Source organism: Clinocottus analis, unplaced genomic scaffold (assembly GCF_023055335.1).
Source record: "Clinocottus analis isolate CAN_PGR_092001 unplaced genomic scaffold, fCliAna1.0.p SCAF_4, whole genome shotgun sequence".
Taxonomy (NCBI): Eukaryota; Metazoa; Chordata; class Actinopteri; order Perciformes; family Cottidae; genus Clinocottus; species Clinocottus analis.
The window spans coordinates 15,626,837-15,771,015 of NW_027176153.1; the positions used below are offsets into that span (position 1 = coordinate 15,626,837).

The 144,179-nt window shown below is 40.1% G+C and overlaps 4 protein-coding genes across 9 annotated transcripts in view; 2 read left to right on the forward strand and 2 right to left on the reverse strand.

Annotated features, from left to right (window-relative positions):
- Window positions 1–19,714: 19,714 nt before the first annotated feature.
- On the forward strand, window positions 19,715–23,990 carry dclre1b (DNA cross-link repair 1B). Of its 2 annotated transcripts, none has more exons than XM_068596821.1 (5): window positions 19,715–19,752; window positions 19,954–20,174; window positions 20,666–20,831; window positions 20,984–21,166; window positions 21,483–23,990. In XM_068596821.1, exons 2-5 carry the CDS (start codon window positions 19,977–19,979, stop codon window positions 22,763–22,765), a joined length of 1,830 nt encoding a protein of 609 aa, XP_068452922.1. In that variant the 5' UTR covers window positions 19,715–19,752; window positions 19,954–19,976; the 3' UTR covers window positions 22,766–23,990. The 2 variants fall into 2 exon arrangements, with proteins under 2 accessions (XP_068452922.1, XP_068452923.1); XM_068596822.1 differs by lacking the exon at window positions 19,715–19,752 and adding an exon at window positions 19,764–19,869.
- Window positions 23,991–39,304: 15,314 nt separating this feature from the next.
- On the reverse strand, window positions 39,305–116,940 carry cpne5a (copine Va). Of its 2 annotated transcripts, XM_068597044.1 has the most exons (21): window positions 116,473–116,940; window positions 105,282–105,322; window positions 104,436–104,482; window positions 99,193–99,296; window positions 98,030–98,069; window positions 97,108–97,122; window positions 96,890–96,966; window positions 68,972–69,035; window positions 65,145–65,248; window positions 64,792–64,896; window positions 62,179–62,220; window positions 61,756–61,831; window positions 59,364–59,417; window positions 58,737–58,798; window positions 51,146–51,192; window positions 50,329–50,510; window positions 49,261–49,388; window positions 48,039–48,141; window positions 44,257–44,314; window positions 43,991–44,064; window positions 39,305–43,056 (listed from the first exon to the last, which is right to left on the reverse strand). In XM_068597044.1, the coding sequence occupies exons 1-21, from the start codon at window positions 116,580–116,582 to the stop codon at window positions 42,868–42,870; spliced, it is 1,722 nt and encodes a 573-aa protein (XP_068453145.1). In that variant the 5' UTR covers window positions 116,583–116,940; the 3' UTR covers window positions 39,305–42,867. The 2 variants fall into 2 exon arrangements, with proteins under 2 accessions (XP_068453145.1, XP_068453146.1); XM_068597045.1 differs by lacking the exon at window positions 97,108–97,122.
- A 19,609-nt stretch (window positions 116,941–136,549) lies between these two features.
- Window positions 136,550–139,438, forward strand: lhfpl5b (LHFPL tetraspan subfamily member 5b). The gene is made up of 2 exons (XM_068598249.1): window positions 136,550–136,961; window positions 139,182–139,438. Exons 1-2 carry the CDS (start codon window positions 136,553–136,555, stop codon window positions 139,436–139,438), a joined length of 666 nt encoding a protein of 221 aa, XP_068454350.1. The 5' UTR covers window positions 136,550–136,552.
- Window positions 139,439–140,352: 914 nt separating this feature from the next.
- Window positions 140,353–144,179, reverse strand: part of srpk1a (SRSF protein kinase 1a) — a 10,987-nt gene continuing 7,160 nt past the window's right edge. For 2 of the 4 annotated variants that reach the window (XM_068597331.1, XM_068597332.1), the window contains exons 13-17: window positions 144,029–144,136; window positions 143,788–143,857; window positions 142,754–142,846; window positions 142,052–142,141; window positions 140,353–141,714 (exon numbers count right to left, since the gene is read on the reverse strand). In XM_068597331.1, the coding sequence (XP_068453432.1) occupies window positions 141,530–141,714; window positions 142,052–142,141; window positions 142,754–142,846; window positions 143,788–143,857; window positions 144,029–144,136 (546 nt within the window). In that variant the 3' untranslated portion in view covers window positions 140,353–141,529. The remainder of the gene's footprint in view (window positions 141,715–142,051; window positions 142,142–142,753; window positions 142,847–143,787; window positions 143,858–144,028; window positions 144,137–144,179) is intronic. The other 2 variants (XM_068597334.1, XM_068597333.1) reach the window with 2 other exon arrangements.

Below are 144,179 nucleotides of genomic sequence, written 5' to 3' on the forward strand. Positions count from 1 at the left end.
CCTGCACATTTTTTTTCATTTTCACCACCTCTTGGTAACGTGGCACATTAAAAGAGAGTTATGTAGGTCCTCTGAAGCTTTTAGAATATTCAACAGTGTAAACACTGTAGGCAAGACAACATCTTCTCTTTCACCTTTAATGCCTCCAGCAATGTTAGCTCAGCTTGGCAGTCACACTTTAAATTAAGCACTTGAGAAAACACACTCTCTTTGGCTTCTCTATTAAAATTGAACAGGCTGGGCGGAGGGGGGTCAAGTATCCGTAATACTTGAAAACAAGGAATCATTCCATTCAGAGAGAAGGGAAAAGAGGTTTGTCTGAATTGCTTCACCCGCAGACACATTTCTTGCCAATTGCTTGACAGCATGTTACCCTCTTTGCACCCAAAAGAGAAATTGAAACTGAATTTTAAAGGGTTCCCCGCCTCTCACCACCCTGAGATCCTTTCAACCTATCTATGGCTGAGAGGAGGCATGATAGCTCGTTGATGAGATCAATCCCTGCACTCTATGGCCACTTGACATTCCAATTTAGGAGCAATATTGCAAATTAAGGAAATTGTTTTCAGATCTAGAATTATTAAGCACCATTTGGAGAGTGGTGTGTGGATTTACACAAATGGGAAGTCTAAATATTAGTGCCGAGCAGGAAATAATTACAGAAATGTGAAATGCATTATGCTCGCTTGTGTGTGGATACTGGAAAGCGCCATGAAAGAGTTCTGCAACGTGAGCGCTTCGGTCACAGTAGGAGGGGGGAAAATCCCTGTAAAATATGTGGATGCATTATTAACATTCAGAAGCTAATGAGTAGAGGCACCATTTTAGTCTGTCATTTGCATTGTCATGACTTAATCATAAAAGCAATCAGTGTTGTGTGTTGTGCCCAATATCTTGGACATGAAATAGACTTCACTGGGTTTAGCTTTGATTGATTTAATGTAAGCAGGTTTTCACAAGCTTTTATAACACAGGACGGTTTAACTGAAGGTTCTGAAAGTGAATGAGTTTTAATTTAAGAGACAAGAGCGCAGTTTGGGAGAGGAGGATGTAAAGACTCATGTTGTCAATCAACTTGTCTTTTCTCATTTCATTAATTGTGTACTTCGGTTTTGAAGGACTTGGCCATTCATCAATCCTTTTCAACAATACACCCATCCACTCTGTCAAAACAAATCACCAATCCGACCTTTTAAACAATACACCCATCCATTCATCTCTTGAAAGTATATCAATCCAAACAAGCAATCTAGCCTTTCAAACATCACATCCCTCCATCCATCACGTGTTCAGATTGACTCTTGATTGATGTTGATTGTCACAAATTGAAACGTTTTCATTGGCAGTTCAGTCGACTTCCCTCTTAAATCTTTCACCCAACATGAATATTTACCAACACGTTCGACACCAGGATAGATCGACGTGTCTGTGATCAGAGGTTGCAGTATGCACACAGTAGGCGTTGTCCTTTTTGTTTGTGCATTTCTATATGCAGATTGGTTCATGGCTTTGCAAGTTCATAAGACATTTCATCTTGACCCACCATGTATGTGACAGCCATGCAAAAGCTCTTGATTAAATGCTTTGTTGAGAGCTAAATCCATTCCCTCTGCACTGGTGTATTCGCCCTCCATCATTCACCAGCCTCCATATGGGATTCATGTTTGTTTCTATGGCAACAGATGGTAATGCTGAAATTAATGCATTTAAAAAATTTCAGAGGAGGGAAAAAAATTCAGTGTTTAGTGATGTAATCACACCAACACAGACTCACTAAGCTCTTGTGGTGAAGTCAAGCGGAACGTTTGAGTTTTTGGTGGAAAGGGGCAGGGGAGGTGAACACCTCGAACAACAGATGAGACTGCGTTTCCAAAACCACTCAGTGAGCATTTTCCCCCTCATTTGCCATCTTTCATTTTAACCTGGGCAGCTGGGCCCTGGCTGCAAACAACTTAAATGTTTAACGCATGGGTAATTCAAGTTCACACACACACACACACACACACACACACACACACACACACACACACACACACACACACACACACACACACACACACACACACACACACACACACACACAGTTTTTCACATAATAGATTAAGTGAAAAGGGGAGGGATCAAGACCTCCTACAGGTGTGAATGGAATGATTAAGGACTAGCTGGTCTGTGTGTAGGCATAACATGCCAGGACAATGGGGTCACGTGAGGACTGCTTTTTGTTGTTTGTGTTTATTAATAGTGCAAGAGAAGTGACAACTACGCACATGAGTAGTTGTGTGTGTATGTAGAGGAGCTGTGTGAGGGCGTGTAAGGGGAGAAAAGAGAGAAGAGCAAAGAAGACAAAAAGCTCGGTAAAAAGTGGGCTGGTCGGTGGGGAGTTTTATTCATTACCCGTTGCTAACATATATTCTCCTTTTTTCATTTTTCTTTACATTTAGGTTTTATTAGCATATTTTCCCTCTTTTTTCTTCCTCTTGTTTTCATTTAGCTTGAGGCCGTGTTCAGAGTTGTAGGAAGTTGCTGGCCCATTGGAGGTGTAAGGCACATGGCGATGTCTGTGTATGACTGCGCCATGCGGTAGAAGGACTGCTTGCTTCTGCAATAGGAACACATGCATAACATTTCAGTAAATAATAGTGAATTGATGTGGAAACACAAATAAGCGCACAACATCGCAGCATTTAGAAAACTGTCCCTGAGAAGAACACCTTCAGGATTTCTTCAATAGTTTCTTCTCCAGTGGCTGACCAAACCAAGTTATTGTCAATGCTGGCAGCGTACCGACTGCTGACTGACTGCTGACAGTGTTTATAAAGCTGAGGTGTTACAAGACTGTGAAACAGCCAGTGGCATCTTCCTCCTCTTTAGCATATTCATGTGCAAGAGCTGATTCTGTCCGACACAACTGAACACACACAAGCTGCAGCTGCAATCTGAAGCTTAATGCTGCCTTCAAATGTATTTAAAATGATTAAAAACAAAAAAAAAAATCTATCCACTCTCCACAGAAATGATGAAAAACACATTTTTAAACAATTGCTGGTCTCACTATAAATGTTTGACCAGAGAATTAAACATCATAACAGCTAGTTTCCTCTGTGCCGATCTAAAATGCTTCTTGACATGAGCTAATTGTTGATCAAGACTTGGCTAAAAATGACCTCCTAAATCAGATTAGCTAGGTCACACACATCACTGAGAGCTCAGGTCAGCGTGATGGACTGCCGTTGGATAATTTTGTTTTAAACTCTGTACACTCTTTGTTCTCATAGCCAAGAAGCATGTAATAAATATGTTGTATTTCAAGCATCTTACAAAACAAGGTTACACAATACTGTCCACGAAAACAACAAACCCAGCCTCATTAAAGGAAATACATTGTTATCCTCAAAATGTCCTGAACTCTAAATCCTTTAGTACATTTTGGCTTCTGTCTGCAACTGGGAACAATTTGAGTTTTGTGTGTGGAGCTGAGATTATGTCTTTGTTCATATTGGCTTGCAGTTTAAGCAGTAGAATCATTTGTATTGGCTTTAATTTACAATCACTTTTAAAATGACTCAGTCTAAACTAACTATACAGAAAGAAGATATTAAACATGAGATGAAACAAAATGATGAATCTTTTTTTCTTCATGAAAAACACTTCCTAAGTAACTAAGAGATTTTTATAGATTCGGAATAAGAGTTTTACTATTAGTATCACAACGTATGAAAAGTCACTAACCACAAGTTCAGATAATTAATGTGGATAAAAGTTGTAACATTTTGACACCGATCCGTGTCACTTTTAATACTTCCAAGCGTCTATAAACCGCCTGTGATGAATGTACTTCAGAGGTGTGCGGTATTTTCTGTTCCTGTTTGGATTCCTTACGATGCAAATTAAAAGAATGCACAACACGAAGGTGTCACTGTTTTTGCTTTGTAAAAAGGCAAATTAATGCTAAAAAAAAAAAATTGTGCAACTCTGTGTTGCATAAAGACAATAAATGCTCCCTGAATATTTAATGTTTCTGAATTTACGAAAAAAAGGAAGAATAATATTTCATGCAGAGGTTTTAAGTCCTATACGGTATGGAAGTTTACAGTCAGGAAGGACAATTCCTACAACGAGCATTGCAGGTGCAGTGAAATCCTTAATGACACAATTCAGTTAAAAATGTTTTTGTTTTTTTAAAGTTCTCCTTCCTTTACTTTTCATTGAGTCTATGACATTTGCATAACGCAAGTCAATCCGACTTGCATTATGGCTCTGGAAATGAGTTCCAGGGGATTATGTGACCACTAACATAGATTAATAATAATAAAAAAGTTAATTTTCTCAAGAGCATTGGAGCGAGAACATGTCTGAGACAGCTGAAAGTAAAACTGTATCAGCACCGTGTATGACTACTGAAGTGTCCAATTATTGGTGGTCATCCGTATTAAACAAAAATACATCATATTCCAGTAAAAAACTGTTCATGTTCATTCTTTGTTGACTATGTCAGGGAGGGGTTGACTACATGGCTGTTTGGATACATGGCAAAACAGTGAACAGGAGTTAATATTTTGTTCTGTTCAGTCAATACAGAACAGGTGCGGACTGAAGTGCATATTTAGTGTCTCCTGAGGATGAATCCTAATGGTTTTGCTAAAGTATTAAAGTAATCAGATTGACATTTTGAGGAAAAAACACTTACCATTCAGGAGGATCCATGAGCTTGTGTTATGCCCCAGCCTGTTTGTATTGTGGTAAACACATTAATTCCCCAGTGAGGATTTCAATTTTAGTGTTAACATTGATTTTCATCTGGCAGCTGGTGACTTTACAATGAAAGGGGACAAAGCTTTGGCAGTCAGTGCCCCCGAGGATGAGGGGTTGAATTTTCTTTTACATTACTTCTTAAAACATATGAATACTTGTATTGCATTTGCCCAATATTTTACTTAGTTCCACTATGCTTTGTGTGTTTTATTTGTTTATTTCACAGTTGTTGTTTTTTCAAACTTACTTCACTTCCTTTAGTTCATAGTTTTCTATTCTTTGGAAAAACCCTTTGCAACATTGTTTTAAAAATGTATACACTTAAGTGTATCATATTTACATTTCACTACTTAAATAAATTTTATATGAGGTGTGATGCATATTGTCTAAAGACTTCTGAGATCATGATGCTGATGTAGTTTCTTTTCTTCTTTTTTTTTGTATCCAGGCCTTTACAACCGTATTTCAGATAGATAGATAGATAGATAGATAGATAGATAGATAGATAGATAGATAGATAGATAGATAGATAGATAGATAGATAGATAGATAGATAGATAGAGCACAGGGAGCATTGCCCTTTAAGGAGGAATGAGATTGTCTCGGCTTATTTTACTGGCAAACGAGGGATTAAAGCACACAGATGTCATGATACTGCGATCCACATAATCCCGGCGTTGTTAAGGAATCTGCTGAGATTCTTTGATGTAGTCTACACAAACTGTTGCGTTAAAATCTTCAAACAATACGGTAGTAGAAGAATGCGTGTTAACGTTTGAAAAATTGCACTGAATTGAAGTTGTTGTTCAAGTGACCAAATACTTCAATTTATATTCCTCTCAAGCCACAATCATATGCATTCTCCTACCATTTGCTACGACTACAAGTAAAAATGAATCCTTAAAAAAGTTGTGCTGCAGTTTCAGAAGTGTTCTTCATTACCTTGTTGCAAATGCACATGAATAATACATGTCGAAGCCAAGGTCATCTATCAATTATTCTTTAAGATCTACTGAAGTGTTCCTGTCCTTACCCAAGGGCATGACATCAGGATCATGCTTCTGTGCATACCAATTGCTTACAGTAAATGATCTTTCACAAACACACCCAGTGACATGCAATAGCAATTCTTATGTCCGATGAAGGGATGCTGGGTTTGTGCCGACACGTCACGGCGAACCCACTGCTGGCTTGTATGTGTTTTACTCTCGCTGTTTGTTTCTGGAAGGGTTAGTTCACCCAAATAACAAAATAGAGCACATTTTTCAAAGTATGTCTAGTTGCAGATTTTAGTTTTATTTACTGATCTTGTCTAAAATTGTGGCCTCTTCACAACCTTAGAAAATGTTAGCAGGCTAATGAGCTAAATATAAATAGAGATCTTGGTAAAAGTTATGTGCTAAACATTAGCATAGTAGCATTGAGCCTCGTGTTTCCATTGAATTGTCACACAACTTAAAATGTTCCAAAATGTGAATTAGACCCATTTCCATCAACTAGTTTAGAGCGTATGAACGATGCTCCAGCGTAGTTTGGTCTAAAGTTGCCGCTGTAGGCCATGGTTGAATTATTCTTTCATTTCAGCTATTGGCCGTGTTTTGTGTTGCCCAAGAAGACGGCGACAGCGGATTGACCGATTCATTGAATTAAATATTCATAATCAATTTTAACTCTGTTTCATAGTAATGGCAGAAAACAATTTAGGGAAGCAGTTAAATATTTTAATATCCTGCCAATAAAAGATGTCAGATGAGAAAAGCTGGTATGCTTCACCTGGAGGGAAACAGTTTCATCATTTAATTTGGAGGACTTGTTAAAACCATACAGCAGCCAGAGCAGAGCAGAATTAAATGCCAGATGTCGAGTCAATCTGCATAACATAAGTTGTGTGCAACCCTCCACACCAAAGCCAAGCAGTATTTATGACCATTTAACTCCTTTTGACCCGTGGTAGAAAGCACAGCTGTGAAGCCAGGTCAATCTGCATTGATCATCAGTAGGAAAGATTCACCTTTCACATTATTTTACAGATTAAATCCGAATGAAGCACAGCAGTGCAGGTTTTGCTCAGAATTTCATTTCAATATCCACTTCATAGCTTTTCAAGAAAATAGTTGATCTAAGAATCTAATGCTGTCTAACACAGAGGTTTGACTTGGATACCCAAAGGTCAAATTGAGTTAATTAGACATTGCACCACAGAGCACTTGAGGGAACAACTGATCTAAAATCAAATCACCAGCACTTGACAGGACCACTCCTGGTTGAACCACAGACAAAGAGACCGGAGAGAGCACACACAAACGCTCCAAAGTATAAGCAACTCCACAGGACAAACCTGCTAAATTATAGAGGACCTGGACAACTGGAAGTGCAAGTTCTCTTAATGGAAAACTTTTGAAGCAACACACACACAGAGAGAGATAGAGAGAGAGAAAGAGAGTTTTCTCTGTGCAGAGCAGTGGGTTTGGAATTAATATTTTATCCCTCCCTCTCCCTCGGTCTCCACTTACTCTCTTTCTTTATCACTTTCTGTTTCTGACAAGACAAGTTCTGCTCGAACAGAGTGTCTGCCTTTCGCTGAGGCATTTCGCGGCCTTGGTCAAAGCCTCAATCTCAGCCATCCGCTCCCAGCGAGACCAATCACAGGTCACGCCTGCCTTCAAGTCATGGCAGCCCTGCGCTGACAGCCAGCCAGTTGAATTTAAGAAGTAGAACCGTAGAGACTTCTCTTCCCATCCAGTCGTCTCTTTTCATCACACTATGGGATTCTCATCTCAATCCTTTGTATGTTTTGTCTCTTTTGGTTCTTTTTCTCTTTGCTGTAACTTCTTTTCCTGTTTCATCTGTGTGATGTTTCTGCTTCAGATTCTCCGCTTCACCGAGCCTTCTTTTCGTTTGCTCTTATCTTTTAATTTCTCCATTAGTACAACATAGTAATGCTAGTACTACTCCTCCACCTCCCGGCACACATTTTTACACTCTTGTAATCCTGTTTTTTACATTTCACCAGCTGCTGCCACGCAGTGTAAGCATTACGCTCACGCTGGCACGAGGGTGTTGTCATTTAGGAGAGGGCTGTACTGTAAAACTCTGGGGTGCTCACAACAGGAGGCTAAGCGTCACCTCAATCAGAATATAATAAGGGATGCCACTTAGCTGCAACACAAATCTGACAGTTCAGCCCCGGCATGCTATCAAAGAAATGCCAATTTAATGGTGATGGTGGAATATATTCTCCACAACTGTAGAGATGCCCCCCTCATTTCAAATAGCAACATTATCTTTTTGTGCTATTAGGTTCTCTGTCTGTGTGTGTGTGTGTGTGTGTGTGTGTGTGTGTGTGTGTGTATGCATGTGTGGGTGTTATTAATTTCCTCCGTGCCAATAGTTGCCCATCATGTCATGTCACCTGCTGATAGCTGTTAGAGAACTAACATTTCTAACCCTGTCATGCTGGCAGCTTGTAATGAGCAGCAGTATTCCTCCGGGAGCACTTCCTGCCTCGGCTTCGGAGAGCCACCTGGCTTTTCTCACTAACCTGGAGGAACCTTGTGTTTCAAAGCCATTTCTCTCATGAGAGGGAGGGAGAGATTTCAGGGCTGACTGACAGCACGTCATCACTTCTTTCTGCAGCTCTTTTCACCTGCGCAAGTAACCCGCTGGTGGATGAGGTGACCAGCGGTTGCAGAAAAGGTCTGAAAGGTTTCTATACCTAAAAAGCAGGTGAACTGAATAAGAAATGTGCCGCAAGAGGCACAAACTCAGCACAGTGGGAAGTGGGCAAAGCGTGTCAAATACTTTTCGCTTCTTATACAATAGTAATTGCGTTTACAAAATCCAAAAACATGCGGCACAGCTACAGACATGAAATGTCTATATACATAAAATGCATACATACAGCGAGTGCTTTTGATCACATGAATTATGAATGGCCACTCATGCTGCTCTTGAAATAGTCAACATGGCAGCCTGGCATGACAGTAGCCAGATACAGAATATTGGATTGTATCTCTCGTTGCTGCAATCAATAGCTGGCAGGTCAACGCCGTTTCAGTCTAAAGATCTGATGCACTAAAATAAATTTTAAAAAGATATTTACGGTTTTAGACACACTTTTCGGACTAAGTGAAACAAAAGTGCTGAAAGGAAATCCCAAATAGAAAAAAGTAACAGTAGTTAGGTTTTTGCAGACTCGGGTGTTTCTGCTATCTCACAGCTCCCCTCTAGCTTTTATTCAATGAGAAAATCTGCCCTTAGAGAAAACATTAAAGCAAAAGGCAGATTTTTGATTAAGTATGATCGCTGTTTTCCCCTGCGGGCTCTCCATTCTGTGACATTAATTGCGAAGGAGCTACTTAATGAGTCAAATGGTTAGATATGAGAATGTGAGGTGTTTCTAGAGAAAGAGATCATGTTGTTAAAGATCTGCTCCACACTTATTATCAGGTCTATGCTTGCAAATGTAGCCTCTGTAAGACTTTTCCTAAAAAGCTTATCATATATTACTCATGTTTGCATACAACTCTCGACCTCCGCCTGTCTGCACAATAATGGCTCAGTGAATGTCAAACAAAATCCTCCGGCAGTCTTGAACACAGAGATACGGTTAACAGCCCTTTAAAAGTGCTGAGGTGCCGACTTTTCCAGCAATCACTTCCCCTTTGGTCTTTCCCTCTCTATTCAGTTGTCTTATTTTTTTCTTGCAAGATGAACAAACATATCTCCCAGTTTGCTAAAGACTGATCGTTTGTAAAAAAAAAATATCACCCACGTCTCATTGGTGTCAGTAATTCATCCAAGGAATCAATATGCTGATGAAGACTCTCATGTTACATTTAGCTGACGCCTTTGTCCAAAACAACTTACTTGCTCTATAAACACAGCAACGGGGAGCAATTGTCTTGCTCAAGGACACATCAACATGGATTATTCGAGCCGGGGCTTAAACCATTGACGCTCTGATTGAAAGACCCGTCTTTCAATCAGAGCATCGGTGGTTTAAGCCACTGAGCCACAGTCGCCCTTGTTATAATGGGCAGCAGAACTTGTTGGTGCCTGATTAAAATATGTTGTTCATCCTTGTAATTTAGTTCTAACAAGGAACAAACACTGAGCTGTTGCATTTAAAATGAGCTTCAGTTTCCCACTTGAATTGATTTTTCTGGCTGCAATCAATACAAACGTTCAAGGTCTCTTTTGCCTGGATGATACCCGAGAGGGAAACAGATATTGTGAGTGTAGAGTTGGAAGGTTTGACTCGCCGAAAATGTATGTACCTGAGAGGAGAATTGCAGTGAAAAGTAAAATTATCTACACTCTTCCAAGTGCTTGATCCTGAGCTGTTATCAGCTCTGCAGGAAAGGTCGCAGCACAGGTTTAGCCTTTTACCGACTCATCTCCGGACATTCAGTGCCTGCATTCGCAGCCTTATAAGATACTAAAAATAACCCGGGCAAATGTCTGAATCCTGTTTTAAGTTAATTCACTCCAACGGAGTTGGAGGAGCACAGCACTCTGACAACTGGGCCTCATGAAACGATAATGAGAACGCTGCTGTCTGCCGACAATGAGATAGACGCAGCTCACGCAGATACGTTGGTGGCAGCTCGAGATTGGCTGCTTATTTCACAGTTTGAAAAATTCAGCATGCTAGAAAATATGATAGTTTGTCTCATTGGCTTGACGTCTCCAAAAGAAGAAAGTTTCACTCAGATCTGAGCGGTTCCTTCTGCTGACACTGAGCGCCACAGCATGGTGATGATCGCAGAAGTTGGAATGGGTCTGTCATGTTTGACAAGAGCATAACTTCAAGCAGCAAATTAATTTATCATAACCTGAGTATTAGCTTTGTAAAACCTGAGGAGAAAGTGATACGTTGGCTCCGATGACGGGAGCTCCAGAGCTCCACTTGTGTAATCTAGCTGTTCTTTGCTGCAGTCCCCAGTGAATACCAAACAGCTTTTGTTAACAAGTTGAGCCCTGTGTAAGACCTTAACTCTCCAGGGGCTCCTGAAGGCATTAATATTTCACTCACTGTACATAAGAAGAATCTTAAAAGACCATCAAACTGACAGACTGTGTTTATCTAAAAAGGTCAGCTGACACAGCAGATGGAGAGAGACAAATATGGATCTACATCTTTTCAATCTCAGTATATGAGAATATGGAAATTTGATTTCTTCCTTATGGAGTGAGATGCAAAGAATAAAATGTCTCCTGCTCTGAAACCTGGAATCAAGAAGCTACCCTGTCTGAGCAGAGCAGGATTTTACAACAACGATTCCTTCTCGGTTGAATTAAATAATTAGGGCTCCGTTATTAATATGTTGAGGCTGGTATAACAACGGATCATAATAATATGCATAAGACGAGATGCTGTTCGGCTCATTCATCAGTTCTACATGACTCCAGTTGAATGAGGAGGTTTCTGTTGTTAAGCAGTCGCTTCTGCCAAAACAACGTAAACATTTTGTTTTGTTAGTTATTTTTACAGGTCATTTGTGCTGCCTGTAATAGGCCAAAAAAAACAGTTATTTTGGGTTTTTGAGGAGCTAATTTTTTTGATTGGTTTAAGGTTTGCAATTAGGGGTGTAGCAATACCAGTATTAGCAGTAATAGTGATGTTTAGAAATGAAATAAGGACATCATATTAATATCCAAACATTAAGAGCATTAACATTCTCTCTCAATTCAAGTCAATTAGCTTTATTGGCATGAACCAATGTTTATGCCAATAAAGCTAACTGAATTCAACAACAATAATGCCAAAGCATCAAAACACATGAGAAAAACATAGAAATATACAACTTACGCGTGTGTGCGTGTGTGTGCGTGTGCGTGTGCGTGTGCGTGTTGCTGTTTTTCCTTCTCCCAGCAGGATTCTCAGTCTGTTAGATTCTCCCAGCTCTCTGAAGCCAGAGATCTTGGAGCTGAGCCGGTCCAGCCACGTTCCTCTCATTTCACTCTATTTATCACATAATATGGAGGACACTTGTGAATTTGTTTCAAGGTGAATCCAAAAATTGAGTGCTTGTTAGTGGGTATTTATTATTCAGGGATATCTGCCTAATTCGGCCCTACATGCATTTGTTGGTGTTGCGCCGCCTGAGTTAACTCTTCCCGCTTGCTGTCTGATGACTGCAGATTGGGTTCACCTGTGCCCCACCTGAGCCGAATCAGTGGGCTGGATAAATGGACACCCAGAGCCAGTGCTTCACTCTCTTCTCCTTCCTCCCTGAGCTGTGAGCGGTCGGACTTGAATTATCTGGAGCCTGAGTGCAGGCTACCGTTCCGTGTCATTTTGGTGAAGCTGCGTAGGGGTTCTCTGCCATTTTTGTTCTCCCCTCTGTTTTCTCCTGTTTTGTTGCTAGACAGGGAGGTCAGTATTGTTTTTCCTTTTGACGAACTAGGTAAGAATAATCTTGTGTTCTAGTTAGTGTGGGGGGTTCTGTTTGTTTTGGCCTTGAGACCCTGAGGCCTTCTTGCTTCCGTTTTAGTTTGTCTACCTGACCAGCTGCCAATAAATGTTATTTATTGCCGCTTAATTGACTTCGCCTGCGTTGTTTCCCTTTGTTCCACCCTTTCCAAGCTACATTCCCTTCTACATATGTTAGGCCTGTGTACTCCTAGACTCATAGGCAGGCCGTAACAGTTGGTGTCTTTTCTTTCTCTTAGAGTGTATATATATTCTCTCGCTCTCTCGAATGTAATTACGACTGTTTCTTTGTAGAGTATGTATCACCCACATTAAGTGCAATATTCCCTATAAAAAACCCAACATGCTACATATTGCCTTTGATTTGGCATTTTTAAACCATAACAAAGAAAACCTTGTCAAAACATTGGGTTATTATCCTCAAAAGTATGTATTGAAGCTGCTGTTGAAGTGTGTGAGGCCTCATCTTTGACTTAACCTGAGTGATCTGCTGTCATCTCTCACACCGGAGTGCTGCACTGCTCTAAGTGGACTGTTAACTTCGGTTCAGTCTTTGAAGTCTGTTAACCAGACAAGAGGTAATGAAGACAAATGGAGGCATGTTGTTTCACCTCATTATCGGAAATCGCTGTCTTAAATAAATGTGCAGCTTTGTGCGCTTAGACTACAGAGGGAACGTCTGGCATGTTTTTATTCATCCGAGCTACATCAGTTTGCTTCATGGTTGAGTCATAATGGTAATTTGGTAATCTGAATGACAGACTCACTTACAGGCTTATTATAAACAGTCTAATGCAATAAAAAGAAAATTAAACACAGTAAATTAAACTTGAATTTGTAATATCCTGCTTCTTTACGACACGTCAGAGAGGAGGTGATTCTGGTGTTGCATTGAGCTGCATCATATTTAAAGATGTTGTTGTGTTGTTCACCCTTGTTTATGTCGGGGTGGACGAGGGTCACAGAGCAGTAGACAGGCGTTGCAAACTAGCTTAGCCTATAAATGTTGTGGTATGTGGCATTGGTCAATGTCAATAAACATTATATAAATTGAAAACACCATTTAATATTGTGCAACTCAGAACCACTAACCTTTAAAACTGACCATAGAGTTGGATCATCTCGTCTCTGCACACTGCCAACAAAGACTGGACATCATAACCTCCACAAAAATTGGTAGATATATTGCAGTATTACTACAGTATTGAATTGTATAATGCCCAATAAACTGGTCACTCTGTTTATCTGATTCACTTGTAGCACAACTGCAGTGTGACTGTACAGTAATTTTACACCCGTGTCGGATGAATACCTCACTGCATGACCTTTAAAACTGCAGTATCAGCAGTCTCAGTCCGTCATGGAGCCCTAGCATGTGCACTGATTCACCGCCGTTTACAGTGGCTGTAATTGATGCTGAGCAGGCCATACATAATCTTTAGATATTGGCATGTGGCTGGAGCACAAGAGGCAGAGAGATGGGATCAAAGACCATTTTTCATGTACACCCTATCTGTGGTGGAAGCACTCAGGTGTTTACCTGAGCACTTCCTTTTCTTTTTTTTCCTCTTGTGTGCACATCTGATTATATATTCATTCAGAGTTTCAGATTACAAATAACTGTACATATACAGAAATATATATTTTATATTACTCACTTTATATACTCTGTCAATATCTGCATATCTAAAGGCGATAACAGATTTGAGCTGTTGGAAGGACGCAGTATAATGCTTTTTATAATCAATTAGTGCTACCCCTAGCATAATGAAGTTGTAATGCATTGTGTCTGTCAGGATGCTGGAATATTAAAATGAAAATTGTGGTTTTCGAACCAGAAACACTGTGAAGCCAGATGGGAAAGACAACACAGACATCAGAAAAACGAGAGCATGAAAAGAGGCATCTTGAGGGGAAAAGACAGGGAGAGATGCCATAAAAGTGTCTTTTATGTCAGCCCAACTGGAGCTGCATGAATAATTTCAACTATTTTCTACTGCGCTGTGTGAATCCACAGTTTTGTAAATTACAATTGCAGCAAAACAAAAAGTGGGTTAGCCAGAAAGCCAGAGGTATCATCCTGTTATTTTGACTATTTGTGTGGTGAAAACTATGCCATCACTCACTTTAGTTTGCCTCCAGTCATCTCATCACCGAAAAGGAAACAGACACGTTTCCGCTAAGAAACTGCAGCACTAATGTGGTGACAACTGCCAACATATACATTTACACTTTGACTGTGGACTCTATTATTCTATTTTCACATCTATTTATACAGAGATGGAGTATATGCTCTCACTGAAACCATAAAGGTTTCTCCTTCTCTCCCTTTCTGTTCAAATACACTCAGAGATCTAATCCTGCTGGGGTGAGAAAAGTTAAACTGCCATCAAAGTGAGTGGTACTGAGCTCATATTTGATATTTACTGACTTAAAGTGATTAAAAACGCTGCAGGCACAAGGTCACGCTGAACACTGTCAGGACATTTGGAATAAAAGGCTGTGAATCCCCACAGCCCAAAGGGCCTGCTGACAAATCAAACATGCACCTTTACTACGTATTGTGGCTGTAAAATGTTCTGTCATTGATGATCTATTGTTTGTTGGCAGTGCATTATTAATCGAGAGACTGTGCCTTGATTGTCTTGCAACCCCACGAGAATACAGCTACCGTTTCATCTACTGCAAATCAATTTGTTAATGGGAGCTTCATTAGTGCTATTGTGGAGACTTTTTTTACTATTTTACTTTTACAGCTTACTTACGTTTATTACTTGTTTTTTATTTGACTACTATCTCTTGCTGCTGTAATGTGTGTGTGTGCATGTGAAAGAGTGTCTGTGTGATTGTGTGTGTGTGTGTGAGAGAGAGAGAGTCAGCGTGTGTGCGTGTGCGTGCGTGTCAGTATTATTCTGACGACCTTACCAGCATGACTATAATTGGCCTAAACAAGGTTAGCCCTGTTACCGCCAGGTTCTTAGTGCCATCCCCTTTAAGGTTGCCGTCAGCAACAATCCAACAAAACACGCCACACCTCCACATTCGCCCACAGCAGTAAAACATCTCTCACAACTAGTCCCATCGGGCAACATCACAGGGAGCGTGTGAATCGAGAAAGGAAGTAGCCACAGTCAAATTTTCTCGCCACCTCACGAGTGCTGTAATGGCGTCTTCTGCACCGAATGCAGATCCTGTTCCAGCAGTGCATTGTGCACGAGGGGAGCACTTTGCTAAATCATGAGCAAACGTATAATTTGTCATGCACATTGACACACCAAAGCATATTGCCGCCCTGTGAGTGCAATTTCTCTGGGGCCTCAACGATCAATTATTCATCATGTCTTTTATTACAGTTTAATGTACAGGGCACCGCTGGCACGAATAAGCACTTCTTTAGATCAGTGGCATCTGTTCAGAGTAAAAGTAAAATTACATAATAAATTGGTCTTTCAAATTCACTTAGACACTAATGTTCTTTGACATGACTATCTCACATGATGCGTTGCCATGAGCACAGTAATATAACTTTATTTTTGTTAGGGTTATACAACATACAACTACACTCCAGCATGCAGCCAGCAGACGTCAAGCTACTTCAAAACCCATTTTCATCGTCATTCAAGCCAATATTGCTTTTACTGCAGATTATTATTTGGCCAAACATCATATACTCTCTGGGCCATCTCACAAATGCACCTGCAATATAAGTTGTGGTTAATTCCTCTTTCTGCTTTGCACCTGCGAGACATTAAATCGAAATGCAAAACCACTTCTATAGAATCCTGTCCTGGCGTACATGAGAAACGTAGTCAACCGAACTGACGTGAAAGCAGCAGATCGGCTGTGCAAAAAATGCACAGACTGAAGCGATGTATAAATCTGATCACTGGACGATAATGTTTCTCCTCGCTCATGTGGAAACACAAATGATACACAGCTGGATGTCCTTGTTGTTGTGGTTGTTGACAGTACATTTGTGAGGAGTTGTCAGCTTGTTGTCATGTGAGGGACAACAACAAGAGCTCTCTTTAACAAACAAATATGTCCACTTCAGCAAAACTGCAAAAAATCTTTGGACTCAGTCAGAATCATTTTTCTTTTTGCATGAAAGCTTTTACTTATTGCTTAGAGCAGGAATATTAGTTATGTCTGTGCCAGAGAGAAATTGAGTATTACACACAACATTACACAAAGTCATTACAGCACAAGCAAGAAACATATTTGCAGCTTTAGCATAGTAAACATTGCTTGAATCACCTTTATACACCACCGTCCTTTACCACCCTGAGAAGTTTTTATACATATATTTCTTCTTCTTGCAATTTTCTTACAGTTCCTACAGTTTTTCTTTCACATAAGGCTTGGGCTTGGGATCAATACCAACATGTATACTTTTCTCTTCAGGAGCACAGGGAGCATGTGTTTTGATGAAATACTGGTATGACCGGGGATCAGCTTCTGCTAGAGGGAGAGAGAATAAATGGTTGTATCTAGCCCCACTAAGCTCGTATTATGATGGCACAATCTAAGAGAGCTTTCAGTCCTCCCCGGCTAGGATTTTCCCCATGCCTGCGTCCTACCAAGATAAATTCAAAAATACTTGGAGCTCTCCAGGAAGACAATTAGAGTCATCTTGTAGCGGCGGCCTGCTTGACAGCAAGCTGCGTGCACATTATGCATAATGCAGCCATTAAAACTGCACTCGTCGGTGGGAGACCCTCAGCAGGCTCACTGGGTGCCGCACCTCCCTGCCCACTGCTGAAAGTCTAATGAACTGAGCTAATCAAATCCGATGAGTGGAGGAATCAACTGGCTCTCATGCCCCACAGTACATTGTGGCATGTTACTGCTTGAAGCCTGGCCACAAATAGAAGCTCCTCCACCTCTGACACAAGGTGTTACAGCAGTGAGGATAAGAAGGCAATCACATACACTGAATGTGAAGAGGTTTAGACAGCAGTCGTGCTGCTGTGAGACGAGTTTGTGTGTGTATTTGTGTGTGTGTGTGTCAAAAAAAAAAACAAGAGCACAACAAGAGACCTCATAAAAACCTTATTGTGGATGACAGAGCGGAAGGGGATGAAGTCAAGAAAATGTAACAAAGACATGTTTATACAGCGAGAGAGAGACTGGGGGAACAAGGATGTGTCAGAGAGATAAACATAGAAAGACATAAGTGTATGCCAAAATGAGAATATGTGTACTGTTCATTCTGGCCAGCAACTTGCTCTTAGCCCCCAAGAAACATCTTCTCACACGTGTACATAAATGTCTTGGCAGGAGTGTGTGCATAGCGCCACTGCATCCTCCCTGGAGGGTTGTAAGGAATAAAGCTGCTACTGCTTTCGACTGTACAAATGTGTTGACTCAGATACATGAGGGAAGTGTAGACACCTATCATTGCTCATCATTCATGTGGGATCAATAAGTAGTAATGCAAGAGATAAGAGAATCTACAGAGTCTCAAGGACAATGTGGTTGTCACCAAAATTAATATAGTCTTCAATGAAACTACTGAGAATATCACAGAGTTGTATACCAAAAGTACTTCTAACTAGTTTTAGTAACATAGAAACAAAGAATGAATGAGGTCACAGTGACTCACTGTTGTTAATAAGAGTGAAGGATGCAAAACATTGCTGTTAATAACGTCAGCGGCAGATCACAGACTGTGCAGCCATCTGCCTTTGCAGCACCACTGCTGCTGTCTGACAGCGCTTTTGTTTTTCTCTGCATAACAACATGACAGAGAAGACAACTCATCCTTCTGACCTCCGCAACCTTTGCCTCTACAAATGTAAACAAAGCTATTTTTATTCTTACCACTGTGCATTATTAACATCCTTCTAAAGTACTGCACCTTGTTTGTGTGTATGTACAGGTAAAGAGAAAAACATTCGCTGGGACGAAATTTTTAAGGAAGATACTCAGTGAATTGCGGAAGTGTTCAACCGTATCTGACTGATTTTGGATACAATACTGTTTAAATGCCGACTGGTCTATTGACTGGATAAAGTCTCCTCACACAGTGTGCAATAATATAAAGGGCATCCAGCTGTGTAACGTATCACAAAGCTTACGATGTGAATAGTAACAGGGCACTTCGACTGTGCTCGACTCCCTCCTGTTCAGTTTATCAGCCTTTCAGGTTTCCACTGTGTGTATGCACATGTGTGAGTATGTGTGTGTTTGTTTTTTGTGTGTGCTGCGAAGATAGATAATTAACTATAAGGGAATCATGATTAATGTGCCTCTGGATACGAGGAGAGGTCGCTCGCTGTGCGATAAGAGGGGATTCAGAATAAGCAATCCCAGGTATAGTCCTGAGGAGTGAGTTGTGTGCAAACGCCGGGTAGGAGGAGCTACAATAGATTGCTTGTACCATAGCATCGCCCACATTAAGCAATAACACCCCTTTAGTATATTAAAAATATTTACAAACATACAAATGTTACAAATAGCTGGATGTGATGATGCTCAGGAAAATGACATACAGGATTACAAGAGTTTATAAAACCATTAGGCCAGATGAGTCAGCCAACATTGGAGAGAGGATGTGATCCATCATCCAGTGTTTCAATCAGATAAGAACTATTTTATACATTGTACTGCGTTTTGTATATTTTCTGCAAAAGAAAAAAACAAACTCTCATATAAAGTGAGATATAATTTATAAAAACATGTTTTTATATATTAGCCATGTATTACAAGCGTTGTTTTCTTAAATTAATCAAAGTACAAATCAAGAACATGAATTATGAATGTAGCTTTTCCTATATTTGCAGAACAAATAATATTGACATCCTTTCTGAATCTCTCATAACGTGGGCAGCTGGCAAATACATGTTTTGTCGAGTAATTTTCTTTTTCACAAAAGGAAATTGAATCGAACATGTTTCCTCTCTCTTGGCGCCCTCTTCTGGAGAGAAACCACAATCAAATCAATTTGAGGACGACACTCCTCACTTGACCTTTATTAATAATGAACCACCTCTTTGTAGATCAATAAAGTGCTTCAAGAGTGTTTGTATTGGTGGCATTGTGGATTATTAGTTCTGACAATTGGCTTTTACTATCTTAAAAAAAGTGGCAAAAAGAAAGTTGCATCTAAAAAAGCTTAAAAACTGTAAATATTACAGGATGAGAAGCCAGATAAATTAAGATGCAATCTGTGGGTGTCCATCTCTTGAGTGTGTAACTTTGTTTACATTCATACAGCATTGTTTTAGGTTTACAGATTCATAATTTCTTGCAAAGATATTTTTGAGTCTATTGTCTTTAATGTCCTTGGGATTTAAAAAAAAGTAAACGATAGGTAATACAAATGTGGAAGTGGAAGACCATTTCCAACAGGAAAAATCCTAAAAAGGTGAAGATGATGTTGTTTTTATATGGGAATCAGCCCGAGGAGCCACCATGGTTCCACCTCCAGGTGGCAGTGTGACTCAACAACAGCTACAGTTTAACCCCTGAGAAGAAGAAGAAGAAGAAGAAACAGAAGAAACAGAAGAAGAAGAACAGAAGAAGAAGAACAGAAGAAGAAAAAGAAGAAAAGGGTAGAGGTGCGTTGAGCGTTAACTTGAACAGAAATGGCGTGTCTCTAACCTGCAGTCAACACTGACGTAACGACGGCCCTGCATGTGATGTGTGATGTTACTCAGTCGTGCCAACTGTCCCCGGTGTGAAGGCAGTATTTTGAACGTGCCATGCAGCTTTTAGCCGTTGAAAAGACAGTTTGTCAGTTCACCTGTGTCTGGTTGCAGGACATCCTTGGGAACCTCAGACGATGCCAGTCAACGGGAAAGTCATCCCCGGCACCCCGCTGGCCGTGGACTTCTGGCACGTCCGGAAGTGTCCAAGCACTCGGCTGTTCTTCCTGTCCCACATGCACAGCGACCACACAGTGGGCTTGACCTCCACCTGGAGCAACCGGCCCATCTACTGCTCACCGACCACCGCCGCCCTGCTCAGACTCAAACTGCAGGTGAGGACGACGCACACGTGTGTACCGGGACTCTAATTAAAGTACCACGCGGTTCAAATGTCACGGTGTGTCTTATCTGCTTCATCCAAGACAGGTACATGTTGTAGTTAAATGAAGGAGCTGTGTAATGCGGGTAGGATCGGTGCAGACCCACGACAGCAACTGACTATTTGTAAAACAATGACTTCTGACTTCTTTTTTATTTAAATTGAGTTCATACCTCATTTTCATTGCTAAGATATTAACTTGTGTTTTTTGACAACCCAGTCTCGTAAGGCTCTACAAAGCCACTCTTCATTTCTAAAAGGTTAGAGGTTAAAGTCAATATTAACTGAACTGTCCTTGGGCCCAATAATCATTTTCAGTACACTCAATTGATGGCTGTTCTCTTGTATTTTGTCAACATAGTTGACAAGCCCTTGTTATGTGGTGCATTTATTTCAGAAGAAAATTAGGATAATGGAGTTGCTGTGGTTTCTATTGTTGATCAGGTGAAAGAACAGTGGATCCATCCATTAGAGCTGGCTGAGTCTTACCTGTTGCCACTGGACGATATCGGCAAGGAGAAGATGACAGTCACACTGATAGAGGCCAACCATTGTCCAGGCGCTGTCATGTTTCTCTTCGAAGGCTACTTTGGCTCTATACTTTACACTGGTCAGTGTCTGAATGCATGAGGAACATTATTATCTCATTATTTTGCTCTTGCTTTCCAACATTTAAAATTGGTATCATGTGACATATTGTGCAGGTACTTTATCAATTATGGAATCAAGTAGCGATAAGCACTGGCATATTTGTCATTTCAGGTGACTTCAGATACACTCCCTCTATGTTGCGTGAGTCGTGCCTAAGGACCAACGCCACTATAGATGTCCTGTACCTAGACAACACCAACTGTGACCCCAACCGCACCCTCCCCTCCAGACAGAAAGCCACTCAAGAAATTAAAGAGATCATCCGCAGCCACATGAACCACAATGTTGTCATAGGTAATTATGTTATAATAGACCTTTCTAAAAATGCCTCCTCTTCTCAACAGAATGAACATAAAGGTTCTCAACAATGTCAGAAATGATATATTGTCAGCTCTCTTTATGTCTGCAAGTCCTTGACTTTATTTGAAACCCCATTGTGGCTATGTGGTCTGTCTTTGACAAACTATTCTGTTGTCACACCCCTGCACACGTTTTAACAAGTGATTCATCAAGCTAACAATTATCTTGGTGTGCAGAAAGCTGCACTCTCTTTTTTTGTGACATTGCTCAGCTGAGACGGGCCCTCATGCTCTCTTGCGCTGATTTGCAGGCATCTACTCACTTGGAAAGGAGTCCTTGCTGTTGGAGCTGGCGATGGAGTTTAAAACCTGGATTGAAGTGAGCTTTGAGAGGATGGAGACCCTCAAAGTGCTGGATCTGCCTGATGTCTTCACCACTGACCCGGGAGCCGGCCGTATCCGAGCCGTGGAACAGTCAGAGATTCGCGCTGCAACTTTCCACCACTGGAACAAAGAACAACCCACTTTGGCCATCATTCCCACCAGCAGGCCGCTGCTCTCTTTTCACCCTAACGTATATGTGGTGCCATACTCTGACCACTCCTCTTACCAAGAGCTGGAGGATTTTGTCTCTGCACTTAAACCTACTTCCCTTTTACCTATTGTAGGAAACCATGTACCTGAAAGTTTCTCTGCCTTACTGCCCAGCAAAAAGCGCCATGAAATCCTGGTGCCCGAGTCAGTCCGACACTACATGTTGAGGCAGCTTGAGAGCCAACCCGACTCATCCTCATTCACCAGCCTTCGTCGCAGATGTTGCCAATCTCTTATTCCAAAAGGGGTGGTATTTGAGTCTCCTGAAAAGGGATCCAAGCAGTCATGCGATGAAGCCTGGGAGGCAGAGTGTCTGGAGCAGGATGCTTCTGAGGAAGAGATGGACACAGAAAGTATTGAAAAGGACTCCGACTGTATCCTTGTTGACCCAAGCAAGGACCTCGCTTGTAACAAAAAGAGAAAAGGGACTTGCGATATGTGGAGCCTAAATATTGTCCAAACAGTGTCTGAAGATATGGTAATGGACGAGTCGGTGCCTCAATTCACCCAGAGCAACTTTGCTCCAGTGGAGATCTTGACCAACACCAAGACCTGCTTGAAGTCTGTCAGGAAGACAAGAGAACCTTTTAAAACCAATGCCAAAATAATCAACTCCATGGTTTCAAATGACAATTGCAGCAGCCAGCTTAGCAGACACGATGATGTTCAGAACAACTGCACAGTGTCAGTGAGTGATGGTATGAGTCAGCACAGCAGACATGGCATTGAGCAGGACAGTGACATAATGTCAAACGGCCAAATGAGCAACATTGTGACAATTTTGCAACGCACCCTCGATAACGATTCCTGCTCTTCATCCAGCTATGAGACTGAGCTGAAGCAGGAGTATTTAGAGGAGCTTGAAAGCAGTATTTTAAAGGATCTCCTCTTCACAGACGAGGACATAAAAGCATGTGGCCTCTTGCCGCAGAGCTTTGTGCAAAGGTTTTCTCTCTGTCCTTTCTTTGACGCACAAGAAGATGACATCTCAGATGAATAATGTGAACTGACTTTCAAGGTTTTGCCTCGCTTTAGAGGCCTCTTTGTGTGCATTTAAAGAAGAGCACTTTAAAGGGCAAACTTTTCTCATTGGTAACTTCCTTATTTATATAATTTATGTGTGGCCTAGAGTTTAGAAAAGCAGGCTTGTGATCATTCTTTAGAAGTGACTTGTGAAGTGACTAACCTTTGTCTCTGCCTTCCATCACTGAGCCTTGGCTCAGTCGTCACGTATGCCAGGGCAGCTTCCTTTGGTTTAATAGAAAACATTTATTTTTGTTTTAATGGAATAAACTAACTAGGGACTTGTGTTTGCTGGATTTGTGGTCAGGGCTGATGCACAGTTTACACTAGTCTGTAATGTATGTTTTGTAAATTTACATTTCCACAAAGATATAGAATTAAGCTAGTAACTCTTGTCTGCTTGTCTTTTGTCTTGAGGAAACCTGTTTTGTAACAGCGGTTGCTTTTCTGACCTTTATTTTGAGCAGTTAGAAATTAGCCTTTGTTATATCTTGTTTTTTTGACAATGAAGGTGTTAAAGAAACAAACTGTGATTTTTGTATCTGTTTTTTGGGGGCCATCTTTAGAGGAACTTCATTATGAAAAAAGTTTGAGGAGATACTGTTCAAAATGTAGTGTTTCCTATAATAACTAAGTAGCAGTGTTCTTTCTTCAACTACAGCTGGATCAGTGTAACGATTCTTAAATTGGTCATATTTATTAGCGTTCAAAAATATATTGTCAAGGGGCAATAAACACTTCTCCTTTTAAAAAAAATGAAATAATAAAATGCATGTGAATTGAAAAACATGATTGCTAGATTGTATAGTTCTTACAACACGTTAATGAGAGTTTCGTAGTTGTTTTTGTCCCCATGTGTCAACTGTAAAAATATCTGCTATTCTTTTTGCACGTTTTGATTAGACATGACATAAACCAGCTATGTGCAGCTCGGAGGCCCTCTGTGGCTGTTCAACAACTCACTAGTTTTAATCCTAAATCTTACCTGTTGGCTGCTTTATCACTCATTTATGCTATTGTGAATAGAAAGTGCGGCAACAATTCACTTTTTTACATCTGGTTGTAGTTTATTCAAACGGCAAATACCAGCACCATGTGTGTGGACTGTTTCCTCAACAAATTGACCTTTTTATTTGCAAATCAGTGTGCGGTGGTGCTCCTTTTTGAAAATATTTATTACTAAAGGATACTAAAGAAGTCCACACACTTAGATGATATCTAAACTAAAGATTCACAGCTGCTTGCTGTTGCAATGATGTCATTCCTCCAAAAGATGGCAGTAGTTTATTGAAAACATTAGCAGATGCTTTTACTTTGCTTTGCTTCTCATTTGTTTTTTCTGCATGTCTGATTCCTGCAGCAAAAAAAAAAACTTATCTTTGGTAAGGAAAGGCATGCTGAGCAGTAATGACTTCACTCTTGTGAAAATCCCATCGTCTCTCTGTGTTCTTTTTGTAAAGAAAATGTTATGTTACTACAATTGGCACACCCAGAAACATCCTGATTCTGTTAGAAATGAGCAGAAGCCTGCTATACTCTGAATGTAATGTCTTACTGTATTGTTTAAAATGTGCATATTTATATTTGTACAATGTTGAGGAACGCGTGCTGCACTATCCCGACTACAGAGCACAACCGCCATTTGCTCATTTTAGCCACCATAGAAGGTAGTGTGTGAACTTTGTTATTAAAAAGTTGTGTGTGTGTGGCGTTGAACGCTCACAGGCGTCATGCTGAGACGATGTCACCATCAGTGCTCAGACTGACGAGAGCTGCCAACCGGCTCATAAAGGATGAATGACCGGCTCCTTCATGCAATCTGGGACGAGTCAAAGTTATGTAGAAAGTATTCAGATCCTTAACTAGTAAGTTAAAGTACTAATACCACACAGTAAAAGTACATGTAAGCCTTGCACGGACATGTTACATCAGAAACAGTGTAACCAGAAGACTTAAGAGTGTTACAAGTATTAAATGAAGAAACATTACCCTTTTATGTATATTTCATATCATTAGTTTATTACTGTATATTTTAGTGTGGCAGCTGCTTTTCCAAAGAAATATTTGGGAATGCAACTAATGTTTGTTTTCCATAAAGGATTAATCTTCCAATTATTACAATACATTTTCACAATAGATAAATTGTTAAAGAAAATAGTGAGAGATACCATCAGTTATGTGAAAAACATGGCAACACAATATAATTATAGAAAAATGAAAGAAAAACAAATTAACATAAAAATACAATACAATTAAGCCGTAAACCCTTACATCAGGAGAGCTGGAACCATGAAATGCATTTTTTGCATAAAAACATAATTTCAACAATTATCAAAACAGTCCCCAATTATTGTTTCGTACTTTAATCAGATCATTAGATGAGTCCAATACAAATTTAAATCAAATATTTCTCTCTGAATTGTAGTGTAGTAGAAGTAGGAAGTGGAATGAAAATAAAATACTCAAAGCACGAATACCTCAAACAGTTTTAACGTACAGTATACGGTACAGTTCTAACATACAGTACTTGAGTAAATGTATTTCTAGTTCACCGTGATGATGACGGAGTGCGACAGGGTTCTTCACACCTTCCTCACATCACAGCTTTACAGGGTTCCTGCAGGTAATATGACTCCAGCACTTAAAGAGCATAATAATAGATTGTTTTATTTTGCTTACATTATTATCAGTTGTAATATTTCTTGATGGGTGATGGACTGAGATTACATTTTATTTTTTGTTTTTTTTCCCCTGCAACATACATTTCAGTTGTAATTAAGTGCTGCAAAAAACTATGTTTGTGACCATAAAATGAATTTGGGAGTAAAACGTATATTTTACGGAGCTGGGAGGAAATGGAGTGTCACATACACTCCTACCAGCATCCCAGCAGGGCATCAGGGCTACAGTAATGGATTTCTCACACATGCCTTTACTTCAAAGTGGAAATCATCAGGAAGCGGCTACCTGCGAGGCCCAGCCCTTTCACCAGGAGTAAAGCTGCTCTAGAATGAGGGGACTATTGCAAAGGTCAGTCAACTCTCCCTTCAAGTTAATATTTCTGTTCAGGGTGATCTGGTTGGCACAGACTCTTCATACCTCATGATGTATCTGACAATTCTACCTGCAGCAAGAAGTGACAGGCAAGACATATTATGACATTTGACAACAAAATCCACTTGAGATCACAGCGTGGTGTTGGGTACTTTTCTTTTCTCTTTGCATTGTAAAGAAGGAAAGGATCTTACTGTGCAATGTACAGTTCTCTTCCAGTAACGGTGACTGGGGACGAAAATGTGCTTTCACCTAGGACCCACAAATGGTGGCTGAGCCAAATTGGTCGATACAGATCGTTTTTGTGGTTGTTTTTTTTTTACAGCTGGTATATGAGGCTCCAGACAATTTGTGTCCCAAAGTCATAATCATAAATGTTATCTTCTGACTGGTCATATACAGTGGTTATGTGCATACAAACACCCAATTCATATATTTAGGTAAAAAAAGATTCTAGTGGGGTTTAAAGTTAAACAGCTCTTAATTCCCTCCAATATCTATTTAAAATAGCTGTGAAAAGATCTTTTTCACACAACTGTATTTATTCAGGTTTCACGCAAAAAAAAGTATATTTCACAAGATCACAATTGGAGTCATCATAATAACCTTCTGATTCACCTTCATATTGTTACAGTTACTAAAGCTCTGCAGCTGCCGATTTCAACAATTTCATATTATCAGATATCGTCAGCTAGTAATAGTGGCAGATAACAATCAACCGTAAAATGTTATTTCACACTGTGATGCTTAAACTGTGTAATTAGTCCAGTTCACATGCATGCCAAGTCCTATACACTAACTTAATGATTTAGTGTTATTTTCACAGTGATAAGCCCAGATGGTCATTGATGCTATTCTTTGTCATTTATGTAATTAGCTTATTTATTTATACTTTTTTAATCGCCTTTCCTTTTACGCGCACACACAAACACACACACAGACAGCATTATGATAGCTAGCCTGTATTCAATCCGTGTTCTTGTTGTTCTGTTTATGTATCATCTCATCTGACAATAATAATAAAAAAAGACATTAACGGCCCGTGATGCCGGGGACAGCACTTGACCGGATCATGAGGAAACAACCTCTCTCCATTTTGGTCTTTCTTTTATATTTATCTTTTTATATCTAGCTCTTGCATTGAAAGAAGTACGAAGCGCAGAATCCGGCGTCAAATTCCATGTATGTGAAAATGTACATGGCCATTAAACCTGATTCTGATTCTGATCTGTCATAGGTAGGAAAAAAAGCAGATATAATCTTTCAATGAAGAAATACTCTCAAATTCCATCGTTGGAATTTGAGAGTCAGAGATTGGATTGAGGACTATGAGGCTGTGAACGCTAGAGCGCTGCTCAATGGGCCCCATGGAAGAGAAAGAGTCTAGTATTTTCCATCTGAATCCTATACTCGAATGTCTGGCTTTTCTTTGCTTCATGCGTCACTAAGCAATGCTAATAATACACCTTATTAACTTAGGCGACTGTGACTCAGTGGTGAGCAGGGTCGTCTTCAATCAGAGGATTGGCGGTTTGATCCCCGGCTTCACTTTAGCTCATGTCGATGTGTGGTTGAGCAAGACACTTAACCCTAAATTGCTCCCGTACATCTACAGTGAACGGTTGATAACCCTGACGTGGCACCTTGCATGGTAGCTCCTCTCAATGGGTGAATGATGTCATAGTGTTAAAGCGCTTTGAGTGGTCAGAGGACTAGAACAGTGCGATACAAGTACGGGTCCATTTTTTTTTTACCAATACTCCATAATGTAATTGTGTGCTTAGACTTTGTCTCTCTTTTTTCTTTTCTAAATTATTTTCAATCAAGTTTGCATACAATCCAGGACCACTAACCTTTTACATTTAGCTATCCATCCAGACTTCTTTTGATGTATTTCTTAACTGCAACACGTCTTACAATTTGGAGTTTGGTGGGAAACTGAGGTGCAAAAAGCTGAAAGGTTCATTATTATGCTAACATAAAATAAATGCATTAAAAAATGATTTAATATAATAAAACCCACCATGCAAGCTCATATATATCATGTTAAGTTTCTGCTGATGGAAACCCAACATTTCCTGATTTTTTTTAAATAAGAAAGCTTTTAAATATTTGTTTTTTATTGTGAAGAATTTACATGACAATGTGTTTATCACCTGCCCTGTGATGAACTGGCGACCTGTCCAGGGTGTACCCTGCCTTCGCCCCTTGACAGCTGGGATCGGCTCCAGCGCCCCGCGACCCTAATGAGGATAAGCGGTTAAGATAATGGATGGATGTGTTTATCACAGAGTTAGCAGAGCTTTGTTCGCAGCTATTCCTCAATAAAACAATACAAATATAGTTTAATAATACTGCAGGGGAAAAGAGCAAAAGTGCAGAAGCAGCTGATTTCCATTCTGGTGCATCCGATCACAAAAAGTTGCATTGAAAAGAAAAATTTAGCCGCAGCCTCAGACAACTTATAAATGCAAACAGGCTTTTTAGCATCACCACCATAAATCTGAATAGAAAATCAAAATTATTGTAACCTGGGGCAATCATTCCTGGTCTTGCTTTTAGTAGGGTAAGGTGGGTTAGAAAACATTGTTAGCATGCAAATTAATGTATTTTCCACAAGGTTGGCTTTTTGAGGTTTAGATAAACATTCATCCATGAGGCAGCTTTCTTTACTCCAGTGAATAATCACTTTGATATGAAGAAGAGGATGACGAGCTAAAACCATGAATTAACTTGACACAGCTGAAACAAAGACTTTCCTTGAGGCAAAACCAAGGAGCACCAGAGCGGCTTTTCAACTCAGAGAAAACCTTTTTTCTTCATATCATTTCCACTTACAAAATGCTGACTTAGTTTTAGCTGTTCTTCAAAGACGAAGACCAGCTCCAGCTTCGAGCTCATGTGTGACATAAGACGAGCACCAGGTTTGCTAATAACAAACACCACTGGTTTCTACTCGTTGTAGTGGTTTCTCTCAGTCCCTCTTTCCTCCACTGTCGCAGAGAGTTGGACCAATGAAGCTGAGCTGTGTCACACCCACACAGCAGCAGAGGGTTTTATCTTTTTGCTCACAGTCTACTGCTATTTCTGTTTGCCTCCGCCAGTGTTTCTCTGTGAGGGGTTACACACACACATGTGGCAATGTATTGGTTTGTGTGTCTTCTGAGGGGGTAAACACACAATGATGAGATGAACTCAGCAGTCCCAAAAAAGAGAAAAGGAGGATTTGGGGAAAGCTGCCAAACTCCAGCAAAAAAAAAAAAGAAGAAATGTAGCTGTTGCTTTGTGATTTAAAAAAAAAAACATCATACAAAAAAAAATGTTTTGCATAATGCTCAATCTCATACTGGAAACACATCACATTTCAGCATTTGTCAAGCTTTTTTTCAAGCTTTTGTCAAGCTTTTTTTTTTTTGTCAAGCAAGGAGAAGTAATCTAACACATCCATCATGTTCAAAAGAGCTGTAATCAGGAAGCGTTGAGAGGTGGAGAAGCAGTCATTTATAACTCTCCCTTTATTAATATCCCATAAGACCATAAGAGGAAGTCTGGTCCACACAGGCCTAGATCCAGCTGCTTGTGGATGACTCACAGGACAGTGCTTCCCTATGGGGGACTCCTCTCTACCTCTGTAGTCCTCATGCTCTCACATGCTGTCTCTGCTTGCTACACTCAGTCTCCTCTGTGCTCTTCCTAATCTTCTTTACTCCTCATTCCAGCCCCCCACCTTCTCCCGCTCTATCCTCTCTCCACCTGCCAGCTTTTCTTCTCCGATGCCCCCCTCACTCTTTTTTAATGTCACCACTCGCCTACATCCCCTCCGTCATGCCCTCCCTCTCCTTCATCTTACACTCCCTCTCGTCTATCCTCTTCTCCTTCCCCTCCAGCCAGAGATTACAGTCCCAGTTCTGAGTCACGGAAGAGGTAATCTAAGGTGTATAGTAAATACATGCAGAGGGCACTGCAGAGAGAGTAGCTGTCAGTGTAGGAAGCTTTATCTGAGCACTATACTTGGAGCTACCACCTACTTTCACTTACTTAAAATCTCCAAAGCCTTTGTATTGCTTGACAGGTTTGGTAAAGCTGGGCATTGTGTGCACTTTTCAGCCTTGTACTAAGTGGCATGCATCTACTAGGGAATGGTTTTCACCACTGAAATGGTTTATGGCTGCTGGCAGCATTGGCACTTTGGAGATGTAACAGCTATTTGATTTGTGTGAGGTTGCGTGAGTCTAAAGGTGCAGTTCTTTTGGATTTAAGCAAAGTACTAGTCAGACTTGTTTTAGAAAGCTAATTAAAATAATAGTGCAGATATTCCTAAAGAATGGAATACAACCGCCTATTTCTACAATATTTTAAAGCTAGCCTGCTCTAGATGTGATATCAGAATACTGGCTGTGTTATGTATCAGTGGGAAAAGCCCTCCAGTTAGGATGATCCCTAGTGTGGCTGTAACAGAGTTGATGATTCCACGTGTCATAACTGTCCTTTAGAGTAAATGTGTTGTTAAGGATGATTTATACTCGGGTTTTTACGCAGACACGCAAGCACGCAAGACACGCAAGACACGCAAGACACGCATTGCCAACCTTGCGTGGTCAAATCGGCCATTTTGCGTGCGTCACCCCAAATTTCTGACTATCCGTTAAAGCTACGCGAGCCGTACGCAGCCCAGAAGGCTGTGATTGGTCCGCTAACCACATCCTTTCAGAGTCTCATTTCCGGTTTCATAGCATACTATTGCTGTTTTTAAAAGCCATAGCAGAAACACAAACAATGGATCCCGTTGAAGAACGTTTGGCTGAAGAGGTCCACAAATATGAGCATTCATAAAATCCGTCTGACGGAGTATAAGGACACGCAGATGGAGGTGAATTCCTGGAGGGAGATATCGGTGAACGTCAGTGTGCATGTCGACTCTAAACGGTCGTTGCGCCACCTGCTGGTCTGGAGTATGGAAAACGCAGGGGAACTAAAAATCAAAACGAGTCTGTCAATCCGACTGCGTGGCCAGCAGTAGTTGGAGTTGCAGAAGTATAATTCAGCCTTTAGCCGGCCACAGAGACTAGCCTGCTGTGAGACATTAGGCCCCGCCCCTTCTGGGCCCCTGCATACTTGAGTGGTGCACCCTGTGTGTTCTGTCCAGTTTGCAACACGTTTTCTCTGTGGTAGGTGGATCTGTGTTGAGCTCCATTGTGCTAGCTAAATAAGTGTATATTTGTTCATATAATTTATGATTGTTGGTTGTGTTTAAAGAGGATTGTTTGTTTCTTTTGTTAGTACCGAAGTTGTTACCATGAGGTGGGCTATGGGAAGCTGATGTGTTTTTGTTGTTTTGCCAGTCCATTGTCGTCGTGTCATCTCCGTGTCACGTGTCCGCCGGGGAATAAATGGCTGGTTGAAGCCAAAACCACTCAAGTTTGCTTGACTTAATAAAAATTCCACAACTGCTAGACGGCTATTCTCAACCACTGGTGGGCCTCAGAGCAGAACCGTCTAGTGGACTGCAGAGGTACTGCCTGAGGGTTAAATTAAATTAAACACTTTTGAGTAATTCACTAATCTTATTGTTCTTGATAATGATTCCAATGATCACTTACATTTGAATATCCAGTGGCGGCCGGCCCATAGAGGGTAAAGGGGCTTGGCTTCACCAACCTTGAGCCACCAAAAAAAAGAAGAAAAAAAAAAGATAATATTATTATTAAAAGATATATGATTATTATACTATGTTACACATAATTATATTAATAAATTATACACATTTTCAATATTTGTGTTGTTGAGCTATGGTATACACCCAGTTATATTTGTAAGAATATCTGTGCAAAATATCTGCTTTTCCTGCTTGTCTCCTCTGCTAGTGCACGTCTCAGCTGCTCGTGCACGTCGTTGGGCTTGATCAATTCCGCTTAAAGAAGACGGCGCTAACAAGCAGTTTAGCCAATCACCGAAAAAATTAATAAATGAGTGACGTACAATTTATCCAATCAGCGCCCTAAAAAAGACTTCCGGAGGGGCTGTTCTCATCTTGCCCAGAGCGCGTCCCGTGTCTCGTCAGGGCTCGTGTCTTATTCATTTCTCACGTGTTCTCGCCGGCTTCTCTTCTCTCACAGCGACATTTTAACAAGATGACACAGGAACATCTCAGCACGAGCGCTACTCTTGCAAGAAGACTTAACCCTAGAGATCAAATATCTATATGAGATAAAACAACAGACCGGCATGACAGGGAAGCTGCACATCTCACATTGTCAGTATGTTTTTTGGGTGCAGTAAGTCCTCCCATCAGTATTCTAAACTAAATATAAGGTGTCTTTAACTTCCTAAAACCAAAGCACTGTTTGGAAAACATGTTTTATTTATTTTTTACTTGTTTTTAAACTTTAAAACTAACATTACACCACGTATAACCAGAAGCTGAAAAAACATCGCATCCGATATTTCACTTTCCAATGGTCCTTGAACTCCTCTTGTGAGACCAAGGCTTAAACAAATTTTCACCCAATTCAAACCGTTTGCACTCACCAGACTTTGTAAAAAACGTTTAATTCTGCGTTCCTCAGCGCAACTAGAAAATGCTTGCTGCTGAACCCAGAGCAGAATGAATTGGTGGTAGTAGTAGTAGTAGTTTTTTAGTTGTAAAAATGGTAGTAGTTCAATGTAGCACAAGAAGCCTTTTAGTTATTGCTCATGGATTGCACCTTTTTCTCATTTTTGTAAAATATATCTTTATTAAATGTATGGCATTACTACAGGATTCAGACAATGAAGATGACAAAGGCAGGGAAAGTATACTTCCGTAGATCCTATCACTAAAAGCAATGACAGAAGATGGGTCCAAAAATAAAAAAAAATGTTGTGCCATCTTGTTGGTGAGTACATGGAGGACGGTTTCATTTGAAAACATTTTGATAGCTGCAACTTACGCCCTGTGGATCCTCTGGAGGAGTTGATGTTTTTGGTTCATGATGATGTGGCTGTTAGATAATATTATTATTATCCTATTTGTAATATTATTATAATAAAAGTAAACATATCCATACCATTTTTTTTTTTAAGTTTGTCTAGAAGAAGAAATGCATAATCATTTCTGATATCTGGCAGGACGACATCATTATCTATGAGTTACTACATTGCTTAGGTTCAACCCCTATGGCCTGTTAAAGGGTCTCATCATGAAGATTATTGAAAAATTAATTAAATTAAAGTTGGACCAGTGTCTAGGCGGTTGAGGGGTTGATGAAGGACGCAATCAGTAGCTGGAGCCGGAGGATTGGGTCATTATGGTAAACTGTAATGAAACCCCTTTTAGGAAAAACTATTACAACCTAAGTTGTTATTACTACAGTTCAATAAATGAAAGTACCTTAATTAATTCACTTAATTAGTGTCACAGTACACTTAAACATAAATCATATTCCTACTTAATATTCAAGGATTTACAATATATTGTACAGTATGCAAATTACAAAATTTGGACCACCTAAACTTCCTAATTGATAGTTTTCAATGTCTAAAATATTTTTTTTAGTAAATGTTCCATAAATTCGACACAGTTCAGGTCAGTAGATTGTTCCGGGTTTTAGTTGTGGGTGTTTTACAGTCACGATCATCAAAATGAGGCAGTGAAGGAACGTGTTTCTCCTCAGGGATGATGAGGCCCAAAAACATCTTTTATTATATTTTTCACCCCTGGATTTGAACGTCTTCCCGGGTCTTTCCTCACAAGATGAGAGGTAATAACAAAAAAAACGTTTCACGTTGACATTCTCGATGTGAAATGTTGCATCAAAGTTCTTTCACATTCACACAATGTCAAGCTCTTAAAAATGTTTCTATATATGCATTTTTTCATAAACTATTTTTAAACATTCGTTAAGTCCAGTATGGGTAACATCAAAGACACAGACACAATATTTAGACACAATTACAACTTTTCAGATACTAAACATTAAACAATAATTTATAAACTAATATTTGCCATTCAATCCAATCATTTATGAAGAAAAAAAAATGATTATAGAGTTTAGGCAACTCTCCACAGAAACAGTTCACTTCTCATTTCTGTTGTTGACCTGTCTGTTAACATATTATCAGTAAACATGTTTATCATAGATCTCACAACAACTTGCAGTATTTTCTCATAACCCGGACATGTCTTGCTTTCCATAGACGTTCTATTAATGACAGCCCAGCATTTATCTTTCTTAGCTGTTGGATTTCTTTGTCAGCAGCCTTAAGCTGTGTCATCATAACAAACATGAAATCTGTACAAAGCTTGCAGCCATGGTGACACTATAACCAGACATCTCCAGCAGCAGGACGTTGTCTGTGTTGCAGCGTTTCACTGTCATCACTGGGAGGCCTCGGGCATTTTGCACTGCGGGTGCATTCCTTCCCCTCTACGAACGCTCTTGTGTACAAACACTGGTTTTACAACTTGCCACTCCACATCTATATGGTTATTTGTTAGGACTAAATAATTCACATTGGACTAGTTCTGAATCATACCTTGAATGGAGCGGTGACAGAACACGCACTCCTTCTGTTATTGTGATTTTCTCGTGTTGGGTTGCACCTCATTTTATACATAAAAATCCTTCTAGCCAGGTTTGGGAATATGGGGAGATTTGTGGTGGCCTTTTGCCCCTCGATCTAAGCAGACCACGTATTAAAATCTTGTATTAGTCCCAAAGTGGGGAAATGTATTTTCTGCATTTTATAGAAGGCAGCTGTGAAGGAACTGGGTTTGTCTTGCTCATGGACACTTCAACATGGGGAGAACAGGGATCAAACCAGCTACCTTGCGGTTTCAGGACGACCACTCACCCCTTAAGCTACAGTCGTCCTGCTCTGCCCCCTTTTTCTAAAGGTATGCACATTATGTCATGTTTACATGTCTCATGTTGCCCTCTATATGAATTGAATCATGAACATCTTTATCGTCATCATGGACCTATGCGGCCATGTGTCCATGATTGCCTACGAGAGAGGGTTTTTGAGAAGCTTTATAACCTTTTATGCTATTTTTTTTTACCTTTGTCTAAATGGGTTTGGCAGCTCCGGCCTCTTAATGCCATTTGATAGATAACTAGAGAAATATGCCTTTACGTTATGGACGTTCATGCTTATAAAACAACACTGTTGACTGCAAGCAGGAAAGGAGTTGCGGTCTCCCGAGTTTGATCAACTCACATGATGCTGATGAGGAAGGTCTCTCTCCCGTCCCTTCCCAGTAATGTTCTTACAGTCCATAAAATATGAATGTTCTTTTTTTCAGAATACTCTATTTTTATGATTCTCCCTCTTTTTTTCTCAAAAGATTTTCAAGCAATTCATACATATTTAATTACCCATGTGTAGACTTTGTAGTTTATTAATTCCGCCAAGAAAGGAAAATCTTATCTTGATCCCTTTTCTATCTTTCATTTTTCATAACAGTAAAGCATGCTGTGTTGCATTCATTTGTATAATATTATATATATTTTTCTAACATTAGTATTAAAAGCGTATGTAATGTTACATCAAACTTTGTTCACTTCCCCTCTCGTAAATGCATAAATATTGTATCATATATAAGTGTTTTTAGGCAGCAATTAACAATAATTTCATTATTATCATGAAGATTATTTTATATTTATTGTCTTGGTCTATTTAACTATATAAACATTTTTTAATGCACTAGTTGACATTTTGTCCAAACAGCCGAGTAGACAAGTAATATGCTATTTTCTTTTAAAGAAGAACAAAAACATCAAATATTCATTTTTGAAAAGCTTGAGCCAGATATTTGTTTTGCCTTTTTGCTTAAAATAGGACTCCAAACTATTGCTCTTGGACGTTGGACGCCTAATTCATTAAACGGTGACACCTTTCACCTTTAAATATGTTCTTACAGTCTGTTCAGTGAACAAGCAATTAAAACTTGCATTGGTATTTAGACTGGCTTATCTGCCTTCTCAGTATTCTGTTGTTTTGCGAATTACATACAATCAACAAAATATCTCTGACGTTTTAAAATTCATTGTTGTTTTGTCTGTAATGGGAATTCATTTTAATGGGGAACAGGCTGTTCTGGCCTGCAGCAAACAGTAAATATTGCTCACTCTGTGACGATGTTCAGCATGTCGAGCTTCCCTCTGAGTAGTCAGCACTGTGATACTGTCGGCACTCAGCTCTTCTCCATTCTTTATTAGTCAATGTTGTTAATGTGTGTGTGGTCAGTGGCATATTCATTGATGTCATGTGGGCTACTATTTCAAACAAAATATCACCACGCTGTCATTTAATAGTGTAGATGGAACAACGACAATAAATAAGACGTCTCTTTCTTTTCATCGCAATTATTTTTCATATGACCGGTTCTTCCAGCTGACAAATCTCCGACCACCATTATTAGGTGGTCATGAAAAAGCACCTACCGCTCCACTCTGGCTCCATTACAGAGCACTGAAAACTCACTCGTTCTTGTAATACCCTTATCGGTGGCCTAATGATGATTTATAGCCAATACAACGGCAGCTGGTGAATTGTGGTGGTGGGTACATTTGTGCCGCTGAGTGAGTGTAGCCCTGAGGTGAGTGGAGTTCATTTTGAACTGCGGAGTAGAAAGGATGCAACAGTGAGTTGCACCATGCAGTTAATGGGAGCTGTGAGGAGTAGAAGCTGTGGGAAGGTAGAAACCTTCCCATGATAACTGCAAATCCAGATCTAAAGAAAAATAGCTTTATGTTTTCAATTGACCTGAGCTCTACAAACTAGTGGAGGTTGTTCCGCCCGGCATCAGCCATGAAATGGCTCATCTTGCTGCTGGAAAACCTGGAATCTGTTTTAATTGGGAGATCTGGTTGTGTTCTGTTTGCAGGTCGATACTGAAACGTGGTCAACCCTGATCTCTGCACACATCCCTCCCCTGTTGAACCGTCTAAAAGCAGACGGAGGGGCATTTGGTAAGTGCTGCCCACGCTGACAGCAGACCTGATTACACTTTATTTTTCGAATGTTAAAAATATGAACCGTTGGTATTATACCGTTGTATATATGTATTATATATACGTAGATGTATATATATATATATATATATAAATATATATATATATATATATATATATATATATATATATATATATATATATATATATATATATACGTAGATGTCAGATGTATATAATATATATCTAGCTGCATTAGAGTGGAAATAGTTAAATCGGTATATTGGAAGCTCATTCTGCTCTTGTGTTAAATGCATTAAAAAAATTATTCATGTAATTTAATCATAGCGCGTTAACGCGTTATTTTTCACAGCTCTAATATATATATATATATATATATATATATATATACATACACACACACACACACACACACACACACACACACACACACACACGTAGTTCAGCTTTATAGGACTCTTGTTGCAGTGGCATACTGTCTCTTTAAAATACTGTTAGTGTGTTCACATGGCTGATGAATTGATTGTAAAAAAAAAAACAGTCCACGAGTCGACACTCAAACATATTTTTACCAAATTGATGATTTAAGAAATAGTTTTGGGAAATACTTGTATTTGCTGGTTTAATTTAGCTTAGCACCAAAACTGAAAATGGTCTTTCATGTATCTAATTTAGCGTATAAAATGTTGCCTGCCAGAACGCCAGAGTGATTGGTTTGCAATTGGATCTTAGCAGAACTATTTAGCATGTTACACATGTAAAACCTAACATAAAGGGTATAATTCTATGTCATTAGCTGTTGATTTTCTTCCTGGCTGCCAGTCAGTGGTTATTGTTTAGGCAGTAAGTGGTTGGACGAGGGAGGTGTTGGCTCTATCTTAGGCTGGTAATTTATGGCTCCAGCTGCTCTCTCCCTCTCCCCAGGTGGACAACTTGATGCGTCAGCACTGCATCTCATTAGGGGGGAAAAACACGTTTCTAAGGGGAACACGTTCTGTGATAGGACGCAGATCAACGCTGATTGAACACCAGTTTCTCACGGGGTTGGATAGCTACAAATCAACCATCTTGTTGATTGTTGAAAAGCTGCAATAAAAATCTTATGACAGCAGCTTTCCTAATATATCATCCCACACTGACAGTTTGATTTATGAAACTCAAATGAAATGGAGATAGCCAAGCTTAAAAATGGGATTTAATCAAAGTAGGCTCAACTCAAAGATAATAAATTATTCAGTTAACTAAAAACAGCAAACTTCATACGAGTTGATGGTTTCCGTCCTTCTGTTGGAGTTAGACAGCCAACACCTTGGACGGCACGCGACGAACAAACAGTTTGACAGAGTGACGATGTGTTGCTACGGTGGTGTAAAAAAAAAGATAGGACACATAATAATGTAAATATTCTAGAAATACATGGAGTTTTGAAATTCAGTTTTCTGTAATGGGTACCAAACATACCAAGTCCAGAAAGCTACATATAACCTTGTAATTCCGATAAAACATTCTTAACTTTGGACAGAAATGACGTCCACTCACCTCACCTGATTTGACCGTCCTGCCGGTTTACTGTCTTAACCTTCCTCTTGTGTTAGCTTTCTAGTGCCATCACCTGTGTTAGCGGGTCGGTGGCGACCCGTGTCTTAAATCAGCTGTAAAATACACTAAAAACAATTGTCTATCATCCAATTTGTTTCTCATCTCTTGGTGACCTTGTTAGGCTTCATTATCCATAAACATATTGGTGTTTCTTGGTATTTCTTTGTCAGTAAACCTTGATTTTAATTTTTTTTAAATGGTCAAATGGCTAAGGAAGATGCTGGCCCGGATGCTCTTTCTGTTGAGAAAATGAGAATCCCCTAAAGCTCACATGATTGGGGGAGGAGCTGGCTGTCAGTGTGTTGGCTGTCAGTGCACTTATGATTTCAGTTTTGGCTTTAATTATTGCTTTATAATCTTATTTTTACAACCGGTTCGAAACCGACACTATCAACACAAAGGTCATAATTTCAACCAGAGCATTTTATAATTTAGTGAATTTTTTTATTATTTTTGTATTTTGTTGAAATAGAGGTTCATGACAAAGTCAAAAAGCCTTGATGCAACAAACACATTTTAAGCAAAGCAGGACTTGCCCACTACTCCTTAATTACTAAATATGGTGAGGATTTAAAAAATAATTGCTCCGAACAGACCACTGGAGCCGCTCCTCATCTCTGCTTGAGGCTAGCAGCTCGAGGCTAAACTAGCCGATACTGGAATAACACACCTGAATCTCTGACTAAAAACTTTATTATGGGTAATGTTTTAACAATAAAAAATACAATAGCTCATTCTGCTGTACTAATTTTATTGCTTTATTTAATATCCATCATAAATTCAACATTGTTATACGAGTGCAATGCTAAATCTGTGGAGTGTTATTTATTTAAGAATGAAATGTTCAAAGTTACTGTTCATCTCACTTTATTCATCTTATTGAGACCAAATACACAAAACGTCTTGCTTTCTGCCAAAGTTGTCAATTGTTTATTAATGTTCAGTTAAGGCAATCCATTACAAAGCATTTCACAAACCACAGTATGACGACAAGATCATGTCCAACACCTGGTTTGGAAATTGTTCAGCATGCAATTCAGAGACCAAGCGAGGTATGTAAACAACCTGGGATAAAACAGGAGTAGTGGCAAGAAGAACCCATACAGAATGTGTCTCATAGGAACAGAATGGAAAGAAACCAGAGATGCAACATGCGAGGTGGCTGTAATCTCTAAATATCACCCCAAGTAACAAACGGAGCACATGTCAGATGCACTAATCAAGTGAAATGAAGGTAGACTACCAAACCTCATGGCATTCTGGCACACACATGCACATTGTCTAAAGAGGCCAAGTTCAATAACCGAACACATTTTGGCACTGTATATTCTTTATATGGGGCTTATGTACATAATTAGATTTCAGCCTCAAAGAAAATTTTAAATGAAGAGATAATCAAAGCCATTTACATAAAAAGAAATAATAATTAAATGTATTATTGGAAAGACATCTTTTAGACTGAAAAATATATTTCATAATAACTTAATGTTCCATAATTGCATAAGTGTCATTACTGTGCTCATTTCATATTTATTGATTATGTATTTACGAGGGTTGCAGTCTTTGATTTCCCCATGGAGGAAACCTCACAGAGAAAAATAAAGTGTAGCTTATTATAATCTTTGTAGGCCGGACCAAAAAAAAGCCTTCTCTCTGTATTAATTGCATGAAATATGTCTGAAAAGTGCACATACCATAACCCCAACTCTCTGCTTTCATGTAATCTCTTCACCCTCAGTGTATAAGCTGCATGACAACATGCCTGCTAAATGATGTGGCCGACTTTTCCTAATTGATTTTCAGTCATTATGAACTTGTTATTGTTTTCAGGGGAAAATGTGAAATGAAAGATTACATTTGAGAAATAAAATGTAAAGATGTTACTTAAAGAAAAGTTAATACATCAGATATATAGGTCTGTAATTATGAATATAATAATATAAATATATTTCACGACAATTGTATTCAATGTATATTCATGATTTCATTTTGGCTTGAATGGCTTCCTGTAGAGGTATTCTGGCATTTATGTGTGTTATGTAACTAAACTTTATGGCCTCAATTCATATCTGATGAACAAGTGGATTTGGCAGCAGATTAAACACTTTGTCATCTGAGGGAGAAATGTCATCAGAAATACAAAATTTAAAAAGAAGGAGAGAAAAAAAGGATGCCAAATATGGATCTGGGCCTGTGACAGAAGGAGTTTACTGCCTCTGGACTGAGTTTCTGCAATATCGTTACACTGCATCCTCACTCTGATAGCACTGAAGCGATGGGAGTCAAAGAACATTATGCGGCTAACAAAGATCGTAAAGCAACATGAATTACATACGTTTGCTCTCAGCACAAAACAAATTATAACAATGAAAAAGCTAAGCTTCATATTCTCTGTGACACAGACTGTGTCATTCAATGAAACTCTCTTGAAGTATAAAATGATACTGAATAATGCACAACACAGCGGATCAAAAATGAACTCAGTTCTTAATGAATGTTTGCTGTTAATCCTTGAGACAATGCTAACAGCCACAGTTGAGTTGTAAACAAGTCTTGACTTTGAATATTGTACAAGGCTCAGCGACACTGTTAATTCTCGTTATTTCAAGACAATTAGCGAAGAGCTGCAAGTATAAAAAGTACAGGAGACAGCGTGTAATAGTCCGTGATAGTCCTAATCTTGCAACAGTTGTACTGTCCAACATTTTCTGTGTGTACATCTTAAACATGAGACCTGCTTCTGCTGGCAGAATAACACCTGGGTAACTGAATTTGGATATGTTTCCATATAATAGGCACATTTGGATCGAGATATTGAGTGACAGAGAGATGCTTATGGAGATAATGGCCAATATAAATAGATATAGTGTGTACACAACTGACTTTAAAAATGTGTACACAATCACAAAATAGAAATGCAGAGAGAAACATGAACAATGTGGGCAGCTGTCTTTAAATTGTCAAACAAAATTGTGATAGTGTACCTTGTGTATTAAAATAGTATTCAAATGTTTTGTTATAAAATGGGCTGTTGTGCAGAAGTGTAAAACAATGTTATCTGGGAACAGTCAATTAATTGAAAAGAGTAAAAACTAATGAATTAATAAAACACTGAATGAATCAGAAAACATGGACTGGCAACTGTTTTTGTTTCGTGCAATTAGTTGTTGTTATCTTTAAAAAAAACATTCAACACCCAAAAATCTCACTGCAAGATTTGTGATTGTTCAGTTTTCATTCCGGGGAAACAAATCAATAAAAGGAAGAGAAAATGAAGTCGGTATTGGTTTACATCAGTCTTTCGAAAGTGTATTTGTAGGGTCCTTTAAAAGTACAGAGTAAAATCCCAGACAACAAACTGTAACCGCAACAAATATAAAGGAAAGAAACACAAACAGCGAGATGACAAATGATACATGACAGCATGACTAATAATTTACCTCTCTGCATACAAACCCGGGAAATTAAGTATGTGCTTTGAATTATTCATCTACTTTTCTGTAAACATATTGTTTTATGATAAATATAAGTTGATTTTAATATATCAGTATAGCTATTTCTTTATGAACATTATTCCAGTTTCCTTCAGTTAAAAATAATGCATGAAAACATAACATGCGGTCCTTTTCATTATTTTCATTGTGGTAGCGTTGGTTCCTTCAAAATAATTCTTTTTGAGCTTATTAACATGATAATCTTTGTGCTTTTTGTCAGGACAGTAATTAGTGCATTCTGTAATATAAATACTAGAAATAGGTAAAAGACATGGGGCTGGCAAAATAGTATGGCAACAGCTCACAGCAGGTCCTCTACTTAACTACTTGCAATTAAATTTTCTATCAGTGAAAATGATCCAGAACTGTGGGATAGGTTTTATCACATGCAATTATATTACAGTCCTTATCAAAGTAGAAATGGGGATTTATTTAAATACACTGGTCATAAAATATAAGATGGAAAACTACAGAAAAAATAGGACTTTAATCCCCCCACACCCTCCACATCTTTAAAACCCCCTCAAAGGATTGAATGATATCTGCAATAAATAAATAAATTAGTATAGCTATGATTTCCTAGTTCAACACACCGATTCCAAAAGGTATCACACACATGATACACACTGGCACATTCTAATATATGTATGCCTTCAAACAGGCTCTCTCTATGAGTTTACTTGCTATCCATTACATCACCACTTTGACAGGTTTGACAGTGAACAACTAAAACCTTCAACACTGGCCTCTTCTCAGCACACTCCTCCTCAAGCGATCAGAAAGAAAAAAACTTCCTGATCATCAGCAGGTTCACCAAAAGCAGTCGTATCTCTCCAAAACAAAATGGAGTCTCATCTTTTTGTTCAGTCAAATTAATATTTAAAAGCGCATTTTCCCAAAGGCCGGTTGCGAAGGCCGGTTCCAGTCAACCAGGACCCTGCCAACCTCAACGCAGACCTGTTTTGAGACGCAGACCCTCAGACGAGATTGGTCTGGAGTTGGTCTCCAGGTGAGTAAGCAGGTGGGACGGGGTTAGGTTTAATGCCTCTGGTCTTCATGGAGGAGATGAGCTGGTCAGGGATCTCGGCCAGGACGTCTTTAGCCAGCCGCGCCATGCTCAACACGTGGTTGCCTGTGCGGTCCATGTAGTCTCTGAACGGGACGAACTGTAAGAAAAGGATGAATCACGTATCCAACAAGTCTAGGTTCTTACAGGGTGAAGCCTATGTTGTAGCCTATTTAGTTTAGATTTACTTTATTATCCCCCTTAGTGGAAATGTGGAGAGCAAAGGTACCTACGAATACACATAACGCAACATAACACCTCTTGATGATGCCACATGCATGTCTGTCTTGTAATCTATGTAGCAATTGTTAAAGAAGGTATACTACAGGGATACATGCATATTCTATGTAGCTACACTTAACACACAGACATAATTCAAGCGTCATTTTCAGTACCGACGCTCCATAGAAAAGAGCATTTAAAAGATTCCCTGATGCTGCTGCGAGACGAAAGTCCATTAACATCTCAAGAGTTTACCCTGTACCAAGCATCAATGTTTTAAGATACATTTTTCAAACACTTGCTAATTAGATTATGATAATGAATGTTGTACAAGTGTATATATCATCCTCACTGTGGTGCACAAGTAAAGGACAAAGGGTCACCAAAGCACTGGTTGATCCCAGAGGATGAAGAACATGCACAGTTAATTAATTTGTAATCCATCCATCTGATATCTTGTGTACAAAGTTGACATTTGAGTGTGGACAAGAGAACTCTTGGGAGTGGGTTCATCCTCTGGGGAGCATGAATGTGTTCAGTAAATGTAATCATGATGTGCTTCCTGGATTATTATGTTTATAATAAATGTTTAAATCTGAACTATTCATTATACATGTCAAGACAATGTGGCCTGTAGTTGATGAGAAGAGAAATCTTGCTTTGTAGTAAAACAAACAACCAACATCGCTCTCTGTATGCAGGGCCACTCACGGAGCAAAAATGTAACTTTTCACCGCTGTGCCTTTGAGAAATGAATAATGTGTTCTTCCTACAGCGAGCCGAGAGAGAACAACACATTAGAAAGCTCTCACCTGAACAATGTCTCTCTCTGCCAACTTTCCCCGGGAGGAAATCCTGATGTCATCACCATCCAGCTCAACCATGGCTACAGAGAAAAGGTATTAAAATAATCCTACATGAAACATATTTTGTTCAATAATTTCCATGGTTAGAGGCAAACCTAAAGAGTGCATTTGACTAAAACAAACCATCCCTGATGTAAACAGACCACAGGCTGGTTTTCACGGTTTTATTTTTACACATTTGTTCCCTGAAGAACTTTGTTTACTGTTCTCACCATCAAACTCAGCTTGGCCAACTCCAACAATGATGATAGACATGGGGAGTTTAGCTGCCTGTCGTAAACAAGAAGAACAATCAGTGAGTTGGCGTAACATCTCCAGTTTCCAGATTTGTATTTTCCTCCCAATACACTTCTCAGTCTGCAAAGCCAGTTACCTGGACTCTTTTCTCCAGTGAACAGAAACAATAAGGAACAATATGAAATAAAAAATGCATAACTAAACACAGCTTTTTCTTGACTGTGGTTCACTTTATAATACATAGTTTGGGCTGTAAAGGGACTGAGAGAAAATACAAAATCCACTATTCCACTCAGGGGACCCAAGGTTAGTACAATATCCAGCATATTACATCATATTTTTGCTGCGCTATACTTTGCAGGCCACTTTTACAATGTGGAATAGCAAATTAGTTTACTATTATAAGTTATTATTATAGCTTAATATTATACACAGTTCTTTACATAATGGTTACTAAAAATAAGAAAACAGTTACAAATAGCAAGTATGAATATCAAAATAAACAAACACATCATCCTTCACAGTTGTATCACTCAATCTAACATTATCTATAAAGGATCTTTAAATAAATAAATACGTCAACCACTGTTAACGTAAAGGCCACATGTCCTGCCGTTCAACACTAATCTCAACAACACTTAGACCCAGAGGCGGGCCGTGGGTTTTAGACCAAGGCTTCTGTAAGTGCCGTATCGTCTACATCACGGGCGGAAAAAAGAGTCCCGGGAGTTACTGTCACAGACCGACCCCCTCAATACGCGGCGCGTTCATACAGTCTACCATGTGTGGACAGCAGACACCCGACCCGAAGAGCCACTCCACCACTATGATGAGAGAGAGAGAAAAAAGGAGACGCTGCGCGGACTCCCCCGCCGAGCAACGCACAATTACACAGCGCTGCTGGGTCGGCTGGGTGCACCGCGGCACACCGCACCCTCGTTAAATACAACTGCAAATGTAACAGTAACGCAACCAGCATTTGACATGGCCAGACACTAAGGTTGTGTCATGTATTTTAACCAGGCTACTCTTCCATAGAGGAAGAGAGCTGATTGGATAAAAATCAGCTCCCATGTGAGGTATACAAGAGGCCTGAAGGAGCAGATGAACAGATGAAGACAGCTGTGCAATGAGAAAATAAGTTAATAGGGAAAATTCATTATAATACATGTAGTGTATTTGGGAAAAACAATTGCATAATAAAATTGCTATAATTTTTGATTATAAAAAAATATTAAATTATTTTTTATTTTATTTTAAATAGCTATAACTTTGTGATTGTGTTTAGGCCACCAGAGAAGGCTTAGAAGGCCCTGATGGCCCGCCACTGCTTAGACCTACATAGTAAACATTTGATAGGGCTTATCTTCCACACTGTTTGTGTTGTACTGGTTTTTCCACTGTATGATAAGTATACACCACAGTCCTGATGTGGAGAAAGTGAAAAGCTTTGGCATGAATGAATAATGCATGCTTTTGGGAGAAATGCATTTAAAAGGGTTAAAGTAGGTCAGGTTTCCTGGAAAAAATCTCCTGAGGGGAGAGGCCTGTCACAGATAAGAGTATATAAACCGAGGTGGACCATCCTCTCCGTGTTCTCCATCTTTCATACCCCTCCATCTCCTCTGCCATTTCATCTTCCCCTCATTCCTCATTGACCTCTTGCTCTCTCACTAATTACATACATTCTGTTTGCCCCTTTCCAGCAGCAAAAGACCACACAATACATATTAATATAACCTATAAATGCTAGAGCAGATTCTGTATCAAGGTCTGAATTATTCAGTCTACGCCATTTGTTACTTTGCTTGTACTGCACAGTCACTCAGGGGATATAATCTATCAGTCTGTAACACCTCCTCCTATATATAGGGACTTCTGGCAGATATATGTTATCATAAAACTATTTTTGCTTCAGTAGTCACATCAATCAATAATCAAGAGAAGACACTGGCATTAGATTGGATGATAGAACAAATGCTATAATATCCAGGTTATTCGGTGCGTGTATCTAACACTTATAATGTAATTTTCACTGCAAGTCATGATTGGTTTTGATAATATAACATTTTTCAGTGTGAAACAGATATTATAAACCAGCAAAATCCAACTATGACATTGCTAAGCTTGCGTCCCACAAGTTAACAGTTAAGTGTGGATTTGTACGATGGGGCAGTTAGCTTGTCACTCTAAATATGTGTAACACACCAAAGTTCATGAAAAATATTTTGACAAGAAATTTGTTTAGACTTTATTATAAAAAATACTAAAAAAAAACATATGAACGCAGGGATATATAATTAGAACTGTCTTCTTCAAGTAACTTCATTGGAAATCATCATAAATTCATCATCAATTGGTTCCAATTTTTTATTGAAGCAAAAATACTTAGCCGAACCAAGACTGCATGTTTTCTATGGCCGCCTTATGCCTCATACATGATTTGGTACACATTTCCCCCAAATAAAGCTGGACATTTTTGGCATCTTTAAAATGTCTGGGTTTTTGTGGTTTGAAGAAGCTGTGGCTGGTTGGTGAGGTCATTGATGAGAACAATGAGAAAAAGAGAAGTTGTAGCAGCTTTAAGGTGGATAGAGTTAATTTTAATAACAGACATCAAAACATGCTGGCTTGCTTTGGAATTTGGTAAAATACGAAATACAATAATCAGTAGCAAAGCATCTGTTCTTTTGGTCAGTAAGTGTCTAAAGTTGGCCAGACAGGTGAAACGTTTGCTTTCTTGATTCCAAGTGGACAGATGAACTAAGCCGAATGCAGTTCTTCTGGTGTCTATACATTTTAAAATATTCATGGGTTTTATTAAATTACTGGTCGAGCTTGCCTCCTATCCAGACAACAAACTGACAAGCAGAGACATAATCCAATACCTGGCCACAAACTGATTTATATGTTTGGCCTATCAGGTCAGAGAGATACTCTCTTTCATAATTTAAAATCATGGAATGAAATTTGGAGTTTATAGGAAAAAACCCAGACACTGTCCTGATGAATGAACGGACACATTAGTCACTGAAGGCTAAGCTGAGCCGGTTCGGTTTGACCATGGCAGTGTGGTCAGCAGCAGTACTTACAACATTACAATATATCCGCTTAGTACAGTCGTGAAAGATACACCACAGCTCATATAAGATACCAAAGGTGCAGACATGAGCGTTGCATGTAACACTTTGGTGATAATGAATCTCTCTGGAGCAATGGCTAAATCCCAAGTGGAGTAGGTCATTCAGTCCTGTAGAAAGTGTAGCCAGGTCCAAACTGAGTTGACAGGTGGCAGCAGAACAAAGCAGGTTCGGGCAGAGCAGTGCAGAGCAGCAGACAAGATCTTAAAAGGAAGGTGTGGCTGTTCGAATGGTTTGATTAACAGTCGCAAATTCCCTTTAAACCCAGTCTGCTGGGGGTCAGAGCACCGTGTCGCTGAGCTGCAGATGGTGGGCTGCGTAAGATCATTGCCTCTAATATACAGTGAGTCTGTTGACCTTAGAGTGAGTCTCAGCTGAGCCCTTCAGCCTTCTGGGAGTCTCAATAAAAAGGACAAATATTGGACAAACAGAGCACCCGAGCACAGTCAGGGGGTGAGACAAGTGGAGGAGAAAACATCCTGTAAAGCCTTAAATCCTAGTGCTACTGGTTTAGAAACCGCTTGAGAGCAGAACAAGCTAAAAGCACCTGCAATGCCAATGCAAGGAAAGGGGGCAGAGGGGGTGACTCCTCCAGCCAAAGTTAGATCAGCACTTACATTCACTATGGCCTCCTTGGTCTGAGCCATGTCTGATATGACGCCGTCAGTAATGATGAGCAAAACAAAGTACTGAGATCCGTCCTGCACTGCTGCTGCATACCTGAAACAGAGAGATCATCAGGGCGCAGGGGTTAAAGTTTATGTTTCATAAAGGAAAGCAAAGTTTAAAACAGATGCACACAACATGGTCATAGATGTACACAGAACTCTGAGATTGGTTTCAACAACAAGGGAGAAAGTCTAAGAGCAGCAGAGTGGCAACCACTGTCAACAAAAAAAAATAAAAAGGTTTCCCCCCCTGCCCACCGGGTGATTCAAACGCTTAATATAGATATGTAAAGAAGAGAAATATGTTGTATAGCGCTTCATGTCTCAGAGGTCTACCCGGACACTATTATGAAACCCATCAGAGACAGCACAGCGAGCGTGGCCTAGTTTTAAACTGCCCATCGTTGGCTGCTCTATGAATAATTCATTAAACTGTTTATGCAAGTGCTGCAGTCTTATTCTTTCCGAGCATTATTGATTGCCTCGCACTCAACTGACCACACTGGATGAGTGAGACGGGGTGAAACATGACAGATCATTGGGAGAGCCAAGGACAGGTCAGAGGTCAGCCCTTATTCATTCTAATCAAAGAGTGTGACTCGTCAGTGACAAGCAAGAGCAATGGCTGGTGTTCAGGAGATTAAAAAGACCTTTGTCTTCCTCGTTTGCCATAGAGCAATGCGAGCCACACTCATAAAGACATTTGACCACATTAGCAAAGTAATAACTGTAACACCAACATTACTAGTGTATTATAAAGAGTCTACATTTGTAAGATTAAGATCCCTCCGTGGATGAGAAGAAAGAGCATTTCACGCGTAACCAATTTAATATAATCTTGTCCACCTGGCATACAGTATATATTATGCATCATTACCTTTTAAGAGCATTGTTTGCTTCCATTAATGCACAACCCATAGTAAATATAGACTTCAAAGAAAGGAAAAATATCTGGTCCCATATCTGCCTGATTAACATTTATATTCAGCTTGGCCGCCGGTTGTTTATTTTCCCTTCATTAGTTCTGCTCAATTCATAGAGAAACCATCACTCACTGTCTTAATGCCTCTAACAGCACGTCTACCCGCCGAGGATTATTTACCGACTGACTTTCAAAGAAAGGACAACTGTGCTCGGTGATGTTCACTGGGACAGATATTTGTTCTTGTACCTGGCCACATGATTCACAACAGGAGAAAAGTTGGTTGGTCCATACAGCTGAACCGTCTTAAGGCTTTGATGGTAAGCTTCGAGAATCCCCTCCATGCCGTTACAGTACGGGTTCTCAACATTGCCATTCTGAGAAAAACAAAAACATGAACGGTTGTCAGAATGGATTACAACAGGGCTTGACATAACAATTGATAGTTGATCCAAACAACAATTAGTGTTTCAGTAGTATCACATTGTGTCTGGGGTTAAAGTTAAACTGTAACTTAATACCAGGCTGAAAAGCAGTGTTTAACTTTCCTTTCAGGGCTGAACGTTTCATATTTTACACATGCATGTAGTTACCTGACAAGTGTGTTAGTCAGAAAATTGTCAAATATATCAAACAACCATCCAATGCTATCTGGGTTTCATCTTCTTAATATCTGGCTATATAGCAGCTGGTTGTGTTCTCAATAACAACACATCATAGCTGGGATGACAGGTGTGCAGGTTCTTCAGACTCACATCTTAACCTACAGAGGTCCCTGAAGTCTTTGCTCCCAGAGATGTCCTTGTCTATAGACACATTCCTAACCAAACCCAGGACTCTAACTTTACTTTCAAACCCGTTTACAGGACCAGAGCATGAAAGAATGAGACTTGAGATGAATTTCAATTTGCTAATTTAAATGGAAACATGGAGTGATGCAGACGTTACCCAGTAGACAGACTCCTCATTAGGCCGTACTATGCAGAAGCCAGAGGACATTAGCTGGCAGAGAGAAGCCAAATTGATTTAAGAAGATCCTTCAGCCTTATAGAACCTCATTTGCACTATAAAAAGTAAATGAAATTCATTCTGAATTTTGCATATCAGAGGTGTAGCAGCATTCATTTCACAATGCACACATCCATGTGCAAAAGCAGTTATTCATGGCTGGAGAGAGCATAAAAACACAGGCGAGTGCTCACACTCAAAGATAAGGTCCACTGGGAGGAGCAAACTAATTTTAACATAAAACTTTATGAACATTTCAGAGGCTGAATTACAACCTGAGTGTCTGAAATGGCCCCATAATTTACTCACCAGAGGGAACTCATGGGAGACCCTCCCATCAGGGGGCAGCTTAGCACCGAATCCCAGGGCAGGGAACATCTTATCACTGTCATAGTCCTGGATGATCTCTCCCACGGCCTTCAGGGCCATGGCATAGGCATTCATCTGGTACGGGTTCATGTAGTGCAGTGAAGTGGACTGTGACGGATTTCCTTTTAAGACAAGAGAAGTCAGAGTCAGTGATGCAAACCATCAGACTGAGGCTGAACTGACAGCTGCGGGCTGAGCAACACGAGCCAGGACTAAATTGGATGTTTCGAATCAGAGGGGGGCCTCGATGTGGCTATCTACATTATTTGCAATAGAGGAATTCAATATTCATGTTTCCCTGTCCATGTTTTGTGGTTTACACTGGCATTGTAAACACTTCTGGGTAGATATTAGTTTTCAGGACTCCCTTTATACAGGAATCAGTAACTGTCAAAATATGACATGCAGTTCAGTGAAAGCAGAGAAAATCCTTTCGAATGATCTGATTTAAATGTTTGAACGTACAGAGGAACCACAGAATGACTATTTGCTCGAAAAATATTTAAATGTATTTATAGGAATGTCTACATTCTGTTTATTGTCAATTCCGCTATGTCTTCTCTTGTTGCCCGCTTTTTAAATATATTACATGTACTTGACTTTGTTTATGATGTCAGCATGTCAATAAAACAAGTTTAACAAGAAAAAAGGCAAGCAGGAAAAGTCCAGCCCCCACTTTGATTCATGGAAAATGCAATAGTCTTACATCAGATAACAAATGAAAGCAGAACAAGGCAATGCTGGTGAAAACACTCACCGTTTGATGCAGTGAAATCAATGGCCACCGTGAAGTGAATCTGTGTCCTGAAACACATGAATGGGGAAAGGATGATGTTCACAAAAGAGAGGCAGAATAACACTGCACCTTTTATTGTCTGGGCAACACAGGATCTAATCAGGTTTTTATTATTACATTTCATGAATCATTGAGAAATAAATTCACTTTTTGTCAATCAGCAGCCGAAGAGCCGCTTTGATCCAGAAATATCACACGTATTTAAAGATTTAACAGCGCATCAGTAAAATCCAAACCGAAAACACATCCAATAAAAAAACTAGAAAAACAAATGAATACAGAGTAATTCCACAAATGGTCATGTTAGTTGCCGCAGGTAGTTTAATGATTTGATTGTACATCACACCAAAGAAAGATTAAATTATTAACACGGCTCAAGAGCTGTAAAAAAAAATATATTGCCAATTTCATAATCGCTGTTTTACTTTTTAATCTTTTGTTTTCATGATATATGAATGTTTGTACACTCCTGAGTGTGTATGCACGTATACTGTGAAACTGATTGTCTATTGTAGTCACATCATAATGCTTGCTATCATTATAATCACATGTTTCGGTCTTTGTTGTAAAGCACAAAAGCCTCACAAAATGTAAAAAAAAAACAGACTAGATATGTTTTATTCATGAAGCCATATTGACGGACAAAACCTTGAAAATAAAAACTAAACATGGCCTGACTAGTCTGCTGGAGTTATCCGTTTCCCCAGTGAGACAAAGGAAGAGCGAAAGGGAACGGGAGTGAGATCAAAGTGTGTGCTCTTTCATTGTGATTAACACTGATTGCCTTTCCTGACTTCGACTCCACTGAGAACATTCCCACAAGCGCAGCATTGGAGATAATGGCGGCTTCCTCCTGGAGAGACTCTGACCCCAGCTCATTAATCAGCATTGAGCCGGACCGCTCAGCTCACAAAGAGGAATTGTTACATGCCATGCTGCCTCAATTTGAAAATGTCTTGCTGATTTCCATGGTTGGTTTTGAAAGTTTAGCGAGTAAAGCAAGCTGGTGAGTGAGTGTTGAAGCAGAGTGTACACACTGGAATTTGTCGCACAAGAACTGTCAGTCAAACTGCCAATTACAGTCGGTCAACGGAGCACTATGCCTGGAAATCCATCCTCAGAGAGAAGCTGTTAAACTCTGGGAGCATCTCCTACATGGTGCTACACTTTTTTATCTGAATGTTTTTTGGGACAAAAACCGAGTACACGAGTGTCATATTTATAGCAATAATCTCCGAAACCATTTACAATGTACAATTCCTATCAAAATTAACAGACACACACAGCGTACCAAGAAAATGCACACAAAAATGTACTCAAACACTGAACCCCCTTGAACAAATGTACAATAGTAATGTATAAGTACTCAAGTAATGGATACTGAAAAAAATAATCCATTACCACAATCTTCAGTCATTGAACAAAATCGAAATAAATAATAATTTATCTATTTGTACAGATATTATATATAGCATCGACAATACAATAAGTGTACAACCTCTGCTTTAACAGCTGTAATATAGGACTGGGGTTAGAGTCAGGCGGCCACCATCCTAAAATCCATGGCTCAGTTTTGTGTCTGTCTGTCCGTGACTTGCTGCAGGAACAGTTACATCTCACATCACACATACCTCTGTGTTCAGTTGACTGACTTTGGTTTCAATAATTGTTTTTTGTTGTTTTTGTTTTTCCCCACTTGTAATACTCTGTGGGGATGTTTGAGAGCAGAGAGCTCACACGTTATTTTGTAACTAAAAAATCAATATGGATTGAGGTTGACTGAAGCTGCAGTGTTGTCTGTTTTCTAGGTTAAACCCAGTGGCTGGTCTGGGGTCACTATATTTATCTCTGAAATCCTCAAGTCTAAAGTGCTTGAGAGCGGGTAATTCTTCAGTCACTTTTCAATTGTTAGACTCTTCTGTGAGCAATGCATCGCTGTACGGACGAGTTACTGGACCATCATTTGTTGCTACATTTTATCGGGAGCTTATAAATCTGACACCAGCCTCTGAATGGCCTCTGAAAACTTGATTCAGAACAAATCCTTCAGAACAGGCAGTCCAATAATTCCCCACGGGCTTCACTCTGTCCTTTCATGTCATCGCTAACTCGCTCAGCATCTCTTGTTTTCCTTGCAGCTTAAATGACAGCTCCTCACCTTGTGTGCATCACCTTGAATTACTGCAATCATTTCAAAATAGATACAGACGTATCGGTGTCATATTGACTTTCCCCATCCAGTTAGACAAACACCATATGGCACGAGTCTTTGTAATGTGAAACCCCTGCAGTCTTGGCAATCTGGGATTTGGAAACCGAGAGATAGAGAATGCAGCTACTGTACACCTACAATCTCATCAGTGCTCTAACGAGACCACATCAATGAGCAGGATGGTGCGATGCGTTTGTGTAATGGCATGCAGACATACACAAGGGAGTTGGTTTGGTTCAGAAGTGTGTGTGTGTGTGTGTGCAGAACAATATACAGTATTCTCTCATTATAATATCAAATAGTTTGTATTATTGTGTGTATATTTATGTATATATAAAATAAACTGATATTGTATCGTGTATGCACTAACCTTACTAAGTAATCTTTAGTTCCATTTATGAAACTAAAGATTTCTAAAGACTAAAGATCTCGAATACTTTCTGATTTTCATTTTACTTTTCAGTGTGCTTTACTGCCTCAGCATAATTTAGAACACTTATATATACACAGGGCAGCCAGTATGTAGCCTGAGAGGGAAAACGCAGGACGAAAAGAGTCCTTTGCTGACACTGGATAGTGAGACAACAATGTTCAGAGAGATTTTGAATAGGGGAATGCAAGTGGCATTTCAAATGAGTTGGACATGTCCATTCCTACGGCTCTGGATATTTAGTATGTGGCAGTAAAAGTGTCGGTAAAAAGAAAAGGTCAGAGAAGTCTACAGTGGCAAGACTCCAATTGCAGAAAACTGTCATAACAGTTTGGAGTTGCAGCGATTCCCTGCACAAAACTGTGCCATACATACATTTAAAGTGAAATGTTCTGCCTCTGCTTCCCTGTAAACAGGACCAATGGTGGCCCGATGTCTGAATGAAACACCAATGCATACAACCTACCCAGAATCTTTTCACATCAATACCTTCTCGTCCCAGTATTTTGTGAACACAAAACAAACCACAAAGCTTGGAAAGAATATAAAGCGGCAAAAGAATGAAGAAATATTCAGGACAGTAAAATAAGAAGACAAGGACAATAAAATGCTGGGCTCCGGTAGAAAAACCATGCTGCAGTCTGAGCACAAAGCAAACCTAAATGAAATGAAAAGAAAAACACATCACCTTCTCCCGTATCAGGACAACAAGATATTTTGGGAAGAAACTATTAAACCTTAATAAGATCTCCACACAACAGAGAATCCACACAAGCTATTACACGGCCGATCACACTGCAGATTTAATTTAAAAAGAAATATTTCAACATGCCATGAAAAGAATATAAATCTTTCATTAGCCTCTCAGAATCAGAGCAGTATGTGGCTTTTTGACTTTAATTACCTCTGTTTGACTATATCTCTGCTCTAGTTGAACCTTAATGAAAATGTATTAAAAAAAACAATTCACTGGGAAAGCAGTCAGGATGAATCGTGTGTCTGGCGAAGAGATTGCTTTTTTCACCCACTGCTTCAGAAAATCCTCTAAAACGCATCATTTAAGTTATCGCCTGGTAGAAGGGGGGCAGTAAAGCTAACATTTATGAAAGGAGAGAAATCAATAGAAGAAATCTAAAAGATCAAATTTGTGTCTTTGGATCAGATGATACAACCTGAGGCTTCAGCAGGTTTGGCAGACATTCAGGTTTGCCCAGTTGCTTTCCATATATTTGAATGATTTGAAGGAAAGCCATTTCCTTTACCCAAATATAGTAAGTAGTACAGATGTCCAGATGTCAAATCAAGACCCAACAATGCATTGGACAAACACTGAGTGTGCCACAACCCCTGAAATTGCAAATTGTGTTCTAGTAGAATAGAATAAAATGTGAGTCTGATTCAAAAATATAACTTGTGTTAGTCTAGAAACTTCTGTGAATGAGTAGAAACTTCCAAAACACATTTTCAATTAAGTAAGACAATGTTTTGTCGATGTAAATGATGTTATTTTCTTTTTTGTGTTCTTGGTTTGCATTGTTTCCTCAGACTGCTAGCATAACATTGTTCTATCTCAGTAACAATAGCTTATTGTTCCCTCGAATGCGACACAGACAAATACAACCAAAGCATGCATCTTTCAATAAGATGAAACAATCTGTTCCACTATTTTCAGCCTTCGCCGCATGTGTGCCCGTCCCAGTGGGGCAACTCTTATTGTTTCTAATGAGCTGAGTTTTTCTCATCATCAATTGAAGGGTTATTTCTCAAATGTCAAATGCCATTTGAGACAGTAACAGTTATTCAGGGTTAGTCATATAAACCTATCTTGCTGAATGTTTAATAGAGAATATAGCTCTAGCTTTAAAGACTATTAAGAACTCAAAGTTGCTTGAAGGTTTTCCACTTTCATTAAAAAAAAGTAGCAGCTTCTCCTGAACTAATTTTAGTTAAACACTATCTGGTGTTTCATTTTCTATGGATACAGTTAATCTGGTTCTCATCATGGATAAGCATCGCGCTCATGGTGTTGTCCATCTAATGCCAGCACTATAATCTTGTTTATTTTCTTCATCAGTCTGTCTTGCAATCTGCACCGTGAAGATAAGTCTGTTAAACACTTGTTAAACACTTCTATTTTGCTATTTCTTACTTGATGAATCAGATTATTTATGATTGTATGTGGTCTTTGCAGTTGTGTCACAAGCCTGTTAGTCACCATAGGAAGGAAAGTGCAAACATATTCTGCCAGGTAACATAAAGGAATGAAGGGAAAGCTGCACACTCATGAATAAAATACAGTCGTTGTATCTAAAATCATATTAGCGCATGTTTCAGTTCACAGAGAGCTTCTGCAGAAAATGAAAAAAAGACAAAAGGTAGAGACAGTGATAGCCTTGACTTAGGCCACAAAGAGACCGGGAGATAGCACTAAGTCATATTTCTGCATCCCCCACATTGCTTTTGATGCATCTTAGAGACAATTCTTACTTCTGCTGCTCCTTATGAGACTTTTAATACTTAAGGACTCCCATTGTTGTTAAATAAAACATGAGGGAGAAAATGAAAACAGAAGAAAAGGAAAAAAGTCTTTCATGATGAATTAAAATACCTCAAGAGACAATATGAGTGAGAATTACTTTCCCTTCATGGATTTCTTCTTTAGTTTTTATGTTTTTAAAGAAATTGTTTTTGTCATCAGCCCCTCTTCCAAGCACGGCACTAAAACCCCACTGAAGAACCGATGAGCTTTAAACACCTCCAAATGTCTGTAACAAAAAGATGAAGTACCGCTCTACATAATGGTTCATTCCTCATGCAGGATCACATTAATTAATAGGTTAATCTTTCTCCCTCTCTCTCTCATTTCTGTCTGAAACAGTTTCATGTGAAGATTACCGTTTAACAAGATGGATAAAAAGCTGTTTCAAGCTTCAGACTGAGTTGAGATTTCAATTTAAAACCAATTTCAGAGTACTTACATTAGAGCTAGTCCAAGGAAGTTCAATGTTGTAGTGATTTTACATTTATGTTCTCGATAATAAATTTAAAGCTCCATCAGATTCTTCTCAACACCATGAAAAAAAGGGTCTCTTCGGTCTCTTACAAAGATTAAAAGAAGTCAAATGAATAGTATTTTAGATTATTCTCCATTTTGTTTTACATCCAAGTTATCCTGGAAAGAGGAGTTCATCTTTGATAAATAGGTGATTGGTGGCGTAATTCTCTCAATATTTGAGTAACAAGATTTTGCCGTTTTAGGAAACACTACTCTGTATATTGTGATATTTCTTTGGATGACGTTTGAGTTAGATATTTATCGGTTTTGAGAAATCATGTCATATATGAATGCAAAATCCAATAATGTGGTCTTTTCACAGACAATTAGCTGTTATCTATTATCTCTAATATACCACGCATTTGTTGAGAGTGTCTTATCTTTCACCGCCTTTGAGCTTCCTTCCTTCTAAATGCCTCACAGATATACATGTCTGTACCCAATTAAAGCAAGGATAATGGTGGGAATACTGTGTGTACATGCCCCAGTAAAAGCCGATCCTCATGCTCACAATTGGGTTATGCAGAACTTGGACGAGTGTTAATGGGGTTTCATAATCATATTGAATCTAAATGCAGCATAACGTGATTTAGACTTATTGCGCGTCTCAAGAAACAACTACATCAAGAGCAAACCGGTAGTAAAACTAAGGATGAACACACTGTTACCTTGAGTGCCTGTGAGTCTGTGTATGTGTGTCCATTTGTGTGAGCTGGAGACTCAACAGGACAGATCTGGGACACTCAGCCATCAGTAGCGAAGCAGCAGAAAACTAAAACCAGGGCAGCCACTGATCCACTGAGAAACATTTCCATATGTGACAGGTTGTCCGCCTTTAATTAAGCTCTCAGATCTTTTCCATATTTTATCAAAGTCATTTATATTCATCGACAATATAGTTGTGAATGTGGACAACATCGTCTCCTTTGGGGCCACGCTTTACCCACATGAGGAAACTTCCAGGCCACTGAGTAACCAGAGTCAATAACACCAGAAAATGTGGGCCAAAATGTGGCAATGAGCAGTAGGGTAGGTTGGAGAGCGGATGAGTCAAGGGAGCACACACACATTATTTAAATCTACTACATTAAATCTCTCAGTTATTATTTCTATAATTAGTCACAGCTATGACATGTTTACAAAGACACGCGTAGGTGCTCTGTGTTGCTGTTGCAAGTTTTAGCAAACTAGTTAACAAGTTAACTCACAAAAGTTGATGCTTTTAATTCGAGCAGCCGGATTTGGTCAATGTATGTGGAAATACAATAAAAGATCATTCATAAATGACAACATGGCTATTTCAAAATCAAAGAACAGGCCTAAATGCATTATTCAGAGCACCCACATAAGAGAAAAAAAAGCATTATCAAAGCGCTAAATATATTACTCGCTAAAATCCGCTGGGGGAGGCGATACATCACTGTGTGTAGCGTCTCTCTTCCTCCTGTTGTCCCTTTGCTTCCTGTCCTTTCTCTCCATCTGACAACATAAGGCTATTTTAACAAAGAAGAATACAGATGTCTCCTACTTAACTAAGAAGACAATTCTCCAAATGTTGCAGTGGAGGTTTTCAAGTTTCCATATGATTGGCTTAGTTGAGATGGATCGTACATATTTTAAACTGTGATTTAAAATGAGCACAGAGAAACTTTAACCTTCAGCAGATTAATGTGAAAACTGCCTTTTGATGTCACACTCTGCACATCCAACAATCCTGACATCCAAGTGCATAAACAACAAGCAAAATACATTTGAACAAAGGGAAACTTGATGTGTTACCTGGCACAAAGGTACGATGTTAAAATACTGTGTATGTATACAAACAGTGTCATTATCAGACACACATTAGACTCACCCTCCTTTGATGTAATCCAGGAAGGTGTGCTCCGACTCCACATTGAATGACAACAAGGACACCTGTGGAAAGAAAAGGCTCAAACTGATTATCTCTTGCTTGGCAATTAAGGAAATCTAAATCTACCAATCTACACATTAACACTGACCTCTGAGCTAACCACCCACAAAATGACTTATCCACGCTGAATGATTTTGACGCCTGGGCAGCATATTAGTATTACAATCACTGAGAGAACGTCAGTGTGCAGTGCACTGATGGATGATCGGTGTAATGGAAAACTAGCCACAGATTTTAATTACAGAGTCACCACATACACAGAGAGCAGCCAAAGTACTCACACAGTAAACACAATTCAAAGCTCAGGCTCATCTAGAAACATCCATCACTACTCTCCTCTAATCGGACAGACACACATCCTTTCTGCATTACGATGGACTTGGTCATTCAACCTGTTTCATTCTTATCTACTTAAATTCACTGTCTGAATCATAAGCCCCGAGACTAGGAGCGGAACAAAAACATTTACCAGAGCTGAAGAGCCTCACACAATCCATTTGGAGAAAACTTCTTGATAAATACAAAAGCAGAGGAGGGTCGGGGTGTTTCTCTTATCTCAGAACTCACCGTTCCAGAGTTGATGTATCTCTTTTTCTTTATTTTCTTCTTGGCATTTACCACCTAGTAAGAAGGCAGAGTTGAAGAGAAGGACAATGTTAATATAGACTTGCAGTACAATTATTTTTATCCACCCTTGGGCATGTAATAAAAACATATTTGTTCGCCACCTCCATGTCTGTAAGGGTAATGGAGCATAGGGACTGAATCTAATAACTGTATAGGCGAGAATGAGATAGCATTGATCATGCACCGCAGCAAGAAACAGATTACCCAGGGGTGGTTATAAGCTCCTAAACTGTGCTGTACACTTCACATGCACATTACCAAGCTTGGGGATAGTGGGATGGTGTGGTCCCTACCATGATCTTGTAATAAATAATAATATGTAATGTGGAGGAACAGACAAACATTAGCAATAGGCAAGACAAACTGATTATTAGTGACATGTGTAAGATATGGGCAGAATTTTAGATACATGTTTTTAAATGAAATAACATCAACAGAATGTGAATAAATTACAGTGTTCCTCGAGAGAGCAATAGTGGAGTCACTGTGGCGTCCAGTATGCCCTTAGTCAAATATGAAAGTGTGAAGTATAGCTTTAAAAAAAAAAGCTTAATTTTGTTAAATGCCACAATCATCAAAACACTTGCAATTTAAGTTTGAAAAGTCTGTGTCGTTCCTCGGCTCAGAGGATGTGTTTTGTGCTACTGGGTTAGCCTTTGTGCTAATGTTCCCGATGAGTTGGCTGAGCAGCAGCTCTCACTCATTATCCAGCTCCGTGGGGGCTCAAGAACGAGTTGAAGTCAATTTTAAGTTTAAGTGTATTCATATATATTCAGCTGCTGAGTATGCTTACCCTGCTGTGAGTTAATAGGTGGCTTTTAAGTTGCTAAGTTTGACGATAAGTTTAGGTTGCATGGACCCAGCACTAGAGCTAAAATACTGCACTCTTATTCTTTGGCGCATGTGACTAGACATCACCCATCGCCCCTTTAAATGAATGTTGCTTTGAGAGCCTGCAGGCAGAAACATGTGGAACAGTGAGCCACTACAGTCACACATCTCTGCTGCTTATTCTCTGGGTCTGTACACAAACATAAAGCACAGGCCTGGAGGAAACTGTGCCGTAACCCACTCTCCATCTCTCCTCCGTTATGCCTCTGTGGTTTCTGACGCTACTCCTCAACTCCTTCAACACAGATGACGGTGTGTAGCACCGCAGTCATCACCGCCAGGTTCACATTATGCCACACAGACATCTCTCTCAATTACACCAGCCTCTGTTGGCATTAACCTGCTGTCATCTCAAATCACAGAGCTAATGTTTGCAGGCCCTGTTCATGTCAGGTTAAGTACACAGGAATCTGCCAAGAGCCGAACACCGCGGCCGGTGACCTATTCAAATTCTTTATTTGTCAACAGTAATAAGGTGGCTTCATGTCATCTTTGACCACGTCTTGAAATTGATGAAAGTGCAGTGACCTGGCACAGAGTGGATGAAGAAACTGCTGTGTTTCATTTTCTAATTAGAATACAGAAAGGTTTGGTGAAGGGTAATGGATACACCTTCTTCTGCCTTATCAGCAGTGTGAAAGGGCAACTCTACACGCTACTCACTAATTCTGTTTCTCTTTCTCATTCTGTCTCTCCTTGCCCATCCATCTGCTCACCTCCCTCTCTCTCTCTCTTTACACTTGCCCTGTTCTTTCCCTAAGCCACCTCCATGACTTATTCAGAGGCTAATGTAACATGGCAAGTGTTTTAATGAGCAGGGACCAAAAGAGTCCCCCAGCACCCAACATTAATACCCTCTCTTACCCTCCAAGGACCATTCAAAAAAACCTTAATCAGCAGCATGGTTTCGATGTATTCTCCCCACAGAAACACTCTTCCTCATCTGGTCAGCTGCACCACTTAACCTCTCACATAATGCGGTGTAGGGTGAGGCGAGACAGAGGAGGCTAGCTGTTAATCTCAAATAGCAGCAACTCTGGCTCAAACAACCACAGCCTCTTAAAGGCATTAAACTTTTCTACAACAAGACCTTGGAAAAGGGCGGACTGATTTGGTCTTTAAAGTTGGTTTCTTACACAAGTTTGTATTTGGTGTCCAGCTGCAGTATGCTCCATGTGCTTCTTCACTTGACTTGAAACCCATTAAATATTGGGTGTGGACACAACAAATCTCTAGAATCTGATACAAAAGAGATCAGGTTTACAATGTGACTTAAATTGTACTTAAATGTAGTTTAGAGAGACCAAAGAGGAACATCGGGAAGTTCTTAACATACAAGATTTAAGACAGTCTGGAGACTGTTCCGTTATTAAAAAAAAAAAATGTAAACAAAGATGAGCTATTAACAGTATCTGTATCGCCTCTCTTTATCTCCACTCACCTCGTGGACGTTTAACTGGTTCTGACCTCGACATAGCTCTTTATAGCTGGTGGTGAATTCCCCAATGAAATCGTGGCTAGAGAAAAGAGACAAAACCTGCATGATCTAATGTTCATTCAGATGCAGAAGGTACAACCCTGAGAGGTAGAAGATAAAAGTAGGAGGAATTAAAGCACAACTACTGAAGCATAGATAGAATCTGATCAAGTAAGAAGACAATATTGTGAAAGTGACAAAAAAATAATTTATAGAGTAATCTGTAGACAGTGCACAAGACATGTGGAAAAATGTATAAATTATATGAATTATCACTGTGCTTTTAAATGCTGTGTGTGTGTGTGTGTGTGTGTGTGTGTGTGTGTGTGTGTGTGTGTGTGTGTGTGTGTGTGTGTGTGTGTGTGTGTGTGTGTGTGCATCCATTACCTCCCGTCTCTGTCCCAGTCATACACCTCCACTTTGATTGTCCTGTAAAACCCATTGAGGAGAAGACAAAGTGTTGAGCACATTTATGTAGCAGGTGAACCACCTCATGTCCTTGAGGGGAAACTTCCCCGAAAGTATTTCTGAAATGGTGGCGCAGAAAAAGCTATTTAAGCTCATTCATTATTAGTAAAAGATGAATTAAATGAATCAAAGAGAGCCTGCTTTGTGTTTGCAAAAAAATACCAAGACATTCAACCGAGACCAATACAGTTGAGTTTCTGTTAGTCTTGCATACCGAAAAGTTTTCACAGCCGGTTGGTAAACTTCCATCAATGATTAAATAAGTTGTGTACTAGTTAGTTTGTGTTTCTCACAGAAGAGAAACTTTGGGGTTAGTTGCCAGAAGTTTGGCATTTCAAGCATTCCTCTGCACATGCCAAAGATAGAAAACTATAACCTCTCGGGAGCGAGCATGATTTGCAAGTTCCTGAAATAAGTTGGAAGGCAAGAAATCCAGTAAGCCTGAGATAATTCACTCAGAAAATAGGAAATTGCTTCCTCTTTTATTCTTTATCTGATGGGAAGATCAGTGGCTCCCACAATCAGCAGCTGTCAATCATGTGTCTCTGAGTCCAGGAGGAGGCAAGGTGCTGGAGGGCTGCCCTGTTATCCTGACCTGAACTCGTTCTGTCTGCCCTTAATCCATGTAGTGCAGAGAGAAATATGGCAAGAATTGTAACGTCAATCTGTCGTTTTCTCACTATAATTGAGTTCTCTACAGTCTACACTACAGTACTCAGTGTCTATGATTGAGGAATTGCTTCCACATGGCTCTCAACATGGCAATGGCTAAGCTGGCATCGAGAAGCTAACTGTACTAACAGTGCAACATGTTATCAGATATCAACACTCAGTCAGTGGCCTTAAACTTCAAACTATACGACGCTCCAAGAACCCGTTTAGTGTTCAAAATGTCTTATAGAGAACCTTTAAATACCGAAACAACATTTAAATAGCCCGATATTCAGATTTCAGAGTAAGAGTGAGAGAACAATCAAATATTCCTTGTACTCTTCACTAAAAAACAAATGTGTTTTGACACTCAGGGTGGCTGATTCCCCAATGATGCGTCTGTCAACATCAATTTTCTCCAATGTAATTTGACTACTAATGATCATGGTCATGAGCAGCTCAACGACACGATCAAATTTACTGGTGAAGATACAACGAATTAGTTCCTGGATCAATCTTATTTCGGTTCCTAAACCCACTGCATGTTTTAGTGGAAATGAGATTTCACTCTCTGATTGCTATTGAAGCCAGATGATTACATGAGACACCTTTCGAATAGCTATACAGTTTCGAATGAGGCTGAAAGACGTGACTCAAGCGATGACGTAAACACAATCATTTCTGCCTTTGATATACAGGTAAAAGATGAGCTCGGAGGAAATGTGAGGCGCATCGGTCATATGACCTCTCTTTTGTTCCGCCTTGTCCTTCTACGATGTCTCACCTCTTGTCTTTTCTAAATGTGTGAACGGTGTCCTTGAGTTTTGACTCTTGAGTGTAAGTGTAGTTTGTCTATTATCCAGGTTTTTGTGGAAGAATAATTCATCAAATACTATTATTCTGTGATCTCATGGTGTAATATGGCCAATGTAATTGGTGTCTCCCCTGTACAGAAAATATATTGTGTGTAAGTGGCTCAATCGGTGAAGTTGGCATTAGCTATTATTTTTCTAAGTCAAAGTCAAACACTCAGAATTACTGCAAATACTGTGAATCAAAAGCAGGCCAACTGTAATTATTACTAAGCCAGTGTGTGTTTAACAGAGTTTAAATTTGATTTGTTGAGAAGGAGTGATTCAAAAGAAAGAAAATGGCAGTGGCTCTGCTGTGTAGATTTTGGAAATAGAGAAAGCCAAAAATGCAAACTGCAGATATTTCCCAGGAAACGTCAGGAAGACCCCGAAGATTTATCTCGCCATCAAAATCCTCAAAGGGAATCAAGATTCGTTCATGCTTCGACACCATCTGTCTGACCCAATTAGCTTCTGTAGGCAGGTGAGGAGAGACAGTATGAAGTGAAGAACCTCGCTTGACACCCAGCGTGGCGGAGAGGTTGAGGTTTGACATGCTCTTTGACGACTTCTACACAGTCTCATGGCTGTCTGGCTCTGCACACTTTCATGCTTATGCTCACACACATGGGAAGGCACCGCTGCTGTTCTAGCCACCTGTCAACATCTATAGAACCACGCGTACAGCACTTTTAACTGTCTCTCTCCTCTTATATTTTAATTTCCTGCCAAAACTCCTCCAGCTCTTCAGGTGTCCCGTGAGGCCTTTTGCTTTGAAGAGATTCAGATAAGATAGGAGATGCCACTGAGGCAGAAACTTGAAATGCCGGCAGTAATATTTCACTCTCATAGCAGCAGATAAAATAATGGTTTAAAATCAATAATCTAAATTTGACCATACAGCTAAAACCATTTTGAAAGAACTTCACAGTATATGGAAACCCTGGGATTTCTACTGGGAAATCACACTAAGTGTAAAGTAGGCGTGAAGTATGCTGAACAACCTGTTGTACATCATCATGCCTTTTACCTGTCATAGTCTCCGTTGCAGAGCGCTCTGACGGGGATGGAGAAGGGTTGCCACATGGGGTTCAGCGTGTTTTTCACCACTTCAGTCTTGTGGCAGATGGTGAACCTGGAGACGCAGGTCAATAGGGATTTAAAATCGTAAAATACAAATCTCTAAGGAAAAAAAGCCCTGTGATGAAATCTTCCTGGTCTGCTTTGCTTCGAGACCATGCCTGGATGAATGTATCTCAAAGCTGCTGAGTTGAAGGGATTTTAAAAAAAAAATCTTTCAACCCTGGTTCACATGTTCTTTGATCTCCACACCCTGTGACCTGTCTTTGATAGGCTAACGAAAGAGGCCAGAGACAAACTCACGTGCCATCTTCATTGCTTCTGTAGAAGACCATGAAGGGGTCCGACTTTCCAAAGAAGTCCTTTTTATCAAGTTTGTTGGCACAGAATTGCATGGTGGCGTAATCCTACAGACAAGGGAAAATAACAGAGGGTCAGAGAAATGAAAAGACAAAAAAGTAAAGGACATTGCAAATCCATGCTTCTGTCTCTGTTTGCCTCCTGTTGTTTGTTTATACATGATGTCTGCCAAGATATAAAAGCACTGAAGCACCAAATAAAAGCAAAGTGCTGACTGAATCCTAATTAGAGCAGAGTGAAACCAGCCAGTGGCTGCTCGTTTCCAGAATCTGCAAATGCTTTCATTCATTACCATTTCTCTCTTATGCTACTTGGGTATAACAACAGTGGATGGGATAAGTGGTATCAAATTGAAAATACCTTGTGCAGCATATAATTAGTATGAGAGACCATACAGAGGCACAGCAATGGATTCTAAACCCTGCATAAGGGGAGAGGAGGGGGGGGGGGTGTTCAAAAAGGATGTGGAGGGTGTGAGTGCAGCTAATGATACATTAGAAAGACTGATATTACCATAATTATATTCATTTAGGCAGCTTTTCAATGACTGCTACCATTACAAGGACAATGAACAGGCCTAAAAATGGTCATGGTTCCAGATCGTCTCCCTGTGGTCAAGATATTAGTCTGCGTTGTATGATAATGAAGTATAGTGGGCGCAGTCCGGGCAGGAAAATGTCAATATCAGAAGAAATTCCAGAACTGGACACTTTTATCTCAAGACTTACAAAAAACTTTTTAGATCCTTGGCATACCATGAATGCAAGTCAAGTGTCTAATTTGTATATTATAAAGAATGAGATGTGATACCAGGAGACATTTTGGGGCCTTCAACCGGCAGAAAGAAGAGCTGCTTTTAACCTGCTCGTCTCCTGAGCTTTTAGATTTTGAAGTGCGGCTATTAGATCTGAGTCAGCATGGTGCCTCACTGGGTTTCCATCGATTGCGTTGACCCAGATCAGTGTGGCGCGCTCCCTCTCTGACCTGCCCCTCACTGACCCCATCACACCACTTAAAGCCTTTGACAGGACGCAGACCAACCTCTGGGGCAAACGCTCTGAAAAATATGGATGTCACTACATGGATAATAGATTGTTTTTGAATGAAGCTAATTTGATTATTGCCTTTGTATTGTCTAATCACACTTCATGTTACGAAGCAACACCGTGGAAATGTTAAGACGAACGCAAAGTATAGAGCAGATTGAAACAGGCAGTGAAAAGTAAATGAAGGGCAGGGCTGCTGTATCTTATATTTTCATTCTCCAATCTAATTTTCAGTTGATTTCTGTGTTTCTACTGTACCACTTCTACAATCCCAGAAGATAATCTTATTTTTATTTTTTGTATACCCCGGACTTGGATCAATAAAGCTTTTTAGAAAAAAGTTAAGATTGTCAGTGGGGTGGCTTTCACTAGAACATCTAATTGGGTTTCAGCTTCCATTGTGGCTTGTTTTGAGGATTTTAAGTTTGCTTCGGCCAGTTATCCAAACCCTTAAAAATAGAGGCATTCTATGACTGTCCTGCTTAACGCTGACACGGCCTCTGCATTTACACTATCATGGCCACACTGCGCCTCAAGCCTTCATTAGGCACGGATAACACATACCCACTTTGGTGCCTTGCAGTGTTCTCTCATTAAGTGTGGAAAAAGGCAGAACATGCATTTCAGCCACTGAGGTTGAAGAGCAGCGGGGGAATACTGAGTGCAGTCTGTATCCTCTTTTCCATTTCCCTGCTCCCCAAAGATATCGCTACATGCGGTAAGTGTTAGAGCAATGTACACTGTCACTTTCAGAGAGTCAGACTGGTCGCTCAAAGAAATACGAGCCAATACTTGAAATGAGCCCTCGGGTGAAGGATTTCTATCAATGTGAGGAGCAGTTTTATAAATGCACAAAAAAAAAAATGGAATAAAAAACTAAAGTGATAAATTGAAGAATACTTCCTTGAAGGAAAGACATCATACAATTCAAGAAGTTAATGGTAATTGGGCTTATCAATGAGTATTTGAATGGATTGTCCATCTGAGTACAAATGAATGGTAAGCTCGTGAGTATATACTATACATACACTAGGAATAACTACAGTACATCTAATTATGAACTAAACCATACTGGAACAGGCAAACATTTATAAAATATCTGTCATATGTAGAGTGTTGTGTGGTTTATTTAGATTTGAATCTGCCTGAGCTGCAGCTCGACTGTGAGAATGAACTGAGAGAGAGAGCCAGCTGCTGCTCAGCATGTTACATGTGCCAGAGTTAAGGATAGCCAAGAGGAAGCCTTTGATCCATGCAGAGGCTGTTGCTATCTCTAATGATACCTGGCAAATCCACCACGAAGGTGAGAGCCAACCAGCCTCTTGGTTAACAATCCCTGGAGAACTTCCCCAGCCGATTCCCACTCGGCTGATTTCAGTTTCCCCAAACAAGAGTTGCAGAGTTTCCCTCAGGCGAGGCAACAACTCAGCTGCCGCCATGTATTGGTCACACGCGGATTATAAAGTAAACACCATCCAGATGGATGGTAGCAATTCCAAACTGCTTAAATTCACAGGTGTGGCACCTGTTCTCACAGTGGGGTCTTCAGATTATTCAATTATAGTACATGTTTTCTCTCAGTTCCCTGTTCTTTACTCAAACATAAGGTTTTTCTAGTCAGGGTCAAACTCTGTGTAAACAGGGTAGGTCCAGAGTGACATGTCAAGCATGTGTCTATCTAATGGAGTCTGGAAGAAAGGAAATGGTAATTTATACCAGTTATAATCATTTGCATTTATATTACAAAACTTGAAGTGGTGCTTTGCAGTGATTATGTGAACTTCTATCTATGCAGCTCCTTTGCACCTGGTGACTCACCGCAGCCCCTCAATGACTGTGCTTGCTTCTATCCAGCAAGAAACAAATCAGAAATGCAAAGTCAAGGCAGTTTTATTATAAGAATGGCTTATCTGTCTCTCTCTAATCGGGCACGGATTAATAATCAGGAAATAAATGGAGCTCTCCATCAAACTTCCTCAAAGATCAAGCACAACAACTGTGAAACCAGATACTTTTTAACTCAACATGTATGACTGAAAGTTACAAAGCTTTGAGCCATTAGATGTCAACATGCATATCATAAAACATCCACACAGTAGTTGCTACTCAAGGACTTGTTTATAGCCTCCGAGGGAGGCGAGTTGTTCCGGTCAATAAGTCTTGATACTTCTACTGGCAGCAGTAGATTGAGATTGCTATCTTCATTTAGCAGTGCAGATAGAAAGCCAATGGGCATCAGTTGACACAGGTTATTAACACAGATTCATGGATTACCACACCACCCATCGGAGGAAAAGTCTGCTTCAGTGATGGGAACGAAAGCGAGCTCATTAAATAGGCATTCAAACTCATAGCATATTCACTATGTGTAGAAGTTCCATTTGACAAACATAATTGCAAAGAGACACGCATATCCTGCTGGTTTAATGGGGGCTGTTATGACACAATACATCTAACTGAAGCCAAGGCTATTAAACAAGCCACTTCACTCAGTATTTGCAATATGGGACTTACACAAAATGCACCATTTCCCAACAGTGTGTCGTAAACAATTTCACATTGACATGCTGTAATCAGTTACACTCAATGTGTTCGATTGAACTTTAATGTGCCATTGTTAGGGCCCAATTCAAATTAGATCAGTGAACGTTGCAAGACATTAATTATGACACCCACGTTGTAAGCAAATGATAAAATGCATGGGTTAAAACCATTTAAACTTACTCTGCAGTTTCCCAGCTCCTCCACAGACAAGATAATGGTCCCACATTTTTTCCCAGGTATGCCACTGTGAAAACAAACGGTAATCATTCACTCTCACAAGAAATATCGTACACAGCACAACAATGAAGACCCATCATCTTCATCACCTTGTATGTGGCTTAAATGGCATCAAGAGGCCTCCTATTGACTTTTGCATTTACTACTTACCAAATCATGTAATGCAGTAAATGGCACACACCTATGATCTCAAGTTTCTCCATGCTTAATGGAAGTGAAGATTGTAGTTATTTTAGCAGCATCATTAACCTTTTTTGGTAAGTTTAGTTATCTGCTGAAAGAGCGCTTAAGAACATCTATGAATCTATGAATCAGTGATTATATTTCCACTAGAGAGTATACCAGACTTAAATAATGATAATAATGAGAAAGATCAACGCTAATAAGGCTTTTTATGCAACAAAGTTTTCATTTGAAGCTATGTACAAGTGTATTTTTACATATAATTACAGCTTTCATAATATCATTCATGACAGAATGTGATGTTAAAGTCTGACAGCTCTAATGAGCACGTTATTTTGTTTCATCACTGTAACTGACTCAAAAAGCAGTTATAAATACAGGCTTTTGACTTTTTTTTGTACAATGTGGAACGAAACAGCTGAGAAACAAAACTCCTCTGATCCCTGTTTACTGAGAGTTTAAAGCTCTGCGGGTCTGCAGTTGTTTACCGCTGATTCTCGCTCCAGCAGATGATCAAGACATATCGTAGCGCAAGAGAGGTTCCTGTGTGTCTGCATCTCTCTGCTGCACCTCTTCAGTAGCTCAGCAACCCAACGGTGCTCACAGAATAGAGACAGAGTTGTTCCAGTTTGTTCTAAATGTTTTTTTTTTAAGTGGAACACAATTAGATCTTTTTTATATCCAATATTTCCAATGCTCTGCATTCACTGAAGCTGTGCTATAAGGCAGAGCCCATTTCACTTAACACAGAGCAAGACAGCATATCTACTTTCCCATTATACAGAAGCACTCCAAATGCTGACACTCCTTTCATCTTTCCAGATAAAGCAGGAAATTACACGGTAGTCTTGCTGTGGCCATAGCTGGAGAGCAAATATTAGAAGGTCAGACGTGCTGCAGATCCTCATTACCTATGACAGTTCATCTGACTGGAGTCCATACGGCTAAATGGGAGGTGGACTTTGACGACAACGGCATCTTGCAATTACGCAAACCTGCAATAGCTGAACATACAGTACTAGTTATACCAGGGGACCCCAAGTATTATGAAATATAGCGTGGCTTCCTTTTGCGCATCTACTTTTGAAGGAATTGCTTGTAGTATTTTTAGGAAATGGTACAAGGTGCTTCCATTAAGTTTTACTGGTCTGTCTCAGGTTTCCAAGGCCCTTAATATATGCAGTTTAATACTCCATAAAAACAACAGTAGTCCCTCAAGTATCAACTTTGATCAACCTTAATATAAATCCACTGACCAATCGGTAATATTGCGTACCCAGTGGTGTGTGCAGGGAAAGTGTCATCCTTTGATGGGTCAAATGTGTAAAAATGAACCCATCAGACTCCGTGAGAGGGCAAGAACACCTCATTTTCAAGCTCCAAAAGTACTAATTTCAAGGTTAATAAAACGTCCTTAAATAATTTATGTTTATAAGTCGCCACTGAGAGAAGAGCTCAGTAACCCTCTCACCGATGGGGCCAGTAAACCCTGCACACCGCACAGATCAAGTTATCCCCCTCTGCTCACGATAACGACCAGTACTCTTTTCAAACTTGCGAATGAGATTCAGTGATTTATAAAATGTCCTCTGCAGACGCGTTGAGATGCACCAGCCTGATCAAATCTCTGCTGCTGAGACGAAGGCAGGTACCAAAGGGGCAATGATCTTTTTAAATTAGGCTTGCATCATTTAGTGCTACATTTTCTCTGACAATAACTTGTTAGGTTGAAGAACAAATAAGCGCTGACTGCATAAATACAGTTCCTGTGGCACAAGACTTCCTTTTTATGGCAGAGACTGACAATTGTTTCCGCCAGTTCTAACAGCTTCTGCACTGCAATGTGACTGCTGATGATATGAAGTAGCCTGTATCAAGAGACCTCATTCACTCAGCGCTCATTCACTGGTGGTTCGTTCCTCAGTGGGAAAACGCTTTGATGATGAAATTATATGAAATGTGCTGCTGCTGCGCTCCTTGCCGCACATCTGCATGTGAACAAGGCCAACAGTCCGACTACTATGAGGACCTGACAGTAGTTAATCAGTTGGTCATGTAAATGTGTATTTGTCTTCACTGATTCTCCGCTGCGCAAACATTTGACTGTTCAAATTACAACAAGCAAACACCATAAGGGGGTTTTGTGATGTTTACCAGCCAGGCAATCCCCAGCTAAGCAACTCATGTCAACAAACGATGTGACAACTTCATTTTTTTGGGTTGCATCAGCAAGCGTATACACGTCCACATACAGTATAAAGTGGAATATAACATTGTTATGGATTATGAAATTGGATTGCACGCAACCTTTCAGTCGGGACCCCCCAAAGGAATGTATAAAACATCTTCTGTACCAGTGTAACTTCCCCCAGAAATATAGACTTCATTGAGTGTGTCAGAGTCAAAGTGTGCATTCAAATGAGTTTCTAACGGGGGAGTCGCAGCAGGTCAGAGGAAGAGAAAAAAAAATCCACAGTTCTTGGAACACGTTGGACAACATCTCGGCACAAGCTGTTCAAACTAACACGGACATGATTATTCTGGTGGGTCGCGACTAGAAAAGGTTGAGAACATCATCACAAGCAGGAAAGCCAAATAATGTGTTGCTATAATGTCACTTTGTAATTGTGTCATCCGGTAGTGAGAATGCTGCAGTAATGTAAACTAGAAAATTTCGCAAGAAATTTTGAAAGTGTGGCTACTACTGCCGTAAGACCTCGCAATATATAGCTTTTGTTTCTGACGCCCGTCTCTCCTCCAAAGCACTTGAGTTGGTTTGTGTGTTAAACTGATTGGCTGATATGAAGCACCTGCGTGCTGCCGTCGTCATGGTGACCAAGTGAGCGCCAGCAGACTGATTAGAGGCAGACTGGACTGTGGACTTAAGGAAATAAACTACTGAACGTCCTGAACACACACAAACGTATATGAAATATCATATGACCTTATTAATGATCACAGTGTTGACAACTACACAATATAAAACACACGTAAACGTCTTTGTGTGTGTATGTATGTGTGTGTGTATGTGTCTGTTTGTGTGTGTGTGTTTGTGTGTCTGTTTGTGTGTGTGTGTGTTTGTTTGTTTGTGTGTGTGTATGTGTTTGTTTGTGTGTGTGTATGTGTGTCTGTGTGTGTGTGAGACAAACAGACAGAGAGACAGAAGTCATCTGTGTTGTGTGTGCGTGTGTAAGTGTCTGTGTGTCTGTTAAACTGCCCTAACGAGAACACCTGTGGGTCGTTAGATCAAAGGTTGCCATGGTGATGACTTCAAAGGGACTTCCTTACGCTGAGCTTAATAGACCTAAATACTGTGGAACTCCTTTCAAACTATTTAAAAAAATGGTACTTTAAAAGCCACTATTGCTTCGATATCGCATATTGAGCGTTAGGAAGACCTGATGAACAGATACTGTGACTGGCGAGTCTGTACGATAAAACATGTGTCTGTACGGGCGATTTACAAATCAGGTACGAGTTTCAGGGGAGACGTGGCTTTGGAGGGAGATTTAACATGGCGGCGGATGGCAGAGCGAGGTGGACTTGCTCTCACATTCAGTCCGATTTCAAGACGTCTGAGTCTGTTGGATTCCTATCGACCGCAGTTTATGACAGAAGACAAGATTTCCAACGTTTCTATCCAACAATGGTGTATGAAGAGTGAACATTGTGGGAGTAAAGACAAAATACGTTTTATTTTTTTAACAGTTTCTGTCGCTTCTTCTCACTCTGTTAATTGGTGCTCCACCCTCTACGAACGTTTCGTGAATTTTTTTTTATGTTTTTTGCATTTTTCGGGAAAACGTACGGGCGAATCTCTTAGAAAAGTCATAGCTCACGATTCCCGCGCAAACCGCACGTTTCGATGTAATTTTTGCGCATGTGCTGGCAACGCTCTGGGAGGAGTAGTGGTTTGACTATAAGAAGAATAATAATAACTAGAAAGAGCATTTCCTGCTGAAAATGCGTTGGAATGCAAAAAGCTGAAGCTTATAGCTGAAATATTTGAAAGAAATAGCTGAATATAGCTGAACATAGTGCAATATAGCTTAAATTAGCTAAATATAGCTAAATATATTTGAAAATGAAAGAATAGCTGAATATATGTAAAAATAGCTGAATATATTAATATAGCTGAAAATAGCGGAATAGATGAATATATAAATAAATAGCAAATCATTATTGAAAATATAGAAAAGGCAAAATACCTACTGAAACATTTTACAGTTCAAAGTCATTTAATTGAACTGTTGAAAATTCTTGTCGTTTAAATTTATAATTGGAAAAGTTGAAAGGAAAACTGCATCATCTAAATCAGGGGTGTCAAACATACGACCCGGCCCGCCACAGTGTCCAGTCCAACAGAAGAAAAAAAAAAGTTTTTTTGAAAAATTAAAATCTGTCATAGGTGGGGTTTGAACCACTGACCCTTTGCTCCTAAGGCGGAGTTGCTAACCACTGATCTACAGGTGCAGTTGGTGAGAGACCTGATATTACTGAGTGTCTACAAAACCATCCGTCAAACCTCAATGTGAACGTCAGTGACGCTGTTAATCCTGACGTTTATAACCAAAGTGACCTGCACACACGCGCGCGCACACACACACACGAACGTGCACGCGACCATAATAACACGTTCACGCGCGAGCACGGCCGTTCATGTGCGCCACCCGTTCGCGTGTGCGGCCGCTTACGTGCCTGCTGCCTGTAGATGCACAGACCAAAGGGCTGCTGCTGGGGACGGACCGGCTCTCCCATTCAGTCGGACCTCAACACGTCTTATCTGTTGGATTCCTATCGACCGCAGTTTACGGCAGAAGACAAGATTTCCAACGTTTTGAGCTATAAATTATGTCCAAAGAGTATACGGTTTGGAGTAGAGAGCAAGTTTAAAATATGTGTATCGCCAAGTGCCCTCGCTCTGGAGTATTACGTCACTGCTCTGAGCTGCCCAACACACAATAATGAGAAAGGCAGAAAAGGTGCGGAAAAACTATAAAACGAAAACGCCGACAGTTAAAACAATATAGGATATATCGAAAAGATGAGTAATACAATAACAGCAAAAACGTTTTGTCAACATTTTAAAGGTGGAATGGTGTCTCTAGCTGGAGGCATGACAGAGCCTTTCCCTTTTGAAGTTGAAGAGTTGAAAGCGGATTTGAAGATGTTCTTCATTGGAAACCATTCATTTTTTTTTTATAAAAAGCTGAATAATTTTGAAAATTGAGAAAATATGAAAAATGTAAAAGCGTAGATTAATATCTAAAGGTTTTGTCAACATGTGAAATTTTAAATATTGTCTCAAGCTCAATGTATGAAGAAACTGTAAACGTTTGAAGTTGGAGATGATTTGAAGATTTCCCCATTGGGTCCCATTATAAATAAAATCATAAAAAGCTTAATAATTTGGAAATTTGAAAAGTCAGAAATATGAAATGTCATAGCCATCGTCTCCTTAACTAGCTGAATATTTGAATAATTGAACTTTTTTCTGTAACTGGAAATATGAAGGACTAGTTACGGTCCAAAATACGGATGGAAGAAATAGAAGAAGAAACAGTTTAATAAAGATTTGAAGAACAATAGTTGGAATGCTTGCAGCATTCCAACTAATAATAAGCCCGCAGGAGAACATGAAGTGTGCTTCCAGCATGGGGTCTCTGACCCCATGCGGCTGAAGCCACACTTAATAAGGATGCACAGATAGTTATCAAATCATACCATAAATTTAGCATAAGTAAGTCAAACACTGAAGCAAAAAATCATTATTAACTAGAAAGAGCATTTCCTGCTGAAAATGCGTTGGAATGCAAAAGGCTGAAGCTTATAGCTGAAATATTTGAAGGAAATAGCTGAATATAGCTGAACATAGTGGAATATAGCTTAAATTAGCTAAATATAGCTAAATATATTTGAAAATGAAAGAATAGCTGAATATATGTAAAAACAGCTGAATATATTAATGCAGCTGAAAATTGCGGAATAGATGAATATATAAATAAATAGCAAATCATTACTGAAAATATAGGAAAGGCAAAATACCTGCTGAAAAATGTTACAGTTCAACATCATTTAATTGAACTGTTGAAAATCCTTGTCGTTTAAATGTATCATTGGAAAAGTTGAAAGGAAAACTGCATCATCTAAATCAGAGGTGTCAAACATACGACCCGGCCCGCCACAGTGTCCAGTCCAACAGAAGAAAAAAAAAAGTTGTTTTTTTAAATATTGAAGTCTGCCATAAGTGGGGTTTGAACCACTGACCCCTTGCTTCTAAGACGGAGGTGCTAACCACTGATCCACAGGCGCAGTTGGTGAGAGACCTGATATTATTGAGTGTCTACAAAACCATCTGTCAAACCTCAGAACGTGAACGTCAGTGACGCTGTTCATCCTGACGTCTATAACCAAAGTGACCTGCACACACGCGCGCACACACACGAACGTGCACGCGACCATAATAACACGTTAACGCGGCCGTTCGCGCGCACACGGCCGTGCACGCGCGCGGCCGTTGAGGCGCGGGCGCACCCGTTGGCGAGCGTTTACACGCGCGGCCGTTTCACGTTAGTGGGCGTTTACGTGTGCTGCCGTTCACGCGCGAGCACGGCCGTTCATGTGCGCGACCCGTTCGCGTGTGCGGCCGCTTACGTGCCTGCTGCCTGTAGATGCACAGACCAAAGGGCTGCTGCTGGGGACGGACCGGCTCTCCCATTCAGTCGGACCTCAACACGTCTTATCTGTTGGATTCCTATCGACCGCAGTTTACGGCAGAAGACAAGATTTCCAACGTTTTGAGCTATAAATTATGTCCAAAGAGTATACGGTTTGGAGTAGAGAGCAAGTTTAAAATATGTGTATCGCCAAGTGCCCTCGCTCTGGAGTCTGACGTCACCGCTGTGAGCTGCCCAACACACAATAATGAGAAAGGCAGAAAAGGTGCGGAAAAACTATAAAACGAAAACGCCGACAGTTAAAACAATATAGGATATATCAAAAAAGATGAGTAATACAATAACAGCTAAACGTTTTGTCAACATTTTAAAGGTGGAATGGTGTCTCTAGCTGGAGGCATGACAGAGCCTTTACCTTTTGAAGTTGAAGAGTTGAAAGCGGATTTGAAGATGTTCTTCATTGGAAACCATTCATTTTTTTTTTATAAAAAGCTGAATAATTTTAAAATTTGAGTAAATATGAAAAATGTAAAAGCGTAGATTAATAGATAAAGGTTTTGTCAACATGTGAAATTTTAAATATTGTCTCAAGCTCAACGTATGAAGAAACTGTAAACGTTTGAAGTTGAAGATGATTTGAAAATTTCCCCATTGGGTCCCATTATAAAAAAAATCAAATAAAGCTTAATAATTCAAAGATTTGAAAAGTCTGAAATATGAAAAGTCTTAGCCATCGTGTCCTTAGGTAACTGAATATTTTTATAATTGAACTTTTTTCTGTAGCTGAAAATATGAAAGAGTTGAAGAGGTCCAAAATACGGATGGAAGAAATAGAATAATAACTAGAAAGAGCATTTCCTGCTGAAAATGCGTTGGAATGCAAAAAGCTGAAGCTTATAGCTGAAATATTTGAAAGAAATAGCTGAATATAGCTGAACATAGTGGAATATAGCTTAAATTAGCTAAATATAGCTAAATATATTTGAAAATGAAAGAATAGCTGAATATATGTAAAAACAGCTGAATATATTAATATAGCTGAAAATTGCGGAATAGATGAATATATAAATAAATAGCAAATCATTACTGAAAATATAGAAAAGGCAAAATACCTGCTGAAAAATGTTACAGTTCGAAGTCATTTCATTGAACTGTTGAAAATCATTGTCGTTTAAATGTATAATTGGAAAAGTTGAAAGGAAAACTGCATCATCTAAATCAGGGGTGTCAAACATACGACCCGGCCCGCCACAGTGTCCAGTCCAACAGAAGAAAAAAAAAAGTTTTTTTGAAAAATTAAAATCTGTCATAGGTGGGGTTTGAACCACTGACCCTTTGCTCCTAAGGCGGAGTTGCTAACCACTGATCTACAGGTGCAGTTGGTGAGAGACCTGATATTACTGAGTGTCTACAAAACCATCCGTCAAACCTCAGAACGTGAACGTCAGTGACGCTGTTCATCCTGACGTCTATAACCAAAGTGACCTGCACACACGCGCGCGCACACACACACGAACGTGCACGCGACCATAATAACACGTTCACGCGCGAGCACGGCCGTTCATGTGCGCGACCCGTTCGCGTGTGCGGCCGCTTACGTGCCTGCTGCCTGTAGATGCACAGACCAAAGGGCTGCTGCTGGGGACGGACCGGCTCTCCCATTCAGTCGGACCTCAACACGTCTTATCTGTTGGATTCCTATCGACCGCAGTTTACGGCAGAAGACAAGATTTCCAACGTTTTGAGCTATAAATTATGTCCAAAGAGTATACGGTTTGGAGTAGAGAGCAAGTTTAAAATATGTGTATCGCCAAGTGCCCTCGCTCTGGAGTCTGACGTCACCGCTGTGAGCTGCCCAACACACAATAATGAGAAAGGCAGAAAAGGTGCGGAAAAACTATAAAACGAAAACGCCTACAGTTAAAACACTACAGGAGATATCAAAAAGATGAGTAATACAATAACAGCTAAACGTTTTGTCAACATTTTAAAGGTGGAATGGTGTCTCTAGTTGAAGGCATGACAGAGTCTTTCCCTTTTGAAGTTGAAGAGTTGAAAGCGGATTTGAAGATGTTCTTCATTGGAAACCATTCATTTTTTTTTTATAAAAAGCTGAATAATTTTGAAAATTGAGAAAATATGAAAAATGTAAAAGCGTAGATTAATAGCTAAAGGTTTTGTCAACATGTGAAATTTTAAATATTGTCTCAAGCTCAACGTATGAAGAAACTGTAAACGTTTGAAGTTGAAGATGATTTGAAAATTTCCCCATTGGGTCCCATTATAAAAAAAATCATAAAAAGCTTAATATTTCAAAGATTTGAAAAGTCTGAAATATGAAAGGTCTTAGCCATCGTGTCCTTAGGTAACTGAATATTTTTATAATTGAACTTTTTTCTGTAGCTGAAAATATGAAAGAGTTGAAGAGGTCCAAAATACGGATGGAAGAAATAGAATAATAACTAGAAAGAGCATTTCCTGCTGAAAATGCGTTGGAATGCAAAAAGCTGAAGCTTATAGCTGAAATATTTGAAAGAAATAGCTGAATATAGCGGAACATAGTGGAATATAGCTTAAATTAGCTAAATATAGCTAAATATATTTGAAAATGAAAGAATAGCTGAATATATGTAAAAATAGCTGAATATATTAATATAGCTGAAAATAGCGGAATAGATGAATATATAAATAAATAGCAAATCATTATTGAAAATATAGAAAAGGCAAAATACCTACTGAAACATTTTACAGTTCAAAGTCATTTAATTGAACTGTTGAAAATTCTTGTCGTTTAAATTTATAATTGGAAAAGTTGAAAGGAAAACTGCATCATCTAAATCAGGGGTGTCAAACATACGACCCGGCCCGCCACAGTGTCCAGTCCAACAGAAGAAAAAAAAAAGTTTTTTTGAAAAATTAAAATCTGTGATAGGTGGGGTTTGAACCACTGACCCTTTGCTCCTAAGGCGGAGTTGCTAACCACTGATCTACAGGTGCAGTTGGTGTGAGACCTGATATTACTGAGTGTCTACAAAACCATCCGTCAAACCTCAACGTGAACGTCAGTGACGCTGTTAATCCTGACGTTTATAACCAAAGTGACCTGCACACACGCGCGCGCACACACACACACGAACGTGCACGCGACCATAATAACACGTTCACGCGCGAGCACGGCCGTTCATGTGCGCCACCCGTTCGCGTGTGCGGCCGCTTACGTGCCTGCTGCCTGTAGATGCACAGACCAAAGGGCTGCTGCTGGGGACGGACCGGCTCTCTCATTCAGTCGGACCTCAACACGTCTTATCTGTTGGATTCCTATCGACCGCAGTTTACGGCAGAAGACAAGATTTCCAACGTTTTGAGCTATAAATTATGTCCAAAGAGTATACGGTTTGGAGTAGAGAGCAAGTTTAAAATATGTGTATCGCCAAGTGCCCTCGCTCTGGAGTATTACGTCACTGCTCTGAGCTGCCCAACACACAATAATGAGAAAGGCAGAAAAGGTGCGGAAAAACTATAAAACGAAAACGCCGACAGTTAAAACAATATAGGATATATCGAAAAGATGAGTAATACAATAACAGCAAAAACGTTTTGTCAACATTTTAAAGGTGGAATGGTGTCTCTAGCTGGAGGCATGACAGAGCCTTTCCCTTTTGAAGTTGAAGAGTTGAAAGCGGATTTGAAGATGTTCTTCATTGGAAACCATTCATTTTTTTTTTATAAAAAGCTGAATAATTTTAAAATTTGAGAAAATATGAAAAATGTAAAAGCGTAGATTAATAGCTAAAGGTTTTGTCAACATTTGGAATTTTAAATATTGTCTCAAGCTCAATGTATGAAGAAACTGTAAACGTTTGAAGTTGAAGATGATTTGAAGATTTCCCCATTGGGTCCCATTATAAAAAAAATCATAAAAAGCTTAATAATTCAAAGATTTGAAAAGTCAGAAATATGAAAGGTCTTAGCCATCGTGTCCTTAGGTAACTGAATATTTTTATAATTGAACTTTTTTCTGTAGCTGAAAATATGAAAGAGTTGAAGAGGTCCAAAATACGGATGGAAGAAATAGAATAATAACTAGGAAGAGCATTTCCTGCTGAAAATGCGTTGGAATGCAAAAAAGCTGAAGCATAAAGCTGAAATATTTGAAAGAAATTGCTAAATATAGCTGAACATAGTGAAATATAGTTGAATAAAGCTTAAAAAAGCTGAATATATTGGAAAATTAAATGTATAATTGGAAAAGTTGAAAGGAAAACTGCATCATCTAAATCAGGGTTGTCAAACATACGACCCAGCCCGCCCGGGTGTCCAGTCCAAGAGAAGAAAAAAAAGAAGCTTTTTTTTAAAAAATTAAAGTCAGCCATAGGTGAGGTTTGAACCACTGACCCTTTGCTTCTAAGACGGAGTTGCTAACCACTGATCCACAGGCGCAGTTGGTCAAACGCCTGATATTATTGGGTTGCCGTGTGTCTACAAAACCATCTGTTAAACCTCAGAAAGTGAACGTCAGTGACGCTGTTAATCCTGACGTCTGTAACTGAAGTGACTTGCACACACGCGCGCGCACACACACGCGAACGTGCACGCGACCATAATAACACTTTAGCGCTGCCGTTCGCGCGGCCGTTTCACGTTAGTGAGCGTTCACGTATGCTGCCGTTCACGTGCGTGCACGGCCGTTTACGTGCGCGACCGTTCACGCACGTGCACGTGCGCACCCGTTCGCGTGTGGGGTCGTTCAAGTGCCTTCAGCCTGCAGATGCACAGACTAAAAGGCTCCTGTTAAAGAGTTGAAAGCGGATTTGAAGATGTTCTTCATTGGAAACCATTCATTTTTAATTTGATAAAAAGCTGAATAATTTTAAAATTTGAGAAGATATGAAAAATGTAAAAGCGTAGATTAATAGCTGAGGGTTTTGTCAACATTTGAAATTTTAAATATCGTCTCAAGCTCAACATATGAAGAAACTGTAAACGTTTGAAGTTGAAGATGATTTGAAGATTTCCCCATTGGGTCCCATTATAAAAAAAATCATAAAAAGCTTAATAATTTGGAAATTTGAAAAGTAAGAAATATGAAAAGGCATAGCTATTGTGTCCTTAAGTAGCTGAATATTTGAATAATTGAACTTTTTTCTGTAGCTGAAAATATGAAGGAGTTTAAGAGGTCCAAAATACGGATGGAAGAAATAGAATAATAAAAATAACTAGAAAGAGCATTTCCTGCTGAAAATGCGTTGGAATGCAAAAGGCTGAAGCTTATAGCTGAAATATTTGAAGGAAATAGCTGAATATAGCTGAACATAGTGGAATATAGCTTAAATTAGCTAAATATAGCTAAATATATTTGAAAATGAAAGAATAGCTGAATATATGTAAAAACAGCTGAATATATTAATGCAGCTGAAAATTGCGGAATAGATGAATATATAAATAAATAGCAAATCATTACTGAAAATATAGAAAAGGCAAAATACCTGCTGAAAAATGTTACAGTTCAACATCATTTAATTGAACTGTTGAAAATCCTTGTCGTTTAAATGTATCATTGGAAAAGTTGAAAGGAAAACTGCATCATCTAAATCAGAGGTGTCAAACATACGACCCGGCCCGCCACAGTGTCCAGTCCAACAGAAGAAAAAAAAAAGTTGTTTTTTTTAATATTGAAGTCTGCCATAAGTGGGGTTTGAACCACTGACCCTTTGCTTCTAAGACGGAGATGCTAACCACTGATCCACAGGCGCAGTTGGTGAGAGACCTGATATTATTGAGTGTCTACAAAACCATCTGTCAAACCTCAGAACGTGAACGTCAGTGACGCTGTTAATCCTGACGTCTATAACCAAAGTGACCTGCACACACGCGCGCACACACACGAACGTGCACGCGACCATAATAACACGTTAACGCGGCCGTTCGCGCGCACACGGCCGTGCACGCGCGCGGCCGTTGAGGCGCGGGCGCACCCGTTGGCGAGCGTTTACACGCGCGGCCGTTTCACGTTAGTGGGCGTTTACGTGTGCTGCCGTTCACGCGCGAGCACGGCCGTTCATGTGCGCGACCCGTTCGCGTGTGCGGCCGCTTACGTGCCTGCTGCCTGTAGATGCACAGACCAAAGGGCTGCTGCTGGGGACGGACCGGCTCTCCCATTCAGTCGGACCTCAACACGTCTTATCTGTTGGATTCCTGTCGACCGCAGTTTACGGCAGAAGACAAGATTTCCAACGTTTTGAGCTATAAATTATGTCCAAAGAGTATACGGTTTGGAGTAGAGAGCAAGTTTAAAATATGTGTATCGCCAAGTGCCCTCGCTCTGGAGTCTGACGTCACCGCTGTGAGCTGCCCAACACACAATAATGAGAAAGGCAGAAAAGGTGCGGAAAAACTATAAAACGAAAACGCCGACAGTTAAAACAATATAGGATATATCAAAAAAGATGAGTAATACAATAACAGCTAAACGTTTTGTCAACATTTTAAAGGTGGAATGGTGTCTCTAGCTGGAGGCATGACAGAGCCTTTACCTTTTGAAGTTGAAGAGTTGAAAGCGGATTTGAAGATGTTCTTCATTGGAAACCATTCATTTTTTTTTTATAAAAAGCTGAATAATTTTAAAATTTGAGTAAATATGAAAAATGTAAAAGCGTAGATTAATAGCTAAAGGTTTTGTCAACATGTGAAATTTTAAATATTGTCTCAAGCTCAACGTATGAAGAAACTGTAAACGTTTGAAGTTGAAGATGATTTGAAAATTTCCCCATTGGGTCCCATTATAAAAAAAATCATAAGAAGCTTAATAATTCAAAGATTTGAAAAGTCTGAAATATGAAAAGTCTTAGCCATCGTGTCCTTAGGTAACTGAATATTTTTATAATTGAACTTTTTTCTGTAGCTGAAAATATGAAAGAGTTGAAGAGGTCCAAAATACGGATGGAAGAAATAGAATAATAACTAGAAAGAGCATTTCCTGCTGAAAATGCGTTGGAATGCAAAAAGCTGAAGCTTATAGCTGAAATATTTGAAAGAAATAGCTGAATATAGCGGAACATAGTGGAATATAGCTTAAATTAGCTAAATATAGCTAAATATATTTGAAAATGAAAGAATAGCTGAATATATGTAAAAATAGCTGAATATATTAATATAGCTGAAAATAGCGGAATAGATGAATATATAAATAAATAGCAAATCATTATTGAAAATATAGAAAAGGCAAAATACCTACTGAAACATTTTACAGTTCAAAGTCATTTAATTGAACTGTTGAAAATTCTTGTCGTTTAAATTTATAATTGGAAAAGTTGAAAGGAAAACTGCATCATCTAAATCAGGGGTGTCAAACATACGACCCGGCCCGCCACAGTGTCCAGTCCAACAGAAGAAAAAAAAAAGTTTTTTTGAAAAATTAAAATCTGTCATAGGTGGGGTTTGAACCACTGACCCTTTGCTCCTAAGGCGGAGTTGCTAACCACTGATCTACAGGTGCAGTTGGTGAGAGACCTGATATTATTGAGTGTCTACAAAACCATCCGTCAAACCTCAACGTGAACGTCAGTGATGCTGTTAATCCTGACGTTTATAACCAAAGTGACCTGCACACGCGCGCGCGCACACACACACACGAACGTGCACGCGACCATAATAACACGTTCACGCGCGAGCACGGCCGTTCATGTGCGCCACCCGTTCGCGTGTGCGGCCGCTTACGTGCCTGCTGCCTGTAGATGCACAGACCAAAGGGCTGCTGCTGGGGACGGACCGGCTCTCCCATTCAGTCGGACCTCAACACGTCTTATCTGTTGGATTCCTATCGACCGCAGTTTACGGCAGAAGACAAGATTTCCAACGTTTTGAGCTATAAATTATGTCCAAAGAGTATACGGTTTGGAGTAGAGAGCAAGTTTAAAATATGTGTATCGCCAAGTGCCCTCGCTCTGGAGTATTACGTCACTGCTCTGAGCTGCCCAACACACAATAATGAGAAAGGCAGAAAAGGTGCGGAAAAACTATAAAACGAAAACGCCGACAGTTAAAACAATATAGGATATATCGAAAAGATGAGTAATACAATAACAGCAAAAACGTTTTGTCAACATTTTAAAGGTGGAATGGTGTCTCTAGCTGGAGGCATGACAGAGCCTTTCCCTTTTGAAGTTGAAGAGTTGAAAGCGGATTTGAAGATGTTCTTCATTGGAAACCATTCATTTTTTTTTTATAAAAAGCTGAATAATTTTAAAATTTGAGAAAATATGAAAAATGTAAAAGCGTAGATTAATAGCTAAAGGTTTTGTCAACATTTGGAATTTTAAATATTGTCTCAAGCTCAATGTATGAAGAAACTGTAAACGTTTGAAGTTGAAGATGATTTGAAGATTTCCCCATTGGGTCCCATTATAAAAAAAATCATAAAAAGCTTAATAATTCAAAGATTTGAAAAGTCAGAAATATGAAAGGTCTTAGCCATCGTGTCCTTAGGTAACTGAATATTTTTATAATTGAACTTTTTTCTGTAGCTGAAAATATGAAAGAGTTGAAGAGGTCCAAAATACGGATGGAAGAAATAGAATAATAATAATAAAAAGTTTAATAAAGATTTGAAGAACAATAGTTGGAATGCTTGCAGCATTCCAACTAATAAAAAGTTTAATAAAGATTTGAAGAACAATAGTTGGAATGCTTGCAGCATTCCAACTAATAATAACTAGGAAGAGCATTTCCTGCTGAAAATGCGTTGGAATGCAAAAAAGCTGAAGCATAAAGCTGAAATATTTGAAAGAAATTGCTAAATATAGCTGAACATAGTGAAATATAGTTGAATAAAGCTTAAAAAAGCTGAATATATTTGAAAATTAAATGTATAATTGGAAAAGTTGAAAGGAAAACTGCATCATCTAAATCAGGGGTGTCAAACATACGACCCAGCCCGCCCGGGTGTCCAGTCCAAGAGAAGAAGAAAAAAAAAGCTTTTTAAAAAAAAAATGAAAGTCAGCCATAGGTGGGGTTTGAACCACTGACCCTTTGCTTCTAAGACGGAGTTGCTAACCACTGATCCACAGGCGCAGTTGGTCAGACGTCTGATATTATTGGGTTGCCGTGTATCTACAAAACCATCTGTTAAACCTCAGAAAGTGAACGTCAGTGACGCTGTTAATCCTGACGTCTGTAACTGAAGTGACTTGCACACACGCGCGCGCACACACACGCGAACGTGCACGCGACCATAATAACACTTTAGCGCTGCCGTTTGCGCGGCCGTTTCACGTTAGTGAGCGTTCACGTATGCTGCCGTTCACGTGCGTGCACGGCCGTTTACGTGCGCGACCGTTCACGCACGTGCACGTGCGCACCCGTTCGCGTGTGGGGTCGTTCAAGTGCCTTCAGCCTGCAGATGCACAGACTAAAAGGCTCCTGTTAAAGAGTTGAAAGCGGATTTGAAGATGTTCTTCATTGGAAACCATTCATTTTTAATTTGATAAAAAGCTGAATAATTTTAAAATTTGAGAAGATATGAAAAATGTAAAAGCGTAGATTAATAGCTGAGGGTTTTGTCAACATTTGAAATTTTAAATATCGTCTCAAGCTCAACATATGAAGAAACTGTAAACGTTTGAAGTTGAAGATGATTTGAAGATTTCCCCATTGGGTCCCATTATAAAAAAAATCATAAAAAGCTTAATAATTTGGAAATTTGAAAAGTAAGAAATATGAAAAGGCATAGCTATTGTGTCCTTAAGTAGCTGAATATTTGAATAATTGAACTTTTTTCTGTAGCTGAAAATATGAAGGAGTTTAAGAGGTCCAAAATACGGATGGAAGAAATAGAATAATAAAAATAATAATAATAATAATAATAATAAGTTTAATAAAGATTTGAAGAACAATAGTTGGAATGCTTGCAGCATTCCAACTAATAATAATAATAATAATAATAATAAGTTTAATAAAGATTTGAAGAACAATAGTTGGAATGCTTGCAGCATTCCAACTAATAATAAAAAGTTTAATAAAGATTTGAAGAACAATAGTTGGAATGCTTGCAGCATTCCAACTAATAATAAGTTTAATAAAGATTTGAAGAACAATAGTTGGAATGCTTGCAGCATTCCAACTAATAATAAGTTTAATAAAGATTTGAAGAACAATAGTTGGAATGCTTGCAGCATTCCAACTAATGACGCATTGACAATCAAAACACAGAAGCAAAACACTGACTCATTGATAATCCTCAGCATTATTATTCATAAATTGGTCAAGTTAACATTATTTTAACATCTACGAGTCTTTATAGTACATTAGCAAAGAATGCTGATCTATTACTGATCATTTTAAACTCTGTTTCTTTGATAACTTTACTGATTTGACAGTGGTATATTCGCTTGAATGTTACCTGCCTGAGAGGATTCTAGATCTGAGAAGACATTTTCTACAGACATTCCTGTTCCAATGATTAACTTTACATGGATATCCATAATCGTTTGCCACGCTCGCCTTCCCGTCCCTCGACTCTTAATATCACGTAGCACCACCTAATAAGTGAGGCGGCAGGTCGGAGGACAGCAGAGGACTTGAAAAAGGCATCTCTTGCTGCCATCTGCAAACAAACTCCAAAAACACTATTCAATGATTAAACTACCTGATCTTAGTCGACATGATGCAATGCATGCTGGGTAGTAAGCACACATTTTTAAAAAAATCTCACAGAAATCCAATTAAGTTTCACAGTAATAGAAGTTAGCGAGAGCATGTTGAACCACTATTCCAATGCATTGCTTAGGCTTACAACAACTTTCAGGAGCCCCTGAGCTTTTCTTCACTTCCACTATGAGGCATAAACTTCTACTTGAACACAGGCAACATCAAAGTCTAACAGGCAGATTGCATGAAATTTACATAAATTACTGCTGCCTAATGCAGGATCCTTTTTCATGTTGCATATATGTTTAGCTTTCTTCAGATGTTTAGCCTCACCACTGGGCAGGATAGGAAAAGCAAACTCAGGGCTGCATTGTACATTTCATCCAACACTGTTATACTTTGCTGGTGATTCAGGGTCTCTATTGGATTTTGTCCAGTAACAAGGAACTGAAACATGTTTTATTTTTTAAAGCGGAGACACTGTGAATACTGAAAACTAAAACCTTACATACCTTTCTGAAATTCTATACATAAATATGTAAATGAGGCCTTATTTAATGCTGACTATTAGTACATTTAGGAGAAATCTACAGATGCAAATATATATATATATATATATATATATATATATATATATATATATATATATATATATATATATATATATATATATATATATATATATCAAGTAATATCTGCAAGTAATATAAAATCAGGGCAGTGCATAAAAAAAGATATTTGCCTGTGATGTCTTACCCTAAATCTAAATCAAGCATAAATTGTCTTTTTCTGCATGATGTGACGTACACTAATGAGTTAAATACCAACAACCTCCAGTGTCGTGGCGGTACGAGGTGCAAATCCACAAAGTAAAATAGAAAACAAATGAAATATCAAACATTACCTATATGTTTGTATAGAATTAAATATTTGATGCATTTATTTTAAGGCTGCAAGACCCTCCTCACAGGCCAGACTGAGGATATTCGTCTGAACGATTTAGAGCATTGCCAACCTTCGGTTTATTTGAAGAATAAAGTTCAAGCATGTATGCTATTTTATTACTTAGTTTCTTTAAGATTGAATGCAATTTACAGTTAAGAGGAACAATAGTAATCATTGTCCAGAAACAATAATGATCGCTAAATGCAACGTCTGAAGAGCGGCATGAGTAAGAGTTTTGATAAGCAGTGTTCTCGTTCAGAGAAGACTGATGACAGCCTTTTATCGTCCATCGCGTCTGTGCTTCCAGTGAATGATTAATGGGATGAAATGAAGGCATTAAGGGTTCCAACATCTGAGGAATGCAAGTGAGCAGTGACTGCACTAACCACATGCTAAGTAGCTATGATTCCTAACACCATTCACAGCTCTATATATTTCATGCAGTCCCTTGAAGGCTTCCCTTGGCACAACAGACACCTTGCCATATGGTCCTGACCATTCAAATGCCACTTAGTGATTTACACTGCAATATTCACATTGCAAATTAGCATCGCGTTAGCGAGGCTGGCTACCTTCTCTGCTGTCCCTCGTATTTAGCAAAAACCCAGAGGATCAAACAAAGTGTCCTCAAAATTCCTGACAAGTATAGACAGAAAAGAAACACTGCCTTGTAGCAGAGTAGCCTCCTTTACAATAATGCTCACCCTGAAACAAGGAGCTTGTCTGCCAGATCTCCTGCTGATCAACTGAATGGAAAGAGATCAAGCGGCATATTTCATCATCGCTACAATTACTTGGCTAAAGTTTCAGATATTGCTGTTCTGCAGAATACCAATGAGAATCACTATTTTCCATTGGAAAACACATTTGAGTGCACATGACATTATAATATGGATATGCAGGCACAATGTATGGCCTCTATAATTTCCCATCTAGAGGCATGACATGGTGATTCACAATTTCTGTGTTTTCCATTACCTATCAGTGCGGAGGTGGGGTGGATGGAGGTTGGTGAGATTAAAGTCCGAAAAGGGACAGGGAAGCAATTGTTGATGCCATTCACGTTAGGTCATTAGGATGAGGAATGGGCTTGATATTTAACTAACGCAGCAACGTGTCGTACATATGAGAGTGGGGGAGGGTATGTGTGAGAGCCCAAGAAGAAGAACATTATTTTTTCACACTGCAGCTGTTGTTGGGTGGGTCTACCTATTTTCCTACTCGACAAAATAAGAAGATTGTTAATCCCCAATTTCACACCCGGGGATAAGAAAATTAAAACATATTATTTGGGAAGGAGAAGTGTAACAAGACAAGAAATGGGATCCTTTTCGCTGCACGAAAGAATGATTTCAATGAGATTGCCATGATTAGAAAATCCAATGAATCTTTCTGGTTGACTGAAGGATGCGGGTAAATGAACAAATCTAACTGGTTTGAGACCAACAGAGATGGTGGGTGGCTTTGTGCCACAGTGGGCAGATCATAGTTGAAAAGAATTAGCAAGGTTGCCAAAAATCTAGATGGGTTCAAATGGGATTATACCCCTAATCCCTTTGATCTCTATACACCGATAACCATCCATAATCCCTCACCTCACCGAGAATCAAAAAGAGGATACAAAGTGCAACGGCTAATTTAAAAGGACACCAGAAAACCAAACTGGTTTTAGAGAGGAAAAAGAGAGCTGCTTCCTACTAGTGCTGGTGTTTGTGTTTAGGTAGCTACAGGCAACCTGTGCTAAGCTCTTTGAAGCTTTGTTAAAATGAGCACGGAGCAAGTAAATACAGAAAAAAAATGCTTTGCAGAAAATGTCAAAAAGATACACCAAACAACGAAGAGTAAAGGTCGTGTCTGCTTTTTGCAGCGGAGAAAGAGGAAACAAGGTGCAAGGCATAAAACCACATTGTCACCAGCATCCTTTAATCTTTTTTCCCGTTATTTTTTAATGTTATTTGGTGCTATTCACTGGATACTTCAGGAATCCCAGTGAGGCATGACCAACACCACAACCTCAACAAATGCAAATAATTGTGCTATTTACATAATTATGTTCGCTCTAATGTAATTATGAACACTAAATATAAAATACAATTACCTTTCAAATGCACTCCATTGTAGTAGTGATGTCATTAGACTGTTGTTGATGTTTTGATTAAATGCATTAAGGTGCAGGCTTTAATCACTTGACAATGTTTGACTTATTGTGATTTTAAACAAATGAGACATCCATCAACCACCTGCCAGCTAAAAATGGCATGTTTTAAATAGAGAAAAAAAGAGGATTAGGAGAAGTTGTCATTCAGAGAGAAGCTTTCTCTCTCGGGCTACAGAAAAAAATAAAATACTCAAAGTCATGACAGTGGTTCACTTCCTCTCTTGTGCTCTCTCCCGCCAACAAGAAAAACCTTCTCTCGAGGACATAACAAGCACATTTAAATTTCCCCAAGGCCAGAACATCCATCCCTCCTTTTTAGAAGCCAAAAGAGAAGCCCAATTCTCATAGTTAAGACAGTATTACACATGGGTTGCAAGTCCAAATTCCCCGCCCCCTTTCTCTCCGCACCTGATATTAAATCACAGCTGATTCTCGACTCCCATATATCCGCTGTGTCACAAGGCCACGCCCACTTTGGCCCCCCATCCTGCTGCTGGGCAGCAATTAATGGGATTCATACCATGGTACACTGGGGCGCCCTGACCTCCTCGGTGGCGGTTACTGCTGACTTTAGATTGCAATCTGCTTGTCGGCAGATCGTTTTCGGCTGTTAAATAGATTACTAAGGAGGGAGTGTTAAACATGAGGCAGCAGAGCACTCGTTGAGAGGCTCATGGGGTACCTTTCTATCAGATGAGCCTGTGGCCATGACAGAAATTAACACTGTCTGCTCTGAGTGCAAAACAAATCAGTTAAGCTCACCCACACTAAAAAACCTCCGCTGCCCTTGGCTGCCCTTGCACTTGAGGCCTTCATTATGAGTCTAAAGACAGAAATCTATTGCCTTATTATCCACAGAGCTTCAAAAACTAAGACCTTTAAAAACATGGAATGACCTGTCTCTTTTCATAGCAGAAAAAAAGGGAGATATTTTTGGTGATTTTGTGTGACGACAAAGTCCTTGAAGAGCAATTTGACTGAATGATGAAAAATAGTTTGCTACAAGAGTTGTTCTGCTGAGAGGAGAATATTTGCCTCTTATGATACCAGAAGGGTAACTAATAAATCCTTGTTTCACCGGACAAAAAGGGTTCTTGTAGAATCAGCACGGCTGGGTTTTTTCCTCACTAAGCAGGAATACTTGTTATTAAAGTGGGACCCTTGTTAGTTTTCAGGCTTGGAGCCCAAATTGGCATTTAGTGAGGCAGCAGAAAGCTCTAATTGTGTGTGATGTCCCGAGGCAGAGGAGGCTGATTACTGTAAAGCCGTCTAAAACACTTCACCTCCCGGTTAAGTAATACAGGAAAACATAAGCCTAAACAGGCAAAGAAAACTATCTCCATGCAGTATCAAGAGTACTTAGATTTAGGAATTATAGACACCAAAAAAATGGACCTTCTCTCGGTCACAGTCATTATTTAAATCTAGAGGGTTTTTTTTCATCTCGGAGGAACTGCCGCTGAGTATCTCCGAACAAGTCAGCCAACTACATTAACCATCAACTTTAAAAGCACTGCGAGTCTCTGAAGTCGAGATGAGACAAGTGAAGTCCTCTGCTTCCGCTTTCTCTGAGAGACATCTGTGCTACTTGACAAAGAAGTTTGACATCTGTGAAAACATTGTAAAAATGTATCCACATTATTTGTGTTCAATTTTCTTGTCAATTATGATGATTATGGGGTAGTACTTTGGAATTAAGGTGTTTAAAGATACATCTTAGAAACTACTTATGTATCTCAGTGATAGAAGGTTCTAACTAAACCCCTCCTGAAAGCAGGTTTACTTACACAACCTACACAACAGAACTACTTGGTGAAGTTCAGGAACAGATCATGCTTCAATTAAAATAAGTAGCCAACTGGTGTAACGTAACTGGTGTAAGTTATGTAAGTTAAGTAACAAAACTACGGTAAAAACAAGTATGTTCGTGACCTGGTTTGACAAGGAGACGAACAGCGTCACCGGGGTGAAAGTCTGACGTGTGTTTGAACCATCCACCTCCCCAAACTAGATGTTGCTTCTGTCTATCTCTGAGTATCAGCAAGGAACGTTCTTTAAGACATTACAACAATGTTCAAGTGTAATTCTGCCACTATCATCATTGTAAACTGTACAGATGAAAGGTGTAGCAACAAACTAATGGCAGCGAGGCTCAGCTAACGGTCAATATTAAACTTTATAGTTTCAGGGAACTTTTTCTCCTAACGTCCTGTAAGAATAATTTTGTGAGAGTCAGTGGTGATGATATTGTTCCACTTTTTCATGACATCACTGAAAGCAAAGTGTGGCTTTTTAGCGCAATGAAGTCTGATCGGGGTGGCTGTAGTTCAGGTGGATGAGTTATGGCAGCCGGTTCCATCCCCAGTCCCCTCTTAGTTCACAGGTTGAAGTGTCCCTGAGCGAGCCACCCAACACCCAGCTGCTCCCCAATGGGATCAATAAAGGATCATTTCTTTCTCTTCTCCTGATTAGTTGGACTAAAATATTCATGGATTGGGAGCTGCAGAAACACAGGACGGAAGAAAAGAAGGTGTATACTCCAGCTATAGATGAGAACAGTAAGATGCAGTTGACTACTGTATGCAATATAATGCAGCTGCAACCTGAACTTGTAAAACATCTAACTAAAGACCATGAATCCCTTTTTTAAGAATAACCACTGAGCTAAATCAACACTGGCTCAGTGTCAACGAATACACAATGTGATCGCTTTCACAGACATAGTAGTTATAACATTGCTGTTGTGTTGAATTGCATTGCATTGTACTGCTGTTGGTGTATTCAATACTTAACTTCATTTTGAAGCAAAAAGTATACTTAAAGAGATATGAGCACAGATGTAGCGTTGAAATTGTGTGCTCAGTGGGAACACAAGGAAGAGGAAATAATTCAAGTTTATACTAAAATACCAAAATGTATTTGATTTTATGTAATCTTGTCTTTCACTTTTAGATGTTTTGTGTTTTGACTTGTTTTGGTAGAGAGATCATTAAAACATTTCTTGATATGATTAAAGCATAACCAAGTTTAATTCTAAAAACATCATCATCATCCATCACTCTGATCACTGTTTATCGATCATCATCTGCGCTGTGTGAGCAGTAAGCATTTAACGTGTCCATGACCAATGCGTCAATCAAAGATTCAACTAAAAAAGTTATTGTTGATTGTTTCTGGTTTGGAGCCATCTGGAGCGTCGATGTACACTAACACTGTGAGATGCTTTAGTGATGTTGATTGTTTATTATCATCAAAAAGCACGTTGGACATTAATGCAGTCTGTGACACATTGGCCACTGCACATATTAAGTCGTAAATTCCCACAGCAGAGAAAAGAGATCTCTGCTGTGGGGATTTAAAAAAGAAAGAAAAATATGATCGAACCAAGCTTCGTGATTTTGATTAAATATTGGCTCTGCCTTTATCGAATCTGCCATGTTTTAATGAAATTATGTCTTTATGAAAATACGTACAAATTTTAAAAAAAAAAAAGTTTATCATTTTAACTGCACTTTCATCTTGTCTATTTTTGTCATTTATTACTATAGTTCCAGCTCTGGTCTAATCTATATAGACTCTGCTTGGCCTTGAAGGTTTGCCTTCAAAGCACCACTGTGTTGCAGGTTCTGAGGAGCTTTGAAGACACATTTCAACAGTTTATGGTGAAGGCTTAGAGAAAAAACAGTAACTTACAGTCACGCTGATCGCAGGACACATGGCATGAAATCCATATTACATCAAACTGCCATCGACCAAACAGGGTACATTCTAGCAGCGCACACATTGTACTTCCTATATAGACTGTATGTATAGGACTACAAATTACTCGTATCATATCTTTTCTCATAAATGCAACTAGAGGCAGTAGGTGACCTCTTACGTTCGCTGAAGAGTCACATGAAGGGAAGTGCACTGACGAGAAGGCGCTTACGTATCTTGCGTTTGCGTAAATATTTCATTCAGTTTCAGTTGCCACTATAGAGACAACGAAAATACAGGATCATTCCTTTTAATATGATATGGATCAGATGAGCCTCTGACTTGAGATACGGCTCTCATTTTATATTCAATTCAGCATGCACGTTTTATTTATGTTATTTGCTATATTTCTAGAAAAACATCTCCCTCCCTCGGCTCCCATGGGTGCAGCCAGTACACCCACGACAGTCATTGTAGATTTGCATATGGTTCATTTCCTGCCTCAGGCATACAGCAGCAGGGCACAGTTTCAGTAGGCTAATGGGTTTGACATGCTAATATTGTGCTGCATTCACATGCTCTAGTGCAGTGGTGCTCAACCTTTTTTCAGTGACGAACCCCCTGTATAATATTTTTTCAGCCAAGTACCCCCTAACCAGTGGAAAGCACTCTTGGTTGAAAACAAGATGTAATACACAGCGCTGCGCCATCAGTGTCTGATTTAATATAGAATACATACAATTCAGCTTATGAATTTACACTTATATTTGATTGAACATGTATTCATTAACTATTTTCAAACGATCTTTGATTAGATGTTACTTTTACATACCTTTAAAAAATGTGGAGTGCCTTCACGTTCCCCCAGCGGCACACGTACCCCCATTTAAGAGCCACTGCTCTAGTGTGTAGCGTGATGTACCATATCAACATAAAAGGTGACTGCCATTTGTATAATGAACTGTAATATCACATTACCTATACAACCATAGTATGATTCTCTCCCAGAGGCTATACACATAATCACAGCCATGAGAGCAGCTAACACTGCATTCACCTGCACCAGCCAATAATGTAGCTTTGCATTTCCTCAGCTACTAATGACTTGGATTTATGCTTCTCATTAAAACCACATTATAAACAGAAATGATCTGTACCACTGTCAGTTCAGCGCTTCAGAGCTCACATTCAGACCTTTCTGTCTTAATAAAGACACAAGGGTAAAACCATACATCTCATCTGTCCCGTTATTTTCCCAAAGACAAATAACTCTAAGGAGATTTTCTCTGAAGCGAATAGTACAAAATTACATTTGTTCCCATGGGCATAGCATATAAATTCAGAAATGATTGAGGTGAGTTTTTGAACCAAGCGTGAGTAGCAGGTTTCTGCATTTATGAAAAGGAAAGGGTGTGCGTGTGTGTGTGTGTGTGTGTGTGTGTGTGTGTGTGTGTGTGTGTGTGTGTGTGTTTATGTGTGTGTCTGTTCATCACAATGTGGGTACAAATAATACTGCATGATGACTATTTTATGGGCACCATTCACCATTCAGTCTTGACTTTTTAAGACTCATTAAAAGCTAAAAAAGCTGAGGGAGGTCTCGTGTTGTGGTGAGACTCCTGCTAGTGAAAGGAATTCAATATGATGTTCAACCTAGTTTCCTAAAACCTACATTCCTTCACAATTAAATAGTATTAGCATCTAAATTATGAAGGCAATGTAATGTTCTTTGTATTAAGAGTTTATTATTCAATGCATGTATTGTTAAATGTAACATAGCTGTTGTGAGGGTGAATTCAGCAACCGTCTGAGCAAAAAGGTTTGGTGAAAAACAAAACAGAAGGGTTAAGACTTTGAGTTATGAGTCTAGGTTTATTTTTAGGAAAGTGTTTGGGAGGTGTGTAGCGGTTATGATGAACATTACTGTAGGATAAGTAAGTTACATGGCCTCAAAAGTAAAGTATTACACATTTGCATGTGTGTGCTGGTTGTGGGAGGGAGGCAGCAAAATGAAGGCAAATTGAGAAAGAAGAGGTTTGGGGGAACAAAAAGAAATAAAAAACACAATATAGAGAAAGAGGGTCAGGCTACAACAAAAATCAAATCTGGTGGATAGAAGGAGGGAGAATAAATGGGAGATGAAGTGTGGAAAATAGGGAAAGGGCTGCTGATGTGCTTCTTAAGCAGGTCATTGGAGGCAACGTGCCTTGGGAGGGCTTGTTTAAGCATGGCTAACAGATTTCCTCAGTCCCTGCGGGAGCTGTTCCTCGGCTCTGGTCCGGAGAGGCACTGTCACTTCAGGACGCATGAAAAGGAAATGGAGCACATAGCCATTAAACGACTTCTGAGCTATCGTCTATCGCAGGAGGCGAGGAAAACTCCATTACCCATGGATGCCGTTTAGATATTTAAACAGGTCAGGGATGAATAACATTGTACCGTAACTGAATGTTATCAGGAATAGAACATTTTAAAGAAACCTATACTTGTCCTTTATTTCCTAATTGCCACAGGAACTTCCTGACATAAGAGCTATTGAAACCATTAATTGCAGTGCAACTGATTGTTTCATCAGAGCTCATTTTCGCAGTTTTTCAAACTGCGTTCTCTAACGACAACCATATCATTTTCATCACCCTCTGCTGTAGAGGAGTCTCAGTGATGATCAAGGTGCCCTGCTGAAGCTACAGAATGAATCAATACCTTTTCCCATCGTGTCTGCCTGGGGCTCCTGAGTCTTCCGCCTGTCTCTGATGTGTGAAGCCTAGTTTACGGCATACTGGTGAACACTGTCTCTTGATCCTGCTCATCCTCTTATTCAGCACTGAAGGGCACAGAGCTCTGTAATCCACCGCCACCAGTCCCTGGCAGAGTTCACGGTCGACACCAAAGCCCTGTTATTCACACAAGCCCCCCACTGCCAGGGCCAGCACCGCCTCATGCAGTACTTCACATGGAGGCAGGCTTCACAGTCTCACACACAAACACAAGCTTCGTAGCTCGTAAAACTCTCCTTCTCTCTCTCGCAAACAGACACACATAACTCAAAGAGCCATGCACAGGTCTGTTGGTGCTAATGGCTTCAGGGCTTCATATTTCCCAATTTACGAAGGGGTTGATAGTGCCATGTGTCTCACGCTGACTTCAATCTGCTCTCCGTGCTAGATCGCCTCCCTAATGACAGTAATTGCATTGAGGAAGCCCCCAGTCCTGTTCAATTACCCATTCTCATCCAAGCACACGGGTCTAATCTTGCAGGATAATGTACGATACAGATGGCTCAAAAAGGCAGACATATTCATCACCGCCTCATCTTTGCTGCAACGTGTGAAACCCAGTAGGAGAACCATATCGTATGGGCAATGGTTGAGAAAGGCCACTGAGTTTTCATTATCTGATAATATCGGAAAACTTTGGTCAGCAAAAGTTCAATTGCTATATTTGTCTCCAGGAGAAGATACATAAAGGACAATCTCTACCTGGCTCTGAGTGGCTGTTACTCTCACAAACGGCTGCTCAACATCAGAGTGCGAACACAGTCAAATGGACACTCACCCAAGAGGTTTCTCCAGGCGACTGGCAGGTGATCCCACGATCTCTCCCAGTGTACAATAGACCTGTCCCAGGAAGTCCTGCCATGAGGGGGAGCATAAAGTGCAATGGAGAGAGACGTAGGTGGGGGCGTTCAGGTGGAGTAACAAGGAGAGCCGGTGAGGAGTTAAGCAGCATTATAAGAATTGTACAGTTATGAATTATCTTAGGCAGACACGTACGTTAACGTCGGTTGGCTTCCAGGGTGAAGAAGGAGGAGAAGCAAGAGAGAGAGAGAGACCAGGCAGGAGCAGTGACAAGACAAAGCATATTATGGAACAGAAGGCACATGACTCAAATACCAGACTGTCATCAACCAAGTGCAAGAAAGAAGAGCAAAAGTGGACATGTGAAAAAGCTGAACAGCAGAGGGTGCAGAGTCAGAGTCTCAGAGGAAGAGAAAAAGAAAAGTGAAACAGGACAAGAGATGAGAGGCCGAAAGTGTTTCATTCAAAGAGCTGTTTCCAGAACATGCAGCACAAAAACACAACATTTAAAGCGTCACATCGATAGATGCAAAAGCACTGCTGAACATTTTCAGTACTATGCAAACCAAGTGCTGCAAATATATTCTTTATGTCTTTCTAGAATGAGTAAGAACTTATTTATCAAAGCTTTTACCATAAATGAACATACATCATCTCAATGCATTGTTTAACTAAATGTATGTCCTACAATAAAGTGCTGTTTCTTTTCAAGTTATACATATCAATGCATATTGTTTTGAAATATACATTTATATGTGTATATGACGTCTATCTAAATTACAAACAACACTACAGCTTGTGAAAGCTCGTAAAAGCTTTAACAATAATGTGCAATGCTTCATTTCTCCTTTAAAAAAGATAATGAGGGTATACCAGATGCAAATGAAACTCTGATTGTATGAGCTCTGGAGGAATAAAATATCTCTTTAACAAACTGAAGCAGATGTAAAGATATAATAAAAACATTAGTTTGGCGGATGAAGCATAATTCATTCTTTATTCTAAATATATTTGAGCATGAAGATGCCCCCAACTTTGGTTTGCATAAAACCTGAATAATATACACACCAATAATAATTCTAAACCTCAAGAAGATGTAATACATTTCTTCACTTACATGCTTTGCCAGATCTGGACTTTTAGAATCAATATCATACCTGAAATCACAAAGACACCACAAATCACAGGAGCAAAGATGTGGGCAAAACATCTTGGGACAGTATAAATTAACTACCGACTCCTATAAAATAAATATTGGCTGCAGAGTGGACGTTTTCTGCCGGTCAATCACACACCTGAGTCATTGAGGGAGCAAAGGGGAAAGGCATGAGCAATAATGTTACAGTTAATTAAGGAAGTAATTCTATAGTTTATGAATGTAATTTCCGTACTATGCCGAGGGGATAATATAAAAACAATCTACCAATGCAGACAAAGTTTCCAGCATTTGCCAGTCAAACTTAATGTAAAAGTAATTAAACCTCGGTATGCCCTGGCTCCCACTTCTGTGATAAAAGAAAGATGTAGATGAGCAGCACTAATTAAGAGGGGATGCACTCCCTCCTTTCCTGTTCCTGAGACAAATCATGATAGCATGCCAAATTCATTCATTATGTGTCTAAAAATCCACAGGGACCTGCAGCTCTGTCCTGGATACATCACTGAGGTCCACTGGGGACGTCATGCTTGAAGCGAAGAAAAAAAAACAAAGGATGGCTTTTTGGAAGCGTAGCTGTCCTACTTGAGGACTTGGAAGAGTGGAGAAAATAATCCTGACTCTTTTCTGGGAGATCTCAAAATGAAACGGCACCTTCCTGACCTCCTCGCTAGCCTGTCCTTTTTAAGAGGAGGAAGGCAGCTATATGTGAAAGAGGGGAGGAAAGGGGTCTTTGTGAGTTTTATGGGACTTGGTTTCAGACATTTGCTTTGCTTAACAGCAGGGAGATTAAGGATAAAACTGTATATGAAATATTTATCACCCTTATACCAATCTCCCTTTAACAAATGCCTACTGAGACACTGCACCGATGAATAATTCCTCAGGAGAGCCGAGCTGGTGCCAAGGGAGGGAGGAGAGAAAATGAGAGACAGGAAAGATGGAGAGGAGATGAAGAGCGAGATAGGGGGGGATAGATAGCGAATAAGGGAGAAGATGTAAAGCTTGTGGTGGAAACAAAAGGAAGAATTGGGAGGACTGGGTTGGAAGAAGACGGCAAATCTGAAACACACACACCATGTTGTGTGAATCCCTAGAGGACCGGATCAAACAGAATAACTCACGCGTCAAAGCGCAGGTTCTGCTTCTCTTCAAAGAAGTAGTCCAGGATGTACTTCCTGACAAAGTCTGGGTTTAGTGTGTTGTCTATCACCTCTGTTCGCCCAAACTAGATCAGAACCAGGAAAGAAGAGGGAAGAAGATAGAAGAGGAAGAAGTTAGCCCAAAGCTTTGACACAGCACATCATGCAGTCACTTAGAAACTACATCCACCGCTCCATTACTTAACCCAACCCCTATGTTCTTCCCCCAGGAAGCGTGTGAGTTCAGATAAGCTCAAATTTGATTAACAGAAGTCAGTGATCGCACAGTGTCAGCTTTTCTTGTCCACCCACGTCTTCTCATTGTGCTGGTTGAGCAAGCCTGAGGAAAAACACTTTATGGCGTCCAATTACACTTATTCAATTAATACTACATTCACTGTCACTCTCACAACCACTTCACAAGCGGAGAAAGGGGTGACGAGACAAAGGCAAAGAAAAATGGTGGCTTTCACATTTTGTCTTCACACAGGGGAACTGTCACACATGACGGAAAGATAGTTTCTAGCTTTCCGTCATAGAATTGTTCCCTGGCGTTAGGAAGAAAATAAGAACCTGCCAGCAAAAACCCTGAAAAAAGATTTGTCAGCTTTACAGAGCAAGACCTTGTGATGAATTGATCTGCTGATAAACAAATTAACAGACAAAAAACATTGCACCATCTGCACAAGCACATTAATTGCATCCAAAAAAAAATGAATAATTCAAAGTCAGAGAACTGATGTTGAGCTGCATAATTAGAAGAAAGTATAACCATAAACCGACACAGTGAATTAATAACAGCAGTGTTAGAGCTTAATAAGTAGATGAAACGGCAGGATTATAGGCTCACACCTATGTTATTACATCCGGTGGGGGTTACACTCAAAGCGGGAATTAACAAGGGAGCTACACAGAGTAACGTTACAGCAGTAGAATACATTTACCGGATGGACGTCTATGCTAATGCAAAGACAGTCAAGCTGTGTGTAAAATATGCCAGTTTGAGAGTGGGTTTGCTGAAGTGTAACCTGCCAGCAAACATAAAAGTATGTCTACGCTTATGAAAGTTGAACTGCTGTGTTTGACAGCTCTCCTCTCGCTCTTCCTCTACATCCCCGTCAGAAAGTGCGAGCTCCCGTCCAGCAGATGCGAAGGAGGTGAACTCTCCACCGGGCGAACAGCCGGTTATTTCCATGATAAGAGCTGAATGTGGTGGGAGGGAGCCAATAGCATATTTAATTTGGTTTCAGAACAAACGTAACAGAAGAAAGACAACGAGCACTAGAACAAAGAACAGCTACCAGAGGATTTAACAGATCTCCCTCTCCACATGTTAGTCTTACCTTGGCAAGTACACAGTCAACCTGTAAAGCCAGAGCTGCAAAACATTACAATTAACTGTCAACTCTCAAAAAAAAAAAAGAACAGAGGGATATCAGGGCGCTAGCAGTGTGCACTTCTTTTCCTCCAAAAACCCCAACTAGGAAAAATTGTGAGCTGCAGTGCCAGAAAATTAATCTTGGCAAAAAGATTAATGTCGCAGAGTCTGTCTAGAAGTGGAACAACGAGGGTTTGCTTGAATTTAGCAAGGTTTTGTTGTGTCAGCTGAGTGAAAGCGGTAGAAAGCTTCGTATACTGGGAGCAATTACAGACGAGGGAGTCAGAGGGAGAAGATTAAGACTTTACTGTCATGTGGTAACAGAATGATGGGCTGCAGCTACAGTTTTATTCATCCAACGATACGGATTCAATTAAATTCACATGTATTTTTATTGCACCATTTAAACATCATACAAAAGCAATTTACAATGCTGCATAACACAACAAACACAAAAAGACAATAAAAAAAAGCAACAAACGTGTGCTGAGGTGAAGCAAGTTTCAGATCAGCAGGCAGAAATATTGATCTCAGCTGCTCTGAAGTCATCTCACTGGACTTTAAAAGTGCGCTGGGCACACGGAGCAAGAACAGAAAGTGCTTTGTACTAAAAGGAGGATTTAGAATCTTATCTGGAAGCAATAGGTAACCAAATGGAGGTGTTGCCCTGGTTAGAAAATGTGCAGCTGAGTTCTATGGATTGTAAAATATACCCTTACACAACAAATGTATGCATGAGTTTCAGGTTGTGAAAGAAGGCCTCTCATCTCAGTACGGACGCTGATATATTAAAGTCAAAGGGCGTACGGGTCCTGGAATCAAAACACTATCCATCCATTTGTCTTGTTCTCCTGCTCTTGGATAAATGTGAAAGACTCCCAGCCGATGGAGAACTTGGCCCCACAGTAGAGTAATTGGATTACAGACGGTTGACGGCCCAGTGAAAGGTACTCCGACCAACCCGATCTACTCTTGGGAAAACACAACCGCATTAGTTGACAGAGGGGCAAAAGAGGCGCTTAGCTTTATCAATACGGACCAGCTTGACTCTGCTGCTCACTAAGCCAGCTGTCCCCTGCGCTGAAAACACAAGCCTGTCTCTCTTTTAGGGAGAGACGTTCAGGCTCTCAGCGTTTGCAAGCCTGAGGCGGGGTCGAGTCGCCAGTGGTGACAGGTATAGGAGGCTCTTCCCGCCTGGACTCTGAGCTTGTAGCCTGTTTACAACAGTGGCGGCCCGTCATGGCCTGCTAAGCCTTCACTGCAAGCCTAAACAGAATCACAAAGTTATAGCTAGTTTTTAATTTCACTTTTTGTAATAATTAAAAGTTATAGCTACTGTATAATGTAATTGTTTTTCACAAATACACATATACAAATATACAATACAAATATACATAGGATACACTATTTTTCCCTATTAGCTTATTTTGTCTTACTCTGCCTTCAGCAGTTTAAGGAAGCCTTTGCAGATTAAACTACACAGGGAGTGGATGTTGTGGTTGATTGTCATGAAGTTCAACAAATCAGATCAAATCAAATCAGTTTGACAAGCCGTGCATGTTCTTTTACGTGCATTGCTGTTCTCACTGGCGTCCATGCCACCTGTTGCTGGAACTGGAGCACATCAATAAACTATACAACCATGTCAGTTGTACAGTTCATCGTGTTGCGTGTGCCGTGTTGCGTGGGCCGTGTATTGAGTGTAGGCAATCGAAGGCGTAGGTTTCAAATCCACGACCCACCACTGGTTTACAATGCTTGTCGAAGAGTAAAGCGACTCTCTGGCTTAACTCAAAGAATAGCACTGTGCTGATGATCGTTCTACTGTCTTAAGTTAGGCCAGCTGCCTGCTTTAGAAAGATATCTGAGCGAAAATTATTATTAGCCACCAAGTTTAAGTATTATTTGCTCTCCGCTGAGAGTGTTGCATTGCTTTATTTTAATCACCGTTAAAGTAAAGCAATGGAAGACTCAGCCCACTCAGTTCATCAACAAATCAATTAAGCCATCGATCAAACATCCAACCAGTCCATCATTCAGTCAATCATTCAGGTTAATTGTCTCTGCTGGGAAATTTATTATGCAGTCAAGTTAGCAGAAATTGCCGAGCACAGACACATAACACACGAGACGTGATCGCACAGACAATTACCATGGAGACATGGAGACATGGAGATGAAACCAAATACATTAAAACAAAATGTATTTAGACAACAACTCTCAAGAAAAGTCTGTGATTTCTTTCTGCGTCTGTTTTTGGTTCTTCAAACTTCAGTCAGTTGTTTGAGTTTTAAAGGTTGAGGAAACATTTTGAAAGTGAGAACATTTTTTTTTAAACTAGGAGGACATCTTGACCGCTCCACGCTTCACCTGCGACGAGTGGGGATTGCGCAAAAATACAGTTTACGGGCAAGAAGCAATCTGCCACATGAGGCCCCTAAAACAAGACTTGTTTTTAGACTTTATTTTTTGTAAGGATGAAACAAACGAAATACAACATGCTACTAAAATGAGCTTTCGGGTGCTCGTGGACAGATATTTTTTTCAACTGTAACAAGTCAAGTTAGCTGTTTTAGCCCAGTTGTTTTGCTAAACTAATAATATCTTGGCCCGAGCTTTATCGTTACTTCAGACATGAGAGTTTGATCTTTTCATCTTACTCTCAGCAAGAAAACAGATAAGCATTTTACTTAAAATGTCAACCTACTCCATTAAGATTTGGTTTTAATGTCGGGATATATAAAAGTGTTGGGTTTAAAGAGATAAGAACAGATATTCAAATTCAAATCAACATTGCATGACGGTCAGAACGGTGGACATTGTCAAATTCTGTATAAACCAACTTGTGGCTAATAGCAAACAAATAACCAAAACAATAATCTGTTTGTGCACAATCTGATGTCTTGTTGCTTGAGATAAATTGAGGATTGTGGATGTACTCGCTTCACCATAAGAACTAACAACCTGCATTTTCTTATAAATTACTGAAATGAGATGAAGCTTATATATGGGCATAAGTAAAATAGTATATCGCTCCTCAAAATGTAAGTTCACAGATAAGTTTCTTCTATTGAGTGTGTGTGTGTGTATGTTTTGCCATTAGATATTGAATGTCTCTCAACCTAAAATTCATGTAAAACAATCTGCTTTGTAGCACTAAAAAGCTCATTTAAACCGCCCTCCATCTTAAAGGGCCCACCAACACCAAAACACAGATTATAACTGAAACCTTTGTTTCTTGGAGCCGGGTGTTAAATCTGTGTGTCACACCGCTGTGCATCAGAGGGACACCAAGGTCTCTGTGGAGTCAATAAACATAGCACTCCTATTGAGCCACATTGTGAAAGCAGAAGCAAAATATTTTGAGCTCTCACTATCTGTCTTCCTGTTCGGCAGCGCATATAGATACAGTATTGATTGAGCTGTATACATTTCTGACTTGATTGGCTTTCACAGAAACAAAGATCTGGCTGGGTGCCGAAGACCAAAAGAATATCTGACTTAAAAAAAATCTGGAATTAACAACTATTCCCCTTTGAGATTTAGTTTACAGAAAGTTGTCGTTTCTTTGTATGTCATCCTTTGAGATTACGCAAAGGGATCATCTGCCCTCCTCCACCTAATCTGCCTGCCACCTTAATCCATCACAGCCAACACAGTTCTGACCGGCGCTCGGATGTTCGCAGAGTCAATCAATTGTATATGATTGACACGCACAGCATTTATGTTGAGGGAGAAGAGGGGAGGCTTGGGAGGAGGGGGTGTACACAGAGAGCGGGCTGTCATGGAGAGGAGACTGAGGGCCTGATTGAGTTGTCTTGGCAGAGCGAAGGCTGAGATCTCTTACCTCTCTCCACTGTTTGGACTCGACGCCTTGCGTGTACAACACCACCACTGAGAAGAGAGAGAGCAGGAGAATACATTGTCACTACACAATCTCAATCAAGCGTCCTGCTTCTTTAAATGGTGTTTGGTTTGTTCCCTCTTTGCTCGCATCCATCATTAATTATCCTGCTATGCCTTGACAGCATAATTAAGTGCCAAGCTTGATGATGCTGCATCGCCTGACATTCTGGGTTTCATTTCCACACGCAAAGAACAAAGCTATAAAGCCAGATCTCAGGCTCCTGGAGCACAATTTAAGCTGTGCAATCAAAATACAATTTCTTAACGGCAGAATTCTGCGGATTTCTGTTTGATTTTGCGACTTCAAATGAGGCTGCGGCTGGCTAACACGACGTGACCTGTCATATCTCACAGGGTTCATCTTCAGGCGAATATAAAACAGGGCCAGTGTAATATTTCCCCGGTAGCTTATTTACACACGGCTTGAACCTCCTCCCTATTATAACAAATGTCTCATCCATTCTCTATCCCTGAGGGAGTATCAAAATAAAAGGCCTTTATGGAGGTTCCCCACGCGTCTCACCAAAAGATTTCCATTTGTATTCAAAGGATGACTTTTATTCCCTGCATGCATTGAGGTACTTTCCGTGAGGAAAGGTTGTCACATTACTGTGCAAATGATATGCAGCTATTGAAGTAGCTTTGAAATAGCAGAGTAAACTAAATCAAAGTGATGCTCAGCAAAAGCAAAAAGTATAGCTTCGCAAAATCAGAGGTGTCAATGAACCGTATTCTGAACAAGGAAAAGCTAAACTGTACTTAGCATTATAAAAAGTTGAGAACTTACATGGGTCGGATTTGGAGAAAGTGTCTCTGTCCAAGAGATCCCTGTATGAGAAGGAAACAGTCAGACATTAAAATGGGGGTTAGTGCATGGTAATTCACAACCACACTTTACTTCAGATAAACCATCCTGTTAAATAAAAGACAAGAAAAAGATCATGGCATGTACGCGCCAGATTGTTTTATTGTTTTTATTCAAGTAAGTAGTACTTTGAGACAGTTATCAAGACTGCCTTGTTCTTTTGTTTATTATTATATTTTCTACCAAATTTCATAACTTAAACCGATAAAGCTGGTCAGTAATCAAAAGATAAATGGCATCAATGAACAGAAAAGAAGTATTAAAAAAAAACTCACATTTTCTGCTGCAACACGGTAAAACATGTGGTTGTTCTCTATTTGAATTGTGATTTAGTAATGTTTGTTCTTATTTAGTTTGTTATATATCATACAGCAAAGGTTTGACAACATTTCAACCAGACCACAGGAACAACACCAGGCGAAGCGGCCATTTTGTCGTAGCGGTCACAGAAACAACAGAAATACAATGAAGAAAATTATGCATATTCAGAAATTAATCTTTGTACTGTAATTTGAACCATTATGTCCCAGAAAAATGACAAAAGTGTCAAATCAGTACATTATTTCTGTGCACCCTACTTGACCAGAGACTGAATTAGAGCTGTAATGATCATTTGATTAACTGATCAAAAAAAAAAAAAAAATCAGCAAATACTTGATAATGAATAAATGAAAGTCATTTTTGAGTAACAAGTGAAAACCTTTTGTGGTTGCAGCATCTCAGATGTGTGAATTTTCGGCTTCTTTGTGTCTCATAGGATAGTGAAATGATACATCTGTGTTTGGGACTACTGGCCAGACAAATAATTGTTAGCCGGAGCATCAACTCCTAATCTGATATGGGTCAAGAAATCTTTCCGGCACACATGAGCAGCTTTCATCAGAATGAAAAGTGTGCTATTTAAGGGTGCTCTTATTATATCCATGACAACACAGAGGAACGTGTGACGTAATCAGCACCGTCAATGCCCAGGAATACCGAGGGAAGATGAGGAGTCTAGCGGTCTCTGTCCGGGGGCAACGGGCCACAGCACAGAGCACATTTGAGGATATTCACCATTCACAGCAACATGGATCAATACATTAAACAGGTCCATCAGCATGCATCCATGAGGAAGGTAAACTCATGTAGCTTTCACTGGTGCGTTCTGCAAACGAGTGGCCCATGTGTTCACAAGGTTTTGAGAATCAATCTGATCCGGCAGTCACACATATTCAGACTGGCTCCCATTCAGTCTCCCGCAGTTTGAACTACAATCAAAGAAAACAGCCTTCCCCGCTCTTTTAAATTTTCAATAGCCCCGCTCTCTGTGGAGGTGCTATACCGTTCCCTGATGCTGATCATCATCGAACACCTTTATAAGCAGCCAGGCGCTCTGATTGGCTTTCAGATTCATTCACGATAAGAGACCCGCATTCAGCATTGATATTATTCATTCAATCTCTATTTTTTCACTGGTTGCAGAGTAAATTTTGCTCGTGTGCGTTTCTTTGGAGAAGACATGGCCGTTTTCCAGACAACGCCAGTCCATTTCCCTTAGTATTTCCTACTGTCACTGTACAAGATCAAACAAAGCAGGTACCTTTAGAACATAAAGCTACTGCAAATGGGCCTGAGCATCAACCACTTAAATTAATGCAACATTTTAAATGAGACATGAATGAAAAAAGCCTATAACTGTGTCTTGTTTCTGCTCCCTTGGTTGTGAGCAGCATCAATAAGTAACTTGCATGTAGCTCAGAACAACGATCATCCCTTTAGGGGGCGGCAGGATTCCAGGACTGAATGCAAGCGAGGGCGCTTCATTCATGTGCACATCATTCTGCAATCCTGGACACAAACTCCTCTGTCACAGGGAAACGAGGAGAATAACAGATGCAGCTTGCTTAGGTATTAGCCTTGGGCTGACCTGACCATAGTTGGAACATTGTCATTGTAATTATCATTGGAGATAACAAAGCCATCCATGACTAACTGCCTCTTTGTTTCCACCTGTAACCGTCTGGCACCCATTACCTTCCGACAATTAGCTCGTCCATCACCTCATCCCTTCCCTCGGTGCCGAAGAGAACGTGCCACAGGGAAAACATGGCATCCTATTTTTTTCTATTTACATAATGCACTGTAGGAAATAAGCCTCCATTTGTGGTGCTGAACCTCACTTTGGTCTTGCAGAACATTTATATTCCAAGGAGAAATGATTAGTGTACAGATTTCCACCCCAGTGCAAATGAATCCACCATCTTACTGTTCACATGGCCAGAGAACATACAATGGTGCCACATAATGGGTATTACCATCTCAGATAATCAGGCTGCTTTCACTGCCTGTTTAATAAATGAACTACTTCTCGCTCCGAATCTCGGTGGGTTAAGAGAAGATCATTATCCCGAAAGCTGATGTAGAACAAGTTTGTTGAAGATAAAGTTCATTGAAAGTAGGACAAAAGTAATTAGATCCAGCTACTTTTCATCCCCACCACATTTCATATCAGTCTTCTTTAATACTGTAGCACTTTCGTGATTACTATGGCATCTTATTTGAGACACGTGAATGAAAATGGCAATCATCAATCTTATTCCTCTTGATCCCACTACCGTCATTAAAAAAAAAAAGTATCTTCTCAAGTCACTGGAGCGTTTAATATGATATCACATGTGAAGCAAGGGTCTGGAACGCATTATTAGATGTATTATTATTACAAAACAACAAGGAATTAAAGTTAATTTTACTTGAAAGAAATATATTACATAATTTTAAATAGCTTTCTTTCTCTGTCTAATCATCCCCAACGAAGCAATTTGTTTATTCGTCAGTAAATTAAGCTTCCAGTTATCGGTTATGCACACTGTGATTAAGGCAGTATCATAGACAATCAGCAAATTATGAATTAGTATCACCTAACCAATGCATGAACTCAACTTCTGCAACTCTCTCAGCTGTATGGATGTCAATAAATGTTAAATATTTTGAAAGATTTCCACTAGAGGCCAAGAGTAAAGGAAAGTTGACCTCTAAAACATGACTGGCTGCTGAACCTTAATTTAGAAGAATGTATTAGGAGAAGGCGCTCCCTCTCAGTCAGTTCCCTGGAGAGATTTTAGCAGCTTTTGGTCTATGTGGCCGATTATTAAACTGAGAAATGTGAGAATTAATTCCTGCACCCGCAGTGCCTTATTGTCAGAAGTCTCTTAAATCTCTTCCACTTTCTTAGAAATCAGAATTGGCACTTTAGCGCAATGGCATCTAATTCAGTGGGAAGTGTTTTTAAATTGTCTTGAATCTGGCTTGCCAAATCCAGTATGCATTGCTGCCTCTTTGTGTTTTAAAAGGGCACAACACCTACAAGCTTGAAAGTCAAGTCTTTGAGGAAGGAAAGTCTCTTTATTACATTGGAAAAAATGGGAGATTGCTGGGAGGAGAAAGTGAAGGACAGTCAGCATTTCCAAGTCACTTCTCTTTCGCTACTGCCCTCTGGCCCTTTCTTTTTTTGATTGAGCACAGGCATTTTCTTTCCACTCATACACCACGGGGGCAATAGGTCTAACTTTTGTCTAATATGACCTTAAGCTTCCTCTCAAGGGTGAAACAGTCAAGGAACCCAACACGTGAAATATATGCTTCAGCAGAGCTTTACAAACTGGAGGAATGCCATTGTTAAGACTGAAATACTTTCTTTCAGGATGTCTTCTTATTCTTAAAAATAAATCTCAACAATATATTATGCAGGACAGAGCATCAGATACATACGTCAATGAGCACTCCTGCTGAAACTAAAACAATAACTGATCAAATCTAATGAACTTCTGCATTTCATCACGTGATGTCTGCCTGCATTGCATCACTAAATCCCCTGAATAGCGACAGATGATACACAGTAATGTTGCTTTTGTCTGGGTCTCAAAAACTCCCCTCTGTTTCATTCAACGTACAATGTGGTCCCTTTATTAGTTACAGACCCATCTGCTGACCTTCACTGTGATGGCACCAGGTGTCTTCTCCTCCTCCATCTGTTTAATTATTCAGTTTCTGTTCAACCTGGGAACTCTCCAGGTCGACAATACCTGCAGCAGAGCGTTCCCTGGGCGGCCGTCTCGCGGGCAGTGACACAATCTCAGTCATAAAACTGCTAGTATAACGGATGAGAATTCACGTATGCCGTGACTCCCTGTTTTAAAGTGGCTTTTGGCACGTGACCAATGTGTGACCAGGGAATAATATCTCCGCTAATTGCACAGTGTGACAGCTCAGGGTTTGAGCAGGAAAAGGTCTTCTTTTGTGAGGATTTGAGATGTGCAAACTGCTACTATGTGGTTGTTAAAACCCTGGCAGAGCACTTTGCACTTAGCCTACTGTTAGAAACCCCAAGCTGCAGATATCTTTGCAGGCACACGCTAGCCATGTACTACACACACTGTCGACTTAAAATCAAATTAAATTAAACATTAGGATCCCAATAAAGCACAGTAAAGTATTTCTAAGCTCGAACATATTTGGGCTTTGAAATGACTAACTGATCATTAACTTGAGATAGAGAACATAAACTCTGATTGGATTCAGTCAAGTTCGGCGAGAAGAGAGCAAGGTCAACGTGTTCATGATCATAAAGCTTTCAAAGAAACTTTCTCCGAGTATAACACTAATTGATGTGAGCAAGGGCGGAGATAGCGGCAAGGGTAGCACAAAGAAATGCAGTTGTCTATTCGATGAAAGCAGTATGTAGCAGGTAAAGAGGTAGTAAACCATAATGACCTCTTCACTCAAACACACTAATTAACCTGGCATGTGAACACTGGGCTGGAAATACATGTTCTATGCAGTTTCACAACATACCGTCTGTTTATCAGACTGGTTTGCTATTTCCTTTAACTTTACGTCACGGATGTTGCAGTAGCAGTTGCTAGGACTGTCTTTTTTTTCACATTGGTTAAACATTTTAGAGACTCTATTTACAGCAACTTTTACAGGTTATTCTTTGGTGCAGCCTGAAAAACTAAAATAATTCAATTTTTACGGTTTGATTAAGAAAGGAAGGATTTGTTAAAAGACAATCAATCATATACTCATGTGTGTGGATGGGTGTGTATGAGGAGGGTTGTGTATGCGCATGCAGTGTAAGTATGAGACTGAATGTCTTGTTTGCCCATCGACATGTTTTAGATTTAGATTTTTAGAGGCCCTTCTATAGGAACCGGAGTTGGAAATTTACGGCAGCTATAAATGCTGTGAAGCATTGCATTGGAAAAGTGTTGTGCAGTTCTCTATGTATATTGAATCTGTCCCCACCAAATAAACATGAAATAAGGTGGGTTTCAATTCGGAGGTTTGGAACCAGGCGACAACAGATCCGACAGAAAGTCCCTGTAACTGTAATATTGATACAATTCTTGATATTGATACAACATCTTATGAATATCAATGCTAAACATACATACTTGAGGTTTGAAGCCAAGTTTTCAGGGGCCAGTCAGCTGTTTAAAAATTGTTTGGCTAACACGTCGACACCCTTTCTGTCCTCTGGTCTACTGTGCCCCGTTAAAATACTCGTCATCTCGGTGGTAACACTGAAGTCACTAATTAGTGAAACATTTATAGCATGTAGGAATAACTTCAAGGTCTGTGGTTAAGTATAAAATCACACCGTTGATCACTCCTTACATAACCACCACTCAATAATTAGCGCTTGAGTACATTTGTTACAAAATGCACAATGCACTGCACTCCATTGAAGATGTTTTAAGGACACTAGCGAAGCCAACTCAAAATTCAGACAATTTTTAACAATTAAAATTTTCAGACAGCTTGTATCTGCCTGGACTTGGAGGGTTTTCACAGAGCCTGCTGCGTTCATTGATATCCTGTCAATCAAAGACAACACGTTGAAGCCGAAACACGTTGGTGTCTCCCATGTAATATTTAAAGGAGCAGTGTGGAGGATCTGTTGGCAAAAATGAATACTATATATATATATATATATATATATATATATATATATATATATATATATATATATATATATATATATATATATATATATATATGCATGCTTTCTTTAGTGTATTATTATATTTGAAATGATTTGTGTCGTTGTTACTTTAGAATGAGACGTTTATATCTACACACGAGCGGGTCTTCTCCTCCTCACGAAGCACCACAGACTTAATGAATTTAGACTAACTGACAGCTTCCACAGAAGGCTATAATCATTTAATAGTTTTGTAGCTTGTGGTTACGTTTATCTTGCTCAATTCACTCAGTTTGACTAATAATCTACTTCCCTACAGGGAAAATTAATTGTATTTGCACATTTTCTGCATGCACATACACAGCTCTGTGGCAAACCTACACACACATATTCTCCACAACAAAGCCACAAATGTCCCTTTTGGCTAAAGTAGAACATCAGACACTTGAATGTATCTCGCAAAACAATTACTCTCTCAGATGAGTTTAGAAATGACAATAACTTGACATTGTTGTTGAGACCTGTAGCTGAGACTGTCAACGAGGGAGAGAACCTTCAACAGATGCAACAAAATGTGGTGTAATCTTCACACAGCAACCTGTCGCACTTTGTACGAATCTGCCACCAGCTCGCACATTTCCCAGACAAGCTGTGATGTTAGGTCAAATATCCCTTGATACAGAAATCCACTGAAATACTCAGCTGACCCTTCAGGTTCTCTGAAAATAGTGACAAACGCAGCAGCTTGATACTTCTGAGCCAAGAGGGACTTGATTTCTTACTGCTGCACCCCGCTCTTGACTTTTCCTGTCATTCCAATCAACACTTTCAGTTGACACAGCTAACATGCAGAGTGTTATACACCACTGGCATGGCACCACAACTGTGTATCCATGGGATCCCCCTCTGCTGTCATTAATCCCAAATGAGAATATATTAATAAAACTGACAGCAACACAAGCCAAGTGTCTGGGATCCAAACTAATTTTCACTGTGTCAGGAGTTCATGCATAATCATCCGCTTCATCGACCTGTGAGACTCGCCTGCTGCAATCTTAACATCCCCAAATTGGAATGAAAAAAACATCTACCTCCTCTTGGCACCCTTGTGTCTCTCAGCCTTGATCCCCAAAACAGATGTGACACATCGCTAACACACCGCACACACAAGCCATGCTGCAAGATAAAAGCTGCGAGCTCGCCCCAGGTCAGTCTTAACCCAGAACACGATATGAAAAGAGCAGCACGGTGAAAACACTGCAAATTTAAATTTCTCTCCTACTCTGAGATCTTTTATTAATATTTCATGCTCTTGCACAATGCAAACCAGTTCAATTGAAACTTGCTTTCTGCCAGAGAAAAACAAGAGGACGTTTCAACTGCGCACAAAAAAAAACAGGTCACATGCAGGGTTTGATTGAATGGGTAACCAAGACTGAATTAGATCAACAACTACAACAGCATTTAACAAAAGAACAGCAGCAGATTAACAGGCCATAACAAAGCATTGGAATAAACAAAATGTTTTCACACAGCTTGAATCCCAATTGCTCTGCTCAGGCAATTGTTTTTGACAGATTGAGCGACGCCACACACATACTAATTATCCTGATGATTTCATTAGGCTTCCCCCCTCTGTTGCAATGGTTGCCTCAGGAAGAGTTCAGAGCCTGCCGTATGTTTTAAGATCGACCCCTGGGAACCGTACCGGGTGGCTTTTTTCACCAGGTATCAACTCCTGCTAGCATTTGTCACAGGAAGCTGGCAGTCACGTGACCTCTTGTGTGTTTCACGAGGTAATGAATCCCTCGGCAGCAGAGTGGCCCCGTTGAGTTAGATCCCCCCGAAGCATTGGAGTGCATTGATTGGTTGCGGTGCTACTCTAACCAATCTATCACAGCAAATGAATGGTTACAGCGAGAGTAACAGAAGAGAAAAGGAGGAGATGGACATGGAGCATTGTCTTCATCCTGATGAAATGGGCAGGTTAGAGAAGGAGCGTAGTGGAAGAGAAGGGTGGCTTTGTCAGCTGATTTCACTTTTAACAGGATACCTGGTGATTTGACACGCTGCAAAGGACCAATACATTTATATAATATGTGATTGGTTGACGTGTTTTTAAGTGGAAGGGATATAAAGATTGAAGCCATGTCCTTGTGCTTGATGCATATCAAGTACTCACAATGATATAGTGTCAAAATCTTGGATTTTCATCAAATCATTGTTATTTCTTTAGCTTCAATCTCCTCTCAGTGGTAACTTTCTACCAAATGAGAGACCAAAAACTAATCTTTCAGGACCACAAAATAATGTGTCCCTCGCTCTACTCCGATAAGGGTTGTAAACCTCTGCGGGGCTTGTCAGGCTTATCAGCTCTGGTCCCTCATTCTGGTCGCAGAGGCGCATAAACAGTGCTTTAACAAATCGTTACTCGCATCCTGTCTATGGATCTGTACTGTGACGAAGAGAAACACAGAAACAAAACTAATCATGAACTGAAGATCCACGTGTGAAGCCTTCAGGGGCTCGTTGATTTTCAGCTGTGTGCATATTATTTTCGACATTCATTACCAAAAGTGTGCTTCGCAGTGGAACCGCAAGAACTGAAGTCCCAGTTTCCCTTAAGTCATTGTACATGGGAACTCTGAGACGGTCTGGTTAGGGCACATTTGACAAACGAGCAGAATTCATTTTTACTACTTTGGTCATAATTAAAGCATGATGTAAACCACATAGACACCTTGTGAAATATTCATCAGAGCTGCTTCAGTAATAACTAATGAACACACTCACAACTGCCACATAAGAGGTGAGCTCAAGGTGGTAAAGGGGGTCGCTGGCCTAAACCACTGAAATGTGTTAGCTGGCATGCATTTGGTTAGGCAGATGTAGAAATATGTCGCCACTTGAGTGTAAAGAGCCATCTTATCGCTGAGTTGGAGCTTGCAGCTAAGAAGCAGATGCTGTGGACTCGCCTCACTGGCTGACCTGTGAGCAAAGCCAATCAGAGCGATAGACTGGGAACAATATGTTGTGATATGCGCTTGTTTTCATAAGGGGTTCTCTGCTTCAGTCTCTCCAGTTTTTCAGCAAACTTTTTGTAATATTGACAGAGGGTTATGAGAATGCCTACGGGGCTGCATGCCACAATTCAATTCCATGTGCGCCGCAATCTCTGAGCTTTCAGGCTTACTAAATCAATTACACAGAGTTGTGGAGCCTGTGCCTCTCACCCACACACCCGTTGTTTCTATTTGCTTCTATTGGATGGACCAGATACACACTTGAAGATAAGTGGGAGAAATAGCTTCATGCATGGCTACATGAGCTGTCCGGTGTTTGATCTTTGAAGCAAATCCTCTGAGGTCAGACAAGAGCTACAAGCAAGTCATGAACCGACAGGACACAAAGTCTTTGCATCCAAAACAGACAATGTTTCAAGGCTCAATGAAAGCAAAAGATATTTTTTCCTGCTCTATCAAATTGTGTCCTTGAGCAAGTCTTTGTTTGGAGAGACTTAATGACAGACGAGGGAGCTGCAGATTGACCGGAGGGCATCAACACAGATCCAACTTAAAGTATGAAGGTCTGAGGGAGGAAAAAAACATAAGTGTACACCAACAGGGAGTCCAGCTGCTATTTACAGGACAAGCCCCACAATGGACAAAACACACAAACACACAGACACGCACACACACACACACACACACACTTCTCTTGCCTCAATTTTACACACAATTGAATACATTTTGGTTACATAAACATAAGACCCGAGGCCTTTGTAGGATTTAATGCTGTTCATTTTCTTTTAAACAGTGCCCCTCTCCCCATAGCTGCACCATCCCCCCAACCTGCCATCTCTATAAAGGTTAACAGATTTCTTTTGAAAGGTGACTTGTATCCGAAATGGGTTAAAAGGTTGCCTACATGGCCACCGCAATGTTGGGTTTGTTGAACAAGAATTTCAAAATGGATGACAGCGTTTGCAACAAGAGTGCGTGAATGCAGATTTTCAAGAAGATGTCAGACGAGAGGGAGCGAAGAAAACGATGACAACAGAATGTTTGCTTTTTGAATCTCTGGCCTGTGGCTGAACATACATTATTATCTGAAATCTCTACGGGGCCCTTTTCAACAGCAGTGCACATGGGAACACATCTTTAATATGCATAGAATAATAATGCAGATGCCAGGAGTTAAAACGAGTTAATCACTGTGGATTATGGTAAATGTACGCACAGTTGAGGAGTGTCTGAATGCGAGATACATTGATTCAAACTGTACCGACTGTCGTCGTCGACCTTTATACCGCCCTATGTTGCAGCAGCGCACAGTGGCTCTACCTGCAGCCAGCGCGGCCCCGCCCTATCCAGCCCGGGCAGTTGACGTCTTCGTGGTATTTGGGGTTGTGGAGGAGCTGTAATTCCCTTAAAGCTATAAATACAACGAGGGCGAAGATATTTAGTTCCAATTTATGTTTTCACATTTCTGTGATAAATAGTGTTGTGTTCGGATCCTGTGAAGCGGTTACACGGCTTCACACACGACAAGTTGTCTCGGGGGAAACCTCTCAGGCACGCCAACTAACTCTATGACGGTCGATATCTCGTGTGGCACGCGATTTGGCGCGCGCAAAACACACACACACACGCGCGCACACGCACACACGCACGCTCACACACACGCACACACACACACGCACGCACACACACACAGCGCTATAGACCCACGAGACACGCTGACAGATAAATGGATCAATCTTAATAGACAGCAAAGCGGACATCTCTACGACAAAATAACAAAGAAAAGTACAGAGATTGTCAGATTTACAACACGTATGTGTATGATTGAAGAAAATTCAGAACATCACTGTGTGTAATGACAATTGGGTGCTGTGGTATTTAATTATTGTTTTGTCTTATATGTCTTTCCGCAGAGCAGTACACGCTGTGAAAGATTTTACGTACAAAGTATTTTTACCTTCGTAGTTTTTTATTCTTCAAAATGTTTAACGTAGTTCTTTTCAGCACCACAATGTTAAATTGGACGTCACAAACACCGTCTGGTCTTCTTACGGCAACACGCACATCGCGTGCGCAGCTCCCCAAACCCCTGGCGCGGGCACAGCAGCATCAGCACCGGACTCACCTGCAGGACACGGTGATCTCCACTTTGGTGGCCGGGATGCTGCCACTGAGAGGATCGAAGTCACAGACCGTCGCCGTGGCCTCCACTTTGTCCATAACGTCTCCCTCCATGTGTGCAGGAGACCCCGGCCAGCTCCCTGAGCCGCGCGAGTCCCTCTGAACCTGGAGAGTCGACGGTGGAGAGCCGGAGCGCAGCGGGCAAGCGAGCAGGAGAAGATACAGTCCAGACAAACCTCCCAAGTGCTGTCCACTGGACGGGCAACAGCATGGAAAGTTTACTGGGAGGCTTCAGCAGTGAGGCGATTGATTTGACGAAAGTGGGATCACATGCCAAGACGCATCAACACCAACTCCGCTGTTTACCAGGAAAAGAATGAGCTCGTCTGCCAGAGCAGCGGTTGAAAAGTAAAAGCTGTGAACTCCACCCCTCCTGCCTGCATTATCCTACATGGTGGGCTGCGACGGGCACAACTCGTTGCAGATTCAAGCTGTCGCCCTGTGACTGGGCGGATCGTTGTTTCGCTCCAAATTGGGTTTAAAAGCCGCGTATAGAAAATAAATTAGCAACAAGGAGCGTGAATTGAGTGCAATTTCCATTTCTTGCTGCTTTGGTATAAGAATGGGTGGGGGTTCCCTGCAAATTAAATAACCGCCTTAAATAAAAGATACATTAAAATGTTCAAGCAGAACCTTTTCGTCGCACGCAAATGATGAATAGTGTATTTTCACTAATGTTAAAATCACATCAGTTCCTGCAGAGCCACCAGCTCTTATTAATAATTGAAAGGCGGCATGGTCCTCTTTCAGCATCTGGACAGCTCCTTAAACTCCTGCAGCTTCAGCACAGCTTCCTCCTTGCATATCTCGACAGTAAAAAGTAAAAAGTGACGTTTGTTTCTCTTCCACCCCATATATATATATATATATATATATATATATATATATATATATATATATATATATATATATATATATATATATATATATATATATATATACATATGTATATATGTATACATATGTATATATGTATACATATATACATATGTATACATATATATATATATATATATACATATATATATATATGTATACATATATACATATGTATACATATATATATATATATATATATATATATATATATATATATATATATATATATATATATATATATATATATATATACACACATATATATATATATATATATGGGATATTGCATGGAGGCTGTGCTTTCCTGGTGGAGCCCCATTTATGTTTCATCGTTTTCATGATTGAACTATGAATAAATTTAACCTCTCAAACATATTAATTTACTTTGAGTCTCACTGATATACCATTAGAATCTGTGTGTGTGTGTGTGTGTGTGTGTGTGTGTGTGTGTGTGTGTGTGTGTGTGTGTGTGTGTGTGTGTGTATGTGTGTGTGTGCATGTGTGTGTGTGTGTGTGTGCCCACTCCTCCCTCTGTGTGTGATTGCTTCTCCCATGCAATTTCTTTTTTTAATTTTAAAGAAATCACTTGAAACCATTTACACAGTTATCAGGTTATTAATAGACAAACAGCAAATAAACCCTTGTCAATTCAGTCAAAGGTAATAAGAGCTGCATCAACTTAATAGAAATGCAAATCTGCTACAGACTGAAACACTTATAGCTACATATGTTCCACAGATCACACATGATTCATGTAGCCATAGAAACTTAAATGAGGTCCATTATACTTCCAAATGTCATTCCTGAGAAGCACGCCTGCATGTCTATTTGTGACCCACTGCTATATAGTTACATTTACAACCAAGAGTGAGAATTGGGCTGATGAGGACTGTATATTTCAGACACAGCACTACCAGGGTGCAGATTCATCATTAGTCATGTTCACTCTGTAATTAGGCCTTTGGTTGGTTGATTTTCAGCTCCCTTCGGTACGCTGTCCCCTGCTGCCTGCTGTGAGGCTCTCCACTGTTCCAACCCACAGCCGCCCCACTTCCTATAGCTGTGGCAGGAGTGTAATTACGGCTGTATGGACCCTCTCCGCGGGGAGTGTGTGAGTGAGTGAGCAGTGATGCAACCCAAACCTGCTCAGCAGCAAGCCTCAGCATCAGCAGAAGGAGGAGGCCATGACAGGATACAAACTCCAGCATCCTGGTGTTCTGCAGCCACGACTAGCTCACAGCAACAGGACAAGCTGTTGAAAGTTATATTTATTAAAACATTGTCTTGAAAATTATTAAACATTTGACTCTACTACATTTGTCAGACAGCTGTTACTTTTCAGGCAAAGATTATATTTATGAATATGTATTTTATAAAGCATATGATGTATTGGTGCATAGGTAAATAGAGTATGTAAATCATTTAAAAGTTATAAGCTACTCGCAGTATCATTCAAACTGGAATAACAGCTCAAAGATTCGGACGGTCTTACCTTGAGGCTTTCATACTGTTCACTCATCTGTACAAATGAAAAGTGACAGAAGTAGTTGTGTGCAGAATGAAACAAAGAGAGTTCAAGTGCTGCCTATTTTCTTACCTCCGCACACCTGGCCACCTGTCAATTCTGTTGTGAGGCAGCGAAGGAGGGGTGTGATGCTGTTTGATCATCCAACAGCCCCTTCAATTGCAACATATGAAAGGCTTCAAGACATATTATGATCAACATTAGCACTGCATGTGCATGTTATTCACTCTGTATAATGATGGAGTTGAATCAGGTGCCAAATACTTTCAATAACAGCAAAGACAAAAAAGACAGTCTTGGATGAATACAGGGTATGTATCCTAAGCTATGTTGACTTTCTAAGTGTAAATTAACACTAATAGATCTTCAAATTTGTGTGAGTATTTCCATTTCCTGCTACAATTATTTTCATCGTGGAGTTACTTGTAACTTAACAGATAACTATTCTGTATAAAAACTATAAAATAACTCATAATATGATGTCATTCAGCTCCACCTCATACATGATAGAACAACGGTTCTTAACCATTTTTCAGTGATGTAACTTGTGTGTACTATTCTTTGAGCTTTTTATTTTTACTTTTCACGACACCCTGTATGACCGACTGAACTACAAAGTAGGTCTTGCATAGCTTAGCTAAGCCTATGGTGTTGCCTATGGTGCTGTGCCGGCCCTCGGCGGGTGCATTTCTTCCCCTGCGATGTGCTGTTACAGTCTCAATTCTGTTGTGAGGCAAGGGAGGGAGGGGGCGGGGCTGTTTGATCATCCAACAGTCACTTCAATTGCAACATATGAAAGCCTTCAAGCCACATTATGATCAACATTAGCTTGGAAAAAGCTTGGAAAGGCTCGGGCGAAGGTGGCAAGCCGGCTCCGGCAGTGTGCTTTAGAGTGCCGGTGCCCGGACCTCGCCGCTTCCTGGGGCCGTGGAATGTATGCTTGTGACGTCTCTCCCTGCCAGGGAGGGACAGGGCCCCCTGCTCCTGGACCGACTGTCGACCGGGGCGGACTGTCCTCAGTGTGTCTCAACCGCGTCTCCAGGGCGGGGATCGGCCCACGTAAAGGCCGCCAGGGGTCTGACCAAGGAGTCTAACCCAGGTGCGAGTCAGAGGATCTCTGAAACCCTGTGGCGCAAAGAAAGTGAGGAGACAATGCCGACCCACAATCCCTTGTGGCGGCAACATTCAAATAGATGTTTCATTCGTCCGTTCACGAGAACAAACGACCATGACTGACAAACGCAGATCATGTAAAAAAATCATTATCAAAACTTGGAAATATTTTCATTAATCTGTTAAACCGGCTGGCAAACGGACGTTACGTTGCTGTTGCTGAACTCGGATGTAAAAAGTGATGAAACTGCTGTATTTGATATTCTCTCTGTGGGGTTGAACTGCAGCCTCAGCCCTCATTCTTTTTTTAACTTTAGTTACAGAAGCTTTAATGAAAGAGTTAATCTGAACGAGCTCTTCAGTCTGAATCATGTTTCTGATTATCAACTTTTTAATAAACTCTTTTGTCACATTACAATAAAACACTATCAAGTTGTGTTCTATAAACTGTTGTCTGCATATTTTTATGATCAGATTATAATCTGCATATAAATCAGAATCAGAAACGTTTAATTGCCGAGTAAGTTTGTACAAACGAGGAATTTGTCCTGGTGGAAGGTGCATAATAACAACAACAACAACAACAACAACAACAACAACAACAACAGCAACAGCAGCAGCAATAACAGCAATAGCTGCAACAACAAAGAACATTGAACTATACAAGTGAAAGTATAAAAATTTTGATAAAAACAAGTAAGTAATAAGTCAATAAGTAAAGATGCAGTAAATATGCAGTAAATAAGTAAGGATGCAAGTAAAAATAAAAATAAAGGGATAAAACGATCAATAATAATAATAATAATAAGAGTAAGGTAAACCATAACAACATAAAGGGATATGAGACACACATATGACACACATCGTTAGTGAGATAACTTATTTAATTCAGTTTGAAACTGAACAGAGACAGTTTCGTTAGAAAAATCCCTCGGTTTCACTTTCATATTCCTTTCCAACCTCGTTAATAAAGTAAAACCATGAACCGGGTTGTTTAACTCTTCTGCATGACGCAACACTGTAAAAACACAAAGTATTTCAGATGCTTTATTGTGGTCCGAGATGGACTACAACGTTGGAGTTTCACCGCTGCAGACAGAGCGACGTCACTAACATCGCCTGCCGTCGCGTCATAACTACGTCGCTTTGTGAAAGTGGAGTCGGATTCTCTAAACACCGCGGTTGTCTTTTCCTAACTCCTCATGAATTCTCCTTCCCAACTATCCTTGACCTCGTGAAGTTTCCACAGAGGTCAAGGAAAAGTGTTTAGGGTGAGACGTTAGGAGGTAAATATTTGACTATTCGACTGCAGCCGTGGTCTAAAACCCGCAGCCTGCCATTGCCGTCGACGTACAGTCAAGGCCGGGCTTTTCCCTCCATTGGGTCTCCATTGGGTCTCTGGCCACAGAGTAGTGGCTAAGGTCCGTCAAAGAACTTAGCCGTGTTATTACGAGTGGTCTCTGCGGGCCAGGGGTCAGCAGGCCGTCTATGAAAGCATAAAACAGGCAATAAATGGTGTTTTGAGAAAGTGTGAGTCTCTATAACCATTAAAGGCTTTTGAGCATTCAGCCACCACTAGGCACCCTAAATAGTATGCAGTTCACTGCAGCAGAAGGCGTGATTAGCCGTGGGCGACACTTTTCTGCTCTGGTACTGCTACAAATACTTGAGTTACGACATATACTGCAAATTTGTTCTCCCACTGAAGGTTACAAAAAAAGTATATTGTAAAAGCTTCTGTCATTTCCTGTTTTTATGAAAATATAGCTGTTAGAAACTCTGTCATCTCTTTCCTGTGCCGTCTGAAAACATGCACCTACTTGGAAACGAACACCTTTGAAGCAACATTGTGTAAATGTACTGTGATAGAAATACTTGATATAAATTCTTGAAATGATTGTTGCCAAAAGGAGAATATTGTTTGTTTTGATTCAGTTTTTCACATCTGTGTTGAAAAGAAAACACTTTTCAAGGACAAGTTTGCCATCTGTGGCAAAGTTTGCCATGTTACTGTGCCCAAAACTTGACGACTAGATGAATAAACGTTCCGCATTTAGTTTTTTTTTCTCTAACTGAGAATAAACAATGTCCCTCATGCAGTCAATGAGCATCAGACAGCAGTGCAAGAAGGAGTTTAAGCATTTCAACGGATGCATTTTGTAACTGATAGTTCTATTAGTCCAGCCATCTCCATCGCTCTCCTTATTTAGCGGATTAACTTTTTTGTTAAAAAAATGTAGTTAAACTATAAAAAGTTCAATATTGATAGACAAAGAAGCCTTTGAGGGACTGAGAAATTTCATCAACTGCAGGAACCAGGGATTCAATGTAGTCCCCTGTGATCACTTCAGGTGTGAAAACAAGTCCGTGCACATGATGAGAAATCAGCAGCAATGTGCAAAAATAGAAAGAAAAGAAAATTAGTACCAATCAGTGTGTTTTTGGCAGCACCAGAATTTCACACTCTGAACTCCATACCATATAAATTCAAAATTACATCTGAGCATTAATAGAGCAAGAAATAACTACAATCTCTCAACAATGTAAAGCTATAGCAGAGTATGGCACCCTGAGCAGTCACTCTTCCTCTGTGTGTTATAATCCAAGCCTCAATGTGCTTATTTCGGCCACACAGACATATTAATGCATACGAATCTCTGAGGGTGTGCCCCACTGGCGAGCTTACCGGCGCTCTGCAAGGCTCTTATACGGAGGATAACCCCCTCCCAGGTAAACACTGTTAGCTCCGTCAGCACTGATGTCGTTTGTGTTTGTGTTAGCACCATCAGCTACTCGCTGGCAGCTCCTCACTCCATTTCAAATGTTGCACCTTTAACACAAGCCTTAAATATGAATAATGACGGGAGCAAAGCAAGATGGGAGGAGGGAGAAGGGAGGAACGGATTGAAGGAACATATGATTTTCACTCAGAAAACCTCAGTTGTTAGTGTTCTCTTTGAAACCAAAAGTCCACACATTGAGTTATTTTAGCTATGTAGGTGCGTGACTACGACATATACGAGCACGTCATTTAAATAACTTTATAGAAGAGAAGGGAACAGGTAGCATTAAATCCCTCTGACGCGACAATGTCCAAGCGATAATGAGGGGAGCAGTGATACATGAAAGTGCAGAGAATAATTGAACTCAACAGATAAGTGGGGTTTAGTCCAACTGCGCTCCATCGTACTGTCCAATTGAGCTGCACTAATGTGAGGTGGATGGAGCTTCATCAAGCATACAAGAGGGGCTTCACTCGTTCATCTTCAATGTGACTAGAACATGACGATGTGTGAGGGCATGACGGGACAGTTTCTTTATGTGGTAATGTGTGTATATGCACGACAGGTCGGTACGCACATGCATGCGTGTTGTGTGTCTGTTGCAGAGACTCATTCGTTACACTGATTGAGCACCAGGAAATGGAATGTCAGCAGCCGCTCCGCCGCCATCACTAAAACACCGGAGCGTGTCTGTTTTCAGTGGTGGCGACAGGAAACGGCCGTGTTTTACTACAGCGAGGCTCTGACACTTCCCTGTCAGGAGTTCATTAAGTTGAGAAAGAGATTCACGACACCGTAAAGTGAAGGCATTTATTGTTATGGAGTACAGTGGAGATATTTCTTATGTGTATGCTCTGGCTAAAACCTGCAGCAGAATTCACACATAAAATATTTTTTTGTGGTGTGAATCTCTGATAATACGTTGAGAAGATAAAGTTGCAGTTCTGTGAGTACGCTATAAACAACACTCATAGATTTGACTCTCTGTGGTTTCCCTTTTTGAAATGCTACACATACTAAACGGTCAATTCAATCAAATATTTTTTCCTGAAAAAATAAATAAAAAAGATATTGATGCATTTATTGAGAGCTGTCATGCATGACAGTCTTATAAGATTTCATGATTCACAACCGTGATTGCAAATCTTAAAAAATAAATAAAAAACTTGCACAATTTAATAAAAGAAAATAATAATCGGGGGCTTTTCTCATATCCTCCGACATATCTGTTGGTTTGGCATGTGTGACAGCTGCGCAGCGGCCCGGCTGCAACAGACAGGTGTTTTCTCCTCCACCTCAAACAAATTTTAACCATGAGCTCAGCTTGTTGGGTTATTTGCATTATGTATGCCAATAATGTGAGTCAAAGTAATTTGTTGGTTGCACAATTACGAGCTGTAAAATTTGTCAGCTGCTGTAACGATCCTGGAGATAGAATTGAACGCAGAACAATGTAAAACATAATTAAGAATCCTTGCTTGGTCTTTGAGGCCTTGGAAGGGTTGCTGGGAAACCTAATCCAAGACAGTTGAATTGTTACCATTTTATTTCAGATCGTTTCGTCCTCATTTGTGTTCACAGACTCTGAAGGTTTTGCATTTATTCTCTTTACAAACTCTTCAGACTCTACAACAAAAGAAGACTATCTCTGAGCTGCAGCAACATACTGTATGACATCACTTAACCATCTTTGTAGAAATATCACTTTCACATTCTGTTTCCGTGTGGATAGATGGACCAATCAATGCATCCAGTTGCTCTATTTAAATGCCAAGCTGTAACAGATAGAAATGATCCCTGGAGAAGTCATTTAGGGCTCCTTCGCTGGATGAGACCGCCTCCCCCTGAATGCCAAGTGCCCATAAATTTGTTATAGGTATAATCTGTAAAAGTTAAGGTCCCTCACATCTGCGTGCTTCTTGTGAGTGTCTCTGAATAGCGTGGTGTTGCCACACACGTCTTCTTGCTTCACTTCACGTGCAACTCATCATCCACCAGCAGCCTGACCTAGATCCATCCATCTCTGTGTTCACATGGTATACATATTCATTGGGCTCTCTTAATCATAAGACAACCCCTTAAGCAGGAGGAAAAAAATCCCTCTTATTAGTTGCTATCATTGGGCAGCCTCTGTCTTGCCTGCTAGGTTTTTGTGTGTTGCTGCAATCGTTGTCATGCAGATTCAAGGCTGGCTGTTATTCTGCCGTACCTGTGGTCACTTGTAAAATGAAGGTTTGCGATGAGTTTCATGAGACTCTGATTCTGATACAATAAGTTTGGCCCAGTTAACATTATGTGTGGTTGAAGCTGCCTGCTTAGTAGTTCAGAACCAACAACACATGATCATGACCGACTTCCTGCGACTGTTATCCTCGTGAGACTTACTCGTCTTTCATTCAAAAGGTTTTTCTGCAATAAGAAATGACACGAGACAATACCGAAATTCATAACAGGCGCATTCTCTTTCTATTGTTCACAACTTTACTGACTTCAGTGTCAGTTGTGATTGTCGGCTCATCCTATAGCCCACATCTAGTAAAACCAACAGATACAGCGAACTGCGTCAGATTTCTGGTTGTGAGCGCATTAACTCTTTGTGATGTTGGGGTGTACTGATATGTTTGACTGCAAAAAAAACTCAATGATCACGAAAAAATACACAATATTAGTTGGATCAAACATTTCATTGTTCTACATCTAAATTGAAGGATTTCTCCAGTTTTGTATTTTGTATTACCCTTCCATAAAGATAATGAACTTAAACAATGCATCTCCACTATCTGGCCACACTTGTCTTTCAAATGTCACATCTACTCTGCAACACAGGATTTCTGTTAAAACAATTCTCAAGCCAAAGGGAGAGCTGACGGAGTGACTTTTACAAAGCTCTGTTCAGAGCCGTAATAATAAGAAACTTTTCAACTCCCAGAAATTGAGCATGAAACAAAAACCATTGTGATTGATTCTGATCTGAGGATTTGTACAACTGTCCAATATCAACGTTGTTGTCTATTGTTCCCTCTGACTGGTGATACAGCTTGTGACATAAACAACATACCCCTATAAATAAGTTATTTTCAGCAGCTTTACTCAGGTCAACGCTCTTCTTCATATGAAATTAAACCACAAGTATGAAAGGCCTCTGCTCTTGAGTAAGCTATTGGCAACTGAGATCAGACTCCATGATTTATGAAGCGCCCCAACCCCTAAAAATATCATTATGTATAACTGTCAAACACTCAGAAACAATCAACAGCCACACTTTCAAAATTGCCTGAAAAATTAAAGAGAGCTTCTTCCAGCGTGAAGTTTGACAGAAACAGACGTTTTCGAGGGTTTCATGGAGAAAAAAATGTCCCAATATCTTCAAAGACTGAAAAAGGTAAAACACGTTGGCAGACAAACAAAAGCTGTGCAAAGTTGACAGGTTCTCCTTTGTTCTCCAGGGAGAATTCAAAAAGAAATTAATGAATGTTAATTAACACACACATTTCTGTACTTTCATGAGGACACTCATTCTCTCCTGGAGAATCATCCCTCGACACTTCAGTTCCCTTTACCTCCACACAGCTGCATAGTCTTTCTCATGGTTTTGGTTTTACTGTAACAAGATCTACATCCCGATGTTGTTGGTTGATTTCAGCTCAGCATTCAACACAATTTCCCTCATGAAAGTTATTGGTATACTTCACACTCTGGGCTTGATTACCTCAATCTGCAACTGGTTATTAGACTTCCTCTACAGACCCCAGGCAGTTCAGATTGGCAGCCACACCTCCTTCTCTCAGGTTGAACACCAGAGCCCCCCAGGGCCGTGTGCTCAGCGCCCTCCTGTTCATGCTGCACACCCATCGCTGCTTCCCCTGAAACTCATCAACTTGTGAAGTCTGCAAATGACAACTGTGATTGGCCGGATTACAAACAATGATGAGACTTCGTATCGAGAGGAAATCAACAACGTTGCAGAGTGACGCTCAGAGAAGCACCAACTGCTCAACGTCAGTAAAACCAAGGAGCTGATTGTTAAATTTAAGAAAAAGGAGGTGAAGACACACACCGCTGTGTATTTAATTGGCGCTGAGGTGGATTAAGTGAACAGATTGAAGTTATTGTAAATCAAAATCACAAACAACCTGACTTACACATTGCCATGCTGGTGGAAAAGGCTTTATTTTAATGTCTGTATTTCTAAATGAAACATAATGAGGCAAAAACTACAGAGAATAAACAATATTGGTGACAAGAGGTGCCAGCGAAGAGCAACAGGGATATTAAAAGACAAAACCCACCCAAGCTGCAGCCTGTTCAACGAGCTGCCGTTTGGAAAGAGGAACAGGAGTATCAGCAGCCACCGAACCACCAGAGCAGCTTCTGTCCTCAGGCTGTGAGACTCATCCTCCACCATGAATAAATAAATCAATAGTGTTGTTTTGTTTAGTGTTGTTGATGTAGCATAAAGGGACTACAACTGCATTTTATTGCGCAACTCTGTGAAGTTAAATGATTGTTGGAGTTTTCTCCTCGTCTTCTAAAAGACACTGATGACCCCTTGTCGTAACATTTGCCACAAGTTGTATTTTAAATTACTTGGCTTTGATGTTGAACCCATGCGGTTAATCAAAAGTACACAAGGTTGTTCAAAAACACACTCAACAAAGAAATTAGGCCTTTACAACAATCAAAAGCAAGCAAAATCAAAGAGGCCAAACTCAGATAAAATGATAAGCAAACTTAAGTTTTCTAGAGGTTTTTGTCTTTCATCTCTTGTCTTCAGCTTTAAATTGTTTACATACAACTCTAATTAACTGGGTGGGGTGTCAAGGAAATTGTAGTCCCATAATTATTGTTTCTTTGTCATATAGTATACCATTGGGTGGCAATATTGTTTTGGCTATTTCAATGGCCCATTACGATGGTCAAAACCTGGCTCTAACATTGACAAATAAACTGGAATACCATCTACATCATGTGATCTACTAAACCTCAAACATGCAAACATGAGTACCAATTACAATCTTGTATTTGCACATCTTTTATCTCTTTAAAATGGTTTTCACCAGGATATACAAGCATTAAACCACATACACACTTGCAACTTCTTGGTTATAATTTCATTTTACCATCCGAATTGCAAAAAATGATTGCTGCATGCTTGCATGAACAAACATCAAGGTTTTCAGTATCAATCAATGAGAAAAAGTGAATTGAATTACCTTCAGAGTGGGCCAGTCTGAGAGAAATGTATTACCTGTTCTTCCATTGAATCCCGAGCCACAGCTTTATCAAAATTTGAGCTTTTCAGCTTCTTCATGCAGAAACACGCCCACTAATCATTCATCCTCGAGATGCTAACTGAATCAGTTTAGTTTGTCTTGAATGAAACTCAGCAGCGCTGCAGCTGATCCTTAATGACATATGAGCGATATAAATGCTTGAAAACTGCTTTAGTGAGTTGCATCACAACCAAGGGAGAGAATACTTTTAGGGACGACAGAAGAGGTCAGCCTCAGATTTTGACCTCATCTATTTGTTCAACAAGCAGTGGGTCTAATCTGAAATGCTGCAGCCTCCTGCCCCTACGATGCCCTGAGGCATGAAAATATTTCGCTCCTACCCCTGATCAAAGTTTGCTTTCCAGTGTGGGTGGGAGAACCTTTCATCAGTGTTTTCTCAAAGCTATATCCATGCAAAACATTGCTTTATCCCTCGTGAACTGTATGCAATATGGGTGGGAACGAATGCACCGCATGTGATATGTGAACATTGCAAGATAAGACTCACAGCAGGCAAAGTGCACCAGCAATGGCTCTCTGAGGAGAAATAGCAGGATTCCTCCCACACAGAGATCAGATGCAGGTGCAGAGGAGTACCGCTGAGCCGGAGCTGCACAGGACTACCATTACAGCATAAATCCCCAAATATTATCAAAAGAGATCTGTCAGCAAAAACTAAAACTATAGAGTGCCATAATTCCGTGGCATGTGCTTAAATTGCGCTGTGGTCGAGTGAGAGAGGACACTGGTCGTTGTCATCCTCAGAGCACTAGCATCCCAGGGCGTGAACTCCTGTCTCTGGAGTGGACCAGTACATATGTGACAGTATGATTAATGCGACAACACACCCTCTGCATTATTCAATCCTCATGGCGCTCACATCTAGATAATGAGGGAAGGCTCCTCGCCAGCTGAAGCACCCCCTCTCTACGCACATGCCCGTCGGTGCAGCCATCACAGCCGGAGGATGCTGCGAGCAAGATTTGCCATTATGGTTTTCCTCATTACAGGAGCAGTGTGATTTTAGCAGTTGATGGGCTTCACACGCTCACGGGGGCCCGGGGATGTCATCGCTGTCTGGGAAAAAAACTCATCAGTGGCGAGGGTGCGGGTAGCTGTACAGGCCTGCTGCGGTGTCGTTAACGCCAGCGGTCTTTAACCCCTTGAGCTATTCCGGACCAGCCCACCACCCGCAGCTGCAACTTGAAATGTTCCATAGAAATGACAGCTCACTCACCTGCATTATACTTCACAATCAAACCGACAGGTGATATTACTTACATTTTTTTTAATCACACGTTGTTTACATCTTATTGTCAATAGCTTTTTACATTACCTTCATATGGTACATGTGTAAAACATACATATCTTCAGTATGTGTTGTTTCTGTGAGCAACTTGAACAACATATGACAGGAGGAGAGACAAACTGGATGCACTAATTTAGATACCAAAAGGTTGCATGTCAGTGATTGAAAAAGATAGCTGAGCATTGAAGGCTTGTTCTGGGTCACCAAGCATCTAATAAGGTTATTAAATCTCCATTCATGCTGTCCAGTATTTAGCCGCAGAGAAACAGTTAATGGCTAAACGGACAGCGGTGCAAAAGGACTTAAACTAAGCCCTTTTTTAAAACAACCAAAAAAACGATTACAAATGGTTTTCCAGGGTATGGAAACGTAGTAGGGACAAAATACATAAAGAAAAATGTAGCGACACCAAATCGTATTCAAGCTGAACTGGAATAGAAATGTTATTGCATATTCAGCAACACCCTTTGAAGCTGGATCCAGTCCTCCTTATCCCAGTTTACAGTCAGTTTGCATGAACTGGCATCATCAACAGTCGCTGTTTCATCAGTGGTTGATGCAAACAGTGTTTGTTTGGATTCTGTTTGTCTGAACAGCTTTCTTCAAAAAGTGTGTGAAGAGAATGGAGCAAGACACAGAGACTTTGCAGCAACTCCATTAAAGCCAACAGTGTGTCGAGAACACGTGTGTTCACACTGGAAGATTTAATATATCAGTATGCTCTCTAAATCCTCTTCACTTATGAGCGTGCTGTTGATGAGCACTTCCATCCTGCAGTGCAGCGCTCAGGAGGTCGAGGAGCAATTCAACAGAAAAAACAAGTAATAAATCTAAAGGAAAACATTTAAACTTTTAAACATTTTGAGAAATAGGCTACTGCATTTTTTGGGTTTTGAGTTATAGATGAAAATATGAATATAATTATTGTGTCAGTACAGTAAATATGAAGCTGGAACCAGCAGTTGGTTAGCTTAAAGACTGGAAGCAGCGCATAGTGATGCCAGATTTGATCAAAACTGTAGCATACCTACGGCTTTTTTGTATTGCAACAGCAAACCTGGAATGTTATGAATATTTTGTCATACTTGCTGAAAACAGTATGAAATTAGAACACACACACACATACACAGAAATAAAGGATGCACGCTCCAGTCTAAAATACCATTTTACAATCCGTGGTGTGAACTTGCAGAGGAAGAGCGAAATAAAAAAAGGGCTGATCTGCAGTAGAAATCCTTCACAGTCCAATTAACAGCAAGAATTTCTGCACAGCTCTCACGTGCAGCACCGCCTCAACAAATTTTAGTGTTGAGGGGCGGAAATCCTCCTTCCTATCACTTCTGCTACAAGGTTATATAACTGATGGCGCATCACTTACACATGCACTGACAGGAAAAAGACACTCTCACATGCAGAGACAATCTAACAGTGAACACATGAAAAACAGCACAAAAGTGGTCGTTGTGTCTGGCCTCACCTCCGTTTCACACTTGACAAACATATTGAAGGTGACATTCCAGAAGGATACTACACATCATGATGGAAATTATAGGTTTGTTTTCTTTATTATTTGTGGGGGGGAGTTATATTATACCTGTTATACACACCAATCAATGTTCAGAGGCTCAGGTCTTAGAATCTAAGAATAACAATGAGATTCACCACCTGAAAGGAATATGCCTCCTTGCCATGCGTGTCCTTGCCCCACCTGATTTCTCATGCAGCGTGTGTGCAGCTCGCAGATGAAGCTGGTGTCGTTGCATCGATAGCAGCTGTGTTGGTAGAGCCGCAGTATTTTCACAGGGATTCAGTCTGTCAGGAGATCTGAATGATGAGCCCAGCTCACACTTGATATCATGTTCACACACAACACACACAACACACACACACACACACACGCACGCACACACACAGACACACTGGGCTTCATTCCTAGAATCAGCAGGACATCTACGGAATAAAGACATAATTCACAAATCCAAATGAGGAAGAAAGACAAAAAAAGAGAAAATGACTTTCAAAATAAGTGTTTGAATATGAAAATCAATGTGATTAAAGATGTTGTGTGTTAACACGGCCCGTGTGAAGGATGCAGAAGCCTCTTCAAAGAACATCACACCGGAAGGGATTTATGTGAAATACACTCAGGGTCTTTTCCCACATTAAAAGATAAGATAGGCGTAACAACAACACACAGGACTCTCAAAACCTGTGTTTAATATTGATTTGTAAATGTTCCTGTCTCGTTCAAGTGTAAACACAGTTTGTAAATACACACGCATGAAGAGCAAGGGCAGTCTGTGCCTGTATGGAGAAGGAGCACACTCTCAATCTATGCCCTGTGCATACAAGCTAATAAATGACCCGACTCAATACACTCAATGGCATACTGCCCCCTCTTGGACAAGCTCGGCTAATAAAATGTTTTTTTCAGAAACGCAAAGAGAGAAAATGCCTTTTTGGGTATTTTCTCTGTTTTTTTTTAAATTCTTTCTTTTATTATTCTTTTTGTCACAAATGCAGAGCATCTGTGGTGGAAAGGTAATCTCATTAGTGTGACACCAAACACACGTTCCAGAGGTTGTAACTATTGCAGATGCCTCAGTTATCCCTAATACTGCTGGGTCACTGAGGGTGTTGAAGCCCATTGTGGTCTTTTCTCTGTCTGAAATAACAAGATGTGTCAGGCTGAGCTCTGCCTTCTGCTGGAATGACACCGACTACAACAGAAATGGGATGAAAGAAACCTCAGAGCCTCAGAGCCGGCTGGACAAGCATCTGTGAAGCAGCCGTGCTGTAATGACGAGGGTTTGGGGGGCGACGTTGGTGCAGGGTCAGGCATCAGGGGGAGGAGGATAACGTTTGGGTTGTTGCTCTGAGAGGAGCACAGAAATGTGGATGCTCATCTCTTTTCCTGGGCAGAGCCGGTGCAGCCATTAGAATACCTGCACTGAACTCACAGAGCTCATTATCTTCAAACATCGCAGCTGAAGAGAAACAACGCCACAGCGAAATTTGAAGGTTATTGATGCAACACAAGGGGGTGTTTAGAAGGCTTTTTCAGGAAGCACAAAGCCAGTGAGATGTATAAAAATGAAGGAATACGACAGACAAGACAGTTTGCCCTCCTGCAACAAGCCTCCTGCATACTGATTGGAGTGGTGTATTAAACTGAATACTAAGTAGAGAAAGCTAACTAAATCTTATCATTCTCCTCAAACCAGCACCAATGGACAGCACCTTTGTTTGGGCCAATCATAAAATAAATCTGTGTCTGGGTTTAAAAGACAGTTCATATTTAGATGAAATGCCCTACCATCTCTTATTGGCGCTGGCATCTAATTGGAGGGCTTGTTTGTTATAAATCTTTTACAAAGACGTCCAACACTTTAGTGGGAAGGAAGGTGAGTCACAGAACATACAGCAATGATATAGCCAAAAGAAAATATGACGATGATGGAATATCTGTCGCATTTCCAGAAAAACATTAGGATGTAGTCTGCTCTGCGTTGCAGCAGCAAACCTTAATCACATCACGGAATAAGCATGTCGCTCATTTGATGAAAGGAGGCCATAAATGTAATAAAGCTGCCAAGGTTATTAGAAGTGCCACGGGCCATTTTACAACAGCTCACACACCTCGTATTGGATTATGGAAAGAAATATGATGAACCAAGGAAGTATGACTTACCCATTTACAGAGGACCTGGGGAGGTTTAATGGCTTGTGACCGAATCCATTCATAAACATTAATATCTCCAGCTATGACAATCTGCAGAGGTTTTTCTCAGTTGGTGGAAACTTGAAGCCATCCTTTTAACTGCTACAGTTAAACTGTGTGTTCATATCAGCGTTGGATTGCTTTTGTAAAACACTCCACTATAGCTTTGGTCCAGCAGTTAACCAATGTAATGTGGTATTTAGGGTTTAAAGCAACTGTGAAACAAATGTCTGGCATTCCCAGAATTCTATAGTGCCTCACTTTCCTGTACCCCTCTTCACTTTTCTCTTTCTTGTGACTCACAGGAAGCCAGACTGATGGTCTTATCAGCGTCTCTGAACTGCAGTGAGGAACAGGAATAATTGAACAGCCGGATAAACTAACCTGACTCCCCAAAGTAGTCAATAAGAAGGGAGAAGAGCTCAGCTTTTAGTTTGCTGATACATTTACTCACCCGAGGTAAGAAATCTCTGTGTTTACAGAGTAAATCCTGAGGATGTCCATGATGCAACAATCAAAGATGTCTCATTCTAACATCAAGTCATTATTTCATGTTCACTCTCCAGACATAAAAGTACTTAATTACCATTCAACAAAGACGTTGTTTGGGCATCCTGGTGGCTTCGGGGTCTTTAAGACCAGCTGGTCAACTTTGCTCCCCTTTCTTTCCTGTCACATCTCTACTATTTACTGTTCAATTAAGAGAACAAATACACACAGTTTCTGTCCATCAGTACTCATGCCACAGAGAAAGGCCCCTTCTCACATTATAATACAACATTATAACTTTAATTAGTATTATTAGTGCTGATGTATTAAGCATAATCGAAATGTTTTGTGTGTAAAATCTTCATTCTTCAAGTTTCAAACAAAAGCTGCCAAATGCATGTACAATGTTTGCCTCTGAATTGTGAGTATAAAGTGTCATGAAAGTACAAGAATCACACAGTTGTACATATGTACAGTATTTGAGTAAAATCTACTTGACAAGGAAAGAGGTTAATTGAGGCCTTCATCTAATTTTTGTGGCAAGGCCCCCAGGCTTGTTAATCCAGCCTCCATGACTGATAGATCATGACATTTGAGGAGCAGCCAGCTTCACCATGCACAAACCCAGTGCCCATTAATTGGGAGACAAAAAAAGAAAACGTCAAAATTACCATCAACTAAACTTAAATTAGCATTTGACGAAGTTGGGATCAACTTCTGCTTCCATATGGTGGCTGCTGATTGGAGAGGATTGGTCTTTTTTTATACCATCAATTTGAATTTTGTCTGAAATGAGCTGGGTTGCCTCGTGGAAGAAAGACAAACTCTTTTGAAGAATTGAAAAGCGACTCTGCTGTTTACAATGTGAAATTAAGCATAAAAAAGTTATGGAGTGACAGACGATAAAATGACTGCAAAAGCCAACACAAACAAAGTTTAATTCTCCTCAGGAAAGTGACAGACGAATCCTACTTTAATTATATTTAGGAGCCTATGAGCAATAAGGTGAGGAAATGTTAACCCAGTTAAACATCTTTATCTTCCTACTAAAGCCAGACCCTGTGTGATGGGAGGAAAAGAGTGTAAAATCTAGACATCTGATTTAATTTTCATTTAGGAGACATAACACAGCAGCGCTGGTCTAGGTCGAAAACAGATGGACATAGATGTATCTTTAATTCATAACCATGAGCTCTGAGAGCAGCATAAGTGGATCTTTGGATTTCACTAATTCCCTCATATCACTACAGGCTTTCATTACTTTTACTTTAGAATAAGCCTGGAACAAGGTTTTTTTTTATGTCAGAAAACAAATAAAAACAAACAACAAGGTTAATCCTCCTACAAGTGGAGAGTATATGTGTGCCTGGCTCTGTGTTCACCGCATCCACAACCATATCTCTTCTTCAAAGGAACAGCAGGCTTGACGGAAATCTTGACGAGACCGTCAGAGGCTGTCACATGTACCAGGGATTACGTCTCATTAGAGTAGCACTCAAAAGCAGCTCCCCCACATTTCTCCTCGACTGAGTTTGATTAGTCTTTTTATCTATGCTGTGATGTCTCCCCTCCATCTCATCCCTTTCTCTCTCTCTCCCTTTCTCTCTCGCTCTCTCTCTGTCGGTCTTTCAGAAGGCAGAAGATCTCATGTTTCCCTCTCTGCTACCCCCCACCGGCAGCTGATTGTCCCTCGTGAGCTGCAGGGAGCCGTCAGGAAAGCTGTCAGGGAGTCTGTGGCGACGCCGGTCAACCACTCCCCCCTGAATACTTTTCTCAACACAGAGCAGAGTGTCGTAGGACTCCTTCATGCTCCATGTTATGAGCTCTGACTGGAGGGTGAAGGGTACAGATGGTGGCTCGCTCGGTCCGGCTGCCCTCTGTCAGCCTCGAGCGAGGGTCGTCATCCTTAACTGAATATGGCACAACAAAAGAAAACATACAAGGAGTGACACCATATGTGTTGCTGTAGTTAAATGACACGGATTAAATGTATGTCAAACCACACCAGCAGTTAAGAAAGAGAAATTAGAAAGTGGTGTTGCAGCAATCAGATCAGCTCAATATATCTATCTGGTGTTCTGGTGTTGAATACGGTTACTAATCAGCCAACAGAAGGGCAATTAAAAGGAAAAAAGTCTCCTGAACAGACTAAGAGAGATAAATCTCTGCTTTAGTATTAATCAGCACAGACCAGCTGCTTTTGGCAAACACATTTGTGCTGTGTGATTTAAAGCTGCCCACATGTCTGGATTTCACATCTGTGCCATTTCCAGGCCTCTACAGACTCAGACTTCCCTGTTGCTGAACTCCTAACACCATCTGCAACAACAGTCAACATCTACATCCAAGTGAGATTGTGTCGAATGTATCAAAATAAAATCCTTATTGTGTTCCTGTCACTCGCATGAGTTCCAGATAAGCAGCATGACAATAAAAAAGATTCAGTTGGAGCGATATTGAATTGGAAATAAATGAATAAAAGTTGGAATATGCAAACCTTTTTTTTATTTATTTTCCCTGTGCAAACTTGGGTGAATATCTAGATCAAATATTTTGGAAGGGAACAGGGTTGCAGGTTGTATAACACAGATGTTGTGTTTTGATTGTGCACATGCTTGTTTGTACCTCCTGTAGTTTTGAAAACTGTAAAAGTATTTCAATGGTGATCGTATTACTCTTTCTGTCAATCTCTGACGTCAGAGCCCTGTCATTAATTAGACAGGTGAGGGTGCTGTCCGGGGTGCTGAATCCTGAGCAAGGCATTTCAATGCAAAGCAGCCACAGCAGTGACGAGCGCGTGTTTAGTGTGTTGTGGCGAGTTTTTTTTAAAAGACTCATCGGGACACGTGGATTGAGTTTAAAACGTGACTGAATTGATTTGGACTTACTTAATTAACACAGGGAACATTTAAGACAAGAAACTCTCGCCAACATGGACCTGCTGCCAGCCCGAGAGGCTGCTAAAATCTATCACACCAACTATGTGAGGAACTCTCGAGCCGTCGGCGTAATGTGGGCCGTGTTCACCATCTGCTTCGTCATCATCACCATGGTGGTCTTCATCCAGCCCTTCTGGATCGGGGACAGCGTCAACACCCCGCAGGCCGGCTACTTCGGCCTCTTCCACTACTGCATCGGCAACGCGCTCACATCGGAGCTCACCTGCAAGGGCAGCGTGCTGGACTTCTCCTCCATCCCCTCACCGGCCTTCAGGACCGCCATGTTCTTCGTGGGGACCTCGATGCTGCTGATCGTGGCCACGATGGTCTGCTTCAGCTTGTTTTTCTTCTGCAACGCCGGGAACGTCTACAAGATCTGTGCGTGGATGCAGCTGGCCTCAGGTGAGGAGCAGTGGTCGTGATGCTTCTGCTGCCCTGAGGTTAAGATTGTACTGGGAGTCCAGTTTGTTTGATAGATACTGTTCAGATTAAGATATCACATGCTACATGTATGATCATTATGTCAAATATATAAGACGTTGTTGATTAGAGTGTGCAACAACACCTGTTCATGTTCGATTAACATTTTCAGAAAGAAAACGCCTCAATAAAACCCAAAGTAAATTGCAAGCTATACTTGAACCATTTGGAGTAAATTCTTGGTATCTTTTGAAAGAAAAAACTCTTAAGCTTTTTCCCTCAATAGTCTCGAAAACTTTAAGTGCTGCTGATACTGAGTTATATAAGTTCGACAATAATAAATATAAGATTTTTATTTCCGCTTAAACATTTATTGGCAAATATGTGCCTGCAGGTGACTATAAATGGGACTTATGAACTAAACAACACAATGGGAACCAAAGCCTGAAGTCTTATCCAGTCTCATGTAAAAGAAGATCCAGATAATGACAAAAATGTATATTTTACACATGTTTTTCTAATGAAATATCTCGGCGTTTTACCATTTTGAGAATAAAAACGTTCATTATTATTATATATATTAAGCAGTTAAAGCTTGGACTCCAGTCTGCTGATCACTTTTACACTTTCGACAGTTAAAAGTACATTTGGCTAGTATAATACTTACTGTGAGTACTTTTTGAAGGCAGAATGTTTACTAAAGTAGTATGTTTTAAATAGCATTCATACTTTTATACCAAGGAAAGAAAGATAAACATTCTTCAACAAAATGAACTACAATACTTTGGCCTCAAATTCCACAGAGAAAATCATGTTGTATTATTTTGTAGGGTACATTTTTATCACATTTTATTTTGTAGCACGTAACTGATATTGAACATTTGAGTGAAGCTGAAACATAAATCAATATTTATTATTGTGTATGAGGCTGGATATCATCTATACTGATTAAATCACTAACCCATAAAATATCATGAGATTGTTGATATTGAGACATTGACTTCAAAATACGTGGAGCTCCACAACTTAATCTTCAAACTTTATAGTTGCTTTAGTTTGTACTTCCAATTATTCAAATAAAGACTGCGTTTTTGAATTTTGTCATAAGAAGTACATCTTCAACAGACACCTTTCACATCTTTACCAAAGTTCATCCCCTGAATATCAAAGCAGTGAAGGATGAGTCTTCTGAACGGTTCCCTCTAAACTGTGAGCGTGTGATAAACTCATCTTCTCACCTCTCAGGTTTCATGCGTGGTGTGTGTTTGTACTGGATGTGTTGTTCTTCACAGAGGAAGCCAAGAAAGGATCCCGTTTCAGCCCAGACTCTGACACCTCTGATGGTGGATGGGTTACATGTAACAAGATCAGGTGTTGCTGTGTTGTTAACTGATCAAAACTCCCACCTGAAACACACCAGAGCCAAAGAAACAATAAAGTATGATCAGAAATCGCATCAATTTTAATGTACTCACAGAATCCAAGGTAAAAGTACTTGTTCTGCAGCAAATGTGTGCCATGTGACTAATATATTATCATAATAACGTTTTAATACTGATGCCACAATGTGTAAGCAGCATTTAGATACAGTCAGGTCGCTTTTAATGGTTTCCAACATATGGGTCAGGCCCCTCCAAAGGGTCACCAGCTATACCTCAGAGGTCATAAGATACTCTCTAATATTAGCTTTTTGTCTCTGATTTAACTGATTTAAGAAGTCATAGACATCTGAATATGTTTTAACGTAAAAAATAACTAGGAACAAGTAATATTTCCCTAGAAATGTAGTGGCATAATAAAATGTAAATAGTAAGTAAGTACAGTTTTAGACTAACTATTTTGTTATCGCACCACATTATTTAACTTGACAATTTTGGAATGCTCATATCTGCAAATTTCAGATTTTAATTTATAATTTCATAAGAACTGTGGCAAAAAACCCAGAGGACTCTTTACCGGATGAAGAGCATTTAACATTTGAGAACTTTCATCGCAGTGCATCATGCAAACAGCCCCACTGAGCACCCTTTGCTGCTGCACCATTAATAAATTAAACCATGGGCCCTTTATGGGGTTACATCATGCCATATCTTGCACCAGTGGCTCAGAAGAACCTCCCTTATAATTACTCAGCAAAGTAACAGCACACGAGGGTAATTATTTCAAGGCTTGAGCATTTCAGTGTCCGTCTCCCCCCCCCAGCGGTGTTGATGGTGATGGGTTGCATGATCTACCCGGACGGCTGGGACTCTCCGGAGGTGAAGAGGATGTGTGGCCAGAGGACGGATAAGTACAGCCTGGGGAACTGCACGGTGCGCTGGGCCTACATCCTGGCCATCATCAGCATCCTGGACGCCCTCCTCCTGGCATTTCTGTCCTTCACTCTCGGCAACCGTCAGGACAAACTGCTGTCGGAAGACTTTGAGGTGGAGGGAGGAGCAGGTAATGAGAACGGATGAAGGTGGCTGGCATGTAGCAAAGCAGGAAGTATAACCACTTCTGCTCTTGAGCTTGCGTTGTGGTCGTAGGCCTTTTTCCCAGAAGACATTTTGACTTGTCATGGAAGGAAAAGCATTCGTGTTTGTCAAGCCGTAATGTTGGGACGATGAGCCGGCGTCCACAATGCCAGGACGCTAAAACTGAAGCAGCTACATGTTAACGGAATTCAGCCATCACTCATTTTATTATTTACACCTTTCATACTGTGACGTGATTTAAAGCTTACACTTTCCTTTTCACTCTGCCACTCCTGGAGTCTTGTATTTTCACAAATATCACAGCGAAGGATATATAAATACAACTATACAGTACATACATGTTTACATCCCATGCATTTCCTGATTAGTTTAATTAAAAGTGTATAAATTCACAACCATAAAACATTATGAAATGCTAAACAAGGATGATTTACTGTATGTTTCTTACTTCCTGTATCCCATTTCATTCACATTTTCAACATAATACAACAAATGCACACATTTATCTTAAATACTAGTAAAGACATTAAAATCTTACGTTGTCAATGTTAGCAGATTGGATTGGTAAATCATGTACGTTGCAACCCATCGAGCAGGAAACAAAAGGCCCAATGTTTTAAACCCATAAAAATAAAGATATCCAAAAGAATGTTTTCCCTCTTTTACAGAAAACCCGTGATGAACGTGGACCTTCAGGAGTGATTAAGATGAACAAGCATCCTGACTGTCACAATGTCGTTCGGGTCAAAGCGCTCACCTGACTAGTAGTTGTGGCCTGGGGTGAATTGAAAGGTAGCAGCCCCTTCCTGCTTCACAACCCTAGCAATAAAAGAGTTTCAATTCTGGAGCTGATGTCAAAGACCTAATAAACTCAGAAACAAGCTCGACACAGCCACTTTGCATCGTATGTACATCTGTTTTTATTGTATGGTGGGTTTCTGTAAATTAACAGCTTACACAAAGTTCATGTTCTTGAATCTGACACTGATGTACATTTTGTTGTTACCTAGGCTCAATAGATACATAGGTAATTTTGATATGATCAATTAGGGACGCCATTACTTAACATCAGATCTCACCATTTTGTTGGTAAAAACAGACATTTTTGAACAGTTGGCCATACAAACAACCGAGCTCCAACACATCTTCCATACACTTTATTAAAACACAGCTACCCAGCTAAATAACTTTAGCTAAGATATAAGATTTGTTAAAAACTGTACATAACTGTAATATACATAAAGGCAAACTCTTTGGTACAGATATATACAGTTTATTTTCACTCTTTTTTCTCCTTTTGACTACGGCTTCCTAACATGTCTTGTTGAAACCTCCCAAACAGATTCCTGATTTGTATAAGAATACCAGCCTCCTATGAGAATGAAAGACCTCATTTATTATAATTCACTAACCACACTAAGTACCAGATGACAACAGATTTGTTATGGCTAAATAATATGAACTACAATATCAGACAGTGGATGTCTATTAGAAACTATCTGGAGAAATGCTGTGAATATTACCACAGTCAGTGTACATGTCAGCCCAGTGTGCAACTTGCTAAGCCTACTTTACAAATACGAAATGTTTACCTTACATGTTTAATATAAGATAAAATATTTTTAAAAAAACACTGCTCTAATGAAAATGCACGAGAAAAGAAGTATTAGCGGATTCTTCTAAAGGGGACAGAATGACCAAGAAAGGCTACATATCCTTAATTTGTTTAGTGCAGGAGTGTAACAAACAAGGATGAGTCACTAGCAGTACAATAACAGGTTTGCTTAGTCGGGTGAACGGAGCCGATTGGAGCCAACATAACCACAAAGTAATATAAACCACTGGATTCCTGACGTCATCACACTGAGAGAAGAACCAACAAATACAAAGCAAACATACAGAGAAGCATCAGTTCAATAAGAACATAAGAAATCCAAACCAACGAAACAAAAAAAAAAAAGAAAAAAAAAAGAGAAATAAATATTCATCTGATATGCCCAAATTGGAAAGTGATCTGTTGCAGTCTCTGGAGAGAGTGGGAGGGAAGGAAGGTGCCATGGCTGGAAGTCTCCACTAGAGGGTGAGCCAGGGGTGACGCAAGCACTCTGCAGCGGTCGCTCTCTTCTCTGGGATCAGATCCAGCATGGGAAGCAGGAAGTCCGTGAAGCACTCTGCTTCTTCACGGGGCCACTCGTACTTGTCCACCAGCACCTCCAGCAAGCCCCACGGCTTCAGCTTGGTGATGTGTTTCAAATCACCTGCAGACAGACAGCGCTGCATCAGAGGGTCGTGCAGGAATACAGCAGAGCAATATCTCATCTGTAAATTCACTAACAAGGAGAAGTCTGTGAACACATATTCAAACCTCAAAATATGAGATACATTCAATATTTTTACTTCAACAACTGTGAAACGGATTTTCAAAACAGAAAATATTTGTAAAATAATACATAATGTTGGAAACGTTTTTAACAAGAAAAGTTTGAATTTCATAAAACAGCTCCGTAAAAAACCTTAGCAGAAGCTCTAAGGCATGATTTAAACGACAGAAAGAAAACCTCTTCTAATCTCGACACTGGTGGGTCTTTGTTTTACCTTTCTTGGTGAAAAAATCCTTGGAATATTTGCCAGTCATGAGTTTGCGTGGGACACTCCCCAGCAGCTCAATTACCAGCGCTATATGGTCTACACGGCAGACGTTTGCAAGAGGAGAGGGACAAGACAGACAAGACAAACAACAGATTCGTCAGACAGTGTCCCAGGCAGAGGCCCACTCTGGGTGTGTGGGTGGAGGACTGAGGAGGAGCGAGGTCAGACTGTACCAGAGGTCAGGGTGCACACACCTGCAGCTTGAAATCACTCTATGAAAATGGCCACCAGACATTACAAGAGCTGGATGGTTTTTAAACTTCTTCCAGCTCCATGTCAATAGCTTGAGTTTTGTCACGGCAGTCAGACACTGGATGGTTATGAACAAAATTATCAAGGGTGGAATCAATACTCTTTTAAGAAATTTGACCAGCCAACTAACAATCCGGACATTATTCTCCCGACAGTCGTCAATACAGTATCAAGTATACAGCCAAGTCATCTGGCTACAACTAAGGAGGCGCTGAATGAGTCAATGTCTGATGGCACTGTTCAAAGTAACATAAATTAATTGGCCTGTATTCATTCTTTTGTCCACTGGTCTGCATACACCAACTACTTTGGTAGCTCTGAATGTGCCGAGCGCAGGATCCTTCCTCCTCCCATCCACCGTTACCAGAGCGAGCCACAGACAGAGAGGTGGCATACCTCTCTTGGTGAAGTATTCCTGTGAGTATTTCCCACTCAGAGCATAGTGACGAGGGATTTTACCGAGCAACTCAATCATGAGAGCAAGATGGTCTGGAAATGAGGCACATCAGAGGGGAGAGGAGAGATAGAGAGTCAGAGGGCAACAGTTTGGAGAAGGGATGGCAAACGTTCATGTGGAACAAGTTATTAGAAACAATGGATGATCACAGCCTTGTATTACAAGAAGCATAAGTATGGGAAGTTTATATTATTTTTTACATGAAAAGCTTCAACCATTTGAATTCATGAAGCCATTCACTTTCATTTTCGAAAAAAACAACCAACCGCGAAGAATGAATCAGACTGAGTATAAGACTTAAAGCACAGCCATCAAAGGCATACACACTAAAACTTGTACAGCAGCTGTAGGTGGGGAAGCCGATTCACAGCTGCTGGGCATGTACCAATAAACGGAGGGTTGAACCTAAGCACATACCTGACATGCTGCAACAACATCGAGTCAGTACAAAACCCTCAAGCTAAGCAGCAGGCCGACATTTACGTAAAGCATGAGGACGAGAACAATGACACTTTGCGAGAGAATGAGATGAAGAGGAACAAGGAAATCAGAGATGGCCTCGTCTCCAGTGCAGCAAAAGTGGTTCCAGGTGTTCGAGGAAATAAACACAGGAATGTTGGTACTCATTAACAGATCTACATATCCTCTAAATGTGTGACTATTTGAAATCACTGTAATGGAGTACCTCGTTTAAGTGTTAGCATTGTGGAGAATTAAGCAATGTGCACTGCAATTATTTACGCTAACTCAAAACTTTAAATGATTAATAATGTCAATAAAAAACAATAAGGGCCAATTTCATAAACAATATCATGAAGCTTTTCACAGTAGCAATAACTGTTAAAAGTTGCCACCAATGACAAGTCTCTTACCAATGAAGCATATATGTCGAAAATACTATTAAATATGTATTAAGGATGATTCTATGCAGATGCAAGTGTAGAAAGCGAGGAAGAGGAAGTCCCAGCAATACCTTCATCCCTGGAATAATCCTCCCCAGAATGTGGTTCAAACAAGTAGTCTCCTGTGGCGAGCTCAAAGGCCTGAGGAGACAACAAAATCCTTATGAACACAGAAAAGGAAACACTTTGATGGGATTTACTCCCGAGCTCCACCTGCTGCACACTCATAACACCTCAAGGTAAATTGGATGTTTTCTTTTCTTTGGTTTTGATACAGTGTGTTGGTTGCCAGTTGTCAGTACAATCCCTCACCATGCAAGCTGTGCTCCAGACGTCGGCCGGTGTGCTGTATCCAGCACCGATGAGCACCTCTAAGGACCGGTACTGCCGTGTCTGGATGTCTTCTGTAAAGTGCTTGTTCTGAGAGGAGAGAAACAAATCCTTAAAATGAATTCCAAAATAT

Bases quoted from the DNA above. Each gene is read 5' to 3' on its own strand.
- cpne5a (XM_068597044.1), bottom strand. From the start codon at position 116,582: ATGGAGGGAGACGTTATGGACAAAGTGGAGGCCACGGCGACGGTCTGT. The intron at 61,832-62,178 runs GTAATGGATGCA...TCTTTTCTCTAG, and splicing joins GACTGGGACAGAGACGGGAG to CCACGATTTCATTGGGGAAT. The intron at 48,142-49,260 runs GTACAAGAACAA...TCTCTGTTTCAG, and splicing joins GTTGTGAATCATGTGGCCAG to GTATGCAGCAGCAGTGCAGG.
- lhfpl5b (XM_068598249.1), top strand. From the start codon at position 136,553: ATGGACCTGCTGCCAGCCCGAGAGGCTGCTAAAATCTATCACACCAAC. The intron at 136,962-139,181 runs GTGAGGAGCAGT...TCCCCCCCCCAG, and splicing joins GTGGATGCAGCTGGCCTCAG to CGGTGTTGATGGTGATGGGT.
- dclre1b (XM_068596821.1), top strand. From the start codon at position 19,977: ATGCCAGTCAACGGGAAAGTCATCCCCGGCACCCCGCTGGCCGTGGAC. The intron at 20,175-20,665 runs GTGAGGACGACG...ATTGTTGATCAG, and splicing joins TGCTCAGACTCAAACTGCAG to GTGAAAGAACAGTGGATCCA. The intron at 21,167-21,482 runs GTAATTATGTTA...GCTGATTTGCAG, and splicing joins GAACCACAATGTTGTCATAG to GCATCTACTCACTTGGAAAG.